At 39.5% G+C, this 123,569-nt stretch overlaps 5 protein-coding genes and 1 non-coding gene across 9 annotated transcripts; 4 read left to right on the top strand and 2 right to left on the bottom strand.

Moving 5' to 3' along the window:
* Nucleotides 1-331: 331 nt before the first annotated feature.
* On the top strand, nucleotides 332-14,078 carry PRDX3 (peroxiredoxin 3). The gene is made up of 7 exons (XM_087725894.1): nucleotides 332-478; nucleotides 1,073-1,199; nucleotides 3,842-3,983; nucleotides 5,444-5,579; nucleotides 10,558-10,661; nucleotides 12,408-12,573; nucleotides 13,913-14,078. The coding sequence occupies exons 1-7, from the start codon at nucleotides 347-349 to the stop codon at nucleotides 13,964-13,966; spliced, it is 861 nt and encodes a 286-aa protein (XP_087582020.1). The 5' UTR covers nucleotides 332-346; the 3' UTR covers nucleotides 13,967-14,078.
* Nucleotides 14,079-18,795: 4,717 nt separating this feature from the next.
* SFXN4 (sideroflexin 4) lies at nucleotides 18,796-43,602 on the top strand. 3 transcript variants are annotated; one of them, XM_087725892.1, is made up of 14 exons: nucleotides 18,796-19,056; nucleotides 21,415-21,480; nucleotides 23,464-23,535; nucleotides 26,074-26,100; nucleotides 26,210-26,264; nucleotides 28,057-28,082; nucleotides 29,329-29,382; nucleotides 29,475-29,558; nucleotides 29,648-29,710; nucleotides 33,629-33,716; nucleotides 36,398-36,513; nucleotides 38,038-38,123; nucleotides 40,897-41,002; nucleotides 42,980-43,602. In XM_087725892.1, exons 1-14 carry the CDS (start codon nucleotides 19,018-19,020, stop codon nucleotides 43,055-43,057), a joined length of 960 nt encoding a protein of 319 aa, XP_087582018.1. In that variant the 5' UTR covers nucleotides 18,796-19,017; the 3' UTR covers nucleotides 43,058-43,602. The 3 variants fall into 3 exon arrangements, with proteins under 3 accessions (XP_087582018.1, XP_087582019.1, XP_087582017.1); XM_087725891.1 differs by having other exon boundaries at nucleotides 18,799-19,056; nucleotides 40,894-41,002; XM_087725893.1 differs by lacking the exon at nucleotides 40,897-41,002.
* A 2,759-nt stretch (nucleotides 43,603-46,361) lies between these two features.
* Nucleotides 46,362-62,046, bottom strand: DENND10 (DENN domain containing 10). Of its 2 annotated transcripts, none has more exons than XM_087725889.1 (9): nucleotides 61,882-62,046; nucleotides 59,968-60,164; nucleotides 58,139-58,218; nucleotides 56,836-56,984; nucleotides 55,580-55,691; nucleotides 53,180-53,280; nucleotides 51,731-51,838; nucleotides 49,398-49,492; nucleotides 46,362-46,701 (listed from the first exon to the last, which is right to left on the bottom strand). In XM_087725889.1, the coding sequence occupies exons 1-9, from the start codon at nucleotides 61,925-61,927 to the stop codon at nucleotides 46,525-46,527; spliced, it is 1,065 nt and encodes a 354-aa protein (XP_087582015.1). In that variant the 5' UTR covers nucleotides 61,928-62,046; the 3' UTR covers nucleotides 46,362-46,524. The 2 variants fall into 2 exon arrangements, with proteins under 2 accessions (XP_087582015.1, XP_087582016.1); XM_087725890.1 differs by lacking the exon at nucleotides 61,882-62,046 and adding an exon at nucleotides 61,645-61,708.
* A 4,656-nt stretch (nucleotides 62,047-66,702) lies between these two features.
* Nucleotides 66,703-104,218, top strand: EIF3A (eukaryotic translation initiation factor 3 subunit A). Its single transcript, XM_087725888.1, has 22 exons — nucleotides 66,703-66,858; nucleotides 71,863-72,053; nucleotides 72,393-72,529; nucleotides 73,289-73,452; nucleotides 73,717-73,916; nucleotides 74,885-75,093; nucleotides 75,439-75,610; nucleotides 75,832-75,936; nucleotides 77,255-77,353; nucleotides 77,794-77,910; nucleotides 78,413-78,598; nucleotides 81,230-81,577; nucleotides 82,649-82,753; nucleotides 82,872-82,985; nucleotides 83,765-83,887; nucleotides 85,848-86,001; nucleotides 87,441-87,625; nucleotides 89,920-90,005; nucleotides 92,564-93,660; nucleotides 96,209-96,383; nucleotides 98,539-98,723; nucleotides 103,002-104,218. The coding sequence occupies exons 1-22, from the start codon at nucleotides 66,810-66,812 to the stop codon at nucleotides 103,229-103,231; spliced, it is 4,431 nt and encodes a 1,476-aa protein (XP_087582014.1). The 5' UTR covers nucleotides 66,703-66,809; the 3' UTR covers nucleotides 103,232-104,218.
* On the top strand, nucleotides 77,476-77,607 carry LOC148043668 (small nucleolar RNA SNORA19). Its single transcript, XR_015698112.1, has one exon. It is a non-coding gene; the product is annotated as a small nucleolar RNA SNORA19 (small nucleolar RNA).
* Nucleotides 104,219-113,083: 8,865 nt separating the features above from the next.
* NANOS1 (nanos C2HC-type zinc finger 1) lies at nucleotides 113,084-114,793 on the bottom strand. The gene has a single exon (XM_087725886.1). It carries the CDS (start codon nucleotides 114,621-114,623, stop codon nucleotides 113,757-113,759), a length of 867 nt encoding a protein of 288 aa, XP_087582012.1. The 5' UTR covers nucleotides 114,624-114,793; the 3' UTR covers nucleotides 113,084-113,756.
* Nucleotides 114,794-123,569: the final 8,776 nt, after the last annotated feature.

The following is a 123,569-nucleotide window of genomic DNA, read 5'->3' as shown; positions in this document are numbered from 1 at the left end:
ATGTATGTATGTATATACATGTAAATACATATACATATGTATGCATATACATACACACATATTAATTACAGACGATTTATAATATATAGCTATACTTTATAGTTCTGGGGGCATCCTGTGATCCTAAGCTCAGCTGATTCTACGTGCAGTGCATTGTATCAGCAGATGCCTTTCGTTTTCCCGATAGACCCAGCTGAAAGTTCAGTGCCAACTCGAGAATCGGGCCGAACAACAAACTTTAACGGCGACCCCTTCCTTACCCTGAGAAAAAACAACCACGTTCTGCAAGGTTGGGCCCATCCAACCCGCAGCTCTGCCGGCCTATCAAGAGCCCGCCCCTGGGGTTATGGGGATTTCGCGGCTCCTCCCCGGGACCTCCAGCAGCCAAAGCGGGAGCGCGATCCGCCCCCTTCGTTTGCTCTTCAAGCTGAAAATGGCAGCCGCGGCGGGGGTGCTCCGAAGGTTACTGAAACCCTCCGTAAGTGCGACCCCCCTCGCTTACTGCGCAGTACCCGAAAAATGCCCTGCGCTTCACCCCTTCGGGCATTGCTTTACTTCGGCAGGGCGGCTGCAGCCTTGGGGCCCCGGCGGAGCGTCTCTCCCTGTTTTCTCGCCCTGTTTTCTAAGCCCGGCGCGCTCTTTGCACGAGAGTAAGCCGAAAAACCTCACCGGGTCTAATAATGGCTTGCTTAGGGGGCGAGGACCAGATTCCTTTATCAATCCCCTCGTTTCCCCCGTCTTGGCTGCTTTTTTGCAAAATGGACCTATAACTGCTGCCTTCCCCAGATTTTCCTTTTACTCTCTCTCTTAAAAAAGGCTCGAGTGGCCTCTTTCCCCACCCGCCTCCCGCCCCTTTACTCATCCAGATCTTGGGAAATCCTCCATGCAGCCGCCGCACAAGGATCTCGGGAGGAGAAACTGGAGCCCGATCTTCGCGTGCTTTGCAGGGGGGTCTTTCCCGAGCATCTCGGGCTGCTTCTGTTCCGCTGCGGTGCATCTTTCGCTTGCCTGTTACATGTTGGTCCCTGCCGCCCGTCTAATTCTGATACCGAGCCATGCCTTCTTTTCTTAGGGTAATTGGACCGGTGCCACCTTATGGAGAGCAAGCGCGATGGCCGGAAGGTGTTTAGTAGCGGCGAGTGGGCGGAAGTGCACGGCCGACGCGAAGCCCTGGCTGCCTCGGCTCCATTTCAGTACTAGTAAGTTGCCGGGGCCTGAGAGTGAATGAAATCGCTTATAATCAGCACCTTGCGAGAGTCTCCGAATTGTTCACAGATGGAACTCTAAATCCTCGCTTAAAAACCCTTCTCCCTCTGCTTACTGGCCAAAGGTCTCCCCCGTGCATATTTGCCTGATTTAGTCTGCAATCATTTCCATTTGCAGTGACCTAAAAAGCAGGGGAAATGTTGGGTTATCTTTGCAGATGAGACACGTGTGCTGTTGTCCCACAAGGAAAGGCCAGACCCAGTGAATTAAAAGTATTAAGGAAAAAGGTTTAGGCTAAATACCAAAGAAGACTTTCTTGGCCAATGGAATAGGCTGCCACCTGATGAGAAATCTTTTCAAATAGATTGGATAAGTCACCTGTCAAATGGTCTAGCCTAGCACTGTCTTTTTCAAACTTGGCAACTGGCTATCTTGGGATTCTGGAATGTGCAGTCCACACACATCTTAAGACTGCCTAGTTTTGTAAAAAAAACTGTTCTAAGTAGATTCTGCACACCAGAGATTTGGACTAAATAACCCAGAAGATCCCTTCACCTCAATGATTCTATTACTTTGCTGTTTCCTTGGAATATGTTCCAAAGTTGGCACAATGCTGTAAATTATGGTTCCACCACAAAATCGCGGAGGACAAAATCGCGCTCGACGAAAGCGCGCATTTGACGTCATCACAGCGCGACGAAAACATCGTGCTGTGATCGAAAAATGTAAAAATAAAGCTAAAACCTTACCCTAACCCCCCCAAACCTAACCCTAAACCTAACCCTAAACCTAACCCTTAACCTAACCCTAAATCTAACCCTAAACCTAAACGTTAACGTAACGCTAAACCTAATGCTAACCCTTAACCTAACGCTAAATGTAACCCTAATGCTCTAAACCTAACCCTAACCCTTAACCTAACCCTAACCCTAAACCTAACCCTTACCTTTATGTGAATCGGCTTGCTTTAATTTTAATTTTATTTCAATTTTTAATTTTTTTCGTCGCGCTGTGATGATGTCACATGTGCGCTTTCGTCGAGCGCGATTTTGTCCTCCGCGGTTTTGACGGGTCACGGTAAATTATAGTATTTTTTCTTCTATTTTTTTCAGATCTGCTTTTCTGCTATGTCAATTAAGCGCAGGTTTCATAGGTGAGGGGTCCAACATGTTTCCACTACTGCAGAATTACTACCATAGTTAATGACATGTTATTTTTAAATTATTTCAGATGGGTATAGCCATTGGAAATATTATCAGGGAGTAAGGACTGTGTATGGAGATACAAAAAATATTTACATCAGTGCTGCTAAATGTTTCTAATAGTTTGCAAACAGAACTCTGGTGTGTGGGTATATCTGTATATTGAATTTTATTTGGCAATAAGTTGGTATGGTCTCTTTTATGAAGAGGAATCTGCATAATTTGGTTTTAAAATGAAGTTAAAATTTCAGGTACTGGTAATATTTTGGTCATCTTTGTTGAACTAGCCTTGGTAAAGGCAAGAAAACTTTTCTTCCTATTTACATTAAGGTTCAGGGCTACAAATTGCATATTTACATGAATACTGGCCTTGGGTCAGAGCAGTGCTGGTTTCAAGAAAAATAAACACTGAACATCAACCTTCACTAATTGGCTATCTGACAAATATGCTGGGTTTCTTTCCCCTTTAGAATGGCTGATGCCTCTAAAGCAGTGTTTCTCAACCTTGGCAACTTGAAGATGTCTGGACTTCAACTCCCAGAATTCCCCAGCCAGCTGGCTGGGGAATTCTGGGAGTTGAAGTCCAGACATCTTCAAGTTGCCAAGGTTGAGAAACACTGCTCTAAAGGTCTTTTACCAATAGCCGTTCCTTCAGTGATTGAAGTTGAATCCAAACAGATGAGATGTTATTGGCACACACTATATTCAGTCATAACATGAGCTAGATAATGAGAATAGATTATAGACTATACTGGCTAATTCACATCATACTGAAATCTCAACCTTTGGGGAATTGTTAGAATATGTAATAGTACTGTTACAAAATGGCTAACTTGGGGTAACCTTTTTATTTTCCAAAAATGCTGGGGTACATTTACTGAGATGTTTGCTCTTTTCTTTTTATGAATTTGCATGTTAAGACTTCGCTTGTTTCTAATCCAAACACGGTATGGTATTGGACCTGGGTACTTGAGAGACCGCCTACTGCCAATTACCTCCAATAGACCGATTAGATCCCACAGATTAGGCCTCCTCTGAATTCCATCCGCCGGTCAGTGTCGACTGGCGACCACCTGGAGGAGGGCCTTCTCTGTGGCTGCTCCGGCCCTCTGAAACGAGCTCCCCGTGGAGATTCGGACCCTCACCACCCTCCAGGCTTTCCGCAAAGCCCTTAAAACCTGGCTGTTCCGACAGGCCTGGGGCTGATGAGTTCCTGTCCCCGCTCGAATGGTGTGGCTGTTGAATTGTTTTTAAATTGTGGTATTGTTTGTCTATGTCTTTTTCCCCCCCCTATTTGTATCCCCTATCCCCCCCCTGACTTGGGTTGTGAGCCGCCCTGAGTCCCTTCTGGGAAAAGGGCGGCATAGAAATATAATCAGTTCAATTCAATTCAATCTGCATTGTAACACATGACTGTATCTAATGATTACCAGGTACCGCAAGGTTTGTTCCTGCTGTCACTCAGCGTGCTCCATTTTTTAAGGGGACAGCTGTGGTGGATGGAGATTTCAGGGAGCTCAGTTTAGATGACTTTAAAGGAAAATACCTGGTTCTTTTCTTCTACCCCTTGGATTTGTAAGTATTTTCCTTCGTTATATCTCTTAAGTAGACTTGGCCTTTATGTTTTGGGCAGATAATCTTGTTTGTTACTTCAACCTGACTTGCATTCTGGTTATCATGTAACTCTGGTCTTCTTTGTGTACAACTTCAGTGATAAGAAGTAAGCCAAAGACATTCTTATGAATGCCTTTCAAGATTAAGGGGTGTGTGTGCTGTTGATAATATTATCATCTAAAATTAATCCACGATATCTTGTTGTTTTGACTGTGATGGATTATAAGCTACTACATTGTATGCCTTTCCATGTTGTCAAGATGTTTCTGGGGAGAAAGTGATTGGCCCAGTCACTTTGTGGACTAAAAACTGAATCTGTCCATTTCTACTGCAGCCTCCCAGCTCATCCTATCTCGGCTCTCATATTCAGAGATAGAAAAAAAAATGACTTGGAATATTAATTGCTTATTTGTCTAGATAAAGTGGGACATCCATTGTGGATGAAACAAACTAGTAAATTATATAGGTTAGGCAAAAGGTTATTGGATTAAACACTTAATTCCTCAGTAATCTTGTTTCGCAGATGTGAGAAATTTATTATCTCAATTTTTAATGACCCAGATTCCATACTGTGGACAGTGCAGATTAGAAATTAGTGTAGAATAAAACCTGCTTTGAACATGAATTGTAGGGTTGTGCAATGAACCAAATTGAAAGGGCAAATATGATTCCAAGCACTGTACAAATAGTATCTGAATATTCCTTAAATCAAAGGCATCCTTTCTCAGAATCTTACGGTAGCTACACAATTCCAGGAAAAGATTGACAGGTGCTACTTACAGACTCAGATGTACTCCAGATCATATTTTGCCTTTGTACAGTAACAATATCTGGTTATCTGCATGTAGTCCTCCTAATGAATATTATTACAATACTGAAGAGTCCAATAAAATATTTGTAAAACACCTGTTGGGTGCATTTGATGTGGTATGATTGTTAAACTGTACAAATTATAATTTGGAAATTGTATGATCCCAAAACCTTACGCTCCTTATGTTACGTTCTATATATCTTATGTTTGTTATGATGCTGTAACCTATCACTAAAAAAGAATTACAATGAAACAGGATGGAACATTTGTGGATTTCAGCAGCTTTATATGGAATACAGACTGCAGCATATTTTTGGCTCTTTTGGCAATTATGATAAGGGAATGATAAAAAGCAATCAAATAAATGCTATAAACATTTGATAGAAATTGGGGATTCAATTTTGAAGCAACATTTTTGGCATCTTTTCTACATTACATGCCATTATCCTTCTGAACTTTGTCCTTTCCCAAGGAATTATTTGGATAAGCGGGGTACCTCAAATGGATAAATATTTATTTTGCTCATACTTTGTACAACATAGAGGTTTAAAGATTTTTAGAGGCCTGTTCCATTCTTTTTCATTTTCTGTCTGTATTTTTTCCCCACTAGCACTTTTGTATGTCCAACAGAAATTATAGCTTTTAGTGATAAAGCAAATGAATTCCATGATGTGAATTGTGAAGTTGTTGCTGTATCAGTGGACTCTCACTTCTGTCATCTGGCCTGGATAAATACTCCAAGAAAGGTAGAAATTAAGCTTCTCTTCACTTAATTCTTGCGTTGTCATTATATTTAATTATATCTATTTATACAGCACCACAGACACTATGACTGACAGAATTACTGTGATATTGAATGTGCAAGAAAATTGCTTTTACCTATTTGGATATTTACTAAAACCTTAAATACTTAAAATCTGTTTAAAATCTAGATTCATCATATTTACATTAATATTAGTTTGGTGTATAAATAGCTTAGTTTCTTAAAGGGCACGGTTTTAATAAGATTTTCTTAAAATGTAAACAGAAATGTGATCATTTTTCAACTGTGAATATTTGTACCTTTCCTACCAGGTGGCATGCGGAACCATTTCTGAGGGCACGCAAGGCATTGCCCTGTCAGCTCCAGTGCGCATGTGCCTGCTGGCCAGCTGATTTTTGACAGTTTTTTGATCTCCGGGTGATTCCCTGAAGCCTCCAAAGGGCGAAAAACAGCCCAACACAGACCAGAAATGAAGAGGAAGCTGCTGGAATGGGGGAAAGACAAGCAGAAAGGAAAGAGGCTTCTTTCACTCGTGCTGGCTGCTCTGTTCCCCCCTTCCTCCGTGCTACTAAAAAGAATCCTGCCTGATCGCTGGAATCCAAAGGGAAATGAGGAGAGAGATGCCAACACGGGGAAAAGACAAGTGGCAAGGAAAGAAGAAAAGAGGCTTATTTCACTCAACGTGGCTGCTCTGTTGCCCTTTTCTGCATTTCAGTGCCGCGCCATCGAGGTTGCCCCACTCACCCTCGCCCAGGTCCTCGCTTCTCCCAAGCATTTCTTTGCCTACCTGATTTCCAGCTACCATCGCGTTTCTTGCCAACGTGTGCAGAGAAACAAAGTTTGTGGGACTAAAAAACACTTCAATCAATCAATTACAACTTTTTTTTTGTAGGGGGGAGAGAGATCTCGCAAAGTTGGAATTGATTGATTGAAGGGTTTTTTTTGAGGCCCACAAACTTTGTTTTCCTTTGTTTTCCGATGGAAAAAATGCTATGGAGGGGAAATTAAATAGGCAAAGAAATGCTTGGGGAAAGCGAGGACCTGGGCGATGGTGGGTGGGGCAGGCTCCATGGAGTGGTGCTGAAATGGAGAAAAGGGCAACAGAGAAGCCACCTTGAGGGGAAAAAGCTGCTTTTTCTTATTTCCTTGCTGCTTGTCTTTCCCTCATGCAGATAGCTCTCTTCCTCACTTCCCTTTGGATTGCAGCCACCAGGCAGGATCTCTGTGCTAGCATGGGGGGGGGGGGGGGGAACGGACAGAGCAGCCACCTTGAGGGAAAAAAGCTGCTTTTTCTTCTTTCCTTGCCACTTGTCTTTCCTCTGTGCCAGCAGCTCCCTTCCTCATTTGTCTATTGTCTGCAGTGCCCAGGATCCTCTTTAATAGAAGGGAGGAATTTAGCAACTGACTCACACCTGCCATAGTAAAAAGGGCCCAATCTTTATACAAGAGAATGATAAGGGAAGGTTTTTTGACACAGGATCACACTTGAGCACCCCCACCCCACCCCAATCTCTGCCCGTTTGTGGCAGAGCAACTTCTCCCCTCACTGGGTTGTTAGCCAAGGGGAAGCAGCCAGAGCAGGGAGTGGCGAGGAAGCCTTGCGCAAAAATGTGCGGTCCACACAGGTGAGAGACGTGCATGCATGCGCAGGAGACGTGGGCGGGGGAGCATGGGGGTGCACTGCGCCTCACTGTGCTCCGTTTTGGGTGCCAAGAGGTTTCAGGAAGGGACTCTGGAGCTCAAGGGAGGCTGTTTTTGCCGTCCCAGAGGCTCAAGGAAGGGCTCCGGAGCCTGGGGAGGGCAAAAAATGAGCCTCCCGGAAGTCCGGAAAACAGACCTCTTTCTGGCTTCTGGGGGCCCTCAGGAGCCCTGAGGAGGCCATTTTCGCCCTCCTAGAGCCTTGAGGAAAGCTTCTGGAGCCTGGGGAGGGCCAAAAACAAATGCATGGCCCTGCGCGCACACACAGACACAGGTTCCATCGTGTGTGTGTGTGTGTGTGTGTATATATATATATATATATATATATATATATATATATATATATATATATATATATGTATGTATATATATATATATGTGTGTGTGTATATATATATATATATATATATATATATATATATATATATATATATATATATATATATATATATATATATATATATATATATTATCAGCACAAATACAACACAAATGTAACAAAGGCAACTGTAAAAATATTGGCTTTCTGTCTGGATGGTCTCTTGTGATGAGCCGATAGACAGAGAATGGAAGCAGTAGACTTCCTCCCATATTTGGGCATACCAGGGGTTGTGACACTAAATACATACATATTTCCCTGGCTCAGTGATAAGGAGGAGAACCTTGTGGCTTAGTGGTTAACACATCTGCCTAAAATGTAATAGAGCACAGGTTCTATTCCCATGAGAGCTAAATAGCTTGAAATAGATCTATACTAGTCTCCCTTTATTTATTTATCAGCACAAATACAACTGTAAGATAGGCATATTTCCTCATGTATCACAATACCCAGGCAGGACAGAGATTACATTAATCTCTTGCTGGCTAATCAGGAGGAAGGGATTTCAGAGACACTTCTGTGTCAGAGCTAAGATTAAACATAAAGTGGGGCTCCAAGTGAGGAACTAAGCCTTACTGAGGTTTCTCTCTCTCTCTCTCTCTCTCTCTCTCTCTCTCTCTCTCTCTCTCTCTCTCTCTCTCTCTCTCTCCCTCTCTCCCTCTCTCCCTCTCTCCCTCTCTCCCTCCCTCCCCCCTCCCTCCCTCCCTCCCCCTCCTTCCCTCTCCCTCTCCTTTATTTTTTCTGCCCCTCTTTTTTTTCTTCTTTTCTTTTCCTTTTAAACATATGCATGCCATTCTATATATTGTTCTGCTATCTCTTTGTTATGATTGGTTGGAACAACATTGTCTTAATCCCAAGAAATCCTAGCAGACCTTTGCAAGTATTAAGACTTAATATAAATTAGCGTAGCTTTATATCTTAATACAGGGAATCCTTGTCTTAACAACAGTTTTTTAGTGTTTGGCTGTTTGAAATTAAAATGGCACTGAAAAAAGTGACCGATGACCGTTTTTCACACTTATGACCATTGTAGCATCCTTGTAGCCACGTGACCAAAATTCAGATGCTTTCCAACTGACTCGTATTTATGACAATTGCAGTATCCTTGAGTCATGTGATCATCTTTTGTGACCTTCTGTTAATAGCAATAGCAATAGCAGTTAGACTTATATACCGCTTCATAGGGCTTTCAGCCCTCTCTAAGCGGTTTACAGAGTCGGCATATTGCCCCAACAACAATCCGGGTCCTCATTTTACCCACCTCGGAAGGATGGAAGGCTGAGTCAACCCTGAGCCGGTGAGATTTGAACAGCCGAACTGCACAACTGCAGCCAGCTGAAGTAGCCTGCAGTACTGCATTTAACCACTGCGCCACCTCGGCTGTTAAGCAAAGTCAATGGGGAACAACTGTAGTGATTCACTTGACAACTGTGGCAAGAAGGGTTATAAAATGGGGCAAAACTCACTTAACAGCTGCCTCATTCAGCAACAGAAATTTTGGGTTTAATTGGAATTGTTTAAGCCAGCGTTTCTCAACCTTGTCAACTTGAAGATGTCTGGACTTCAACTCCTAGAATTCCCCAGCCAGCGAATGCTGGCTGGTGAATTCTGGGAGTTGAAGTCCAGATATCTTCAAGTAGACAAGGTTGAGAAACACTGGTTTAAGCTTCTCATATGTTTTAATTCCCATACCTGATAATTTTATTTTATTATAGCAACATGATTTTTATTTTTACAAGTGATTGTTGTAGTATATTGGTCTCTGCTGACCTATAACAGAAATAAATAATAATTGCAGCTCCCAGAATCCCAGCTGACATAAAAAATTCTGGCTTATGAAAGCTAGTATAGATATTTCTCATGTATGTTATTTATCAATATAAAACTGTTCTGGATTAGAACAAAATTTGAAGTTTTCTTTCTAAACATACCTAAATAGATCTTTCTTAGAAGGTTTAAAATGCAATTGTGGCATCTACCTTACTTTGGTAGTGTTATTTATACTTCGATAGTATCTTATTTTTTGGAATTATTTAATCAATTTCATTACATTTATTACAGCTGCCCAACAAATATTATAACTTTGAACAGTGCCCATGACATTGCTGAATGATGGCTAAAGACCTTCAACATGTTTTTTAAAATAAAAAATTGCCAAAATGTTGTTTAATCTTATCATTTATGGTCTATTTTAATTTGTGTATTTGCAATATTTAATATGTTAATAAACATTAATATACTATAAATATAGGAAATATTAATATACTATTAATATAATTAATATTGTATTATTAATATATTTAATATACAAATCTGAAGAAATAGGTTAGATACTGCAACTGAAATAGGATTCATTTATTTGGGAGAAAGGAATGGTGGGAAAACATAAAATTATGTTATTCCTGGAGTCTACAACATTTCTCTCTAATATTTATATCAAGGTACATTGCTAATAGTAATAATAATAGTAATGATGATGATGATGTATGAAAATCTGTCTTATGTTGATGTTGGATTTTCTTTCTCCAGCTCTTAATGGTTGTTTGTGTGGGATATATTAGTATTAGTATTTATTGGTTTTGTATGCCGCCCACTCCCGAAGGACTCCGGGTGGCTTACAGTAAAAAAGGGAGGGGAATATATAAGACAATACAACAATTTAAAAATTACAACAACATTCATAATTAAAGTGAGGCTGGATACTTCAACAGCCCCAGGCCTGCTGGAACAGCCAAGACTTTATAGCTTTACGGAAGGCCGGGAGGGTAGTAAGGGTCCGGATCTCGACGGACCCTTACTAAGCACTTTTCATTCGTCATCTTTTGATTAATAATAAAAATCTGGAAGGCTACAGAAAAACTACAATGTTTGTCTTTTTCCTTAGACTGGTGGTTTAGGCCACATGAATATCCCACTTCTATCAGATTTAACAAAACAGATTTCCCGAGACTATGGGGTTCTGCTAGAAAGCTCTGGGCTGGCATTAAGGTAAGGAATCTTGTTTTGTTACTTATCTTGAAAATCTCCAGTAAGATAGGATAGGGATTTATATATGATGCCATAAAATACTCGAATTGATTTTAGCAATAGCAGTTAGCAATAGCAATAGCAGTTAGACTTATATACCGCTTCATAGGGCTTTCAGCCCTCTCTAAGCGATTTACAGAGTCAGCATATCGCCCCCACAGTCTGGGTCCTCATTTCACCCACCTCGGAAGGATGGAAGGCTGAGTCAACCTTGAGCCGGTGAGATTAGAACCGCTGAATTGCAGATAACAGTCAGCTGAAGTGGCCTGCAGTGCTGCACCCTAACCACTGTGCCACCTCGGCTCTTTTTAATTTAGTACATTGTGTACGAGTGCTGCAGTTTGTAAACCTAAGTTCCTGGTTTAGTACATTGTGTGAACTAAATCTGTCTTTTCCTGAAGCTTACAAAGTTCACAACTTTGGGCTTGGGGGAGGGGGAAAGGGTTTGTGTGTGTGTGTAGGAAAGCTGCTTCCCCTCTTTTTCCCTTTTTTGCAGCACCAAGCTAGCCCATATAGACTAGGAGTGCAACACAAAGGGGCATTTTTGCATGTTCTGCCGCCTTGGAGCTGCTTTTTGCTTTTCCTTTTTTTTCTTTTTCACTCTGTAGACCAGTAGCCAGGCAGGCCACAACCTCTCAGGAGTGGGAGCAAGAAGGCAGTGGCAAAGGTTATCTGGGGACTATGAAGTGCTGGATGGCAAGAGTGACTAGGACAGTGTTTCTCAACCTTGGCAACTTGAAGATGTCCGGACTTCAACTCCCAGAATTCCCCAGACAGCGAAGCTTCGCTGTCTGGGGAATTCTGGGAGTTGAAGTCCGGACATCTTCAAGTTGCCAAGGTTGAGAAACACTGGACTAGGATTTGGTTGGGGTGACTGTAGTTTCCCTGGCCATGGGAAGCAGAGTTTGCTTGCCGTCTTGAAGAAGAGACAGGAATATTTGTATCAGATAATATTTTCAGCAGATTCTTAAAATGCCATTTAACCTGCCTTAGCCAACTAGAGACAGATTAATTTCATAGGAGCAGTAATTTTACACATATCCACACCACCACAATCAATAAGAGTTTTCTTAATTGTTTACAAGATTTTCAAAAAGTTTGAAAAATACTTTATTTATAGAATGTAGTACAGAATAAAATACTGTTGTGTTTTTGATTTTTCTGGAATCTCATGGATAGAAGACTGGAAATATGTTAAATCCCCCCTATTATGTAAGAGCTGAAATTCCATCCTTCCCTCTTATCTACATAACTATCTATGAATCTTGTCTGTCTGCCTTGATTACAGTTGGTCAGTTAAGTCTCTTTTAAACATTTTCATGTTGGTAAACTTCATCTATACAGTAAATCTTCATGAATAAAAGATAAATGTGACATCTACTACTGATGTGCAGTATTATTATTTTTTTGCTGTGTTTAAACTGACAGTCTGTTATGGCTTCAGAGTATTCAGAGTAAGTATAAACAATACTTTTAAAAGACTAGTGGAAAATACAGTGGAAGCTACATTAACCTCCCAATAGAATTAGAACTGGCTCTTTTACAAGCAAACGAATTATATAAATTCATCTGCCTTTTTCACTGCTATCCAGTAGAGAAAGAAGAATGGGACACCGGTAAACATGAGATCTCTGTGTGTTTTACATTGTAAAGTCATTTTTGCAGGAAGTATATATTTAATTTTAAAAGATGCATTTACTTTTTAAGGGGCCTTTTTATCATGGATCCTAATGGTGTCATCAAGCATTTAAGTGTCAATGATCTCCCAGTGGGTCGCAGTGTAGAAGAAACACTTCGGTTGGTGAAAGCATTCCAGTATGTGGAAACACATGGAGAAGTCTGCCCTGCAAACTGGATTCCAGACTCCCCCACGGTATGTTGTTAAAGCAAATGTGCAAAACATAATGCTCATTGTTTGTAATTATAGAAAATCTTTTTTTCCTCTCAGTATCTAGAGTTCTCCCATGCACTACTATTGTATGCCAAGTTGTTTAGACCTGCTCTCTTCCTTATGATTGGATGCCAGTATGAAAGAAGAAATTACCTGTACAATATACAATAGCAATTCTGATTGCAATTTCCATTGCTAAATGGGATGGCCCTAAAGTGTGATGTGATATGTGACCACGCTGGTTAACAATGGAAATTGTGTGGCTGCTGTAATTAAGAGAGAATATTGTAGGGTTGCCATTTGCAACATACTGCCGGAATCCTTGTTGACTTTGCTTGTAGAAAGCTGACAAGGAAAATTGGAAATGGCAATCACATGGCCATGGGGTGCCGTGATACCATAATTGAGGATTGATTGATTGATTTTATTTCATTTATATGCCGCCCTTTTCCCCAAGGGGACTCAGGGCGGCTCACAATTCAAATCAGGGAAGGGGGGTACAGACAGAAAATAAAAAGACGAAACATAACAATACATAATTTAAAAACACACAACAGTCATAGCATTCGAGATGGGGGCAACAGCTCTTTAGCCCCAGGCCTGTCGGAACAGCCAGGTTTTAAGGGCTTTGCGGAAGGCCTGGAGGGTGGTGAGGGTTCGAATCTCCACGGGGAGTTCGTTCCAGAGGGTCAGAGCAGCCACAGAGAAGGCTCTCCTCCGGGTAGTCGCCAGTCGGCATTGGCTGGCGGATGGAATTCGGAGGAGGCCCAATCTGTGGGATCTAATCGGTCTATTGGAGGTAATTGGCAGCAGGCGGTCTCTCAAGTACCCAGGTCCAATACCATGAAGGGCTTTATAAGTGACGACTAGCGCCTTTAAGCGTATCCGAAGACCAATAGGCAGCCAGTGCAGCTCGCAGAGGATAGGTGTTACGTGGGTGAACCGAGGTGCACCCACGATCGCTCGCGCGGCTGCATTCTGGACAAGCTGAAGTCTCCGAATGCTCTTCAAGGGCTGCCCCATGTAGAGCACAGGTCACTGTCCACCCAGACCACAATTAAATAACCACAGAGGACACTGCGAGGACTGTAGGTCCCAAGAACTGGTTGTAAGTACTGTACTTGTTCACTATCATTGAAAATTTGAACAGTTTCTGAATGAATTGGAAATAGGTATGCTTTTAAGTTCCTTACTATCTTGTAAGAGATAATAAAGGGATGTTTGATATTTATGTGTATAGAGAGACTGTACATCATTTAATTAACTGCCTTGATCGAATGCATAATTCATTACTTACGTTGTAACTCTTTTTGTTTTGCAGATTAAGCCCAACCCAGAAGATTCAAAAGAATATTTTTTAAAAGTAAATAAATAGAATGATGACCACTACGGGATTAATGATTGAATCTATGCCTTGAAGCCAGAATCAAGCACCCTGAGAGACTAGACATGATTACAATAAAAGCTGCAGAATATTTTCTACCTGCCATGATGAATGTCTAAATGTTCACAGGACTTTGGGCTTCTTCCATAATCCCAAATTAGTTTAAATAGCACATATATCCTACACAAAATACTAGAAAATAATTCTCATTTGAATAACAAGATCTGCATTTTATATTTAGTGTGGAAAAATAGTGATGTTCTTCAGTTTATTTTAGTTTGTAGTATATTCAGGTTTCCTATCTTCATAAACTTAATAAAATTGTAACCCAATTCACACACATTCAGTAAATTAGTTGCATTCATAACATGAATCTTTGTGCTTCGTTTTTTTTTAATAAAGTTTTTTATTGAACACAAATTAAAACATTGGGCACAGCGTAACCATCCTGACAATATCTTACTAAGATATATCTATATTATACAATATCTATACTAAGATATAAAGTTATACATTATGACCATCACATTTGTTTACATTTGATCTATTCAGTATTTGCAAACATAAAAATATCCTATTTCCATCCATATTGCTTTGTTTTTAATCGTGCTTTGTTTTTAATCGTATAGACATTTTCACTGTTACAGTTTCATGCATAATTCTAATCTCCGTTCTATAAATCTTTTTTTTTTAATTTAAATTTTTTTTTAAAATTTTGTTACTTAAACAACACATGCCCACACCAGTGGGAAAAGAAAAAAATCAGGGGGGGGGGGGAAAGGAAAAACAAAAGGAAAAAAACGAGGAAAAAAAACACTCCTTTGACAAACCAACCAACACAGGATATCCCTTTGGGAATTATCTTTGTGATCTAATAATGAAATGATCATGATTATTCAGCATAGTAAATAGGCTATTAAATATATTGGAATACTGAAATGAAAAAATTTAAAAAAATTAGGAAAAGTAAATGAAGAATATCACAATTAAATGCATAACTATGACTTGAAAGAACTACAAAAAGAACACGATTTTGCTATAATTACATATAGTCTCACCCTACCAGTATATTTTTGATTTACTTTTCCCTCCTTTGATGCTCAATGCTCTCTGTACTAGCAGGATATTCCTAGTAATCATTTGTGGGAATGCATGGAAGCACTATTTGTATGAACGGGTGTTACATCATTGGTCTTTTCTGAATAGTTGCTGTGCTTTATGCAAACAGCAATTCAAGAAGAGGATGTTGCAGCCAGAGAAATGAAGTTAACTATATCAGTATTGGTGCCACATAAATGACGCTAGCTAAATAAATCAGTGCCATCTCAAAATACTTGTTTCTGATCATTGGAACATCTTTGTAGTCTTTTACAACTCACAAGTCTATAATTCCGGACAAGTCTATAATTTCAAGAGCCGAGGTGGCGCAGTGGTTAAATGCAGCACTGCAGGCTACTTCAGCTGACTGCAGTTCAGCTGTTCAAATCCCACTAGGCTCAAGGTTGACTCAGCCTTCCATCCTTCCGAGGTGGGTAAAATGAGGTTCCAGATTGTTGTTGGGGGCGATATGCTGACTCTGTAAACCGCTTAGAGAGGGCTGAAAGCTCTATGAAGCGGTATATAAGTCTAACTATTGCTATTGCTAATTCTCCCAGTTACATTTATTTGACTGAAATTCCATTTTTTCCTCTGGGAGGTCTGGATAGTTTAATCAAATATCTCCTATTTTATTCTCACCCCAACAACCTGAAAGCTTAAGGAGAAATTTCTCAGCAGAACAATTAATCAGTGAAATGACTTGGCTCCAGAGGTTGTGGGTGCTCTTTTTAAGAAGAGATTGGACAACCATTTGTTTGAAACGGTATAGGATTTCCTGCTTGAGTAGGTGGTTGAACTAAAAGACCCCCAAGGTCCTTTCAATTTTGTTATTCTGTTCTCTTATTTTTTAAACAGGTTGGTAGCTTGCCCATTGTTATCCAATGAGCTCTGTGATCCAGTTGAGATTTAAATTGAGATTTCTCTGGTATTTTGAATTGAAAGCTTATTGTATCTTTTTTTTTCTATAACGGAGCAATGGCATGATGGTGTGACTAACCACACAGTCCTGTTATATAAGAAAACAAAGTGGTAAAATTCTTCTAACACAGGTGTGTCAAATTCAAGGCCCATTTCCGCTGACAGGGTTGCAGGAGGCCGTCGCAGCTGAAAACAGACCTCCGGAGCCCGTTTCCACTGGCAGAGTGCTCGGCCAACACACGTGATTCCCCCACAGCACGAGTGACTATTTTTTCCTCAGAAAATGAATATTTGAATAGTTCTGGAATTTAAAAGAATTATTGGAAATTACGTTTAAATCTAGTCTTGCTCAACATTCTAGTTTGTAATTTTGTTACACCCATCCCCATTTTTTCAAGATTCAATATATTTTTTTAAACGGCATGAAATTTGGTAGGCACTAATAAAAGGGTCTATAGCCATCATAGAGCTGAGAGATGGGGTCATTCTGTTGAAAAAGCAGGTATATATTTTTTCTGGATCATTAATAGCCCGATAAGGGCCCAGTTATAAGCCTTTTGAGCTCCTGGACATCTTAAAAGAGGAATAGATAAAATTGCATGATTGGTCACATCTGATTCTGCATTCATAAACTGGGATAGCGCTAATGTGTACAATAACGTACATTCCTTTTCACACTTCTGTTTAATCCTTGACGAAATTATTTGGCTATACCCTTAAAAATGCTGCTGTGCCATTAACTCTGCCCAAGAAAATTGTTTGGAAAGATTATATAGTACCCCTATTCAGTATACAGGTTTATTAATTATTCATTTGACCTGATGTAATCTATTTTTGAAGAGCTGTGCTGCGCGGGTTATCATGGGGTCACCTAGGTGCTCCCATGTTACACCCCTTTTAGGCGGCCTGCATTGGTTGCTGGTTGTCTTCTGGGTGCGATTCAAGATACTAATTATGACCTTTAAAGCGCTCCATGGCTTAGGCCCAGGGTACGTGCGAGACCACTTACTGCCACCAGTAGCCTCCCACCATCCAGTGTGATCCCACAGAGTTGGCGTCCACAGGGTGCCGTCGGCCAGACAGTGTCGGCTAGCGACCCCCAGGGGGAGAGCCTTTTCTGTGGGACCGCCTTCCCTCTGGAATGAGCTGCCCCCGGAGCTTCGTATAATCCCTGATCTCCGGTCCTTCTGACGCGCCCTAAAATGTTGGCTTTTCCAGCAAGCCAGCCTGGCCTGAACAAAACAAAACAAATTATTGATCATTGTTAATTTTGATTTTTTAAAAAAAATGTTATTGTCAATTCTAATTGGGTTTGTTTGGGATATTCTATTTAATTTTTTTAAAACTTTTGTATTATGTGTTTCTTTTAATGTTGTACGCCGCCCTGAGTCCTTGGGAGAAGGGCGGCATATAAATCTAATAAACCTAACCCTAAACCTAAAGCTGCATAAGCCATTTCCTGTCATTGAATATCCTGGAGGAAGAACTCTGACATTTCTCATTCTGAAAGATGACCCTCTCCGGAACATAGGGTTTTGTTTTGGGGTTTTCTTTGCATATTTTTGGTAGTAAGATCATATTTCTATCAGTGCACCCTAGGTATGCAGAATACGGTAGAACAGTGTTTCTCAACCTTGGCAACTTGAAGAGGTCCGGACTTCAACTCCCAGAATTCCCCAGCCAGCATTCGCTGGCTGGGGAATTCTGGGAGTTGAAGTCCGGACCTCTTCAAGTTGCCAAGGTTGAGAAACACTGCGGTAGAACATAAGTGAGTCTTATGTTCTATTTGATTTTGATTTTCTGGCCAAATCACCCAGAACATAAGAGTCTGTGATGATTTGCCAGCATACAAATTTTAACAAAGATTATAAGAGATTGAACTATTGAGAATGCCATTTGCATCTGGGTCATATTGAGAAACCGCTTGATTTGACCGAATCAATTAGCTCAATACAAAATGTCCAGATATAGTGTGTTTCATATGCGGTTTATAAAAATTAGATATTCTTTCATTTTCAAAGCTTTTGCTCCGCTGGGGTGGCAGTGGCACAACAGCCACCTTGCTAGCTAGACTGGAAATCCGGAGCTTTCGATTCCCTTCTAATTCAACGTATTGCGGGCATTGACGCAAGTGGGCATTGACCCACGTCGTAGCGAGCGCGATGCAAACGTACTGCACGATCCGCGCTGTGAGTCAGTAATCGCGCAGCTCGATCCGAGCCGGGCACGCTCGCTGCGCATCGCACACGATCGCCGTCGCGTGCCAGATTCACACAACCCGTGCGTTGCATCAGTTGGCCAGTCCCTAAAGCGATGACAGCCTAAGCTGAAACTTCCTATCCGTTCACTGACAGTCCAATTGCAGTCTTGATAATGACCAAAATTGCTTGATTTCAAAAACTATTTTCTTTTATTTGGTTAGTGAAACGCAAAGGCGTGTTGGATGGGGGTGCTCTTATATTTATTGCTAGCCTTGAACTAGGGAGGACCGTCTCCACTCTCCTCTCGGGATTCTGCACCTGCCATTCCCCTCTTTTCCCGGGAAACGGGGGAGAATCCTTTCCACGGGGGTTCGAGTTTTTTCCGGGTGAAAATGGGTGTTGCTTAAAGCAGCGTTTCTCAACCTTGGCAACTTGAAGATGTCCGGACTTCAACTCCCAGAGTTCCCCAGCCAGCATTCACATATAAACAATTCAGTGTCTAGGACAGTGTTTCTCAACCTTGGCAACTTGAAGATGTCTGGACTTCAACTCCCAGAATTCCCCAGCCAGCGAATGCTGGCTGGGGAATTCTGGGAGTTGAAGTCCAGACATCTTCAAGTTGCCAAGGTTGAGAAACACTGGCTTAAAGAGCCCTTTGGAAATCGAATCGGCGTCCGAGGAACGAACGAGCAGCAGTCAGCATGAATGACGTCAAAAGCCGAGGGAGGGGGGACGATCCCGCGATCGCGAAAAAGACCTCCACGTGGGTGACTTTGCCGACGTTTCCCGGAACCAGCCGCTTTCCGGCGCAGCCGTCCGAGCGTGATGGATTTGAATTTGCAGTTTTGGAGAAACGAGGGTCGAGTACGGTTCTCCGCAAAGCGTTGCGCCGCGGTCGCAAAGGGGCGGGGGAGTCAACTTTCTAGTGCAGCCTGGAAGGGAAAAAAAAGAGCCGGGCGGGAATTGTGGGTGTGGGGGGAAGCGAGGCTTTGCTCTCGGCTGGCGTGGGGGAAAGGGCGATCGGAGGATTAAATGGCTTCGCCCTCGCCCTGCAGCCCTTTCTGCCCAGGGAATGTGGAAATTGAGATGCAGGGGGGGTGGAGTGGAAGGCGTGATTTATTCGATCCGGCAAAATACACAAGCAAACGTTTTAAAACTAGTGTTGAAAGAAATGTCCTTCTGGGTTCAGCTCCAAGTGGGGAAAAAGACACTGGAGACATGGAGGCTGCTTGGAAAGATGGTTTATTGTTGGACAGGGCCACATGGCTTGAGCCCTGAACAGAAAAGGTGATCACATGCTTCAATGTTGGTGGAGAAGAAGTGAAGGGCTGAGGGAGGGGCTTGCTAGGCTTTTTATAACCTGTTTAGTCCCACCTCTCTGTTTCCAGTTCCTGTGTAAGAAATGTATTCTGATTGGTTGTCAGATTCCCATAGGGCCATGCAGGGGCAATTCTCTAGGCTGTGTTTTGAATCCAAGTTTGGTTGAGTTCTCAGATGCCATGAGGTCATTTGAGTAAAGGGCCAATAATATCATCCCTTTACTCCCATCCCCCCCCTGGGGCTGCAGTGGAGAAGTCTTTATTATGTAAAGTGGACTAGCTTGGCCTTCTTAATGGCCTATTAACAGTGGGGATGGGCAGGAAGCTACAGGCAACTATTCGGTCTTTTACAACATGTTTCTTTCTTTTCATATCCAGAGAAATATTCTGCCTTTTCAATATTTCCTGGGATATTTCATTTTTCTGGGAGAGGGCTGGATGATAACTTCCCACAATAGGAAGGAAAAGCAGCACAGCAAGAAGTATGACATTCCCATTCCAGAACACTCAGCAATTATTAAATCCAGCGTGATAAAAAATATAGTGTAATAAATGAGGGCGTGCTAGATATATTAAACTAAAGTCTACTCGGAAGTAAGTCAGTGGGGCTTACATGCTTTTTAATGGATATAGTATTGCACTCTGTATATCTGGATTAAATGGCATTTGCATGACTACAGCCACAAAGCCTTTCAACTCTCCTACTTTTGAGTGGGCATAATCTCTGCGCCCTAAAGAAAAGGGATACTCTTTGATTGGATCTGAAAAGTTGGTCCTGAAAGCCATACAGTTAATTTTAACTGCTTTGCAGAATTCTTTGCCCTCTGCTGCAAATATTTGGAAGCAGAAGGAAAGGGAATGGTTTCCGGATTTGTTTGCTCTTAAATGAAATCTATAAGCATTAAGGCTGAGAAAAACAAGACAAACCCAAATATTTGGGTTGTACGACAGGAATCCTGAAATGAGTTTCTGTGTTGCCTGCTATAGCTCTTATCAAGACAATAGGAGAAAGAAATAGACGCCGAATGCCTTCAACTCTGAGATACAGTAATTGTATTCTAAACTCTGGGTTACCTCTGGATAACAGTCCGACATTTGGGGTTCTCTTCCTTGCCCAATTGATTTTCAGTAAAACTAGTAGAATTGTAAAACAGGGTTAATAGAAATGACTTTTATATTAGCTTGTTTTTGCAAGTAACACTGTAGTAAAAGTTGATAAGCTTAATGTTTTCCCATTAAAAACAACCCATTTCCCCATGCTCACAAAACAGATGAGGATGAAAGAATATTTTAGCACCAGCTTTCAGCACATATCACCCCCTTATTCCAAAATACACCCATCCTGCAGTTAATTTTTCTTGTCAAAGGATGTGATCCTCTATTTGAGTTATTAAGTTAGGAGCCAAGGTGGCGCAGTGGTTAAATGCAGCACTGCAGGCTACTGCTAGATCAGCAGGTCAGCGGTTCAAATCTCACCGGCTCAGGGTTGACTCAGCCTTCCATCCTTCCGAGGTGGGTAAAATGAGGACCCAGATTGTTGGGGGCAATATGCTGACTCTCTGTAAACCGCTTAGAGAGGCCTGAAAGGCCTATGAAGCGGTATATAAGTCTACTGCTATTGCTATTATTGCTATTGCTATTAAGTTTCCATTGAATCACATACCAGAAAGATCAAGCATGAAGTTTCAAAGGATTGTGGAGTATGCTTTTCATGGGTGACTATGATAACTTGACTATGCTTGGTGTATTGTTTAATCAAAAAAGCACAGGTAATGGAGAGCAACTTCGGCTTTGGTGTGTGAATAAAACTTGGGTTTATGTTATTGGGCAATTTTGACTAATTTCAGCATCACTGCAAAAATATATATTTGAGCTCAGGTATCTTTTAAATCTCTTTCTCTAGACTTTTTACGAAAGGTTGAAGCACTGGGTAGATATTTTGGACCCCTTTGTCATATTTACACCTGAGGTAAGAAACCTAAACTTTGGATATTGAAACTTGAAAGTCAGCTATAAAGCATTTCTGTGGGCGTGTTCATATGGCATTAAAAATTTACAGGTAAGTCTCTTGTTTACTGATTGCCTTATTAGCAACCATTTGAAATCATGCTAAAAAAAAAGAGTCGCTTGCATTGAAATGGCTGGCTATAAAAGTTGAATAAATGACAGCTTTGTGATCAATCTTTGCATTTATGACCATCACAGCATTTCACAGTCACATTTGTGTTTCACAGCTGACTTATGATAAGCAAGTTAATAGTGAATGAGGAAGTAAAATGTAAATTAGAGTCACAGAGCTTAATGATGAGTGCGAGTCCCAATTGTGATCTCGGATCTCGGATTATCTCTAGATCGGGGTGTCAAATTTGCAACCCAGGGCATCACACACTGGCCACGCCTACCCTGGTTCTGCAAAGGCAAAAAACGCAATACATTGCGAAATGTCATGTGACGCAATCGAGTTTGACACTCATGCTCTAGATCAGTGTTTCTCAACCTTGGCAACTTGAAGATGTCCGGACTTCAACTCAAGCATTCGCTGGCTGGGGAATTCTGGGAGTTGAAGTCCGGACATCTTCAAGTTGCCAAGATTGAGAAACACTGCTGTAACCTGTTTCATTTCCCTGGAGCAACAGGAGCCATATATTAGCCATTAGTTTGAGACCAGATATTATACTAAACCATAGCTAGAGCAAATAAGTCAAGTGCAAGCCACAGTTTCAAACTGCATCATTAAGACAACCTTAATAGTGCGTAACATTTTCTCTATTCAGACAACATACAAAATGCAACCACGAGGGCCATGTAGTTGGAAGAATAAAATCAGGCAGCTTGCATAAAAATGATCGTTAATGTAACGTGCTTGTTATGTTTCCACAAGTTTTCAGCCACAGTAATATTATTTTAAAGAAAAAAATAATAATTTCAAAGTGTTATGACCTGTAATAACAAATATTTGAAAGAAAGCATTAACCCATGTACGTTGGCCTGGGATACACATAGAGTGAACCACTGCATTGCACCAAATTCAGGCTGTCACCAGAAAGAGCAATTCTGGTTGTTTTTAGCTTTGAATATCTCCAACCACCAGTGGAAAAGAAATGGTGATCTTTGATTCATTGTCAATATATTGAAGGAAGTGTCAGCACCTCTTCATTGGGTAATTAGGAAAGAAGACCACGAGACTCCATAGGTAGAAATCAAGTGTACTTTTACTAATTAGAAATGATTAAAGGCGTAGCAAAGCGAAGACTGATTATTTAGGCACGAAAGCGATTGATATATAGAATAACCCATTCCCCACCCCTTGGCATCCCAGTTACAGTCCAATCATAATTCTCCTAAGTGTCAGGTGTGAGATAACTTCAAAAGGCATCATGAAGATGGAATGTCGGTGCCGTTAGTCCTGGCGGGAACCTCCTCCGCATGCGTAGTCCGACAGGCAGCAGAACTCCAGAATCTTCCTCCAGCACAATTAGTAAACCCCTCCCAAATACCATGCCCTCCCTCCCCGTTTCATGGCAGCCGAAGCAGCAGCAAAGCAGAGGCTGACAGGAAGATTGAAACAGGTTCTCTGCATGAATACGTAAATGGTTTGGGATTGGACTGAATATGCTATGGTTAGATGACTCCTGACATCCTTCCTCCACTTGAAAAGTCTTGCAAATCGAATTGGACCAGCAGCTTTGGGAGAAAGACAGAGAAGCCTTCCCCTGATGCTTTCTTCTGAATCTATTTGTGTCCTAGAAGGTGCTCTCTGAGTTTCTCCTTTCACCGTCCACTTAACCTGTGAGAGTTGAGTAGAGAAAAACTATGCCCAATACTGGTTGATTATATTTTGTGTCGCAAAACACTCATGGAAAAAAATGATAACATCGCAAGAAAAGAAATGCTTATTTATAGAAGAAGAAAAAAACACCCCAGTTTATTTCCATTTTTCTTGTAAATACAGGCGGACATTAATGCATCGAGAGATCTTTTACTGAATAGTGGAGAAAATGTAATGTCTTCACAAGATAAAAAGGTACAGTGATGTTTTGAACATATTTGTATATTATGGTGCATTCTAGTGTACAAAAATGATTTTAAGTTTCTCGTTGCTGTGTCCTGATACCTAGGCCTGAAACCTGAGGTACAGAGAGAGGAACTGATTTCGTAATTGCCTTCATTTTGATCCCAGCTCTCCCCAAGAGAGGCTAAACACTGGCTTTGTTCGTGTGATACTGTCTGTAAAGTAGTCATGCATTGATGCTCCTGAACAATTTCTAGTGTGACATCAGTAATTACCCCTGTCCCATGGCAGCCACACTTGGAACATACTGGTCTGAAAAGAAGCCTGTTAATGTGAGCAGTTTTTGTATGTAATAGTTCTGTATAATTTATTTATTTATTATTTATTTTATTAAATATATTTATATGCCGCCCAATCCCGAAGGACTCCGGGCGGCTTACAAAAAATAAGAGAAAAAAAAAACATATAATGAGAAAAGAAACAGTTTAAAAACAGCAACAGCCTCATACATTCCTTCTAATCGGGGCTGGACCTCAACAGTGAGGTCAACAGCCCCAGGCCTGCCGGAACAGCCAAGTTTTTACAGCTTTCCTGAAGGCCATGAGAGTGGGTATGGTCCGGATCTCCGGGGGTAGCTGGTTCCAGAGAGTCGGAGCAGCCACAGAGAAGACTCTCCTCCGAGGGCCCGCCAGCCGACACTGTCTGGCTGACGGCATCTGAAGGAGGCCCAATCTGTGGGATCTTACTGATAATCATGTATCTCAGTGGTGTACAGTCTCTCAAAGTGTGGACAACAGGAACTAGTTCACTACTTCAACAGAAATAACATGAGTAGAATTTCTACTGTATCTCCAATCTTTTTGACACCAGGGACTGATTTTGTGGGAAACAATTTTTCCACAGACTGGGGGAGAGGGAGTTTGTGTGCTATCTAGATCCTGCACATGAACAGATGAGCTTCGCTTGCTTGCATGGCCCTGTTCCTAACAGCCATGGATCGGTAGAGGTACGTGGCTCAGCTGTTGGGAACCCCTGTTCTATAGAGCCTGTTCTGTTTCCACTCATAGAAGTCCATAGGTATGAATAAGTGTATCCTAATGTATAAAGATCAAATATATGCTGAAAAGGAAATAGAAGCATATAAAGTTTGGGGGAGCTATAAATACTGACAGAACCACAAAGTCACCTTGTAAGAGAGATGGGTGGGGAAAAAAATAATTAAAAACAACAAAAACATTTGTTTGTTAGTTTTAAAAGGATGCCATAAAAGAGTGACTGTAATCACACATCACAGCAAGCCAGTAATGCTGGCTAATGTAGGCTTATTTATTCCTAATAATATAAATAGATCAGCAAATCTTCAAATGATTTTCTTTAGATTGTGTTGCATCTGGAATCCTGATTGGGTCAGCCAATATATTCTAGCTTGCTCTTAGTTTATAGGGGCCAACAAATAAGGATCTTAGGTTTAGAACACAAGAAATTTATCTAAACAAACTGACAAGTGAAGTGAACAAACTGAGTACCAATCCAGAGCCGAGGTGGCGCAGTGGTTAGGGTGCAGTACTGCAGGCCACTTCAGCTGACTGTTATCTGCAGTTCAACGGTTCTAATCTCACCGGCTCAAGGTTGACTCAGCCTTCCATCCTTCCGAGGTGGGTGAAATGAGGACCCAGACTGTGGGGGCGATATGCTGACTCTGTAAACTGCTTAGAGAGGGATGAAAGCCCTATGAAGCGGTATATAAGTCTAACTGCTATTGCTATTGCTAACCCAGAATTCACTCATGACAAGCCAATTTTAATTAGTTCTGAACATATAGAACCTTATTACTTCTATGTATCATATATGTTGTGACTCAGCAGATGTCTGCTGTGAGTCTTTTCGGGATACAAGATTCATTATGCAGCTGGGGCTAATTAGGGGCAGGTTTGGAGATAAAAGGACGGATGCTGCTACGCCCTAGTTGCAGGAGTCAACGTTCCTTCGTGCGTTCCTTGTTTGGTACAACATTGCTTGATCATCAGTCGTGATTTATGGAAGTTACACTTGGATAAGTGCTTTCTGTTTCTTGTAACCCTGATTCAAGGCTACACTTGGAGAAGTGCATTGCTTGTAAGAGTTGTTTTGTATTCTTTATCTCGTTAGAGACTGTATTTGTTATTTTTGAGCTTGAAGCCAGTTTGAACTGAGAACTGATAAAGAAAGTTCCCTTTAAGTTTATTCGTCTTGCCGTCTGTTAAGAGCCGTGAAAACGGGACAGAACACATATATATCTATATTTTATGATCCTATGATTTAAATGTCACAATTTCTTTAGATAAGTTGAAATACAACTTGAATGAAGCTGTCAGATTAATAAAAGTAATCTAGGATATGGGTTATGATATGGCAAATTATGTGAAAAAGCGTTATTGAAGGACAAAACCCGCCACAACATTTTAAATAACCCATCAGTGGTTCTTGAAAAGCTAAACCATTCCCCAATATATATTCAGCTATAAAATAGTCTCTGACCTATTTCTAAAATACTCCTTTCCCATATTTTAGGTCAGAGAGGCCTGGAAAATAAGTCTGGTGAGTTTTCCTATTACATTTAAGAATTATTTTAACTTGTTCTTTTCATCTTTTAGTAGAGATGTCCCACAATCCTTTGGGATTATACATGTATTTTTTGTTTCCTCAGAGCTGTGTGAATTCCAGCACGGGTGATACAATTCCATTCTACTTTAGAGGAGGAGGTCAGTTTCAAATATCATTTTATTGTAATTTGAACTCAGTTTTTTACAGTAATTGTTTACTTATTTGATCACCCACTTTCTATTCAGAAACTCAAGGATCTGTATATAGGCCCCTTCTTCCAATTTATCCCTTAACCACCAGCCTGTGCTGGGCTGAGGAAAGTGATGAGTCTAGCAGCAGATTTGGAGCGCTATGATTGATGATGGATTTTAATCTAAGTCTTCCCATTTATAGTCCATTACCTTAATCACTTCCTCATACTGTTATTACCTGTGTTTCCCCTAAAATAAGACCAGGTCTTATTTTCTTTTATGCTTGAAAATAAACACTTTGGCCTATTTTGGGGGGTTAGGTCTTTTTTTTCAAGCGCAGGAGGTGGTGAGCGCTGTCACTTCATGGCTGCTCGGCCCCTTAACTGCAGTCCGCAGATCAGCTGAAGCAGCGAGGGTCGGGAGTTCTGTTCTCTTTGAGTGCCCGGAGATGAAACCCTTTCAAACAGCAATTAATTCCTAGAGTACAATTTTACCTTGTTTTAAATAACTGACAACTGCTAAAACTTCCATTGCTTATTTAGCATCAGTAATTTTCTAAAGTAATGAAGTAAAAAACTCAAAAAAATCCACAAGGCTCCATAATTCATTTTATTTCTACATACAGGTAGTCCTTGACTTACAACAGTTCATTTAGTGACCATTCAAAGTTACAATGGCACTGAAAAAAGTGACTTATGACCATTTTTTCGCACTAATGATTGTTGCAGCATTCCCATGGACATGTGATTTACATGTGGTTTGGCAAACAAGGGTTAAACAAACCAACACATAGTTCAAAGTGTAGATTGTACACTAGAGTGAATTGAATTTAGAGCTACTGCTGAGTGCTCCCCTCCACCATTTAAGTGGCTCCTCCCCACTGATGGGTTGCAGGAGGCACGCCCCTATATGGGCGTACCGGAGCCTGCTGGGAGCACCGGGTACCGTTCCGTTCCGGTGCTCCGGAGGGCCCACCCGCCCAGCGTCCTTACCTGTATTTGAGCTCTTTGGTGCTTCCATCCACACACACGGAGGGTATGGCGCCTGCACGGCTCTGCCGAACAGCTGGAGCATTGCAGGAGGTAAGGATGCATGCACACATTCATGTGGTGGCCGCAGGGCCCCGTTTCACCGTACCGGTTGCACCGGGATCTGGAACCCACCACTGCTTGCCCCCACCCCCTTGGCACGCCCCCAACAGCTACTGCAGGCTTAATTGAAATGTAGGCTTGGCCCACGCACAGATGTTGAGAGCAGCTCAATTCTCAGGCTCCGAATCCAAACAATAGTTCAAGCTATCAGCTGGGAGTCGGGTGTCTGGCGCAACGGTAGAACAATCCCCTCCTGCGTGCAGGTACTCGGTCTCCCGTCGGTCTCCCCGAGTGACTGGCACATGGTTCATATTTATGACGGTTGCAAGTGTCTTGGAGTTATGTGATCCCCTTTTGTGACCTTCTGGCAAGCAAAGTCAAGGAGGAAACCAGATTCACTTAACAACTGTGTTACTAATTTAACAACTGCAGTGATTCACTTAACAACTCTGGCAAGAGAAGTCATAAAATGGGACAAAACTCACTAACAGATATCTCACTTAGCAGCATAAATTCTGGGCTCAATTATGGTTGTATGTTGAGGACTACCTGAAGTGCCTAATTTATCATTACTGTATATGTTGACATTTTTATATTTCTATTAGTCCCTTAGATGGACTGGTTCAACAAATTTGCTAACTGGACAGTTTTCTTTCTCTCTTTCAAAGGTTTTGTGTTTATTTCTGCTTCATTGGTGAGTAACAATGAAAGTTTTCAGAATACACAGTATGTATTGGAGTTTTAAAATGAATAAAAATATAAATCTTGATACTATTGTACTAATTGTTCCATTTTTTTAATTGGACTCAACTTAGTCAATATAATCTGCATGCAGTGTTTCAGTGCAGAGATAACACATATTGCCAACAATTTCTGGAGAGCAAATTGGTCTTTGCACCAGTATAGTCCAAATTGGCCACACACAAGAAGGCGATACTGGCAATTTCTGAATCCCCTTCGATTCACAGGACACAACATTTCTTAAGAAAAGATCCAATTTCCTACTAAGCAGCCCAGTGCTACTCACATAACACAAAATGTTGATAGGTGGAAAGGAGAAGGAAACAGATGACTGGGAGACACTCAATGAAATCAACAAATATAAACGAGGAATAAAATTGGGTGGGAGGGAAAATAAAACAAACTCTTAGATGAAAGAAGAGGTGAGATTAAAAAAGGACCTGAGGGCTGATAAAACTATTTCCTTCGATAGATTACTCATTTGTAGTACATATTGGGAATGTACTTTAAAGCATTTTCAGGTATAAATGTTGAATTGCTTTTTTTCACCTCTCTAAATATTGAAGGTTGTTTTTTTTTATGGTAGCCAGGATTGAACACAAGCACATTCAGCCTCCAAGGACTCTAAAGTAGATACAAAACATTACAGGTCCATTGTGCATACATATGTTGATTTGCATGAATGTACAGATGAAGCAGCTTTGTAAATGTAGGAGGGTTTTTTTTGTTTTTTATTGTGCATGAACAGAGTTTTATGAAGATTATTGTGATGTGTGAGTTGCTATAATCCTGGCTTAATTTATGTTATTGCAAAAAATATGGAAGCCAAAATACTGTTTGAATGCTTTTAAGGGGAGTGGTAAAATAATATGTCTGGCAGAGTAAAGTGGTGCTACCAATAGAAGACATGGTGTGTTCAAGCTACTCATTGATTCCAGATGCTTCTTTAGATTCTATTGACTGGAAGTGAAGTGGCCTGGGAGCAGTTACCTCACATGGGATCCATGGTGCCAGTGGCAAATTTAGATTTGGGCTGGGTGTTTGCTTCTGGAACTATATGATGCTACTATAAAAACTGGATGTTTGGTTATGGAACTATATGGTGGTATTGTAGCAAATTATAAAATGATCTGCTAGTATAGTTATGTATCTTTGCAATATTGTCCAGATGTGTTTCCCATGTAATCTTCTATTCACAGGCTGCAGTTGCTTCCTTACCATACGGAACATTTTTGTCATCTTTTGCCCGGCAGGTACTGGCCGAACCATTCACTTTTATTAATTTGTTTAGATTAACTTATTAGCTCATATTGATATTATGCATTTGTAATCTCAAATTTTACAGTTTGTTTTCCATGCGTATATTGGTGGATTCAGTTTTGCAAACAGGAATTCCATAAAAATGCCAATGGAGAGTGGTGAGAAAATTGTAAGTATATGTGGCAGATTGCAACAGATTTTTTTTCCCAGTGTAGAGAATAGGTGTATTTTCATGGTGTCACATTTTTTTGTTTACAGGAATTTCCATGGAAACAAGCATTTCTCTCTGGTGGGAGCATCCCAGGTTTGGCCTTGTTAGGAGTATGTATTGCCAATTTCTGTCTAAGTTTTGTTTTCTAATTATGCTTTTCTTTCAAGGAAAAGTTGCATGGATTCACGTTTGGAATTATTTGTAAATTTATAGAAGGTGCTGGTAATGTGATCTAAAGGTTTTCCAACATTTTTTTTATTTTTTTTATTTTTGAATAGACACAAACAAACAAGACACAACAAACACCATAAAAATATATCCCATTACAAATTATAAAAAAGTGTGTCAATTGGTTACAAAGAACTTTCGTGCATCCCTTCCACAGCCATCACCTATAATCCATATCAAATTATATATTTTACATCAAATATATTTTTATATATTACTATCATACCTCATCCTTCATATGGCTATAGTTGTTTTAACATCCCTTTATAACAAATAGTCCAAAATTCAAAGCAAAACCACATAATGACATTGTCTATTTTCAATATCCAACAACATTCTATCTTTGTGAAACGTTCTAAATAAAAATTAATTATGTTTGATAACAAAGTTTCTAAACCTCCTTTCTTAATAACTGTTTACAATTTATATCCAATTTCAATATTATAGGCTTTCATACATAACTAAGTTTCAAAACTTCCTTTTATGGTCACCATTTAAATTTTTTACCAAATTTCCTCTTATCAAACCAATATATATGTATACATTATATCATTATCAATTATTTATCTAACTATATCCATGATCAATCCAATTTCAATATTATAGGCTTTCATACATAACAAAATTTCTAAACTTCCTTTCACGGTCACCATTTAAAAATTTATACCAAATTTTCTCTTGTCAAACCAATACATATGTATATATTATATCATTATCAATTATCTATCTAGATATATCAGTGACGTGCAGTGAGATTTATGGCTGGTGAGGCAAGCAGGCAAAAGCTATATCCATTATCACTTCATTTTTAACAGAATGCTCTAATTTTAACTATTTAGCTAGTATTTTGTTAATAGTTTTTATATCTCAACCTGTGTCTTTCCAGTAGTAGTACAAACTTATTTATTTTGCCTTATGTGGGATTAATCTTCTGGTGATTTCCTTAGTCAACTTTGTGTGGACTTCTCTTTGCACCTTGTTGCTTGTTGCATGTCTTATAAATTCTCGAAACCTTCCATCAGTTTCTTTAATCAGCTTATCTTTGGTTATCAGTAGTGCTTTTGTCAAAGTTCCTCTCCTTAAATCCATCAATTCTTCTCTTTTTTCTCCTTTTATACCTTGACATCTGAGGTAGAGCTCCTTTCCATCTCTCTTCCTTTTCCATGTTCCATTCTTTCCATTTCTAATCACGCTCAGATCACTGTCAATATCCACAGTTATCTTGCCTCTTTGTTCATTTTTCCCTTGGGTTTTTGAGACTCTAACCTCTACTTTTTCCATTAGCTGGCTATCTTCAATTTCATCAAATTTTGCTATATTACCATCTATATTTTCCAATTTCTTCTCAATTCTCTCTGATGTTTCTAATAATTTTTGCATTTCAAACATAATCTGTTGTAATGTTATGGTTTCTTCTTGGTATTGTGTCATTGTCCAATTTATAAACACTGCTGCTCTAGTTGGAAAACAAAGCTTTGTTTTTCACTTCTCTCTTGCTGCCAAAGAGACATCCAAAGGGCACCTGCATAAACAACCCATCTTATCTCTTTGCAAGCTAAAACCTTTGAAGTGCAAGGTCAAAATGATCAAAGAAAAGAGAGAGAAAAATATTTCCAGAACTCAGCCTCCAACCTCCAAGTGGCAGTGTAACTTCTTTTCCTTCTCATGTTACTGCTCTCTTTATATTCCTTTTATATCCTCTTTATATTCTAAGCTTAAAAGAAACAAGGCTCTTAAATGGAACAAAAGAAAAAGAAAAAAAATGCCATCCAAGCCAGTATTGTGAAAGTTTTAAAAAAATTAATCCACAGGTAAAAAAAAAGTAGAAGAAAAGCCAATACTTTCACTTTAAAAAGTCGGAAGTGTTTGCAAAACTTCCATCCATAGAAGATGATTTAAAAAAGGATAACACACTGTCTAAAATAGCTTAAATTCACCCCTTCTTTTCTTTTCTTTTCTTTACAAGTTTAATTTGGTTTAAACTTTTTTGGGCAGTCTCTTTTGTAAAAATAAAATTTCCACACCAGATGGACACACTTTCTCTTTCCGCTTTCCTCCGGTTGCGGAGCTGACCCATCTTCAGCAGCTTGGGGCTGCGCTTCTATCGCCGGTTAGAAGAGATTCTCTTGGATCAATCAGGGACTTTGCGATGTCCCTGAGATCAGCAAGACGTACTCTTCCCTATCACCGTCTCTTCGGGACAGTTTAGGTCCAGATGGACCACCCAGCGGTAAAAGTATCGGCTGCGATCTCAGAGCTCTGAGATCCCACGTCTGTATCGTCGCGACATCAGCTCCTTCTCCCCCACATTTTTTTTTAATGAGAAGGAAATTTGTGTTCAGCATCCTTGTTTAAAATTGCCTCCAACCATATGTTCAAATTCAATGGGTAATGCCTAAATTTAATTTATCATGCTTATTCACTGCTATCTGAGCTAAAATTAGTGCTGTTTATTTGTATGTGTTCCTGGCTTTCCATAGATTTTGTAGTGTCTCTGCTCTTCAAAGCTTGATATTCCCAATCTCTTGTTGCCAGACTCAAGTCTTTTTTGCCTAACTTTATTTTTACCATGTCTGCATTGATAAACAGCAAAATGCCATGAAGAGCATGTACTAATGAAGGAGAAAGACAATCTGTAGTGTTTATTAATTTTGTTCAGTTTCAGGATCTATAATTAAAATATCAGTATTACACACATGCATAAGCCAAGACTAAGACTCATACCTGATCAGAATACCTCCACATTGCTGTTTGATTTTCTTAAATTATCAACAGCTAACCTATTTGTGACCTGTGACTGACTTGTCCCTTCCCTTCCCCCAGCCTTTATGGTAAGAGTCAGTAATCTACCACCCAGAAGCTGGATCTGGCCCACCAACCAAAATCATCCAGCTCATTGTCCTCCAAAAATATATCCACCTGCCTCAGTTCAAAAAAAAAGTTTTGAATGGAATAGAATACAATAACAGAGTTGGAAGGGATCTTGGAGGCTGCTATGCAGTCTGGAATCCACCACTGGTAAAACCTCTGAAAAGATAAGCTTACAACCTATACTATTAAGTTCATACCCCTTAGACTTCTGTCTCAGATTTGATGTAGAACTGCACCTCTGTATATTAACAAAAATTAATGTTTTGGATGGGTATTATGAGCCTATGTATATGTTTATGGGTTACTCAGTTCTCTCCCTAAGCATTTCTTTCCCAAGTCATAATATGCTCCTTGAGACTCTGCTGAGCACACTCTTGTATTTTCCTTTGACCATAGCTCACTTCTAAAAAGCCTGACTTTAAGGTTCACCCCGAAGAGTCTTCCTAGTGCCAGAATATTCATGCAAGAGAGAGGGAGAGGCCATTTGCTTACAGACTTGAGTGGAAAAAGGTTGCCAATCCCTGCTCTTATGGCTAAAAGAGACTGATGGTGGTGTCATGTCACTAAAAGGGACAATGCTACTTTGACAGTTGTGTTTTCTGGTTTGGAAGACTAGAAGTTAAAGGGAAGAAGAAGCAACTAAACTTAATAAAAGTTCAAAAATTTTAGAACTTATTTTTAAGTGGAGGGGGGGAGGCAGAAAAAGTGAATATGGGCTTGTTGAGATGGACTTACTAAGGTCACCATGTCTAGATTGATAAACAGCAAGTGCTGGGAGAGCATGTACTAATAAAGAAAAAAGGGAAAAAAATCACCCTTTTCCCATGAAATAAAGCAAAATAACAATGCCATTGACCTCTCTCTCTCTCCATGTCTCCTTCTCCCTGTCTCCCTCCCCACCTCTCTCTGTGACAACCTGTTGTTTGTAGTCTCTCCCACATTATCTTATAGAGCGTAAAAGCTCACTAAATACTCCAGGACATTTCTTCAGCAAGTTCATGGCAAGTGCTTTTTTTGGTAAGTAAATGTGTGACAGTTCTTTAAAACATTAGTTACTGGTGTTGCCTTATGTAATTTTTGCTGCGTTTTATCAGGTATAAACATTCTTTCAAATATAATATTTATGTTGTAAACATATTAATTTGAAAATGTGACCATGTTGTTTAAAAATTGTCCTTGTTTGAAAAAAAATCTACCGTATTTTTCGGAGTATAAGACGCACTGGAGTATAAGGTTTTGAAGAGGCATTTTTTTTTTAAAAAAAGTAGGAAGTTAGATAGAGGGATAGAGAGGGAGAGAAAGAGAGAGAAATACAGTAGGTAGCTAAAGGGAGAGAGAGAAATAGAGAGAGATAGAGAGATAAGAAATACAATAGGTAGGTAAGGGAAGAGAGAGAGTGTAAGTAGGTAGGGATAGAGAGAGAGAAATAGAAAGAGATAGAGAAATACAGTATATAGGTAGGGGGACAGAGAGACAGAGAGTAGGTAGGTTGGTAGGTAGAGGGAGAGGGAGGGAGGGAGGGAGAACGAGAGAGAGAGAGAGAGAGAGAGAGAAGGCAGGTAGGGAGATGTTTCCAGATGTATTTATCCATGTGCTGGAGAAGGAAATCGCTGATAATCTGCAGCACCTAAGACTTTGTTTCTGCTGGCACAGCACTTGATCAATGTAATTCTCATCAATCAGTTAAAGAGCTTCCCAAAAGGGGGAAAAAAGTTTTTGCACTCTGCAAACCTCTCAAAAAATGCACCATTTTTCATGAAAATGGGCCCGTTTATTTTTAAAAGACATGAATACCCTGGGGGGGAGCTTGCAGAGTGCTCCTTACTGGCGGGGGGGGGCAAAAACGAGCAAAACGGGCCTATTTTTTTGTCAAAAAAATGCATGCATAGCCTTATGGAGGCTTATAGAGTGCTGCTGGGGCCTGGGGGACAAAAAAGGTCGTTTTTTGCTCATTTCTGCCCTCCCCAGCCCCCACCAGCTCTCTGAAACCCTCCATAAGGGTATGCACGGCCATTTTTGTAAAGGGGCGGGACTTCAGGAGCCAAAAAAAATGCTGCGTTCGATGTATAAGACGCACCCAGATTTTCAGCCTCTTTTTTGAGGCAAAAAGGCACCAGGGGTTTCACTTTGTTGTTTTATTATCATTTGTTTAATAAGCCTCATACTAGGGGAAAAAACACGTTTTTAAATTTTATGTAGATTCTAAATACTGGGCATATTTCCTAGAGATATTCCTTTAATACAAAGCAATCATTCCAGAATTATATTAACAATTTTGTAAATGTGACAATAGCAGGGCAAGACCAAATAACATGAAGTAATATCATTAGTCCTGGATTTAACTCTAAATCTTAATCTTTGCTTGATGAAAGTATAAAATTGGTCTTTGTCAAGAAAGTCATTTTCAAGTGTTTTTGCAGCCTTTCAGGTATAAAAATCCTGTTGATTGATAAAATATAAGATAACGATTCCAGTCCAACCTATTTTTATTACTAATAAAGAACCAAATATGTTTAGGCAGAGGGTTAACACGTTTTATGGGACTGCCATCGTTTGGCCATCCTACCAAAGATTGTCCTCCTTTTATCCAAACTTCTTTGATTTCCTCCTGAAGTTCAATGACAAGAAATTTTAACTATTATGTGGAATTGATAACATAATTTGAAAGGCTAGACTCCAATTTTTCATTCCTGTAGTTATCCTAAATATATGAAATAAATTTAGTCCAATCTCCTTGAAATAACTAGTTACAGGTTGTTCACACATCCATTAGTTTCAAACTATTGTTTCAATTCCCAGTTTTTTCCGATAAAAGGGGAGGGGGCTTTCATTTAATTCAAGCATATCTAACTATTTAATGGCAAGCTTATCAGAATTTCCAATAATTAGTATCTTGTTTTTTATACATTATTGTGCATCACATACATCGTATTACTGCTTTCTCCGGGTCTCTGTGGGTGCATCCATATATATATATGTGTGTGTGTGTGTGTGTGTGTGTGTGTGTGTGTGTGTGTGTGTTTATGTGTGTGTATGTATGTGTGTGTGTGTTTTTTTTTTAATTTGTGCTGATAAATAAATAAAGGGAGACTAGTATAGATTTATTTCAAGCTATTTAGCTCTCATCAGCTAGCCATACCCTTACTGGGATTTGAACCTGGGCTATATTACATACTAGGCAGACTTCTTAACCATTAGGCCACAGGCTCTTATCCGTTATCAGCGAAGCCAGGGTGAAAGGTATCTATTAGATTTTTACAACCCCTGGTAAGCCCCAATTATGGGAGGAAGCTAATTATATATATATATATATATATATATATATATATATATATATATATATATATATATATATATATATATATATATATATATATATTTCTAAAACCGATGCAGAAAATTATGAAGAAAATTAGAATACTAGAAAATTCTGCCAATTTGGCTGAAGTTTCAGTATGAGCCAAGTAAACACTAAAAACTAAACTTTCAGCAGTTTCTGCATAAGCCAACTGATAATTTCTGGAAGAGACCCCCAACAATTGCAGCAGAATTTAAGCAGCGTTTAATTCTACAATGTCTGAACAGTTAAGTCGCTGTTCTGCTTTGCTAATATAAATGCTATCATATGAATTGAGAGTTAGGGCTAATAACCCTTGTTTACATTTCTCACTATGCCTGATCTCCTCTGTTTTCTGCAGGTGTTCTCTGTGCATGCAATGTGTTCGCAGTCAGGAACTTGGAACGCGAGAAAGGGATTAAGGTCATGGGTAGCACGGGTGAAGTTATTGGAATGTCTCAAGTGGCAGGGAAAAAAGTAAGTGAAGGAACATATGTTTGCCCTGGCTTGGTTTCCCCTGTTCTGTTCCATTTGAACGAAACACTTCTATGCTCAGATAAATTAAACCATCAGAGGGATATTAGCCATTTACAAGGAAAGCCTATCAAAAGCTACTATGACAGCTATGCATTACTTCTGTTAAAGGAAGCAATAGATAGTTTGAGCTACTGGAAATAGAAGTGGAAAAATGTGATTATGCTTGTGTCTTGCTTGTGGGTTTTGATTTGGCTCTTGAATTAGACAGGCTTTTGATCTGATCCAGCAGGATTATTATTTTTTTGTTCTAAATTTCTGTATTTTACATTTACATTTAGTGGCATTCTCCCAATTACTTATTTACCAGAATTTCCTTATGCATTTGGTGTGTTTCTCCCCACAAAGGGGAAAATTTTGGTTTGGCCCTTTGTTTTATGGGGCTTCCCAGGCTCTATAATCATAATGTAAGACTAATTGCTTTGATTGTAGTTTTTTTTTTTTTCTTTAATAGCAATAGCAGTAGACTTATATACCGCTTCATAGGGCTTTCAGCCCTCTCTAAGCGGTTTACAGAGAGTCAGCATATTGCCCCCAACAATCTGGGTCCTCATTTTACCCACCTCGGAAGGATGGAAGGCTGAGTCAACCCTGAGCCGGTGAGATTTGAACCGCTGAACTGCTGATCTAGCAGTAGCCTGCAGTGCTGCATTTAACCACTGCGCCACCTCGGCTCTAGTTGTCCATTTGTTAAGTTCATACTGGCTTTGAAGTCTGGATTGTCTTGTATTGTGATTTTCCCCCCCCTTTAGTTCCAAAGTCATTGTTTCCTTATATTATACTATGTTTGTGACATATAGCTCATCTAATGGAAACACATATTCTGGTAGCCCTCATTATGAAAAAAGGTGGCCTCAGCAGCATTTTAGTGGATTTATATTTAGGATAAAACTGGTTCTTTAGCATTGATATGAGAGCCGAGGTGGCGCAGTGGTTAGGGTGCAGTACTGCAGGCCACTTTAGCTGACTGTGATCTGCAGTTCAGCGGTTCAAATCTCACTGGCTCAAGGTCGACTCAGCCTTCCATCCTTCCGAGGTGGGTGAAATGAGGACCCGGACTGTGGGGGCAAGTTGCTGACTCAATTTGCTAAAAAAAATTGTAAACCGCTTAGAGAGGGCTGAAAGCCCTATGAAGCGGTATATAAGTCTAATAAATAAATAAATAAATATGTGCAATTCCTAATTCACATTTTGCTAAACTGACTGATGCATTAAGTTTTGTGATACATCTACTTTGATTTTTAGTTCTACCAGCCACCCAGCAGCTCCAATAATTTGCCCATAATATTCAGCACTGGCCACCCTCTGATGCCAGATTAATCGGACATGCTGTGGCTTGTCAAGGCCGAAAACTTTAAAATTATGGCATCCAGATTCATGAAAATGCAAGCGCTTGAGAGATTTGAATATATTGTGATTCTGACTTTCTTTTGTATGCATATCTGTTTTTCCCCCCCTTCTGCACAGGCTGTAAGAGAAACAGCATTATCCCGGGGTATACTCTTTGGTCTGCCAATGATTATTTCTGAAACTACTGTGTATCTCATAAATCGGTAAGATAAATATATTTCCTCAACCAAATTAGCAGGAAAAATACCTATTATCAATAATGAAATAATATCATAACAGGGAAAGTATAACCTTCTGTTAGCCCATCTTGAACATGGGGCAATTATTTCTTAGTGGGATTTGGACTGGCTGCTGATTCCTCTTGTCTAGAGTCTAGAAGAATTCAGGACCAAATAAGTTGTTTTATAATGGTTTACAGAATCTGAATAGGCCTGAATGCTCCAGGAAATTTTTTTAGAAACCGTGGCTATTAATTCTATTAAGATTGTGATCTCACTTTGGATTGATGCAACGAGAAGAGCAGAAGAGCGGAGAAGTCAATATATCTCAGGGTCAAATAACTTCTCAAGTTTCTTACTGTAGCTTCCTTTTTAAAATGAACTTTAAATCTTGGACTCATTTTCAAGGATTGATGATTTTATGAAGGTGACGTTTTATTGTTGGTTTCTTGTAATTTGTTGTAGGGTCTTCCAAGAAAAGAGTGATAAAAAAATTAAAGGGGACTTTCTCATTCTGTACACATTTTGTGGGGCTATAATTGGAACAATTATAGCCTAAAATCAGAGATTCTGTATGGTGAATTCAGGGAGACAAAGAAAAATGTTTATTCTAAAATGCTTTCTATATTTCATTATGTCCATGCTTTCAGAATGTCATACTGGGTTCTGAATCTGAAAGAGTTTTTGCAGTTGTTCCCCCTCCCCCCGAAATTGTCAATATTTGGCAACCATCAAAGGAAATGTTAGGCTACAGATGATGATGATGATGATGATGATGATGATGATGTTAATCTTTGGTGAGATTTACAGCCTTTGGGGCTGGTTGGTAGCTCAACAGCTCGAGTCCTAACCAAGGACCTAGGAACTGTTAAGGTAACGTTGGAGGATATAAGCTGTTCCAAGTAGAGTGGTTTATTAAAATTATTACTATTATTATTATACTTTATTCATTAAACATGAAACTCAGTCAACTGAACATTCAAAAGGGTATCACAAATACCATTGACTTGTGCTAATGGTTGATACAGGTTGCTGCCAGTGTCCCAGGTACCAACCAAATACCCGCTTAAAATATACGATGTTCCGAGCAGTGCAGTTTTTTGCATTTCTGGTGGTGTTATTGCAGGAAACTGCAATTTGTTGATGTATCTAATAAAATTCTTGAACATGGTACCAAGTGCCCCGATGACATTGGTATTACTGTTACATGTTTCATCCATAGCCATGTAGTTTCAATGGGTTCCACCACAAATCCGCGAAGCCCTTATCCGCGGAGACATAAGCGCGAAGACTAATTCGCGCCGTTCTAAGCGCTAAGGAAAAACGCGACCCTACCGCGATGACATAACCGTGGAGGGAAAATCCGCGCATTCCCAAGCACTCAGTACCCTAAACCTAACCCTAAACCTAACCCTAAAACAAACCCTAAAACCTAATCCTAACCCTTACCTTAATTGAAATCGGCTTTCTGCCGCGGCGCCATTTTAAAGCGCCCTTCTGTTGCCGCGCTGTTGTCGCGGCGGTGATGACGCGCAGTGATGACGTTGCGGCTTTAGCGACGTGATTTTATCACCGCTATTTTGACGGGCACGGTTTTGTCGTGCCACGGTTTCAATGGCCAGGTCGCAATATTTGGTGATTTTTTCTAGTTCTTTTTCTTCGACTCTGGCATCTCCTGGTATAGTGATATCAATAAACTGTATGCTTCGGCCCTCTACAACTATGATATCTGTCGTGTTGTGTTCCAAATGATGATTTTCAAAAGTCCCACAAGATCTTCACCTTCTCATTTTTGATAACTTTTTCCACTTTATATCCCCATGACTTTCTGGATACGGGTAAATTGTAGTTTTTACATAATGACCAATGGGTTAATTTAGCAACTCGGTCATGTCTAGCTTTGTAATCAGTTTGTGTGATTTTGCTGCCTTCACATATTAAATGTGAAACAGTTTCAACTTTTGTTCTTGCAAAGTCAGCAGTTTGTATCTTCGCTTTCATGGCATTAGTTTGTAGTTTATCATCATCATCATCATCATCATCATCATCATCATCATCATCATCATCATCATCAAAATACTCCATTCCCAAGGAGTTGAAAGTCTCCTGCCACATACCTCCCAACGGCCGATAAGAACTCACAGGCTGGGCCTTCTCCTGGTGCCGTTGACCGGACAATGCCGGCTGGCGGCCCCTCGGGGGAGGGCCTTCTCTGTAGCTGCTCCGACCCTGTGGAACGACCTACCCGTAGAGATCCGGACCCTTCCCACTCTCTCGGCCTTCCAAAAAGCCACTAAAACCTGGATATTCCGGCATGCTGGGGCTGTTGACTTCATGAATGAGGTCCAGCCTCACCCAGATTGAGTGTATGGTGCATTGTTTTTAAATTGTTTTTCTATTTTTTACTCCGTATTTTAATTTGTTTCTGTAAGCTGCCCGGAGTCCTACGGGATTGGGCGGCATATAAATTTATTAAAAGTTAAAAGTTCAATGACTTTCCTTTCATTTAGAATTTAGTATTGTCATCATCCCTATAGTGCTTGGCAGCCAAAATAACAAGAATAATTAAGGGTAAATCTAACTGTGTAAAGTTTCCTTGTATCCATCTAAGAGTTCAGGATATCAATGGTTTTTTGGTTTCGGGGGGAGCAGCTGCAAAAAAAAAACACTGCAATGTTAAGTCAGTAATTCCAGACATCTTGAAGGTTTATCCGTGCCATGCTGTGTAATAACATGCCCTTACAATCTTTTGCAGCAGAAGAGTTTTCCCACAAAATTCAGTATTTTTGAGAGTGTTCCTGGTTTATTTTTTCTGTTGGTTAATACTGCCCATTTCACTGAGTTGGACTCCACAGTTAAGAGAGGTAATCAGCATGTTTCATTTTCTTTGCCACTTTCGATAATCGGGTAGATCAAAGGGATATATGGCATTGCAAATCAGCAAAAAATATAAACCCTGATGAGTAAAAATCAGGAGGATTATATTTGCTGGGTCGCCAAATAAAAAAGGGACATTTGTTAACTGGTGATGCAAGCATGGAAGTTCCCAGAAACTGTAAGGATTGGAGTTGGAATACAGGTAGTCCTTGACTTACAACCACAAATGAGCCCAAAATTTCTGTTGCTAAGAAAGACTTTTGTTAGGTGAGCTTTGCCACATTTAAAAACTTTTCTTGTTCAGTTCTTAAGTGAATCGGTGCAGTTGTTAAGTTAGTAACATGGTGGTTGAGTGAACTTTGGCCCACTTTATGACCTTTCTTGCCATGGTTGGTAAACGAATCACTACAGTTGTTAAATTAGTAAAGCAGTTATTAAGTGAATCTGGCTTCCCCATTGACTTTGATTGTCAAAAAGTTACAAAAGGTGATCACATGACCCCGAGACACTGCAGCTGTCATGGATATGAATCAGTTGCTAAGCGTCTGGATTTGATCATGTGACCATGGGGATGCTACGACAGTCATGTTATGATCAGTCATAAGTCCCTGTTTTCAGTGCCGTTATAACTTTAAAGGTCCACTAAACTGTTGTAAATCAAGGACTACCTGCATGGAGATGTTCACAATTTCCAAAGTTTAATGTTTGTAGAGATAGAAATTTAACAGATAGGGGACCAAAGTAACTTCCTTCAAAAAAGGAGGATGGAAAGCAGTGATGGGTTCCTACCGGTTCGGGCCAGTTTGGGCGAACCGGTAGTGGTTTGGCGGCCTGGGTCACTGGAACTGGCAGCGGCCCAGGCCTGCCACGCCCCTGAACCTGTTCTCCAGGTGGTTCCATAGGCACCGCCATCTTGTTTTTTTGCTTCTGTGCATGCGCCGAACAATTTTTATTGCACTGTGCATGTGCGCACCGTGTGTATCAAGCATGCGTGCGCAAAGCACGTCCACAAGCAACTGGCAGTAGTGACTGCCAGAACCCACCCCTGATGGAAAGTAGTTAGATGATTTTAGGAGTCTGAATGTAAGTTCGGTATGTAGCATATTACCATATTTTCCTAACATTTCTATTGATTTCAGAGGATTTGGGAGGTATTTCAGTGTAAGAGACAAGATTTTTATTATTGTTTGCCTACTCAATTGTCTTGTCTTTTGCATTACGCACTCTACATGGGGCTGCCCCTGTAGAGTGTTCGAAGACTACAGTTGGTCCAGAATGCAGCCATGCGAGCGATACTGGGTGTACCTAGATACACCCATGTTATACCCATCCTCCGCGAGCTGCACTGGCTCCCTATTGGTCTCCGAACGCGCTTCAAGGTGCTAGTCATTACTTTTAAAGCCCTACATGGTTTAGGACCTGGCTACCTGAGAGACCGCCTCCTGCCACATACCTCCCAACGACCAATAAGATCTCACAGGTTGGGCCTCCTCTGGGTGCCGTCAGCCTGACAATGCCGGCTGGCAGCCCCCCGGGGGAGGGCCTTCTCTATGGCTGCGCCGGCCCTGTGGAACGATCTACTCGTAGAGATTCGGACCCTTACCACTCTCTCGGCCTTCCGAAAAGCCACCAAGACCTGGCTGTTCCGGCAGGCCTGGGGCTGTTGATTAATGTCCAGCCCCACTTAGACAGAATGGATGGTGTGCAACTTTAACAACTGTATTTTTATTTTTAATTCTTAAATGCTTTTTATCTTGTCTGTAAGCCGCCCAGAGTCCCATGGGAGTGGGCGGCATACAAATTTTATTAAATTTCAAATTTAGAGACAGTAATGTGAGATTTTGATTAAATTGTAATACTTCCAAAATCCTATGATTTCTGTAACTCATGTCTTTGTACAGAAGTGGATCCAAGTGTTTAAAATAATCCAGGTAAGAAATTTAAAATGTTCTCTTATTTTTCAGATAAAGCGAAATGAGCTTGAGCCTCATCTTGTCTCTTCCACTGAAGAAACGACGTTTTTTTTTAATAGGGGAGTTTAATAATGGGGCACCTTGATGGCTTTCTAGGAGTGCCATTCTTGTAATGATGAAGCTGGCTTTTGTGCATAAAAGAGGAACTCTGGTAGTAAGGTGAAAGTTGGTCTGAAGTATTCTGAATCGACTGTAACAAAAAACTAAAGCTAATTGGGGATAGGGTGGAGAATAATCATGTTTTTATAGATACTTCTCTGTACAGATAGGATTTGATTTTGTGATCTACTTATGTCCCAATAATAAAAAGGACGTTATTCAAAAAAACAGACCTCTTATCTAGAAATGCAAAATTGCATTGTGATCTGACTTCTATAGGTTGGTGTTTTTTTTAATGGGAGGAGGAACATATGTGATAAAATGAGATGTTGGATTAGAGCTGGGGACACTCGCATTCAAGGCCATTCTCAGCCATGGAAAAATCACTCTGTGATTTTCTGTTCCTACTTTCTTTCAGCCCAACATGTTCCTTTTGGAGAAAGAAGTTTTGTGTCTATTGTTTAGGACTTCTGGAGAAAAGACAGGAAATAAATAAAATAATTATATAGAATAAAGTCTGCCCTGGTCTGTATTCTTGTTCTTCTAATGGGCTAACCCTTAATTTAACTGATGACTAAGTCCCTATTACTGTCTGTAGCCCATTTCCCAGGATTGCTGTAAGTCTGGTGTAAAGCCCTCTCTTGGGAGTTCCCAATGCCAGAACCTATTTAAGGTGAGCAGAGGTTAGCTAGGTGCTGCTACTTGTTATGACATAGAACAGGACTGTCAAACTCAGGGCCCTCAGGCCAGATGTGTCATAGCAGTAGCAATAGCAGTTAGACTTATATACTGCTTCATAGGGCTTTCAGCCCTCTCTAAGCGGTTTATAGAGTCAGCATATTGCCCCCAACAACAATCCGGGTCCTCATTTTACCCACCTCGGAAGGATGGAAGGCTGAGTCAACCCTGAGCTGGTGAGATTTGAACTGCAGAACTGCAGTCAGCTAAAGTAGCCTGCAGTGCTGCATTTAACCACTGCGCCACCTCGGCTCTTCATGCGCTGGCCATGCCCATTCCCGTTTTAGTGCAGGGGGAAAAGTTGTGTTACATCACATAATGATGCGAGTTTGATACCCCTGACATAGAACCACAGTTCCTTACAAAGAAGTCCCTTTCTTGTATACCCAAAACTGGAGCTAATTATTAAATGCATAAATCAACCTTTTTTTTTTTTTTTTTAAAAATGAATTTGTTTGCTCTTCTCCTGTTTGGGTGGGTACAGTAGGGATTATGGGTTTGATTACAACAGCCTTCTCCATCTTTCTAAGAGCTACCAAGTTGCCAGAATTTGTGTATGTGTGTTTCTTATAGCTAACTAAAAAAAATAATAAGAGAGGAGTGGTAGAGGGGAGAGAGGAGTGGTAGAGAGGGAGGGGAAGTAGGGTAGAGGGGAATGATGGAGGGAAGATGGAAAGTTGGAGGGGGGCGAAAGAAAGGGTGTATGGAGGGTAGAAGAGGTATATTGGGTTTCTATTTTGGGGGGTATTGTTGACAAAAGGAATGGCTGTGTTTATTGTTTAATGTTATATGGCCCCGGTTATGCATAGTATATAAGTGACTGTACGAAAATGGAAAATAAAAAAACATTTACAACAAAAAATAATAATAATACAAGGATGTATTGATTTTAAATGATGATTGATAAGGGAAATATTCTGTATTTCATCCACACATTGACGATAAAGAGAATACTATGAAGGAAAAAAATAGTCATATAAAATTAAATTAAGTTGGTTTTTAAATTTTAAAATCATATATTTTTGTACAAAAGTGAGTGGCACGTTCCTGAAAATAGGAGGTGTTCTGGTCATATTCATATCCTCATTTAGATTTTTTAAAATCATAATTGCACATTCTCCTATATTACATATATGCCACTCATAAATAAAAAACAAGATTCTCAATATTGCTAGTATACATCATTGATCATAGTTAAACAGTATTTCATAAAATATTAGTAGAAATAAGTGTGTTTAATTTTTAAAAAAAGTCTACAATCACATGCAAGGGTATATATTTTTGAAAGCAAGAATCATGTCAATTTTAACAGCAAAGTGCTACTGCATAGGCTCTAACAGATTTTTAATGGATTTTTTTAGTTTTCTTTTTTTACAAACCTTAGTTTTATAATAGAGTTTTGAATTAACATTCTCACAAAAATGTGTACAGCCAAATGTCAATGGCTATTGAAATGAAAGGCAAAGTTAAGCAATAAAAAAATCCAGCCCTATATTCATTCTGCGAAATATCAGATAGATGCTGACATCTTACAACCCACGAGGAGAGTAGCTTAAGATAAACAGGAGGAAGAAAAAATTAAACCTGGTCCCTTAAAAGAGGGGCGGGGAGGGGGAGAATTGTATAGCTGTCTTCCCAAAAAACAGCAGCTACTGGATATATTAATATACGTATATGTCCTATTCAATAGGACTGTTTTATAAGAAAAAGGCTCCCAAACTCAATCAGAATTCTTTATCACAAAAACCCCCCAAATTCACCTATATGAGAAATGACTAGCAGGCACATTGAATATTTGGCAGTGTAGCCAATAGATGTAATCTGTCAAACATCCAGAGATTGATTGTGGGAAGTTACATTGCATATACAACTCTTAGGTTCATACCCAAAGGTCCTTTTTCAAGGGGCAACTTTGGACTTTGTGGTTTTTCTCTGAAGACATTTCACTTCTCATCCAAGAAGCTTCTTCAGGTCTTCAGAAATGTCTTCAAAGAAAAACCAGAAAGTTCAGTTGCCTCTGAAGTAGCACTTTGGGGACAACCATGATCTGGATGACTAAGAATCTCCATAGACTCTTAACGTTCAGAGTATTAGTTGATGCAACTGAAGCTCTAACTTTCAGCCTCTTTGCAAGTTATGGATGTGCTAACTGGAATAGGGGCAGTCTGCTAGGAATCCTGAAGGCTGTGTTCCCAAGACACAGTACTCAGATGTGCCAAATTGAAGGCAGCTTATTTAATTTGTGTACTTCTAAGAATGTTCATGTCATTAATAATTTGATTATTGATTTCCATTAGGGTACTGACTGGGCTTGGCAATTTCTATTTCACCTTAATGTACAGTTCAACCATCGTGTCTTCAAGCTTTTTGTAGGAAGAACTGACAATGGTATACTATAGTCCAGTGTTTTTCAACCTTGGCAACTTGAAGATGTCCGGACTTCAACTCCCAGAATTCCCCAGCCAGCGAATGCTGGCTGGGGAATTCTGGGAGTTGAAGTCCGGACATCTTCAAGTTGCCAAGGTTGAAAAACACTGCTATAGTCAATGTTTTATGGAACACTGATGTGTATATCATTGTTTATCCTCTCCAGAAATGTATATTTTAAAAAAAACCAACCTTCCACAGAATTCTTTACATAAGCATTATAGTAAAGAAGATTTTGTTTTTAAGTATTCCTCTGAGGTTTATTCACAACATCAGATTTTAAGCATTTGTTCAGCAGCTGCCAAATGATAAAGGAAATTTTCCGTTGCTGGTGGGAATCTCTTTTGTTTCAGTGCTTCTAAGTTAAGTGATGGTTTCTCACCATTATGAATGACTTCTGTGAATGAAGCCAGATTTGTCAAGATTTCCTTTGTCTTCAGTGAAACATCCTGCAGACGTGTTTTAGAATAAAGAGAGCAAATATGAAATAGTTGGTTAAAAACAAATGCTCTTCTTACTCTTGAGATGTATCAGACTATGTTACGTCAGTATAAGTTTGGTAAAAATAATAAAGGTGGGATACAAATAAATAGTAGTAAACCAAGTCCTATACTCTTCTGAGATGGGATACTATTGGAATAGCTAGCTTCATGCAATTTCATATTACTGCTACTGTTCTGAATGTTCTAGCAATAGCAATAGCAGATTTTTATATACCGCTTCATAGGGCTTTCAGCCCTCTCTAAGCAGTTTTACAGAGTCAGCATATTGCCCCCAACAACAATCCGGGTCCTCATTTTACCCACCTCGCAAGGATGGAAGGCTGAGTCAACCCTGAGCCGGTGAGATTTGAACCGCTGAACTGCTGATCTAGCAGTCAGCTGAAGTGGCCTGCAGTACTGCACTCTACCCACTGCGCCACCTCGGCTCTATATGTTGTCAATATATGAATCACACATACAATCACACAATGACTAGGTTTATGCATAGCATTTGAAATGTGTTAGATGGTACGTTGCTCAAACTCAACCACTGTAGTTTTTTAATTAGCAATTTAGAACACTGCATGTACCCTGCCAATTGTGGCTTATCAAAAGAAACATGTAAACAGATAATGGCAAATATGATGCATGAATTCAAATTATCTCTATATACAAGCTTAATTGACAGATATGCAGCTTTCTGATAAGGTTGTTTTTCAGTGCTATTTGAAGATGCCATAGACTACAAATATATGTGGTATATAGCAGTGTTTCTCAACCTTGGCAACTTGAAGATGTCTGGACTTCAACTCCCAGAATTCCCCAGCCAGCGAATGCTGGCTGGGGAATTCTGGGAGTTGAAGTCCAGGCATCTTCAAGTTGCCAAGGTTGAGAAACACTGGTATATAGTACCCAGTATTTGTTCATCATGAAAAAGTGGGCTAAGGTGCCACGAGTAATGCATAAAGGTAGTCCATTCATTTAGCGGCTGTTCAAAGTTACAATATTAACTGCACAAATGGTATTTACATTGGCTTTCTGAGTTCTGACTGTTATAGCATCCTTACAGTCATGTGATTATAATTTCTGATGTTCCCTGCTGATTTCCCACAAGTAAAGTCAATGGGGAGACTGGCAGGAAGTTGGAAGTCATAGTCAAGGGTGGTCTTCACACTTAACGACCTGCATGGCCATCACTTAACAATGGAATTGGGACTGTCAGAATTTCTGTTGCTAAGTGACACAGCCTTGTGACATCACACCTTACAATGATGCTGCTCGCAACAGCAATTCTAGTCCCAATTGCTACTGTCCCAGTAGCCAGGGGCTATCTGTATAGTTAAAAGAGAATGAAATAAATTATCAAATGCAGAGACCTGTGTTTATAACTATGTGTTTGGCTGTAATCATCTGAGAAGCCGAGAGGTCAAGATGATAAGCAGGAAAATAATGCAAAAAGAGTGAGGCTGTATAATGCACATGGCAGCCGCGCGAGCAATATCGGGTATACCTAGATACACCCATGTTACACCTATCCTCCGCGAGCTGCACTGGCTTCCTATCGGTCTCCGAACGCGCTTCAAGGTGCTGGTTATCACCTTTAAAGCCCTACATGGCCTAGGACCCGGATATCTGCGAGACCGCCTCCTGCCACATACCTCCCAACGGCCGATAAGATCTCACAGGTTGGGCCTTCTCCGGGTGCCATCGACCGGACAATGCCGGCTGACGACCCCTTGGGGGAGGGCCTTCTCTGTAGCTGCTCCAGCCCTGTGGAACGATCTACCCGCAGAGATTCAGACCCTTCCCACTCTCTCGGCCTTCTGAAAAGCCACTAAAACCTGGCTATTCTGGCATGCCTGGGGCTGTTAACCTCATGAACGAGGTCCAGCCCCACCCAGATTGAGTGTATGGTGTGTTGCTTTTAAATGTTTTCTCTTTCCCAATTTTTAACTTTTTATCTCCTTAGTCTTGTATGTTGTAAGCCGCCCGGAGTCCTACGGGATTGGGCGGCATATAAACTTATTAAATTACAATTACAATTAATTATGGCGGGACTAGGACTTTTTATCTTAGGTTTTGAAGGATTTTAAGTGGGTTATTTTTTGTCTTTTTCTAAAAGCAATTTTATTATTTTGAGGTTTATGCGATAGGCTTTTTGCTTCTTATCTCAAAAACCTGTATTTTAAAATAAATTAAGGAATCAAAAGTGGCAAATATGGCCAAAGGATATTTCACTGATTGGAAAAACAGTTACTTTGAGGCCACAGATGACCCATTCCTATTCAGATTATCAAGGGGTAACCAGCTCTGGTCAACTTTTGACTCACATATTTATGTAAGTAAATTAAGGTGGTGAATATTTCCAATTTAATTTATGAAGAACTTACAGTTCTACATTATATATGGATTCAAGGAACAATGGCTTGCTCTAAATCAAATTAATTTCAGCTCCAGCTTTGTTTAAAAGCAGGTTTTTAATCTTAAAATTAAAGCTGGTCCCTTCTCTGCCTTCCATAGAAAGACACGTAGCCTGAAGTTTTGCCAGAGCTCAGTCAGTCATCTAAACCATCTTTAACCCTGGCTTAAATACTAATAACTAATTCTAACCAGGAGCATATAACAAAATAATATTAAAGACTGAAGTAATACAGAAGCTTAACCTTTATAACTTGACTGTTTGATTTCTCTGGATCTTCTGCAGACTGAACAATTAGCTGACCAAGTTCTTTATGCAATTTTCCCATTGTCATCGCCTCTGAGGAGAAAGAGAAGTACACCACCACTCATTTCCTTTATATAAATAAATGAAAATAAACATATAACTCTCATAAAGCAAAACTGCAATCACAACATCAGAATGTGGGCCAAAAGACCATATTGCCCTATCAAAGGTACATTTCTGCCATACAAAAGACCACCTTGTCCCACAAAAGGTACACATTTGTAGATCAATAATTCTTCATACTTTTTTGGGGGTATTGTTGACAAGAGGAATGGCTGTGTTTATTGTTTAATGTTATATGGCCCCGGTTATGCACAGTATATATGTGACTGTGCGAAATGAAAATGGAAAATAAAAAATGCATTTACACAAGAATTCTTCATACTGCATTCAATGACAATCAATGCTGAAATTTTGCTTCTCTGTAATTTAACAATAGAGCTGAACTGATAGAATTCCCCTACTCTGATGTCTTTCAGGATCCATATTTCGGTTTCTGTACAGTAGCATCATTCCTCCCCATCAGAAAAGAACACTTATGTGGTGGCATTGCTTTTATCCAATGAGACAATTAAATGAAAATCCTACTGTTAATAAAACAACTTTTAATTCTTCCAAATCATCCCTTTAAATAAGCATTTCCCCTATCTGTTTCCATGTGTCTGGGGAGCATTTGTACCAGAGGAATGCACTACACAATAGAGGAAGATATTGAAATTTCCCACACCACTTTCCACATTTGGGAGACTTGAGGACAGGAGAATTAGAACAGCAATGGGCAGAAGGAGACATTATAGAATGCCATTACACAGGACTATTTCTTCTTGCCTTTTGGTCTTAATCTAGAGTCCTGGATGCCAATTTGGCTTCAATCTGCTAATACCAGTAATAAGATCATGCTCCTCCATGACCTAGGTACAAGGTAAAACTGGTGCGAATAAACTAAATCCTGATTGGTGAAAACATGGAAGTTCCTCATCAAAAACATTTGTACTTCCAGGCCTTATGTGCCTAGGAGCTGTAACACCAAGGAAGGTGGTTTGTAATGTTTCTCTTGGAGATCTTTATGGCAATCAGATACACTGATGTATGACTGGATATTAGACCACATATTTTTGGCTGGCCATGAGGGAATGGGGTCTGGTGTTGAAATTCATGGCCATCATGACAGATATAGCAATAGCAATAACAGTTAGACTTATATACCGCTTCATAGGGCTTTCAGCCCTCTCTAAGCGGTTTACAGAGTCAGCATATCGCCCCCACAGTCTGGGTCCTCATTTCACCCACCTCGGAAGGATGGAAGGCTGAGTCAACCTTGAGCCGGTGAGATTAGAACCGCTGAACTGCAGATAACAGTCAGCTGAAGTGGCCTGCAGTACTGTACCCTAACCACTGCGCCACCTCGGCTCTTCGAGCTTGGAGACCAGAGCCCAATTCATACAGGAAAGTATGCATTACATCTTGTCTTTACCTCAGAGCAATTGGAACAAATTTGACAGGGGGGGGGGACGGGGGGACGGGACGGGGCATTTCCATCAAACTTTTGTCATGATCAGATCACTTCCTAGTCACTGTGATACTACAGGTAGTCCTCGTTTAGCAACAATTCACAGGGGGGTGAAAAAGCAACTTTACAACCAATCCTCACGTTTACAACCTTCACAGGTATATGAAGCAAAGGAAAACTGAAGATCGTAAGTTCAGCTGTGGCTTCCCTTAGCAATTGCTTCCCTTAGTGACTGAGTTGTCAGTCCCAATTGTGGTCGCTAAATGAGAACTACCTGTAGTCAGTTCTGATGACTTCCAGAGGGCAGAAAAATACCAATTAGGACTTTTGATTTTAGGCACCTCATAAATTCGATTACTTTTAAGAATTTTCCCAGTGCTCTGGGGGTCAATTTTATCATAATCATGATAAAATGTTTGCTTATGGATTGTTGTAGTAATCTCTGGAATTGCCCCAGAATTGAGTCAGAAATGATTCTTCTTAGTAATCAATCTAAGGGGTCTTCTTTATTTTCTAAGGAACTCTGGGAAATGAATTGTCAGAAAAGAAAAGGAGGATTGAATTTAATTGAACATGTCACAAGCACAGTTTGAGCTTGGATGTATTAGGAGCAAAGGATCATTTTTAATAATTATGCAAGATACTATAATGGATATTTTAACATTATTTTATAATGTAGTGAGCCACCCAGAACCATATCCCATATGCAAACAAAGACATATATTATATCTGTACACGAAGAAAGTTGATAGCATACAAACCTTTTGCTTGGTGTGAAATGGTGATTTCACTTTCAGCCAGGTTGACATATACATCATAAAGATCTATCCTGTTGTTCACTTCTGAATCTATACATCCAGCAATGTACCCTAATGGGAAAATATTTTAGTATGTTTCAGTAAAAGCATTCTCACTAGAAGTACTTTAATATGAGGTCCTTGGTGGTCTCTGAGTTTGGATGTTTTCTTGCAGACGTTTTAATTACCAAACTAGATACCATCATCAGTGCTAGTAGAGAGTGAGTTTTGCTCTCATTTTATATACCAGTGACTTGGCCTCTCAGTATTGGTGGGCATGGCCTTGGAGATGCCTTCATTGGGATATTGTTTGCTTCTGGATTGTTGTAGTAATGTTAATCTTTGTGTTAATTTCTGCTCATCTGGGTGTTGAGGAGGTCTTTTGGTCTTGTTTTTGGCTTTTTGATTATCTCTTTTGAATGGTATGTTGATATTTTTTTCTATGGGCCTGTTGATGGTTGATTTGTGGGACTCAAACCAAAAGACCGCCTCATCAGCAATGAAACCCTAGATAAACAGAGATTAACACTATATCAACAATCAATAACAATAACAAGGAACTACCAAAGCAGACAAACAAGTCAATCAAGGAACCACCAAGAACACTCCCACCAACTCTTAACAGGGCAAGTATATAAAATGGGAGCAAACCACACTCCCTACTAGCACTGATGATATTATATTTAGTAATAAAACATCCCAGAGTTCAATTACTTTTAAGAATTTTCCCAGTGCTCTGGGGGTCAATTTTTAAATTACAGCCGTCAAGACCTGGCTGTTCCGGCAGGCCTGGGGCTGATGAGTTCCCAGCCCCACTTGAATTGTTGCGATCGTTGTGTAGTTTTTAATCTGTTTCTTGTATCTTGTTTTTGTCTTGTTCGTTTTTTGTATTTCCCCCTTCCCCATTTGTTTGTTAGCCGCCCTGAGTACCTCGGGAATAGGGCGGCATACAAGTATAATAAACATCCAACAACAAACAACTTGAGCTACAAATATTCTCTTCCATTACTTTTATATGAATTTAAGAAGTTTAAAATAACTTTTATTCATTTTATAGTCTTAAACATGCATGCTAACATTGGACAGCTACTAGTATCAGGAATTTACCTAATAAATAATAGGTACGGAATTCTATATTCATATTCCACTATTCTACAAGAAACTCCAAGCAACTACTTTTTGCAATAGATAAATAGGAGGAATTGTCCAATACATTTCTGAACATCTGAGCCTTAATCACTATAGCAGTGACCCTTTGTTAATATTGTTTATAATATTTGAATATATTATCTGCCCTGTAAAGACATGGATGGTTATATAGATTTTATAAATAATGAACTGTTTTTTCTATTACCACAAAAGTTAATTTAGTCGTTCTATGTAATGCTGATTGATATCCATTATCAGTAATACCTGGACACATTTTTAACGCTTCTAATTCCTCATCATTCAGATGTACATATGAATGAAGAATTGACCAATCTTGCCGGTGCCACACTAAGGCTGGTAATGCCCTAAAAGAAAAAAAAGTTATATTATTTTAATACAATGGTTCCTATCATCTCCTCAAAGGATGCACTAACTGGTCTTGTCCTCTTTGTCTATCTTATAAGGGATCAGGACTCTAAATTATATGACATAATTTCATCCATAGATAGTAAGTCATCCAAAAGATGGAAGGACATTTCTTTATAATATACTATATGGATGGATGCATAGCCAGCGAGCATATTCTGGCCCCCCTTTAAAACTGGAATTTTACAAAACAAATACATGAAGTGTTAAGAAATGTTTTGAAGATGCCAATATTACTGAGCATTGCTTTTACAGAATCTATAAATTGCTATTTTACAAAACAATTAACCACAATAGTGGATAAGTACACAGAGCTTACTTTGACACTATTCAGTAGGACCAATTATCTTAACAGACTGTTGTCTGTTTCAAACTCAAACTCATTTCATGCAATGGCTTATTGAACAGTTTTGTCAAATTAGGATCATAATCACATTTAAAAACTGCATTGGGGGATCCAATACCTCCACCAAAACTGATAGGGAAAACTACTATATGTACAGAGAACAAACCCCGCTTCCCTGTAGCACTGAAGATGTTACCTCAACAGATATTGAAATTTCTTCAGGACAACAACTAGAGAGCACCAAGAACTCCACAAGTGATGCTACTTTATTCAGGCATTCTTTTATACAACAAAGATTGATTTATTTGTATCTTGCCTTTATTATTTTTAAAAGTAACTCAAGGCTCCCAAACGTATTGAACATTTATCCTCCTATTTTCCCCACAACAACCCTGTGAAGTGGGTAGGGCTGAGAGTGACTGGCCCAAAGTCACCCAGCTGGCTTTTTAATGGCTAAGGTGGAACTTGAATTCTTGGCCTCCTGCTTTATAATCTGGCACTTTAACCACCCAATCAAAGATATTTCCTTCAATGCGTTATGAAAAGTTTGGCATTGTGAATTAATTTTACTGACTGCATGGTAACAGAGGACGTAGGTTAGCAGTACAATCAACATTAAGAACCTGCTGAAATTGAAGGCCAGGGAAAGGTAAAATAAAAGACCCCTTTTGAACTGGACTTTCAGTGGACTTTTGAAAACAATGGAAAGTTAAACCACTGTTAAATTTTGATACCAAACCAGGCCACCTACAAGTTGAAGTGCAAGGACTCATATTACAACCACGCGCGCACCCAGTTTCTCCAAAAATACAACCTACCTGAAAGTAAGACCTAGCTTGATTCCTACCTATGCGCCCAATATAAGCCCTATACCCCCAATAAGCCCTAATTAAGACTCCGCCCACACCAGAGTGCACGGGTAAAAATGAAGCTAGGGTGAGGATGGGTGGGTGGAGCTGCCCTGTTACTTACCTTCAGACAGTTGCGGCTAGGCTTTGCATACCTCAACACCTGCCTTGCTGGCCCATTTCTTCTGCAGCCAATAAGGCTTTCCTGAAGGCTTCTGCAGCCAATAACAGAGCTCCGGATCGATCCAGAGCTCTATTATCAGCCGCAGAGGCCTTCAGGAAAGCCTCGGTGGCCGCAAAAGAAGATCCTGAACACATCTGACAGTGAAAAAGAGGCTGGAGGCGATATGTGCAAATGAGGTGAGTCAGTGGACCACATTCCCCCCGAAAATAAGACCTGGTGCTTTTTTTTGGTTGGCAAAAAATATAAGGCAGGGTCTTATTTTGGGGTAAACTCTGTGTGTGTGTGTGTGTGTGTGTGTGTGTGTGTGTGTGTGTGTGTGTGTGTGTGTGGTGTGTGTGTGAATTTCTATTAGAAATAAATAAGGAATTTGTCCAAGAGACTTGAAAATGAAATTAAAATGGAATTTTTGCTATTAAATATTATGGATGTTTAGCTAAAACAGGATATGAGGATTTGATGTTAATGGAGGATTTTATAAACAAGTAAATGAAATGCTAGCATGTGGTTATGGATTAAACCTTTGGCATAGTTAAGGATGAAGGATGTTTAAACAACTGTAGTCAACTAAAAGTGGAGGTATGATGATGTTAATATGGTAAACATTTGAGTTAAGATATTTGAATTAATATGAATTAATGGAAGAGATGCACAAAACTTCTTGTAACCAGCTGATATACTTTTTTATAACATATACTTGTTGTGGTTTTTGTGTGTGTGTGTGTGTTCTGATTTCCCCCCCCCCCCACTGTTGTGGGCATGTGTTGTTTATGTAACAAAAAAATAAAAAAAAAATTATTAAAAAAAGAAAAGAAAATGAAATTAAGTGAAGGAGTACCTTTTATTTCATCAATGTGTTTTACCTTGTAAATTCGAGGATAGTTTCTATTCTTGGGTGATATACTACAATTCTTTTCTTTAACATGAGTGCAGTATACAGGATGACTGTTTCCATTCCAAACTGAAACACTATATCTAGGACAATCAGAAGTTAAACAGAATCTTAATATAACACAATAGAATTCTGTACAATTAACAACGTAACTATACAAGCAATTATAATTTACTTAAATTCACTTTTTATGACGAGGCAAAATTCGTTCAGCTTTTACAGAATACTTCTTAGATATATCAAGCTACAGTTTGTTATTACATCTATATCATGGCTTGTTTAACGCACAATTAATTAGATGCGCCTAACATGCCAAGCCATTGTTTATAAGCTCCAATGTCCAAACCAATAATTTGAACCTGGCATTTATCTTACTTCTTTTTAGAATACAAACATTTTGTATCTTTTACATCTTTTTTGCTTTTGAAAAAGTCGGGGCAGCTTTATTAAAAACCATCCTGCTAATTCAATTGATGCCAGGGTGTTATTTTCCTCAACATCTGGAGGGAGAGGACACAAAAGGGAAACCAAATTCAGGCTCTGAAAAACTCTTGGGGGCTCTCAAGAATCCTCTCATGCTGATGTCAGCCTTGAGGAAAAAGCTGGTGATGCAACTAAGCATAACCAGTATTTCGAAAGCAGTGGTTGTCATGCTTTCCTGGTCTGCTTACTTGGAAATAAATTTCCGTGACCCGTCAAAACCGCGGTCGACAAAAGCGCGCTCGGCGAAAGCGCGTGCGTGACGTCATCACAGCGTGACGAAAAAAATTAAAAATTGAAATAAAAATAAAATTAAAGCAAGCTGATTCACATAAAGGTAAGGGTTAGGTTTAGGGTTAGGGTTAGGTTAAGGGTTAGGGTTAGGGTTACGTTAAGCGTTAGGGTTACGTTAAGCGTTAGGTTAAGGGTTAGCGTTAGGTTTAGGGTTAGGTTAAGGGTTAGGTTTAGGGTTAGGTTAAGGGTTAGGTTTAGGGTTAGGTTTAGGGTTAGGTTTAGGGTTAGGTTTGGGAGGGTTAGGGTAAGGTTTTCGCTTTAATTTTACATTTACCGATCACAGCGCAATGTTTTCGTCGCGCTGTGATGATGTCACGTACGCGCTTTTGTCGAGCGCGCTTTTGTCGAGCGCGCTTTTGTGGTGGAAATAAATTTCATTGAAATTTATTTCAAAAATGCATAGTTTTAACCCGAACTGTATTACTGATATTTTTTTTTTAAAAAATACCTCACCTTTGACTGATCCTGCAAGATAAGCTTTCCTGATATCAAAATCTTTGCTTAGGAAAGAACCATTTTCTTCACTCTGACAAATCCCCTTTGTAAGGACAGAAATATAACTCTCCATCATTTTTACCGGAGTCCCGTATTTCAGGTATATTCTGTAAAAATAAATTGAGCTTCAGTAATCTGGGCCAAAAAGAATAAATATAAGGTGTTTTTTTTTAACCCATGCAAACATTCACCCACTGTCGTTTTTGCAAGACTCGCTAAACCCCACAATGTGACCTGTGCTCCTTCCTCTTATTATCTTGCTTATTTCCCAATCAATAAAACTTTCTGTTCAGAGGATTTATTACAATTAATTTCAATATCTTCATATATTACTTTATAATTTCTAAACACCACACAGGAGATATTCCTTCAAGTCCATCAAGCCCCCATAACTTTCAAACATCCACATTCTACTTTCCTTTTTGCTGTTTTCCAAAAAAGTAAAGATTTTTCTTTTTAAACCATAAATTTACATCAGTCTTTCTACTGTCCAAGGTGGAAGGTGATTTTCCTAGGGAGATAGTAGAGCTTGTATTTTGGAAGACTCTTAATTTGAAAGACGTAAGCAGCTTTCTAAAGTAATTAAGAGAGAAAGTAGGCAGACCCAATGTCTCCCAGAGCTCTTAAACCTCCTGTAGATCACTATTTTATGATCTCTCTGCAGGGAGATTCTGTATGGAGCAATCTTGTGGGCAATCCCTTTTCCTCTCCTTGATCAGAAGAATTCCTATTACCACCATAGTCATTAGCTTGACAAAAAGCAAGGCCATCCACTATTGTCGATTCTCGAAGTATTACCTCTTAGCAATAATCTAACCTGGATATAATATGAATATGGTTAAACTGGTTTTTCTCCAGGTAGAGATTTTATTTTTATTTCTATAGTCAGCTAGAACGGCTGCACATGAAGTTCTACATGCAGCTGGAACATGATCTAAATCATGCAGGAAAACAAATCTTGCTAGATTTATTGTGAGTAATGTGTTTACAATAGAATTACATTTGAGAAGAAATGCACTTCCACTTATTTACTTCATGAATGGTTTCCTGTGTGAGAACTGCTAGTAAGATACTATTACATGTCATTTTTGCAGTAAACCTTTTACTCAATTGAAATAATCAATAATTATATGTATTATTAATATGGTGGTAAGTAATCCCTTCAGAAATATTTTCACCTCTTAATTGGGACTACATTGGTGTGCAAAAGGGTTAGCTAATAAACCATGCAGTTGTGGAAAACGTATGAAGGAATACATACCTACAGAGAATCCTAGAGAAGGCGGCATACTTTTCCGGATTGAAGTCTTTGGTTGTCAGAACAATGGAAAAGTGAGTCACCTATGCAACATACAAAAAAAAAGTTAATGTCCAAATACTTTCTTGTAAAATAATAATATAAACAACTGGAAAGGAGAGACAACTTGGCAGATAAAGTTGCTTAGATCTACGTAAGAGCGGGACTTCGACAGGAAAGGTCCAATCATGTTGTCTGGGCAGTGAATTGTGGGGAAGATTGTTGAGAGTAGTTAGACTACAGAGGATCTTAAAGGAAGTATCTGGACCTGTTTCAATCAGAGTCAAGGCCCTTTCATGGGTCCATTGAGTGCATTGTTTTTGCCCATCCCTAGAATGGAAGGCCCTTCAAGGTCACTCATGCCCTAGTCCCCCTCATGAATGAACACCTGTAACATGGTGTATATGAGGCCACAAGGAAACTATAATTATTCCAGAATGCTATAGTGCAGGCAGGGATGGATGACTATACCAGGATATAGCAATAGCAGTTAGACTTATATACCGCTTCATAGGGCTTTCAGCCCTCTCTAAGCGGTTTACAGAGTCGGCATATTGCCCCCACAATCTAGGTCCTCATTTTACCCACCTCGGAAGGACGGAAGGCTGAGTCAACCCTGAGCCGGTGAGATTTGAACCGCCGAACTGCAGAACTAGCAGTGAGCTGAAGTGGCTGCAGTACTGCACCCTAACCACTGCGCCACCTCGGCTCTCTTAAGCTGCACAGGTTGCCAATTGGTTGCTGAATAAAATTCAAGGTACTGGTTATCTATAAAACTTTGTGTCTCATAAGACCTGTTTAACTGAAGAAGTGCTTATCTTCAATAGTTCTACCTGCCTAATAAGATCAGGTAGCTTGTTTAATTGAAGGGCTCTGGAGCATGAAGCAATGTTATCCATTGAGATCTAGGATGTATGCCTTCTTAGTTGTCACACCTGCTGTCTGGAGTAGCATTCCCATCAGGATCTGTATAGCTCCCAATCTGATGGAGTTCCAGATGTCACCAAAAACATGGCTTTGCTCCTAAGGCCTAGGGGTAGGATGGCTGCTGAGCCCATCAGCTTTGCTGTGGGATATTCGGGGGAATTGTTGTGTTCCTTCTGGATCAGGGGTGGGTTTCAACCGGTTCGCAGCGGTCCCTGCAAACCGGTTGGTCGCCGAACCCGGAAGTAAGTAACTTCCGGGAACGGCGAAGGGCGTGCCCGCCCACCCGCGGTCCTTACCCAGTTTTGACGAGTTCTGCGCTTCCACGCATGTGCAGGACGCATACAGCACCTGCGCGATCGTCCAGGAGCAGCTGGAGCGTCGCGCAGACGCTAGTACGCATGCGTGCACCGCGCGCGTGCACGAGGACGCCACCAACCCCGTTCCAACCGAACCGGTTGGAACGGGGCGAGAAACCCACCCCTGTTCTGGATGCTCAGAATTATTCATGATTTTTGTTTTTGAACCACTGAGCATCATCAGGAGTTAGGCAGCCTTCATGTTTTAAATCAATCAATAAATTAAGTCTACCACATCACTGAAATTCTATGGATACTCGCTACAGACCAATACATCTTGAAAATAATACAAACATCCAGTTTAACTTCAGTTGATGCAACATAAAAACAGTTATTTTTTTATCGCAATTTTCCAAATTGCTTTTGTTATATGTATATAGTGTACTGACAGGTTATTCCTTATCTTATGAAATCAGCAGACACAAGAATCCAATTAATCTCTTAACAGAATAATGAATGTGCAAGTAAGTTCTTTCTGTTAAGCCCCCTTTCTCCAAATTTCGATCTTACCCTTTTCAAGGTAGAAGCCTCTGGAATTTCCATTGTTGTAATGTAAAACCATGTTAGTTTGTACTGACCAAATAGGAAACTGTGAAGCTGTTTATTCTCATCTGTAAGGCAGCATTTTCTCAATAGGAGGTCTCTGAATGCAGTTGTTGTAGAAGGGTAACACCAAACCCACAAAGCATCTCCATTGGTATCTTTTTCTATGGTGGAAAGATGTTCACTGTGAGAATGCCAACAGCAGCAAGGGAGTAAATTGATCAGTTAATCAGATCCAACTGGGCATTCAACTTAATGCCCACCTTTACACATTTTAAAATTATTCATTTATTATGGAAGCCTTAATAGTTCAGGAAATTAACTCAGATTTATGGTAACATACATACATGTATTTTAATCTGAAATGTGATATTAATCTGGAACAATTTTATTAAAAATATGAATCATCTCTCTGGCCTATAGCCAGAGCAGCAAATTCTATATTTTAGCTAAAAGCACATTTAATTTAAAAACCATCACAAACTGTATTTCCTTATCTAGACTTCCTCTTTGCTTTGCCATTTCCCTTGTATTAAACTTTACACTGTATTCTTCTTGTAGCAAGAATCTCCTCTACTAGAATTTGTAAAAAAAAAAGCACATGCATTGAGTGTGATAAATAACAATTTATTTGTTTTTAAATTTTCCCATTATGATTTCCCTGCTAAATGAAGTGAGATAAGTGATGGCAAAAAAGGCTTCCCAAGTGAAGCCTTGATTCAAGAATGATTTCACATCAAGGGAAATCTAGTAACGTCTAGTAACTAAGACATTTATCCTGAGCATTTTATAACTTACCTACAACCAGCATTATATGGGGAAAGCAATGTTTATTTAAATCTTTCCTGTGCTATTAACTGCATTCTATTACTTTTCCACTCTCCATTCAGAAAAGGATTGGGGTTTTAGATAACCAGAAAGGGGTGTTTTGCAAATTAGAGGCTATATAGGGCCTTTTTGTAAATTAACAGAAACTGGGTACAAGTGACATTTGCTCAACATTCAGAGCCACTATTACTTAAGCCTACCGTACTTAACTGCAATAGCTAAATTCAGAGACCACCCTAAATTATAAAGTGACTGGATTTATTCTAACTTTGTATGTTGTTGGGCGGAATGCTGCCTGTAAAGTCTCCTTTAAATCAGTGTTTCTCAACCTTAGCAACTTGAAGATGTCCGGACTTCAACTCCCAGAATTCCCCAGCCAGCAAATGCTGGCTGGGGAATTCTGGGAGTTGAAGTCCAGACATCTTCAAGTTGCCAAGGTTGAGAAACACTGCTTTAAATCAAGTGCAACTTCTGATGGCTACATTGGCAATAATACAGAAGTAGTTTTGTCACTGCCTTCTTCCAGAGCGTTCTCTTTTTCAATTCACGGCCGTGGAATTTGCTTTGATCTTCTATTTCAGTATTGAACAAGATTGAACCTTGAACACGGTTTGTTTTGTTTCAATTTCCCCCACGGTGCTGTGCTCTAGCTGTACTTATTAAAAGATAAGGAGGCATTCGGAAGAGGGGTGAGTCAAAAGAACCACCCTCGAAGAATGAACACTCCTCCGCTCGCTTATTCCTGCATGCAAAGTCGTTTTTTTCCACCTTTCTTTTCCAGCCTTCTCTACCCTTTCTGCATAGGCATAGACGAACCTGAAATTAGTGCAATAATGCTGTTGGATCCTGCATCACCAAAGGCAAAACGCTTAAGACTCTCCACTCAATTAGAAGAGGCTAAAAAGGAAGATGATCCCACCACTGCTTGAAGAACACACAATTCCCCCTTTTCAGAATAGAAATAGGGAGGGGAAACGAGGGGTGTTAACCAGCTCTCCCCCCCCATCAGCCGACATTCCCACGGCATGCAGCCAGGAGCCGAGACGCGCTTACCAATCAAACCTACACCCAGGAGCAGCTGAGCCTCCGTCTCTGCCATCTTTCTCCTCCCAGCGCCAGGATCCCTCCTCTGTTTCCTGAGAGGCCCATCATGGGCCTCATAGCGGCAGAATAATTGGGTAACACGCCTCCCGGCTTCCGGCTTGATTTCGGTCTCCGCTTGCAAAAGCCAAAGCGCGCCCGTATGCAAGCGTGAAGCGCCTCCGCGAGATTTCCCCCCCCCGCCCTCGTTTATTTTAAAGCCTCTGGCAGTGAAGCCAAATTTGCTTTTTTCTTAGCAGCACAGTGGTACGAGGCGTAAATCAGCATGCCCCGGAAAGTCCTCTAGTCCACGTTTGTGCTGAATGGGGAATTCGTATTAGAGGATCCAATTCAGCTAAAGCAGTGTTTCTCAACCTTGGCAACTTGAAGATGTCCGGACTTCAACTCCTAGAATTCTGGGAGTTGAAGTCCGGACATCTTCAAGTTGCTAAGGTTGAGAAACACTGATTTAAAGGAGACTTTACAGGCAGCATTCCGCACAACAACGTACAAAGTTAGAATAAATCCAGTCACTTTATAATTTAGGGTGGGCTCTGAATTTAGCTATTGCAGTTAAGTAAGGTAGGCTTAAGGTAATAGTGGCTCTGAATGTTGAGCAAATGTCACTTGTACCCAGTTTCTGTTAATTTACAAAAAGGCTCTATATAGCCTCTAATTTGCAAAACACCCCTTTCTGGTTATCTAAAACCCCAATCCTTTTCTGAATGGAGAGTGGAAAAGCAATAGAATGCAGTTAATAGCACAGGAAAGATTTAAATAAACGTTGCTTTCCCCATGCTGGCTGGGGAATTCTGGGAGTTGAAGTCCGGACATCTTCAAGTTGCCAAGGTTGAGAAACACTGAGCTAAAAGTTTCTTTGGGTCATTGCTAAAATGTTCTTACCACTTATTTTCCTTTCCGACTTCACCAGATTTTGCTCCCATGAAATGTCAGTCTTTGAGTTCAGCTCTCCAGAGCAACAGAGGATAAGTATGTATTTGGCATCATTTGTTCCATGTGACCATACCACTTTTTGGGGAGACTTTTCCCCTTCTTTGAGGAGTAATTTTCACAGTTGTAATTGTAAGCACTATTTTGCCTTTACATCAATCGTGCTGCCAAGAAGCTTAAGACACTTTGTTCCACCACAAAACCGCGGTAGACTAAAGCGTGCTCGACGAAAGCGCGTACGTGACGTCATCACAGCACGACCAAAACAGCACGATGTGAGCGGTAAACTTAAAATTAACGCGTAAATCTAAACCTAACCCCCCCAAACCTAACCCTAAACCTAACCCTAACCCTAACCCTTAACCTAACCCTAAACCTAACCCTATACCTAACCCTTAACCTAACGCTAAACCTAACGCTAACCCTTAACCTAACCCTAAACCTAACCCTAACGCTTAACCTAACCCTAACCCTAACCCTAACCCTTAACCTAACCCTAACCCTAACCCTTACCTTTATGTGAATCGGCTTGCTTTAAAAGCGCTTTTTAAAGCGCCCTTTTTTCTCCGCGGTCGTATTTGTCGCGCTGATGATGACGTCAGGTACGCGCTTTAATCGGGCGCGCTTTAGTGGACCGCGGTTTTGACGGTTCACGAGACACTTAGCAATCCATGGCCATTAGGCCTTGAATTGCAAGCTAGACTGAACACTATTTTCCACAAATATTACACAGTATAGATAGGTTTAGTGCTCCTGATTATCAACATACCTTCGAGATCATGGTTACTCCTAGCATTTCCATAATGGAGTTCAAAGGGCTGCCACAGAACCTCTTGTCCTAGTTTTATTTTAATAATATGTTCCAGAATGTGTTCCTACAATGACAATTTCCCAGATCTGAGTGGTCATCACCATCCCTGCTTCCTCTACAAGCTAAAAGGGAGGGATCCAGCCAAGTGAGACAACTAACAACTAGGATTATGCTCTATATTTTTCTTCAGAAATCAGACCTGAAGGAGTCCTGGATAACATAAGATAATGCTTCAGTCACCATGAAAGATTCTGTCCATTACATATATATATTTATATGGCTTGAATTGGCATGCACATATGCTTTCATCTTATTAGTCTAGTTCAATGAACTTGATTTAAAACCCATTTTAGGATCTAGAGATCTTGGGAAGATAATCTGCAAATAAAGTCCCACTGGAATTCCATTTTAAACAGCCAAATTGGTTTCTAAAAGTAACTTTTTTCTGTCATATTTGTAAGGTTTCATAAAGCCATAATTTGTTAGCATACTAAATCTCAATTAATTTTACTTTTATGTTATCTTTATAAAGGTATGTATTTATGTAGCAAAAATTGAGTTATTTTGTTTATACTGATTTTAGATAGTTTAAGTCTTTGATACAGAAGTTTTTGAAATAATCAGAACTGCTTTTTCATGTGCATTAGAGGCATGAGAAAAACTTAGTGTAACACAAATATGCCATTTTTGCCAGCTATGATATGCATATCATCTGACTCCATCATCCTATGCCCATGTATCCCAGCATTTGATTTTGAATGGCAAGCAAATTGAAGAGGTTACATTTTTGTTGAATATGAGTAGACTTTCTGTACACTTGATAGCCCTGATTTATGATCCTAATGAGTTTCATTTAAATTGAAGCACATAATCAGACAAATGAGGTATTAACTTTCTCAATATTGTGGCTGGGTTCATCCAGAAAACTAAACCATGAACTTACTGTTTTGATTCAGTATTATCCACAGATAGTTGAGATTTGTTCACTAGATGTAGTTAAATTGTAGCTTAAATAGATACATTATACCACCTTGAAAATTAAATTATGGGAATGATTCTTTTTTGCAACAGAGTGCAATCCTGGAAAGGAAATTTTAGTTATTGGTGACCATTGTGCATCATAATAAATTAAAAATGAAGCCCTTCTTTAATTCTTAAAGAAATTTAAAAAGCATGGCTTAACTGATTTCTTGTCATGTGGCCTGGTTCACCAAATATACTAGAACTAGACAATCACTCATATTTTGTAAACCATAATTATGTTTGCATACAGCACCTCAGTGGCTAAACAAGGATTAATGTAATATCCAGCCTTTGCGACTTTCATAGACAAATAGAACCTTCAGTTTGGGTTTTCCTAGCTCTGAGTCAGCATTTCATGGTCTAGTACCGGGATGGCGAACCTATGGCACACGGAGCCATTTGGCATGGCACGCAAGGCGTTTTCCTGCGGGTTGGTCAGCTGAGTTAACCTTTTTAAAAGCCATTTTTTGCCCTTCCCAGGCCGAGGTGGCGCAGTGGGTAGAGTGCAGTACTGCAGGCCACTTCAGCTGACTGCTATCAGCAGTTCAGCGGTTCAAATCTCACCGGCTCAGGGTTGACTCAGCCTTCCATCCTTCCGAGGTGGGTAAAATGAGGACCCAGATTGTGGGGGCGATATGCTGACTCTGTAAACCGCTTAGAGGGCTGAAAGCCCTATGAAGCGGTATATAAGTCTAACTGCTATTGCTATTTATAGGAGTCTGGGGAGGGTGAAAAGAGCCTCCTCCCCCCGGAGACCCTCCGAAGGCTTCAGAAGCTTCCTTGAAGCCTCCAGAATGCAAAAAAAAAGGCTTGATGGGCAAACTGGAAGTTCGGGAACGGAGGGTCGGTTTAAGTCTCCAGAGGCTTCAGGGACCTTCAGGAGGCTTCCCTGAAGTCTCCGGAAGGCAAAAAACGACCCTGCGAGCAAACTGGAAGTTCCAGTTTGCTCGTAGGGCTGTTTTTAGTCCGCGGTCCCTGAAGCCTCTGGAGGGCCTCCGGAGAGGCGGGGGGGGGGCTGTTTTCGCCCTCCCCATGCTCCTATAAAGCCTCTGGAGCCTGGGGAGGGCGAAAAAAGGATGCAAAAAAATGGGGGGAGCGCTTCTCATGCGCGCATGCACATGGGGGGTCACACATTGCATTATGGGTGCGGCACGCCCACGCACGCCTCCCCCTGCGCTCCCCCCACTTATGGCCTGCGAGCCAAAAAAGGTTCACCATCGTTGGGCTAGTTAAGACTAAGTCTATTGAATAGGAACCACAGCCCTCTTCGCTGTCCATGCTGGTAAATGGTAGGATAGATACTAGCCTAGGCCAAGGCAGGTTAAATCGTCTGTCCATAACACGAAACAACATTTAGGAAGAAGCCGGTCCCAAGGCATTCAGAGACACAATAATACCCAGGGCAATTGTTCTGAAGCCAATTCAATTCAAACCTTTATTGTCAAGAGTACATGTGTACAATGAGATGGGCTGACCCTCCCTTCGTGCACTCCCACCCCAACACAATACAACTCAAAGCGAAAGGCAAAAAAATCCCTAGCCCAGTGAATCCTACTAATAAACACCCAGTCCAATTGCACCGTGTGAACTTATTGCACGAACCGCCTGCCACGAGTCAATCGTGCTATGTTGCTGTAGGGTTATTTTCCATTCAGGAATCGGACAGTCCAAGTCCACTAAATAAAAAGTAACAAGCAAACGCCCTCTGAAAATGAAGATAAAATCCAGAGCTGCACCATTCCTTTCTTCGCCTTTTGAGTTAGCCTTCGCTCCAGGAGGCAACCTGAACTTTCCGCACATGCGCACACTTAACTGGAGGCGGGGGTTTCCACAGAGAGGCCGTCTAATCCAGTGTTTCTCAACCTTGGCGACTTTAAGTCCTGTGGACTTCAACTCCCAGAAATCCCCAGCCAGCTATGCTGGCTGGGGAATTCTGGGAGTTGAAGTCCTGTGGACTTCAAGTCGCCAAGGTTGAGAAACACTGGTCTAATCGGTTCTCTTCCGGGCACTTCCCTGCGTGAGCGTCACGTGACGCCTTCCCTTTCCGGCCTCGCTTGCTTGTCTGACTGGGCGCTCCTTAGGGCTCGTTGCCGCGTGAGGAGAAGCCGTCGCCATCATGCCGGTCTACTTCCAGCGGCCCGAGAACGCCCTGAAGCGGGCGAACGGTGAGTGCGAAGCTCTGAAAGGTCGCTTCTATGAAGGCAGAGGCCTCCGTTTGTTTTTTCGTCTTCGCCTCGCCTCCGGCCGGCTTTAATGACGGGGATTGAGGCCTAAGCTGCCACTAGACCCATGGCCACTCCCCCGCTTCCTTGCTTGGAGAGCGCGAACTGCCAGCTATCAGTCGGAGCGAACGAGGCCGTCTATCCCACCAACCATTTTAACATAAACTAAGCCTTTTTGTCCTTCAGGCGTCGTTGCCACTTGCCCTTTTACCCAAAAATTTGCATTGGGAGAGTGGCCACGAGGACAAGAGAACATTTTTTCTTCTACATAAGTCGCAATAAAAGCCAAGCATGAACTACGGCTGTCTCTCTCAGGACCGCCGCGTTGTGCTGGTCACACTTTACTCAGGTCGATCCTCTCCACACACCTTCGTTATGGAGTGCAAGTTTCAACGGACGACCCATTAAAATATGCTTCCCCCCCCCCCGGATATATTGACAATTCATGTTTCTGGTAGCCCCTGAAACTTGTTCCTATTTTCTAGAAACTGATTTATATCAGAAAACATATTCAGCACATTTTTCCAGGTTTAGTCTTTGCCTGATTAAAGGTAAAAAGTTATAAACACAGAAAGTGCAAGTCTTCCTGTCTTTTCCTTATCTCTCACATTTCAAGTCCCAAAAGTAATAACTGCTTAATATATGTAATTAAAATAAAACTCGTTAGAGTTGCTCTAAAGAAGTGCTGACACATTGAGACTTAAAGAACAACTCTTGGATTTCCAGTAGAAAAGCCAGTAGAATAACCATCTGGAAATCTCAAGACTAGTTCAAAGGGACAATTAGTTCAAAGGGACAATTATTCAGTGTATTCGTATTTATTTGTTGCACTGTTGCAAAACGTTTAAATATTTAACTGTCTTTAAAATAGAATTCCTGTCCATCATATTTCCCCAACCCTCTTCTGAGTGTTTTATATGGCAACCTGAAAATTTCAGTAAAACCACATATGGTGTTAATATATAGGGATATAAACACTCCTTTTAATGCATATTTTTAATTGGGATATAAGCACTTTTACAAATTAAAGAACTTGTAAAAATTGTCTATCAAAATAAGTATCCATTGTAATTTGATGGAATTATAGTCATTTGCCAAAATCTATTGTACACCTGTTACAAAACAAAATTCAGTTAGATTTTGAATTTCATTTGAAAGAGTTGATGAAACATAATGCCATAAATACATTTGTATGGTTCTATTCCGTATTACTCAGTCCTTTTACCTACATTTTTCATTTTATACATTTGTTAAAGATACATCATTTAGATATAACATATTGCAGCAGTTTAATATTAAAAAGTTCTTGACTTCCATATCGTACCACACAATGTGAAATATGTTGATGACAAGACATAGTTGAAAAATGGTGAAAAAGATTTTACACATATGCATACAGGATATAGATATGGATAAATTTTGGCATTTGAATCTAAATCAAGGGCAGCTTATTTTTATTTTTATTCTGTCATTTTTATCAATAACTCAAGGCAGCAAATTTGTCTAATTCTCCTTCCTCCTATATTCTCCACAACAACAACCCTGTGAGGTCAGTTGGACTGAGAGTGACAAAAATAAAATGGAAATTTAACTAGAACAGCAATGTTTGCCAAATTTTTAATCATAGTCTGGCATTTCCGAACAGCTGTTTAGAAATTTATAGACTTGGAAAATTTGAACTATGTATTGTTCATCTCTATCAATATTCTTATGGTATAACAGCATATAAACAGTCTAACAACATGTAAATTACACTATTTGGCACAAGGGAGTTTTAGAACAATATTTGTTTAAATATTACTTTAGGGCATTTTCATAAAGAATTCAGTGTGCCTTATTCAAAAGGAAATTCATCCTGTTTAATATAATTTAATCATAGTACAAGTGCAAAAGGGTAAACCAATTCTACAATTCTTGATTCATTAGACATGTTCTTACCGAACATAACACTGCAACTTTACACAGGTTACACATACATTCAATACTAGAGGGTGAAGCCTGATTAATACAACATTCTAAATTATAACAATTTGTTTGGATTCTACTCTGAATTAAGGGATTACAGGAATGTAAAAACAGGGAGGATTTGGACTGGGCATTGTGAATGATCTGTATCCAGCCATTCTATTTGTAAGCCATTGATTAATATTTAGTATGCTGTGGAATTTATCCAATTTAGTGTGGTCTGATCAAAATATGGTTTAGTAGACATGATTTAGCATGCTATGAAAACTTTACCAAAATGTCAGGCTTATGAATTGCAGATAATAAAATCTTAGAAAAACGAAGAAGGGTAACACAATCTTTGTACTTAACTAATATAATTAGACAGCACTGGAATTATAAAGACTAAGAAATATACCTGAACATTAAGTTTAACTATAACAGTAGTCTATATAGCCTATACATAATCTTTATTTTCTGAAGATTATTTTATAGGATTGTTCCATTATTCCTGTTACATTTTATTTAAAAAAAGAAGAAAAACTGCCTGTGTATCAGAAGTGGGTTCCTGCCAGTTCTAACCTCTTCTATAGAAGAGGTTCCACAAATCTACAGTGCCGTTTAGAACCGATTCCAGCTCTCCCCCCCCGTCCGTCCCCACATCATCAAGATGAAGAGCGAGAGGAGGAATTCTGGGAGTTGAAGTCCACAAGTCTTAAAGCTGTCAAGTTTGAACACCCCTAGGGTTTTTTCTCCTAAAGGGTTAGGGGTGCAAGGGTCTTGTAACTTGACAGTTTTAAGACTTGCGTGCTTCAAACGCCAGAGTTTCTGAGCCAACATGACTGAAGGAGGAATTCTGGGAGTTGACGTCCACAAGTCTTAAAGCTGTCAAGTTGAACACCCCGGGTTTTTTTTTTTTTCTAAAGGGTTAGGGGTGCAAGGGTCTTGTAACTTGACAGCTTTAAGACTTGCGTGCTTCAAATGCCAAAGTTTCTGAGCCAACATTTTGGTTGCTAAGCAAGAGCGTTGTTAAGTGAGTTTCACCACATTTTACAAGTTGGACACGCCTACCCAGTCACATGGCTGGCAAGCCACTCCCACAAAGCAGACCACACCTAAAGAAGAGGTTCTAAAAAAAATTTGAAATCCACCACTGCTGTGTATGTATCTGTTAGTTTTCCCAATCAATACAATGTATTGAACTGCAGGTCCCATTATCTTCAGCCAACATGGCAAACATTTGAATGGAGCTGAATTGGAAATTATTTTTATACATGAATCAATTTCTGATGCAACACTTAACAATATTAATTGAAAGTTCTAAGTATTCTGCTTAAGGAAAATAAAAATTCAGAGCAAATTTTGCTTCCCAGTTTTTCATTATATCTATGCAAACATAGGAAACATGTTTGCCTACACTGCTACTGATCCAATCTATAAAAAAAAGTCAATGGCTAACTTTTAATTTTAATTTTAAATTCTTGTATGAAATAAAAGAAGTTAAGTGCATTTTCCTCAACCATAGAAGCCCATAAAAATAAGATATAATTTTATCAATTTTAAAACAATATATCAATAATAATGACAGAAAAGTATATATTCTGACAGTTGACTATTTTTTTTTCACTTTATAAGCATAATATCTATTTCTACATTTGGTAGTCTGCCAGCAACAGTCAGTTTCAAATTCAAAAATGCTAAGCTGATATTTTTTCTTTTTCTTTTAAAGTACTTAATATTAAGTATTTTTGACAAAGTACAAAAACCAAAAAGAGTACCCAAAATTATAAAATCGGAGGAAGCTAAAGGAACATGCATATATGAAGAATAACACACACTGGAAGAGTCTGAGGCTCACTTCCTCATGCATGTCAACTCTTTCATTTGGTCAGGGAAAAAAGGAAGTACTATAATGTGCTTCCCAGGATAAACCTTGCAGAACATATCAGAAGGATATAATGGCGTATCGCAGTGTTCTTTAAACATATTGCTGTCAGGGTTTCTGCCACTTGTAAAATTTATGGAGGACCCCAAAGTGCTTTTATTTGTATGTATTATATTTATCAATATTTACCATATTAAAATTAAAATTGATAGATTCATAGCATAGTTATTGAATTATGTAAAACAATATTAGTGCCTTTAATATCTGGCAAATAATTCTGATTTTGTAGACTATTGAGAGAGTCTTGGGGACCCCCTTGTGTACGAAATGCTGAATTTTAGTAACAAACATTACTGAGACCTCTAATAGAGGTAGATTTCACCTTATCTTAATCTCCAAAATTAATCATCCAGAGTGATTAGAAGGGATTACTGTGTAACAGAAATGAAAGGAAATAAGGAATAATGCTTAGCAACATATTCTTTTATGTCTTCGTCAAATTATATACATGGATTTTCGTTGAAAATTTGGATTTTCAAACCAAAAAAGAAGGGCTGTTTAAAATTGATCATAGTGAGAATGAAAATTCAGGTGTCATTGTATAGCAGAGATTCAGCTTGCTTGCACTCAGATTCTATCCTTCAAAATAGGACCTGCACTAAAGGTTAATTTAAACAAAGCATTCTCAGAAACAGCTTATTGAAATCTCTTTGAAACTTGGAATTTGTAGTTATTCTCCAACTTGTTTATCCAGTCGTGAACATCCAGCTTCAAAATTTTTCTGAAAATGTTAGGATAATTTATATCTTGAATTTTAAAAGTTTATTCTGTCTTCTTTCCTTTCTTCTTATTTCCTTCCTTTAAAATTATATACAAATTAACAATATTTAATTAATACAATGAATAAAGCAATATTTAAACTTATTATCTTAAATAATTAGGATAATTATGTAATTATGCTAGTTACTTACAACTGATTCTTATTTTTTATAAACAGCCTAGTGCTGTTTATAAGTCTTAATCATTTATAGCGGTTGATTCCTTTATAGCTTAACTTTTAAAAAATAGATAAGTAATCTTCAATCGAGCTGAGCATTAACCATTGTTTATTTTTTTAGAATTTCTTGAGGTTGGGAAGAAACAGCCTGCTCTTGATGTTCTGTATGATGTTATGAAAAGTAAAAAACATCGAACATGGCAAAAGATCCACGAACCAATTATGCTAAAATACTTAGAATTGTGTGTGGACCTCCGGAAGAGCCACCTGGCAAAGGAAGGATTATATCAATACAAGAATATATGCCAGCAGGTAAAACTTCTAAACTTTAATTATACTAATAATTAGAAAGTAAATATCAGCATTTTAATAACAAATACAGTTAGAGGTTCTGAAACATATATCTTTGGTAATGATCATATGATCATTTGAAGAATAACTTGTTAGGACTCATCTAGGTAGATATACTTCATATTATAATTGGTTTCTGTTATTAATAGGCTTCTTTGGAACCTGAACAATAGAACAAGGCTTTCATTGTCTTATTTATTACTATATGAAGTTAACACATTTTATTCAAATTTGAATTTCCTACATAGATTTTGTCCCTGATTAAGAAAAGCTACTTTAGCTCTTCTGATTTTGATACAGGTGAATATTAAGTCCTTGGAGGATGTAGTACGAGCTTATTTAAAACTAGCAGAAGAAAAAACTGAAGCTGCTAAAGAAGAATCTCAACAGATGGTCCTAGACATAGAAGATCTTGATAATATCCAGACTCCAGAAAGGTAAAAGTGATACTTTTGATTACATTAATGGTTCATGTTAAATATATTTTACTTTTTACTTTACTTTTGCCTTTATTTGTATGCCGCCCTTTTCCCTAAGGGGACTCAGGGCGGCTCACAATTCAAAAGGGAGGGGGAAACAACAAACAATAAACAATACAGCATATTAAAAGAGAAAAACGCAACAATCACACAATTCGAGTGGGGCTATAATCTTAGCCCCAGGCCAGCCGGGACAGCCAGATCTTTACAGCAGCGCGGAAGGATTGGAGGGTGGTGAGGGTCCGAATCTCCACGGGGAGTTCGTTCCAAAGGGACGGAGCAGCCACCGAGAAGGCCCTCCTCCGGGTAGTTGCCAGTTTGCACTGGCTAGAAGATGGGATTTGGAGGAGGCCTAATCGATGCGATCGAATCGGTCTGGTGGAGGTAATTGGCAGTAGGCGGTCTCTCAAGTACCCAGGCCCACTACCATATTTATTTTTAAATAATCCTATTTATTTTTGATCTGGTTCCCCTCATGAAAGCCTTTACCAAACTGAATCTTTTTCTGGATTGCTCTGTGTGTCAGATTGTATTTTAACATTTTAGTTTGGACTCATGGCAATTTTTCATCTGTCCTCCCAAAATTTGCTTTATAAGTCCTTCATAGATGTATATCTGACTATACCATTCTTGATTACCACTCAATTTGTTGTAACAAGCAAGAATAATGTGATCAAATATCTAATTATACAATATAAAATACTGTTTGTTTCTTAGTGTTCTCTTAAGTGCTGTAAGTGGGGAAGATACCCAAGATCGAACTGATCGGTTACTTTTGACTCCGTGGGTTAAGTTTCTGTGGGAATCATACAGGCAGTGTTTGGATCTTCTCAGAAACAATTCCAGAGTGGAAAGACTCTATCATGATATTGCCCAACAAGGTAACATTTAAACTTTTCAGTATCTTTGTGTAATAAATATGCAAGAGTTTGTCAATGTCTGATAGAACTACCTTTTCTTTTAAACAATGAATTATAATCTTTTCCTGATAAATATTTTAACAATGCAATTTAAGAGAAAAATCTAGCTTTTCATTAAGAGAATAAAGTGGAAGAAATAACACTCTCCAGGTGATTGATGTCAGTAATATTTTTAGCATGTTCATAAATGCTAAAATATCAATTTGGAATAATTTAATCTTGCAGCTTTCAAGTTTTGTTTGCAATATACTCGTAAGGCTGAATTTCGTAAACTCTGTGACAACTTAAGAATGCATTTGGGTCAAATTCAGCGTCATCACAATCAAAGTACAGCAATCAACCTCAATAATCCAGAAAGTCAATCAATGCATTTGGAAACTAGGCTTGTACAATTGGACAGTGCTATCAGCATGGAGTTGTGGCAGGTACATATTTAATACAATATCAAAGCATTATCATATTTCTTCACTTTCTATCTTCATCTAATTTTAAATTCCATTTTATTCTTTCAGCCATTTTAATCGGCTATTGAAATCGCTTTACTATCCATTCCTGTTTTACTTAATGATTAGAATTGATCTGAGACAAATTCAGGTGCCCGACTAAGATATATATTCAGACTTAGTATGTGCACCTTCTTCAAAAGTAGATCCTGGAAATGGATTTGAGCCATTTTCAATACAAGGGCTGTTTAGATTACCCAAAATGTAAATCAAGAAAACACGGTTTCTAAGGCAAAGGAAAAAAGGCTGTGGAAGGAATGGGAGGAGAAAGGACAGTGGAGAAATTTTAGAGAAAAGGGAAGAAGGACTCAGAAGATGACTGGGGAAGAAATCACAGTGATCAGAACTAAAATACTAAAAAACAGTAAGCAGGCTCCCAAGTTACTGAAGCATTCCTGAAGTTATTTTTACAAATAATTCAAGGTGGCAGACATCCAACACATCTTCTTCCTCCTATTCTACCCAAAACAACAACCCTCTGAGGTGAATTGGGCTGAGGGAGAATGATTGGCACAAGGTCAGCCAACTGACTTTTGAGGCTGAGGTGGGACAAGAACTCAAGGTCTCCCTGTTTTCAGCCTGGTACTTAACCACTAGACCAAATTGGCTCTATTCAGTTGAATACTGTGAGAGAGACTGCAATATATTTCCCAATTTGAGGTTGATGATTCAACGGTTAAGACAATGATGAGATGAATTAGGTGCAAATTTGAGTGCTAAAAATAAATGGATGTACAATGTATTTATAATGGAGGTTTCCCAAATAAATGTGCTTAGATTCAAGTAGTAATAATAAACACATGTATATTAAATAGGTCTATTAGATTTCAGTGTGTGATATTCCTTAAAAAATTTTCTTGTGGTAATTTGACATAGTTTTTTTTTTTTAGGAAGCTTTTAAAGCTGTGGAAGATATACATGGGCTATTTTCCTTATCCAAAAAGCCACCAAAGCCCCAGCTGATGGCAAATTATTACCACAAAGTTTCTACTGTATTTTGGAAATCAGGAAATGCTCTTTTTCATGCATCTACACTTCACCGTCTTTATCATCTTTCAAGAGAAATGCGAAAAAATCTCACACAAGAGGAGATGCAGAGGTGGGAAAAATCCATGGCTTGGAGCAATTTTGTTTTGGGAATCATTAATAGCAATTTTGAACTTTTAATTAGCTATATTCAATATTATTTCAGTGGACTTTATAAAGCAACAATGGAATTTTTCCTGCTCTGTTCCTTGCATATATGTAATGTTGTTCAGGAAGGTCCGAAAAGATAAAAGGGTGTATGGCTGGGGGAGAGAAATAAATAGATTGTTGGCATAATGAGTACACTGTTTTAGCTAAAGAAATATAGAGGTGGGAGAGTGGAAGATGCTTTTTTAACTGTTTAAATGTAAACAGTTATCCTATCCCAAATTATCTTATTCTTCCTTTTTGTCTGTAGGATGTCAACAAGAGTGCTTTTGGCTACTCTGTCAATTCCAATAACTCCTGAACGAACTGATATTGCTCGGCTTTTGGACATGGATGGCATAATTGTTGAAAAGCAACGCCGATTGGCAACATTGTTAGGACTTCAGTCTCCACCTAATCGAATTTCTCTTATTAATGATATGGTAAGTATGTTCCATAAACATGTTTATGTTGCTAGTTTATGCTATGCAGTAAGTGACATTTTAGCCCTTCCAGCATAGAGATGTTGAATTACTTATAAATTAGAATATGCTTGATATCGATACCAATGTATTGTAATCTTAAGTATTCAAATGTGCCTGCATGTGTATGAAACCCTGTCTGAGAAAAGTGTTAACAATTGTTTTTAATTCATGTTTCATAGGTGAGATTTAATGTAGTTCAGCATGTTGTCCCAGAGGTAAAAGAGCTTTATAACTGGCTTGAGGTAGATTTTCATCCACTAAAGTTATGTGGCCGCGTATGCAAGGTAAGATTTTGAGACATGCCAATGCAAATTATGGTTTATAGTAAAAAAAAAAAAAAATTAAGTTGAACTGTGTAAAAAAAAGGTGTTATCTTATTATATGATTCCCCCCCCCCTACATTGTTTAACTTATGCAGCTTCCCATCTCACAACAGTGAACCTGGGCTAAGTTTCATATTGATCCTATATATTGCTTGATAGATTTTTTTTTAAAGGCCTGTAAATGAAACAGTCTTTATTGTTGCCAATTCTTCAATATGTTTTCATTCTCTAAAAGTACCTTTAAAAAAATATGCATACCATTTATAAGTATTTATTAATTAATGAAATGTTAGATGAATTTGAATTTACACAGTTGGTACTGAATCAAACAGCAAGCCTTTAATTCTTCATTATTGATAGAGGTTAAACTATTGGAAGATTTTATGTTTTATTACTATTCATGGAAATAGCAGTTATCTTTTGTTCAGCAGTACACTTCTGACATCTAGAAGTCCTTCACAATTGCAGAATACAGTATATTTCTTTTTTTCTTTAGATTTATTAAATAATAGATTATGATAATTAGTGTATCGTATGTGTGGGTGTGTGTATGTGTGTATGTGTGTGTATATATATATATATATATATATATATGTATGTATGTATGTATGTATGTATGTATGTATATATATATATATATATATATATATATATATATATATATATATATATATATATATATATACTTAAAGTATATATATATATATATACTTATTTATCAGCACAAATAAAAACACACACACATATATATATATATATATATATATATATATATATATATATATATATATATATATATATATAGTCAATAATAGTTAAACACATTTAAACTTGATACAAACTTGTTGAAATAGTGAAATTACTGTTAGCACTGAACTAATTAATATTTGTGACTTTATAAGTGCTTTTTTCTTAACATGTTATGCATATTTTTCAGTGATTGTCTCAGTTTGCATTAATTTTCATTTCTAGGCATGTTCCTGTATATTAGTGAGAGAGCAGTTGTAGCATATCAAATGAGAAGCAAGAGCATCATATGTGTATCATTTGCTCTCCCTCTTCCCCCCCCCCGCTCCCTCTGTGTGTGTGTGTAAGAGAAGGAGCAAGAATGATACATATATTTGCACAAACGATAATCTGGCCAAGATTTACAGATTTTTCACTTTTGTTGTAATATGTGTGCATTATTGGAAAGAAATAGTTTGAGCAATCTAGTGAGAAAAACATAACTGTCTAAATCAACCCTACTACCACTTGCTAATTCACTGGTTCTATGCAGGTTTTAAACTGGGTAAGAGATCAATCTGAGAAAGAGCCAGAATTGCAATTATATATTCCTCATTTGCAAAACAACACCATCCTTAGATTACTTCAGCAGTATGGTTGTAAAACAATACTTTTAAAATATTGAATTGTAATTGTAAATGTTTTTCACTATGCATCTTTAATATATCCATATTAATTTATGTATCTGAATGCATTAAAAGTCTTTCGATCCTAAAGCACATATCATTGACCTGCTTCCTTTGCACTGGTAAGCAGTGTTATTTCTGGTGTGCTAAAGGGAGATTGTGAAGGCTAATTAGCAGCTTTGCTTCATTTAGAATTGCTGCCAGTCTCCTTCATACATGGTTGCTGCTCAAAATAGTGAATTTAAAAAAAATAAATGGCAATTGCTAATATCAAGTATTATTTATATTTGAATATTTATTGTTGATCTTGAAGTTATTGAAGTTCATTGAGTTCTTTAAAAATATTGAGTGTTAGGAACCTGATGTGATTTATTAAAAAGAGATGAATATTTCTGTATTTTTGCAGGTGGCTCAAATTTATCAAAGCATTGAATTTTCTCGCTTAACTACTTTGGTTCCTTTCGTGGATGCTTTCCAACTAGAGCGCGCCATTGTTGATGCAGCCAGACACTGTGATTTACAAGTGAGTGATATGGATAAGAGTAGGATATTTGTGCATAATTGTTTTTCTTTAAATCTGAATTTTTCTTTTTTAAAAACATAAAGTATCAGGTATTACATCTTACTGTCAGCCCTCCCATGTAAACCAGACTAAGTGTTTTAAGAGTAGTAATATCGCAATTAAAATAGCAGACTTACCGTGTTTCCCTGAAAATAAGACAGGGTCTTATCTTTTTTTGACTCCGGAAATAAGCATGTGGCCTTATTTTCGGAGATGTCTTATTATTTTTGAAGTGCAGGAGGCTGCGAGCGTGGTCACCTCATGGCTCATGCTATGTTGCAATACTTTTGGGGAGGGCTTATTTTAGAGCATGTGCTCAAAAGCCTGGTTGGGCTTATTATCCCGGGAGGTCTTATTTTCAGAGAAACCATGCATATATACATCTTCACGATGTTTTTACAGCCCTCTCTAAGCAATTTACAGTTTTTGACTTACTGATTTTTACTGACTTTACTTTTTAAAGGTTCGCATTGATCATACCACCCGAACATTAAGTTTTGGGTCCGATTTAAACTATTGCACCCGAGAAGATGCTCCTCTTGGACCTCAGCTGCAGAGCATGCCTTCTGAGCAGATTAGGAACCAGCTGACGGCCATGTCATCTGCACTTGCAAAGGCTCTAGAATTTATTAAGCCACCTCATCTATTGGTAAATCATAGCTTTTGGTCTTCTTCTTAAATATTTGTGTACCTTGGGGTAGCTTTAGTGTGCTCAGTTATGATCAGAGTGCTTCTTCTTTTCCACATTTCTTGTTTCTCTAGTAAATTGGGGTCCTTCCCATGATTCTAGTCCTAATGGATAAAACTCACACATGGAAATAAAAAGCCGATGAAATGGATTTACGATTTTTAGATGCTAATCTCAGTTTAATTATAATAAGATAACCTTTATTGTTGTTTTTAATGTGAGCACACTGGCACACATTAAAAATAAAATTCTGTTGCCCGCTCTCAAAAAATATCTTTGTGTGTATACACACCGAGATATACACCCACGCACATATACTGTATATACATATTAATTACTCTATTTTGAACACATAGCGGAAAGAGGACACTCACAAGGTTGATACTATATTGAACAAAACTGTGACTGAATCTAGATGTTCTGCTCTGGATACCACAAAGCCTCTTCCCAGAAGCTAACAAGGAAAACAGGTCATGGAGAGGATGTGTAGCATGCCAGACAATCATATGGACCCTGATCAAGCAGCGCTTATATGCTATGCCCTGGATGGAAGGGAGTGCACTGCCAATAATCTTTTGGTCAATAAAACTGCCAATTGAGTCAATACAAGTTAGATTTCAGTAGAAGGTGGTGGCTGCGTTAGTGAACCTGAGGACAGATTTCATTGTATTTGCAGAATTCAAGACTGTCGTAATAGGCCAACATAAAGATCAAAGGGTCAGTGAAAGTTCTCATTCTTGCACAGGAAGTCTTTGGGTAGGGACCCGAATTGCTATTGCTAAGCAATGCAGTTATAAAGTGTGATGTCATGTGACTACATTGTGTAGCAACAGCACTCCCCGGCAGACTTTGTTGCCATTGTAATCCCAAAATGTATGTGGGGAAACTGAATTACACCACTTGTAAGTCAGTGATAAAAAGGCTTAAAGAGTGAAGCTACTATCTTAGGTATAATTCAGGGAAGCTATTCTATTTGCTAAATATTTGGGGCCTTCTTGAATGGCGGGAGGAGGAGGGAAGAATCTAGAAGAGTAATGATCTAGAGCAATGTTTCTCAACCTTGGCGACTTTAAGTCCTGTGGACTTCAACTCACAGAATCCCCCAGCCAGCACAGCTGGCTGGGGAATTCTGGGAATTGAAGTCCACAGGACTTAAAGTCACCAAGGTTGAGAAACACTAATCTAGAGCAACTACAGGTAGTCCTTGGCTTGCAACCATTTGTTTAGTGACCGTTCAAAGTTACCACAGCACTAAAAAAGTGACATAACTATTTTTCAAACTTACAATGCAATATGCACGGTTCTTCAAAATGTAATTGGTTGACTTAAGTGTAAAATAATAAAAAATACACAGTAGAGAAGAGTTAATTTTTTTTTGGTACACTAATCAATGTGTACAGTAAATACATATCATGAATGACTTAATATTTATTTGCATATTTTAATGACTTTCCTAAAAGTTCCAGGAATTTGCTTTGATGGGTGTACTTGGAATTGTGAGAAATTTTCTCAGGACTTTTGCAAATGGTTGCAATGATTGGCCATTTTACATTTTAGTTGTATTTTACTAGAATTCTATCATCCATCCTCTTTCTGCAGAATATTCTTCACCACTCCTGCTTAACTTTATTGTTTTTCTAACAGTTGGGCATACTTCCAAACAAAGCTTTTTCCTATGACTAAAGCATCTGAATATAGCAGCAATAGCAATAGCAGTAGACTTATATACCGCTTCATAGGCCTTTCAGGCCTTTCTAAGCGGTTTACAGAGAGTCAGCATATTGCCCCCAACAATCTGGGTCCTCATTTTACCCACCTCGGAAGGATGGAAGGCTGAGTCAACCCTGAGCCGGTGAGATTTAAACCGCTGACCTGCTGATCTAGCAGTAGCCTGCAGTGCTGCATTTAACCACTGCGCCACCTTGGCTCTTTACAAGATTAGCTTATTGCAGAAAATATGGGAGATGGCATTCTTAATTGAAATTTCTAAGTAAGCAGCAAGGTTTTATTAGAGAAAGTGATTTTAAAAATATGTTTTATAACATGACAGGGCTATATTATGGTTTTTCCATTTCCAAATGATTGACAATTTATTGTAATTTCAGTTATTTATTGGAAATCAGATCCTTGAATGATAAATTGCTCTACATTAAATTAATCAGCAGCTGTAAAGACAGCATGGAGATAGCATTAGTGATTTTTATTTATTTATTATACCTCTGCCTTTTTACTTACAAAAGCCATGACTTATAATAATGAAAGGAAAAATATAAAACACGATTTTTAAATTAATCCAATTAAAATCAGTGAATAGCTAACATTGTGTAAAAGTGATGCATTTTTGCAATTTTTCTAAATCTGGGAGCTACATATACTTTCCTAGATAGAGCATTCCATAGCTTAGCAGCAACATAGGAAACTATCTTTTTCCCATAGGTTAGAAAGCTCAGATTATAACAACAAAATCTTCAAAATCACCTTTTCTGCTGCTCTAAACAAATTGTATTGTTCTGAATTTTGGTAATGTATATTGTCTCTTGTTGCATTTGAATCTCAGAAAATAATCTTGTTATGTTGTTAACCTTTATTCAGCTAGAAAAGGAAGAACAACATCAACTGGCAGTTACAGCTTACTTAAAAAATTCAAAGAAAGAACATCAGCGTATCCTTGCCCGCAGGCAAACTATTGAAGAAAGAAAGGAACGTCTTGAGAGTTTGAACATTCAGCGTGAAAAAGAAGAGCTGGAGCAGCGTGAAGCTGAACTCCAAAAAGTGCGTAAAGCTGAAGAAGAGAGACTGCGCCAGGAGGCAAAAGAGCGTGAAAAAGAGCGTATTCTGCAGGAACATGAGCAAATTAAAAAGAAAACTGTTCGTGAACGTTTGGAGCAGATTAAGAAGACAGAGCTGGGAGCGAAGGCCTTCAAAGATATTGATATTGAGGTAAGGAGGGTTATTTCTGTGTGGTGGTGTTAATTTTTAATTTATGGTCTGGCCTCCTGTTAAAGGCACTTTTTCGGAACAATGCACTGTCTATGCCTAGGATGGCGAATCTATGGCACACATGCCATAGGTGGCACACGGAGCCATTTGTTTGGGCACGCAAAGCGTTGCCCTGTCAGCTGGCCAGCACACATGCATGCGCTGGCCACTTGAGTTCAGCCTTTTTAAAGCCATTTTTTGCCTTCCCCAGACTCCAGAGGCTTTATAGGAGCCTGGGGAGGGCGAAAAGAGCCGCCCCCAGAGGTCCTCCGGAGGCTTCAGGAGCTTCCCTGAAGCCTCCGGAGCACAAGAACCCCAGCCCTATGGGCAAACCGGAAGTTTGGGAACGGACTTCCGGTTTGCTCTTAGGGTTGGTTTAAGCCCTTCAGAGGCTTCAGGGAAGCCTCCTGAAGGTCCCTGAAGCCTCCAGGGGATCTCCAGGGGGCAGGGGAGGCTGTTCCCCCCCCCCCGGCTCCTATAAAGCCTCTGGAGCCTGGGGAGGGCGAAAAAAGCATGCAAAAAATGGGGGGGGGAGCGTCTCATGCGGGTGTGTGTCGCGTTGCATTATGGGTGTGGCACACCCACGCACGACCCCCCCTGCGCTCCCCCCCTTATGGCATGCGAGCCAAAAAAGATTCGCCGTCGCTGGTCTATGCCATGCTGCCTAAAATCTTTTCAGTTAGGAATAAAAAGATTGTAACTCAAAGCAAGTTTTATGTTCCCACTATATTAAAATGAAGAAGATGATTTAGCGACTTCAGAGTTTGGGATTTCAGATGTGCTATTCCAGCATTTATTCCTGATTCTTCCTAGCTAAACCTCTTGTCTGGATTAGGTTTCCTAATTTTAATGTGTTTTCCCCAATTTGACTTAAAGTAGTACATTCTGTGATATTGAAATAATTGATAAGTATACTGAATGTCTAAGGAAAAACAGAGTAAATGTATTATGGGAAATACAGCGTATTTAAACTGCAGAAATGTTTTCATACCCTTTAGAAATCTTTTATATTTTAATTTTTGTTATTTGTAGGATCTTGAAGAATTGGATCCAGACTTCATTATGGCAAAACAGGTTGAACAGCTTGAAAAAGAAAAGAAGGAATTGCAAGAGCGACTGAAGAATCAGGAGAAAAAGGTAAAAGAAAAGGCAATGTGAATGTAGGCAGAAAACAATAGCATTTACAACTGAACTGAAAACGTTTTTGTTTTCTCAACTTTTAAGAGAATAAACCAACCTTTTTTAAAAAATCTAGATTGACCATTTTGAAAGAGCAAAACGTTTAGAAGAAATTCCACTGATTAAGACTGCCTATGAAGAACAAAGAGTCAGAGATATGGATCTTTGGGAACAGCAAGAAGAAGAAAGGGTAAGATTTTTGAGAGCTTGCTTATTTGAGAAGCAATTCTTGGTAGTAACATTATTTTTCTAGTAAACTTTCAATTCAAGTTAATTTGATTGCCAACTAGCAACATTTCCTGGACAATATCATTACTGTTAAGTATTGGAAAATTCCAGTCTCCTTTGAATTTTGTCACCACAGAATGCATGTCTTCCACAGAGTAAATTATGCAAGCTATAAGTACATTTACTTAATTGCTGTAAAGTTTCTCCAATTATATAATGGCTAAAATTATATACTTAATGCAAAACCATAAGTACATATACAGGTAGTCCTTGACTTAGGATCACATTGGGACTGGAACGTCTGTCACTAAGTGATGTAGTTAAGTGTGCGGATTTCATGACCTTTTTACTGCATTCATTAAGCAAATCTAGTTTCCCATCCCCTTGACTTCGTTTGTTTAGAAGCCCCCTGGGGAAGTCACAAATTGCAATCATGGGACCCAGGATTCTGCAAACGTTGTAAATACACGTTGATTGTTAAATGCCTGTAGTTTGATCATGTGATCCTGGAGTGACTGCAATGGTCATAAAGTGGACTGGTTGTAAATCACTTTTTTTTCAGTGCCATCATAACTTTGAATGATTGTTAAAGAAATAGTCATACATCAAGGACTACATGTAACAGGCCCCTCAATGTTTTTTTCAGTGTGAAACTTAGTCTGCTAAATTTTAGGCATTGGAACCTGAACATTATGTACAACCGTTTGGTTTGATTTGCTTTAATTTGACTTTGTGTTGCAGATCACCACCATGCAACAGGAACGTGAAAAGGCTCTTGAGCATAAGAATAGAATGTCACGGATGATAGAAGACAGTGATTTTTTTATAACTAGGCTCAAGACTGCAAGGAAATCAGTTTATGAGGTACATTTCATTTTTTGCTAACTGTAATCCTACATATGGGATCTTCTAGTATAACCATAAATTAGAATGGGCAGGCAGTATCTTAAAAATCATCAGCATGTTTGACATTTAGGACATTAGCCAAAATTGACTAGGGTGGCCTGCAACATTTCCTGTTTGTATTTTTTTATTTGATGTGATTATCTGTATGTCTGATAAAATTCAGGAGAATGTGCAACTGTTAGAAAAAATGCCCAGAGTTACCTTGAAATAACATAGGTGAGCAATAAATAAATAAATAACAAATAAATGAATCTGAGTTCCAGCATCAGAACTATTCTGCCTTGATTGGATTAAGTATATGTTAAAATGGTGGGTTTTGACAGACTTTCAAAATTCTCTTTTTCTTGACCTTGTTTGCCTTTAAAGGCTAACAGAGAGGTTCCTCAATTCACTTCCCCATCCCGCAGATGTGACTCTGCTCCTTGGGATGGGGCGATGGCTTGGAAAGCTACATTCAGTTTTTGAGCTGTACCATCTATATTTGAAATCTAGTTTATATACAGGTGAAACTCGAAAAATTAGAATATTGTGCAAAAGTTCATTTATTTCAGTAATGCAACTCAAAAGGTGAAACTAATATTTGAGATAAGACTCATTACATGCAAAGCAAGATAGTTCAAGCCGTGATTTGTCATAATTGTGATGATTATGGCGTACAGCTCATGAAAACCCCAAATCCACCATCTCAGAAAATTAGAATATTACATGCAATCAATAAAACAAGGATTGTACATAGAACAATATCGGAAGGAAGCATGAAGTGCTCCAAAATCTGATGAGAGCAAGTTTTGCATCTCATTTGGAAACCAAGGACCCAGAATATGAAGGAAGAATGGAGAGGCCAATCAAGCACAGTGATCCGACAGTCATTAAACCAGTTTTTGGTGCTTTTGGCAAACGTTGCTCTCATCAGAAAAGAGGACTTTGGACCACTGAGTAACAGGACTTTGGACCACTGTGCTTCATTAAGACCAAGGTCAATGCAGCTGTCTACCAGGAGATTTTGGAGCACTTCATGCTCCTTCCGCAGACAAGCTTTATGGGGATGCTGACTTCATTTTCCAGCTGCCCACACTACCAAAAGCACCAAAACCTGGTTCAATGACTGTGGGATTACTGTGCTTGATTGGCCAGCAAACTCATCTGACCTGAACCCCATAGAGAATCTATGGGGCATTGCCAAGAGAAAGATGAGAGACATGAGACCGAACAATGCAGAAGACCGCTATTGAAGCATCCTGGTCTTCCATAACACCTCAGCAATGCCACAGGCTGATAGCTTCCATGCCACTCCGCATTGAGGCAGTAATTGCTGCAAACCAAGGGGCCCAAACCAAGTACTGAGTACATATGCATGCTTATACTTTTCAGAGGTCCGATATTGTTCTATGTACAATCCTTGTTTTATTGATTGCATGAAATATTCTAATTTTCTGAGATGGTGGATTTGGGGTTTTCATGAGTTGTACGCCATAATCGTCACAATTATGACAAATCACGGCTTGAACTATCTGGCTTTGCATGCAATGAGTCTTATCTCATATATTAGTTTCACCTTTTAAGTTGCATTACTGAAATAAATGAACTTTTGCACGATATTCTAATTTTTCGAGTTTCACCTGTACTATCATGCAACAAAAAAAGACATGAATATTATTTATAAAATCAGTGTGAGTTTGTGTGGACAGTTCATAGTATGTTTACCTATATTTTGTTGTCTATTACTCTACATCATCATATTGTTACAAGAATGTAAACAGCACTTGTTTTCTGGTTTGGCTTTGTAAGTGGATAGAATCCCAGTGTGTTTTGATCACCATCTGCAAAGCTAGAAAGTAATTTGGCATATATCTATATTTGACCTTATGTGCTGCTTGTACTATTTCTGTAGTTCCAGATTTAAGTATTGTTGTTTCAGGAAAAACTTAAACAATTTGAAGAAAGGTTAGCGGAGGAAAGAGGTAGTCGTTTAGAGGCACGTAAGAGAGAGCGCAAAGAAGAAAGACGCATCACTTACTATCGTGAGAAAGAGGAGGAAGAACAAAGGTTGGAAGAGGAGAAGATGCTTAAAGGTAAATGCTGAAAGGTCCTTCCTAAAATAACACTCTATCCTCATCTTTCTATTTATACAGATCTTATATTTCTTGATAGTAATTTTGCATATTTTTTTGGATAGATGTGTGTCATGGCAGCTACTAGAAGTAGACATTTGTTCGGGGTATCTGGAAAATCAAAATAGAGGTCGGCTTTGCCTCACTACCATTTGTTTGCTGCCTGTTCAAAGTTATAATGGTACTAAAAAAGCAACTTACAACCGGTCCTCATACTTACGACCTTTGCAGAGTTCCTGTAGTGACAATTATCATATGGGTGCTTGGCAACCATTGCAGCAGTGGTCACCATGTCTGTGATCATGTGATTATCATCTGTAAGTCAGATATGCTTAACTCGGTGCCTGCCATTTTTAATCATAGTTAGCCTATTTGTAAGTGTGAGTTTCAACTTACGTATAAATTTGAATTAAAGACAGCTAGAAATGGAACTTGTTCTTTACCTGGGGACTGTCTCTATTTTGCTCAAATGTTCTTACTGAATTGCTTATATTGGGAAATATGTACCGTATTTTCACGCATATAACCCGCGGGTAATGTGCGTTTTTACCTACCCAGCACGCCCCCGTGGGGTATAAAAGTGGGCGGGGTATACGGAAAATATTTTACACGACAGCGACTAACAGATTAACTAATCTGTTAACAGATCTCAGCACTTTCCCTTCTCCTCTGTTCCTCCCGAGGCGGGAACGGAGGAGAAAGCCTGGGCGAGCTGGGGAGGGGTTGGAGGAACGGAGGAGAAGGGAAAAGTGCTGAGGTCGGGGAAGGGACGGGAGGCGGGAACGGAGGAGAAAGCCTGGGCAAGCTGGGGAGGGAAACTGCTGAGGTGGTGGAAGGGACGGGAGGCAGGAACAGGCAGGAACGGAGGAGAAGGGAAAGTGCTGAGATCGGGGAAGGGACGGGAGGCGGGAATGGAGGAGAAAGCCTGGGCGCTGGGGAGGGAAAGTGCTGAGATCGGGAAGGGACGTGCTGTGATTGCGGGTTATATTAGAAGGCGGGGTGTATAAAAACTTTTTTACATAAATCTTGAAAACCTGCGGGTTATTTGCGTGGGCGGGTTATTTGCGTGGGCGGGATATATGCGTGAAAATACGGTATATAAAATTGTTACAGTAGGAGAGGTTCCATTAAAATATTTATTAGGGTTAGTTGCAGATAGCAGCAAATATTTTCTTATCTTTTTTTATTTAAGCTACAGAATAAAAAATGAATTAACGGGCTAGATTTAGATTGAGCCATACATCTTTAGCTATTATTTACAAAATTGAATTTATTAAAACTAACTTTCAATCTGTGTAATTGTGAAGTGATGTTCAAATCAGTATATTTGAAGATGAAATAGCCATTTTAAATCCAAAATGGGAGGTTGCTTTATTATTTTTTTATGATTTTGTGGACAGAACAAGAAGAGAAAGACCGCGTTGAACGTGAAAAACGTGAACAAGAAATGCGTGAATATCAGGAACGTGTTAAAAAACTAGAAGAGGTAGAAAGAAAGAAACGTCAAAGGGAATTAGAAATTGAAGAGCGGGAGCGTCGTCGTGAAGAGGAGAGGCGGAATCTTGACGATCCACTTTCGCGGAAGGTAAATAATTCTAATGAACTGGATTTTTCTGGAGAGCATATATTTATATACTATATATTTCCAGTTCAAATATTCTGATTAGAAATCATTTTAAGATACAGCTTCTATGCCATTTAAACCTTAGCTTACAAATGTGTTGCTACAATATAAATTTTTGCAAGCATGATTCAAAATAATATCATTGTTTTGTTGTTGATTTAGACAAAGATGTTATTGAGTACATCGATACCTTGACTTTGTGTCAAGGTTCCAATTGACGATCCCAGGCAAATCAGAACTCCGAGACCACTTGCTACCTCAAATAACTTCTTTATTGGGTACATCATATTGGCATGCTTAGTGGAAAACAAACTCTGAAACGTTCCCACTATTTTAGCATAATTAAACCAGAAATAACCCCTTCCCCAAGTCACATTGGCCAATTAAGTTAATTGGTGGGCTTCTCAGCACTCTCCTCCTCCCCCCATTACCTGGGAGATGACCTTGGTTCTCACGAGAAACATCTATGTTGTGTCTAGCAAAGCATTCCCTCCTCCCAAAGTGTGACAACGATGAACTAGGAAAATGGCTTCTGCCAGGTTTAGTTTGGCCGTGACACTTCGCTTATCATAAATTGGGAAGATCACAAATGGCAATCATGTGACTGAGATACTGTCATAAATGTATGATGGTTGCCAAGCTCGGAGTTGTGATTACATGATCACAAAGGCACTGTGATTATTATTACGATCAGTTACACGTTAATTTTTTCAGTGTGCTGTTGGCAATGTAATTAGATAACAGTAATAACATGTTGGCAAGGTAATACAATATCCCAGGTGTAAAAATTGGTAGATTTAGAACATTTTAAACATTGTTTATTTTACTGTAACAGAGTTGGAATTCCATGCTTCTTTTTTTCCGCCCCCAACCTTTCTTCATCTCACTTCCCTCTTTCTCTTCCTCCCTCACTGTTCGTCTAATTACTTTTGTGTTTTGTATTTCATAATATTCTATAACTTAAAAAATAAAATAAAAAAACACATTTTAAACATTGGAAAAAATAGTTTGGAGATTCAGATGGGTCTAAGCTAAATAAAAATAAAAAGATTGCCTTGAAAAGTTGAAAAATAATTTTTTAAAAGCAAGTCCTGAGTAAATGGGCTGATTTGGATTTTCAAGAAAATGTCTTCAATAGCATCACATGGAGCCCATTCACAAAATAGCTTCTGCTCCTGAAACCAAGCTAAATGTCAACGTTCCAAATATCATGCAGAATTAAATCAGAGTCCAAGGCAGAGCTATCCTTAAAGTTCCAATTTAATAAGACAGACATGTTGGCTGTGGAATCCCAAATCTGAAAAACTTCCTGGGATTCCACCCAGTTGAAAGTTCATGATCTTATCCCCACACTCATAAATCCATCACATGGTCCAATCTTCTTCGGCCATGCTGGCATCTGCACCCAGCTAGTTCCGGTCAGGTGCAGAGGTACGGAGACAAAAGATGACCTTGGCTTCTAGAAAGGAATGACAACAACACATTCCACAATTCTACTCCTTTCTATTCCCCCTTCCAATTACTACACTAATGAAACAGCATAGGAAAATAATAGAGAGTGTGGCAGGCAAAAATCCCAAAAGGAAATTAACTGCAGGCCTGACACTATTTTTTTTAACAAAAAATCATTTTTTATAATACATTTATCATTTCTTCCTTGTTCTTTTTAATTTTCTATCTGAATCTTTGTTTCATTTGAAATGCCTTATTACAGAAATGATGGTTTCTCTTATTTCTACATTTTGTACCATTTCAAAAATAAATTTCAAATATCATACATATTACTGAGAGATGAATGTACTCTGCCATGGGGAGCTACTATTCTCGGTTCCCCCTTCCCATTTCTCTTATTAAGTAGTAACTAATAATCCCACATTAAGTGAACCACCATTATCCATGTTGAATATGCATGTTTATCCAATGGTCTTTCAAGAAAACTGGAGCAATATAGACCGACTAAATAACCAGTTTAGCTCTCTGAAATGAGTTACTGGTTGTTCTTTGGAGTCTTCTAATTAGGAAAGAAAAAAAAAAGATTTCTTCATCCCTCAGGATGAAGTCCTTGATAAAAAATTGTCTACTCCCGGCCATAGCGTGTTCTTTAAACGTGCAAACTAGTTAGAAGCAGATTGTGTTTCTGGAATCATTGATAAGACTCTGCATTTTAAAAAATTGTGATAATTGAAATTAAAATATGAAATATTCCTAATGTTGGTACTAACCTAAGGTTGCTTTTTTATTGTGTTTAATTGTAGGAATCACGTTGGGGTGATAGAGAAAGTGATAATACTTGGAGAAGAACTACTGATCAGGAATCAGAATGGAGACGTCCCCCAGAAAGGTAGCTTATAGAATAATACTTAAGCAAACTGTAATAGGTCGTTTTCTTTTCTTATTCTGATAACCTGCGCAAGAGTGTACATTGTCATCCAAAGAACATTGACTGGATATGGAATAATTTTAGTGGCCATTAATACCATGTTACCAGGATTCATTAGATATTCCAGAACATTCTTGCAAACCTTAATAATTGTAATGAAGGTATTCTCTTTCTGTATAGCTAATAAGACCATGGAACTATTAATATATTCAATAACCAACTGAGTTTTGTGTATAACCATTTCAAACAAATTGGCATATCTGACAAAGGCTTGTCCTATCCTTCTAGGTTGGAATCATTTTGCTAAATGTATGGCTATATTGGCATCCCTTCCTCCATAGTTATTGTCTGCCCTTTTATATTTATATAGATTTTGCATTATACATATTTCAGAGATGAGTGCTCAAAATTACAGCTTGTTCCAACAAATATCCTCCCCCTTTTCTACACCTTCAGATCTATAGGCCAAAGATGTCAAACATGATCACATGATGTATTTTGCCTTTGTGGAGCCGGGGTGAGCATGACCTGCGCTTGATGCATCCGGCCCGCATCCGGCCCGCGGGCCACCAGTTTGACAGGCCTGCCTTCTAATATTAATGATTTCAATTTTTGTAGTTCATTTTTGCATTCATTCATTCATTCAAAATATTTATATAGCCACCCATTTAGTGGTTGGTATGAATTCTGTGTTAGCCAGAAGTTTTAGATACTAAAATGTTTGCTTCTAAGTGTTAAAAGAGTTTTCAAAGTAGAATGAAACCAATGCAAAATGATGTCATTACTTTGAATCTGAGACAAATAAAATTACTAGTACTGTAGTTCAGTGCAAATCCAGTAAACAATTACAAATCAATGTGCATAATAGAATATGTTTCCGTATATGAATATTCTGGAATATTTTATTTAGAGTGCTCTGGCTGATTCCCTTTTCTTTTGTTAACTAATTTATACACACCTTAAAACTGAGTTGCTAATTGTCAGATACGATATTTCATTCACGCTACTCATGTAGTGTGTAAGATCATGTTGTATAGATAGTCCTGACAATTAGAACTATTAATTTGATTTGTCTCCAGAAGTTGTGGGTGCTCCAGCACTGAAGGTTTTTAAGAAGAGATTGGACAACCATTTGTCTGAAATAGTATAGGGCCCGGATGGCGAACCTATGGCACAAATGCCAAAGGTGGCACACAGAGCCATTTGTCACACATGCCTGCGCCGGCCATCTGAGTTCAGCCTTTTTTAAAGCCATTTTTTGCCCTCCCCAGGCTCCAGAGGCTTTATAGGAGCCTGGGAAGAGTGCCCCCCCCCAGGCCCTCCAGAGGCTTCAGGAACTTCCCTGAAGCCCCCAGAGCGCAAAAAACGGCCCTATGGGCAAACTGGAAGTTCGGGAACGGTTCCTGAAAGTCCCTGAAGTCTCTGAGAGCCTCGGGGGGGGGGTAGGGGGGCTGTTTTTGCCCTCCCCAGGGTCCTATAAAGCCTCTGGAGCCTGGGGAGGGTGAAAAAAGCATCAAAAAAATGGTGGAGGAGTACCTCTAATGCCCGCATGTGCACTGGGGGGGGGGTGTTGCACACCCACGCACGACCCCTCGCCATCGCTGGTATAGGGCTTCCTGCTTTGAACGGGATTAGACCTCCAAGGTCCCTTCCAACTCTGTTTTTCTATTATTCCTTTATTTATGACCAAAATTGGGCTAGAATTTTGCTTGTAAGTTAGGGCTGTTGTTAAACAGGTCATCTCATTTTACAGCCATTTTTACAATGATTATAAAGAGAGTTACCGTAGTTGTTAAGTGAACCATGAGGTTGTTAAATGAATCTAGAATATTCAATGTGTGGTTTTTGCAGTTTTCTGCCAGAAAATGGCAGAAAAGTAGTAAATCATGGTCATTGACTGGGATTCTGCAACCAGCCGTAAATGCCAGCCAGTTGCCAAGCTCCCTAAATGTGGTTACATGGCTGCAGGTGGTGGTGACGTGTTTTCAATGGTCAGAAGTGCTTTATAGGCTGTAAAGGACACTTTCTGAGATTTTTTTCATAACTTCAATCAGTTGTTAAGGTATTGGTCATTAAATGGAGATGACATATATATTTTTCTTATGCAGAAAGCACTTTTATTTAAAAAAATATGTTTAACCTGAATATGACTCATGGTACCTAATTGAGAAGTTCCGGTAAACTGAAGATAATAGTTTTGTTAATTCCACTTCATGATATTGATATTGAACAAATAACTTGTTTCTATTGGAAAACTAGCAAAATATGTGAACCATAACTTTTGTTGTCTCAGAAATTTAGTAGTATGATTTCTAGAATACATTTTGTTATTTATACTCATCCATGGAAATTTGTGACTTCCTAATGTATGAATGCATGTATTAACATAGAGTAGCTCACAAAATTTTTGAGATGAGAAATCATGTGTAATTTATAGTTATGTAGCTGTAATTTGCAAGAGTAACCCCATTATTGGGTTTTGGACATCTGAAAATAAAATTCTGGCTTTGTTTTATTAGAGAGTGGCGGCGTGGGGATGTACGTGATGATGAAAAACCTTCACAAAAAGATGATGTGACTAAGTCTACTACTCCACAAGAAGAGGAAGAGCCTACCCAGGAAGCACCAGAAGATAAAATACTGAAACAGGATAAAGAGGAAGACAAGGATCCTAGGAAAGTCCTGGATGATGACCGAACAGGTTGGCGTTCAACTGGTGATGACAGGGCCCCAAGACATGGCTTGGAGGATGACAGGACCCCCCGGCGTAGCTTGGAGGATGACAGGCCCCCCCGGCGTGGCTTGGAGGATGACAGGCCCCCCCGGCGTGGCTTGGAGGATGACAGGCCCCCCCGGCGTGGCTTGGACGATGACAGGACCCCTCGGCGTGGCTTGGATGATGACAGGACCCCCCGGCGTGGCTTGGACGATGACAGGACCCCCCGGCGTGGCTTGGACGATGACAGGACCCCCCGGCGTGGCTTGGACGATGACAGGACCCCCCGGCGTGGCTTGGACGATGACAGGGGTCCCAGGCGTGGCTTGGACGATGACAGAGGTCCCAGGCGTGGCTTGGATGACGACAGGGGCCCCAGGCGTGGCTTGGACGACGACAGAGGACCTAGGCGTGGCTTGGAAGATGACAGACCAAGTTGGCGTAACATGGATGACGACAGAGGACCCAGGCGTGGCTTAGATGATGAGAGAGGGCTCAGGCGTGGGCTGGATGATGACCGAGGGCCCAGGCGTGGGTTGGATGATGACCGAGGGCCCAGGCGTGGGTTGGATGATGACCGAGGGCCCAGGCGTGGGCTGGATGATGACCGAGGGCCCAGGCGAGGGCTGGATGATGACCGACCTAGTTGGCGCAACACAGATGAAGACCGAGGACCCAAGCGAGGGTTTGATGAAGACCGAGGGCCCAGGCGCGGGCTGGATGATGACCGAGGGCCCAGGCGTGGGCTGGATGATGATAGAATTGCAAGGAGTGATGAGGATAGAAGACCTTGGCGTAACACAGATGATGATCGTGGATCCAGACGACTGGATGATGACAGGGGTCCCAGGCGCGGAGATGATTCCAGGCCTGGACCTTGGAGGCCATTTGGTAAACCAGGTAAACAAATTCATGCAAATTGTAACTTTTTTATTATAAATTGGACAACTCATGATCTGTTGGGTCTTTCTTTTAGAGATATTTCCTTACCAAAGAGAGGAACAGAATGACCAAGGGCAAAAAAAAAAAAAAGCTGTGGGAATGGGTGCAATTTCAGATTTTCTGCTGGTTGGTTAGGGCAGGACTGGTCTACCCATCTCCAACAGCCAAAGGAGGGGCCAGTCTACTCAGCCTCTGGAGGACTAAGGCAAGACTAATCTAGTGAACCTCTGGCCCATGGCGCAACAACCCCAAAGCAATCACATATGTACCAAATTTCAGTCCTACCTGAGTCATGGATCTTGGATTTTGGATGCCTTCTGTAAGTTCGCACATTTGAAATACCTTGATTCAGAAATTGTTGCCCTAGGGTGCACTATTTTGCCAAATTAAAGGTTATAGGTCAGTGTTTCTCAACCTTGGCAACTTTCAGTCCTTTGGACTTCAACTCCCAGAATCCCCCAGCCAGCATAGCTGGCTGGGGGAATTCTGGGAGTTGAAGTCCACAGGCCTGAAAGTCGCCAAGGTTGAGAAACACTGTTATAGATAGAGAGTGTTAGTAGTATACAGATGCCTGAAGAATATAAACGTTTTGTTCTAAATGTTTTGTGTCTGATACGGATTAATGCATTGTGGTGTCTTATTTCAAGAAATGTATCAGCAATATAAAACTGAAAGATACAGATACGAAACATTGAAAAGTGAACTACGTAAAATAAGGGTGTGTCCATCTCTTTTTAAAAAAGCATTTTTTGCCTATTTTTTTTTTTTAAAAACATTTTTTACTTTTCAGCTGGTGGTATTTCTCTCACAGGAAGAACTAAGAAATAGTTTAGGTATGGCACAGAGTAAGGTGAAATCTTTCCTTTAGCTTAGTGCCATTTTATTTTTGGACTAGTGAGCATGAATGATTAAATGAATGTATGATTAAATGTTCTAATATGTAATCTGATTATTGAACACAAATGTGACATGGATAATTAACCGGCGCTGACTTTAACAAATCTTGCTGTAGACATCTGCCCCATTAGGTGGCAGCACCTGGTTTATCTTGGCTGACTTTTAAAAAGTTTAGGATTGGATCAGATTGATATGACGACAAAAAAAATAGTAAGAAACTTAAGATCTGTGCTACACTAAGAAATTGGCAGGATCCCAGTGGCAGGATCCCAGTGGCAAATCTCTTCTGTATTGTTGTGAAGAATTTTTTTTTAAAAAAATTAACTTTCCAGTATAATTAGCAGGATTTGAGTTTGACTTAGACATCTCTATTATAGGTTATCTAAAATCACAAAAAACTTCAGTGACCTCATCCTGGATTTTATGAGACTTGAATAGGATATTAACATGTCTAGTCATTTAAGTATTTAAATTTTTAAAACTGATTTTGCTTTCCACACTTAAAAAATTGCTGTTTTTTTATGAAAAGGTCTTATTTGCATCTATCATCATAATGCTTTGGGCAATTTGTGAATGAGATTTTCTTCAATAGTTATGATTTAGACCAGATGAGAGTGTCTGGCAGCTGCTGTATTTTTTGCTCCATAAGATACTCCTGACCATAATAGCAGTAGACTTATATACCGCTTCATAGGGCTTTCAGCCCTCTCTAAGCGGTTTACAGAGAGTCAGCATATTGCCCCCAACAACAATCTGGGTCCTCATTTTACCCACCTCGGAAGGATGGAAGGCTGAGTCAACCCTGAGCCGGTGAGATTTGAACCGCTGAACTGCTGATCTAGCAGTAGCCTGCCGTGCTGCATTTAACCACTGCGCCACCTTGGCTCATCTAGGTTTAGAGGAGGAAAAGAAGAGAGAAAAAAATCTGCCTCTGCCTCCCAGCATCCATCCAGTATTCATCTGGCTAGCGTCCTTGCAGCAGACATCCTGCCACCTCGCTGCCTGCTGCCTCCACCAGGGAATGCTGAAGCCTTTGCCTCTGAGCAGCTGATAGGTGGTTGGATTGCCCTCCCAGAATACCACCGATCAGCTGTTCCAGGCGGCGGGGATCGCTGCCGCTGTTTGTTGCTGCTGCCTGTCACCCATATTTAGTCCATAAAATGCACAGACATTTCCACCCACTTTGGGGAGGAGAAAAGTGTGACTTATGAAAGAAAAAATACTGTATTTATTATAGACCGATTTAAATTAAAGTGCAAAACAATTTTTAAAAAAATTATTTGAAATGTTTCATACTTGTTAAACCTGAAAGCCACTAAATTTAGCTCTCTTCTCCATTGCTTTCATATATTCATTGCTTTACCGCTGATTGGAAAAAAGCAGCCTAGAATATACGCCTGGAATGAAAGTTTTCCACTTTTCCCATATGACAGATCTGTCAGCTCCCAAACATTAGTCCTACCAATCAGGTTCTGCACAATTGTGGGGTGTGGCAAAAGACATTGCAAGAATGATGGGAAAATAGGGAATTCAGCTAAAGAATGCAGGAAAGATGTTCCACACACTATTGAAATTAGCCTTTAAAAATTGATGTTTTGCTGCTGGCTAGGTGGGTGGAGAGAACGTGAAAAGGCTCGAGAAGACAGCTGGGGACCTCCCCGGGATTCCAGACCTTCAGAAGATCGTGAATGGGACAAAGATAAAGACCGTGATGAAAATGAAAAAGAACGAGAATTTGACAAAGACCGTGACTTAGATCGGGAAGATCGTTTTAGGCGTCCTAGGTGAGACTTTATTACATTTTAATGGGATGGGATGATTTCTTTTTTTTCTTTCTTTATGAATTAGAAGATAGTTTTAATAGACAAGTGGAATGTCTGGTATCTATAACAAGAAATATTTGCATGTTGGGAATATATGTTAAAATATGTGAGCCATATAAGCTTGTTGATCAACCACAAAGATATGTCAGTTTTTAAAAATGTATTTTATTATAGCTTAAGTTTTAAACAAAATAGGGAAACAAAATTTTATTATAGCTTAAGTTTTAAACTTAAACTTATATATATATAGTGTCACAACCCCTGGTAAGCCCCAATTATGGGAGGAAGCTAACTGCTTCCATCATCTGTCAATCGGCTCGTCACAAGAGTCCATCAGGACAGAAACCCAATATTTTTACTGTTGCCTTTGTTATATTTGTGTTTTAAAGTCTCTCTATTTATTTATTTATCAGCACAAATAAAACACACATATATATATTAAAATATACACACACACATACATACACACACACACCTATGTATGTATAAAGTGTTTTTTCTTCTGTCAAAGCACCTGGTCTGCCCAAATATGGGAGGGAGCATAGTACTTCCCTTTCACCTTTCAGCCCCATTCCAGGAGCCTTCTAGGCAGTCACAGGACAAACCATTTTATGCTACATTTTTGCTGATAAAGAAATGAAGGGATACTTCATTTACACACACACACACACACACACACACACACACACACACACACACACACACACACAAAATCTGTGTAGTTTACATAACAGAATAATATGTTGCTTTGCTATGTCTGCATGTGCGCACTTACTCTACATGTTAATAATTAGGATGCATGCATATATTTTGCCTCTGTGTGTTCTGTGATAATCTAATTGGTGATGTGTATGTGTTGCCATTGAATGTTTCTAAGTACATGTACTTCTGCTTCCCTTTTTGCCTATTTTTGTACATTTGTTATGTCCATGTGCCTGGGAAGCATGAAATAGGCTTCATATCCTTTGAATTGTGTGACCAAGAGGGAGAGGGGCTTAGAATGGAGTGGTAATCAACATCCTAAGAGACATCCCATACTATCTCTTGGATCCGTTGCGGGAATTTTCTCATAAAGTCTGCAGGCCTCATCTGACCAATTTCAAAGTCGATCTGTCTTTTGTTCCTTTTTCCACCAAATCACGTTGTTCTGTTCTGTCTTAGGGCAGCTTACTTTGCTGATTGACAGACAGATGGACAACAAGAATGTAAAGACACAATCCAGAGTCCCTTTCACATACTTTTCCCAACATTCCACTGGGTTGGAAATACTTTAAAAAAATACTGCAGAAACAATTTGCGTGCTCCACAATTTAGGGACTCTTCCATTTTATAGATAGTCCTTGCTTAACAATGATAATTTATGTTACTAAGTGATGCCATAAACCACAATGTTGCATGACCAGAACACTTAGCAACAACAATCTTTACAGTGAGGATCACAAGACATTAAGCAAGGACCTTCTTATAGCTTCGTGCCAGCTTTAAACAAGCAAAGTCAATGGGGAAGCTGACAGGAAGTCACAAGTTGTGGGGAGGGGGCTTGCAAGCAGGCTGGCAGTGGCTAAGTGCCTACTGTGACTAGAAGGCAAACAGGCAAGAAGTGGCTGCTGCCAGTCATGGAACAGCTACCATGTCATTGGGTAAGCATGGGCTAAAGAGTATAGCCTCATCGGGTTAAAGAGTGGTGGGAGTAAGAGCAACTTAGCAGTAGATAGTTGTAATCTTCCCTGCCAGTTTCCCCATTGACTTTGCTGTGTGAACGTGAGTGGTAATCACATGACAACAGGATGTTGCAACCATTGTAACTGTGAACTTGTTGTCTAGATCAGGATCAGTCACTGCTGGGATGGCTGAAACTTTGAGGACTGTTCATAAGTACCACTTCTTCAGTGCTGTTGTAACTTTGGAAGCTTGCTACATGAGTGATTGTTAATCAAGAATTACTTGTATTTAATTTTTTCCAAGAGCGTTTTAAATATCCATTAATGTTTTTAAAAACCCTTTTCACCAATTATAATTGCAATTTATATGAAGATAGTGTGATAAGTCATTCATTGCAGATAGTATGTAATTGAAGATCCTTTCTTTATAACTGATACAACTTTTATAATTAAAGGGATGACACTGGCTGGAGAAGAGGAGCAGCTGAGGAAGCCACTAGCTGGAGAGATTCTGGTCGTCGTGATGAATGGGACAGAGGTGGTCGTGACTCTAGAGATGACCGTGGTGGTCGTGATCTTCGAGGTCGTGTTGAAGAGAGAGAAAGGAGAGGACCCCCACCCAGAACAGATCGGGAAGAAGGTAGATTATTTTTACCCAATTCTGTTATTGTGATATAAATCCTATCAGAGAAACAGGGAATACATTTCCATTACAAAAAATGCAGGTGGCATACAGTGGAGCAAAAAAGTATTTAGTTAGCCACCAATTGTGCAAGTTCTCCCACTTAAAAAGATGAGAGAGGCCTGTAATTGACATCATAGGTAGACCTCAACTATGAGAGACAAAATGAGAAAACAAATCCAGACAATCACATTGTCTGATTTGGAAAGAATTTTTTTTGCAAATTATGGTGGGAAATAAGTATTTGGTCACCTACAAACAAGCAAGATTTCTGGCTCTCACAAACATGTAAACCTTCTTTAAGAGGCTCCTCTGTCCTCCACTCATTACCTGTATTAATGGCACCTGTTTGAACTTGTTAGCAGTATAAAAGACACCTGTCCACAACCTCAAACAGTCACACTCCAAACTCCACTATGGTGAAGACCAAAGAATTGTCGAAGGACACCAAAAACAAAATTGTAGACCTGCACTAGGCTGGGAAGACTGAATCTGCAATAGGCAAGCAGCTTGGTGTGAAGAAATCAACTGTGGGAGCAATAATTAGAAAATGGAAGACATACAAGACCACTGATAATTTCCCTTGATCTGGGGCTCCACGCAAGATCTCACCCCGTGGGGTCAAAATGATCAGAAGAACGGTGAGCAAAAATCCCAGAACCACACGGGGGAACTTAGTGAATGACCTGCAGAGAGCTGGGACCAACGTAACAAAGGCTACCATCAGTAAAACACACTACGCCGCCAGGGACTCAGATCCTGCAGTGCCAGACGTGTCCCCCTGCTTAAGCCAGTACATGTCTGGGCCATCTGAAGTTTGCTAGAGAGCATTTGGATGATCCAGAAGAGGATTGGGAGAATGTCATATGGTCAGATGAAACCAAAGTAGAACTGTTTGGTAGAAACACAACTCGTTGTGTTTGGAGCAGAGAGAATGCTGAGTTGTATCCAAAGAACACCATACCTACTGTGAAGAATGGGGGTGGCAACATCATGCTTTGGGGCTGTTTCTCTGCAAAGGGACCAGGACGACTGATCCGTGTACAGGAAAGAATGAATGGGGCCATGTATTGTGAGATTTTGAGTGCAAACCTCCTTCCATCAGCAAGAGCATTGAAGATGAAACGTGGCTGGGCCTTTCAGCATGACAATGATCCCAAACACATCGCCTAGGGAAAGGAAGGAGTGGCTTAGTAAGAAGCATTTCAAGGTCCTGGAGTGGCCTAGCCAGTCTCCAGATCTCAACTCCATAGAAAACCTTTGGAGGGAGTTGAAAGTCCGTGTTGCCCAGTGACAGCCCCAAAACATCACTGCTCTGGAGGAGATCTGAATGGAGGAATGGGCTAACATACCAGCAACAGTGTGTGCCAACCTTGTGAAGACTTACAGAAAACTTTTGACCTCTCTCATTGCCAACAAAGGATATATAATTGAGATGAACTTTTGATATTGATCGAATACTTATTTTCCGCCATAATGTGCAAAAAAATTCTTTCCAAATCAGACAATGTGATTGTCTGGATTTGTTTTCCCATTTTGTCTCTCATAGTTGAGGTCTACCTATGATGTTAATTACAGGCCTCTCTCATCTTTTTAAGTGGGAGAACTTGCACAATTGGTGGCTGACTAAATACTTTTTTGCCCCACTGTATATTTATTTTTACATATTTAATAAATGTATATGGACAACCATCTCATATGTATTTCTCATATGCACCCATCTCTAGGAGGTTAATGGTTAAAAACAAAGGTAATAAAAACAAGTTTAAAAACAACAAAAATAACATAAAACAGCATAGCAGCTGATTTAACGCTACCAAGACCAAGAAATGGGCTCACCTATACAAACAGAGCCCCAGGCTTAATGACAAAGCCAAATTTTTCGTGGCTTGCAAAAGGCCAGCAGGGCCAGGATAAATCTAATCTCTGAGGTAATGATCCAGAGAGCAGGTGTCATTACAGGAAATACTTTCTTCTGAGGCCCTGCCAGATGGCACTCTCTTATATGTGGGACCCAGAGCCTGCTTCTCCTGCTGGATCTCACAGTGCTGATAGATACCACTGGGGAGAGATGGTCCCAGGGGTAGTCCAGCCCCAAGCCATGAAGTGCTTTAAAGGTAACTACCAGCAGCTTGAATTGCATCTGGAAGCAAATTGGTAGCCAATGTAGCTTGTGGAGCAGACATACCACATGCACTGAGTGACTGGTACTTGCAACTATTCGGATCACCACATTTTGCATCAGCTGATGTTTCCAAACACCTTTTGAGAGCAGCCGTGTTTGGGCATACTGCAGTAATCTAAGCAGGGGGTAACCATGGCATGAGAGACTGAAACAGAATATACCTCACCTTGAACCAACAAATAACCTTACCAGTGACTTCATGTAGCTGTTAAAATGGGAGAGGAGACATCACTGAACACTGTGGCACTCCACATAATAAGGGCCTTGGGCTGAACATCTCTTTTCCTATCAAACACCAACTGGAACTGGTCTTGGAAGAAGGCGGGCAATCTGAACCCCCAAAGCCATTCTAGAACCCCCAAAGCCATTCTATCATTCTATGATCAGTGATATCAAAAACTTCTGAGAAGTCAATAAGAACGAGGATTGATGCGTGATCCCTATCCCATCCTCACCAGAGATCATCTTAAAGTGCAAATCAGTGCTGTCTTGGTTATATACCTTGGCCTGAATCCTGACTGAAGAGTTCAGATAATCCTCTTCTTTCAGACATCTTTGAAGCTGCTACACAACGACCACCTTCTCTAGAAAGGAAAAATTGGAAACTGGATGAAAATTGATAAATATAGTGATGGCTTCTCAAGAAGGGGGTGAATCATTTACAATCACTTAAGAGATGGTGGAATTACCCCTTCTCAAAGAAGAATTAACCACTATCAAGGCCCAACCACATGTCACCTCTGGGGAGGCCTTGATCAACAAGGAGGGACGTGGATATAATAAAGATGTGGCTGAACTAACAGCATTTTTCTTAAGCCAATAATATCAAACTTCCAAATAACCAAATCTTTCCCAAGTCATCTTTACAAGACTTGCTACAAACAGATATGCTATAAACACATATAGAATGAATCTGAACGATTTTATTTATCAGACACCATTGTTGGAAATATTGACACAAAGACAACACTTTATGCTTTTTAAGACTAAGCAGATATATTAAGAAATTACATTATCAGCAATAGCACTTAGACTTATATACCGCTTCACAGTGCTTTACATCGCTCTTTGGACAGTTGAATGCCCAATAATCTGGATCCTCATTTTACTCACCTCGGAAGGGTTGGAAGCTGAGTCAACCTTGAGCCCATGAGGATCGAACCCCTGGCAGTTAGCAGAATTAGCTGCAATACTGCATTCTAACAATTGTGCCACCATGGCTCTTTTATTATCCCTTTTCTTATGGAGTACAAAATCTAGTACTGGCAATATTCCATATTGTATGAATGGCCAGGAAAATAAAACAGGAGTTTGCCAGTATAGTTCAACAGAAGGTGATATGGAAGAAGGGGAGACACCAGAGAAGCATTCTGAGGGATTTGGTGCCCAGTTGTTGAAGTTAAAAAAAATTATCTGTCCATGTGTGGATAACATGATGCTCCGAACTGACTTTCTTACTGTTCAATGTATGTATTATTTTGTATGAAGAACTGGAAAAAACTCAAATACTCATATGACACAAAAATGGGACAGAATAATGAAAATGTTAGAAAACAAAAAAATTCAAAATGATCTTGATGGGTTACTGAAATAATCTGAAATGACAAATATAGACATTTATCATAAATACTTAAAATGAATTCATGCACAGAATCTTTATGGTGAATTGAATCATATGATCTCAATTGTCCTTCCATACGCTATAATGCCATGATTATTTTCTTCAAGTTTGTACTTTTATAATGCCAGCTTTTGTAATACGTACAGCCCTAATTTTGAATTTACAGTGTATTCTGAAACATTGCTGGTAGTACAGTGTTTATAGTCTTAAATTGTAGAATGTATTAATTCAACATGATTACTTCTTATTCCTTAATTTTGTTCTGTGGTTATGCTTCATTACTTTTTCTTCCTATAATAGAAACGTCACATTGAAAATTCCTCCAAGATATTTTTTAATTCTAATCGGATTAAAGTATTCTTCTGGATTTTGATTCATTACATAGCCCAGTGAATGAAGTAGAGCTGAAATGTTGCCTTTTGTTTTTCAGTGAGCTCATGGAGGCGCGGTGATGATAGAAAGGAAGAACGTGAAGAGCGTGAACCAGTTCGAAAACCACCACCTCCTGCTGCTCCTCCTACTCCTGGTCCTTCTGTTTCCAAAGAACGAGAAAAAGAGGGTGAGAAAGAGAAAGCTTGGAGAACAGATAAAGAACGAGAAGCCCTTCGTCGCATTAAAAATGAAACCGATGAAGAGGGTTGGACCACTGTACGACGCTAAGTTCAAAACCTAAACGTGGTTTTAATTGGTGTTTTGCATTGATTTGATAAGAAATTATAATATTGGTGCTTTTAAGAGTCTGAATTCGAATTCTTTAACAAAATTTTCTAGAAACGAAAGCATGAAACTCTTTACTTGTATGCAAACTGATCATGCACAGAACTTACAACTAATAGTTGGAAATTAAATACTGGTTATCTAAAATTTCAATTGTATGTCACAGATCACTTGGTGGTAAGAATAAAAAAATAAATTCTATAGGTATCTTTGAGTGGCATGTACATCTCAGTCAAAAACAAAACTGATTTTTATGTTAACTAACCTTACACCTTAAAATGGATATAGCCTGCAAAGCATATGTTTAAAGCAATGTTTCTGGTTCCATAAACAAATGACTTTAAGGCTGTACAGTCTAAAATTGGTATTTGATGGCAGAGGCTATTATTGCTGGTAGTATTATTGGATTCAGTATGTTTTAATTTGATTTATATAGAATAAATGTCATGGGTCTTTTAGCTATGCTGGGAATTTTTCTTTTGTTTATTTTCAGTAGATTCTACTTGAATGCACAGTCTTATCAAGCCATTTTGCAGTCTTTACTTTCACAATGAGTGCCACAGTAGTATTGAAACAACAGGCTTTTAAAATTGGAAGTATTTGAGTAATCTTTTTGCTGAGCATTTTTGTTCCTTGCTGTGTATAGACACTGCTCTTTCTGGTATTGGTAATCTCTGCCTTTTGAAACATTTATATAGTGTCATTTCATATACATGATCTGTGGAGGAATCACACTCCTCCTCTCCTTCTGAATTTCTTGTCTTCAGGGGAAGTGCTTTACCTTTAAACCAAGTGCTTTGTAGTAAGAGTGGGTTGACTTCAATTTGGGGCTGAAATAGCAATGTTAGTGATTGTTTTTAATTGAAGCCAACACAGAACTTGCTGCTATGTGTTAACTTCAATGATAAATAAACTTAAAAATCTAACCTAGTATTTTGTTGTGACTTTTTAATTGATGTTTCAGATTTTCATAAATCTTTCCTCTAACATATTTGAGGAAATAGCCTGATGAAACTTAACCATATCTATTCTTTTTCCAGGGATCTTTTACCCAGTGAATAAGTATCTTTTTAAATAGTTGTCTGTTGGAAAGAAAGTGCTAATAAATTCAAATACAAATAAAAAATCAGTAAAAATGAATGGAAATAATTTTTCATATTCTCAATTTCCTTTTAATTAAAATAAATGTGGACTTCTTAGTTGTCCTCTTGGTTTATATATCAAAGTATTATGGTTTAAGATAGGAATGCCACTTTGCATTGTTAAATATAAGTTTAGGGATGTTATGTAGTTATGATAGGCATCAAGAAAGTTTTTTTTTCTATTTCCAGTGTTTCTCCTGCATTTGTAAAAAACAAAGGGTGAATGACTCAGTAATGAAAACTGTTCACTGAAAAATAAACATCATTCAACTCATATAATACCATTTGTCAGAAAAAAACAGTATATTAAATCTTAAATATACATTGCAAACCTACAATATAAAATTGGAAGGTCTCAACTGAATGCAGTCCTTTTTTCATACTTATTTTGAGGTTTATTTGTTCTGCACAAGTGATGGTAGCCTCCCCATTAAGGGAAAGTTAACTTCTTTACTTAGGAAATTACTCATCATGACAGGAACTGAATCAGAGATAAGATTTTAACTCTAAAATGTAAGCATACATATTTCTCCTTTGAACCTCTTACAATCTTCCAGTTTCTATGAAAACTAAATAAAACCAGGAAATACAAAACAAGTTTTGCCAATGAAATGTAAAACCTGATCTCAAAAAATCAATTAAGAAAAAATTTACAGTTCTTCTCTCTTAGCTGTTTTTAGTAGCATAGCATGGTTTTTTTATAAGGTATCCACATTCTAAATGCTAAGAATCAAAGGGATGCTGTGCTATCTATTTTTTGTGAAACTGGTTTGATAACTGAACTTTAAAACACTGAAAAAAGGATAGTGATTTTTTTTTACAACTTTCATTTAAGACTATTATCAGGATTAATATCTGTCCAGTTTGCTAATAGCAATATATTTTATCCCAGGAGTTTGAGAAATTCACTTGGAATCATACTCCCAAGAATCAGGGAAAAAAAATCTAATCAATTTAACAAAGATTTTTTAAAAATATGTATTGTTTCTGCTAGTATAGTCCCAGTCACTGTTCCCTCTAAGGTGCGCGCGTGCGCGGCCGCGCACGTCGCTAGAAACCTCCGCGCAGAGCTTTCTAACCTCCGCGCAGAGCTTTCTACCAAAGCAAACGTGGAGAAGTCCTTTGCAGGCAGCTAGAACTGGCCACCTGCAAAGGACCTCCCCAGACTTGTTTTGATGAGCCGCCAGTCCTCTTGCTTCTTCTCCTTCACCAGCAAAGCTCCCGCAGTGGTGCCTCTCTCTCCACACGGAGCACCTGAGCTGGCCCCCGCATTATCCCTCCCCCTTCCTCCTCTGCCGTGCTTTTGAGGCCGCGGGAGCTAGTAGGAAAGCGGCGGAGGTGGAGGCGATGACAGGGATAACCCAGAGCCCAGCTGAGGTGCTCCGAGCGAAGGGGGAGGCACCACCGCCGCTGCTTTGCCGGTGAAGGAGAAGGAGCAAGAGGACTGGCAGCTTTGAAATGGTCCCGCCGGCTGCAGATTTGATTCGGCGTAAGCAGGGGCCGAACACATGCTGAGCCGACTTTGCGCAGTGAGGCGGAGTAATTCAACCCCCCCCCAAAGAACACGTGTCTCTCTCTGTGTGTGTGTGTGAGAGAGAGAGAGAGAGAGAGAGAGAGTGTGTGTGTGTGTGTGTGTGTGTGTGTGTGTGTGTGTGAGAGAGAGAGAGAGAGAGAGAGTTGGATCAAAATTGGTGGCCAAAGGAGTGGGGGGAAGGAAGGAAGGAAGCCCTGCCCCCTGTGAAAAAAACTGAAGATGGAGCAGTGAATGAATAAACCATAAAAGCAACAAACAGTTAATGCGTAAGTAAGCTGAAGAGGAAGTTCTCAACTAAGGAAGAAATATTAGAAAGAAATATAAAAAGCTCAATATGCCAAAACACTTATTTTAGTCTTCATTTAATTACTTGTATTGTAGTCTGATGTAACATCTTTTTAAAGTTAACGTTAGTTAGAAAAGATAGGGTACAAAACTTAAATAATAAAAAAAATTGTACATTCATTTTGAAAAATAAATGCAATACTTGATTAATTTCATATCTTTATTTAAAATAGTTTTGGCATGGCATATGATTTTATTGACTCAGTTGGAAATGATGTGGATGTTGTATCTGATTCTGAGGCATATATATTCTTAAGTAACATAACATATAGCATATTGTCCAAACTTGCTAGACTATTTAATTGATCTTATTACTTTAAAGGGGGAGAGTTTCATGATGAATTATTTTATTACATTTATGTTGTATTTATATATTATATTTATTACATTTATATTCCACATTATATATTTGTATTGTTATTTTAGTGTTTATTGTCAATTTTGATAGATATATTGATATATCAATACTGATTTTAATCATACTAAATAACAATTACTGCTATTATTTATCAGCATTAAATATTTACATTTTTAATATCGAGTTAGTCATATTTTAGAATAATAGGATTATCTTTTAATAGGATAATTGGCAAAATCTAATTCAAATGTGATGGGTTGCATTCCAAAGGAATGTGAGAGGACAGGTTGCCTGCAAAATGCCAGGACCCAGGACCTGTTGGTGCCATGTCTCTCTCTAGCCAGTCTAATGATCTAAAAGCTGAGCAGAAGTCTTTTATTTTTCAGGGTGAGCGGAAAAGTATAGTGTTTGAGTAGCACATTTTCATGCCTGGCATTCATCAGGCTGAAACCTCGCTCACAATTGGTGCTTGGCGCTTGGAATGTTGCGCAAATGTCCAGCAGACGAGACAGAAGTTCAAACTGTTGCTCTCTTAGGTGCTCAGGCATGAAACTGTGCCGCTCAAACACTATACTTTTCCGCTCACCCTGAAAAAAAATTAGAGGGAACATTGGTCCCAGTGTGGAGTAGCTTAGGATGAGAAAGCCTAAAGACAGCCAGCATAGATCCTCAAGTGAGGATCACAAAGATCAGTCAAATGCTTGATTAGATATAACCTGGGAAAATGCTAACTTGTTAACTACCTTTGTTTTTTGAGCATATTTCACTTTTCTTGAAAATGCAGAAGCAATATGGATAAGCAATGGATTTTTAAGATAAACAGGTTTTTTGGACAAAAAGTGGTTTTGCACAAATATGGGGGAACTGCAGTAGTGGTATAACACAGCAGAGTGCAGTGAAAGGTAATTTTGGCTGAACATGACCCGATTGAGCTAAAAACCATTGAAACAGTACACTCAGTTGTTATATGCAATCTTAAAACTTTTAATCTTACAGAAGCAAAAGTGTTGTGCTTTTTACTTTAAAGTTGACAGCAAGTACTGCTGGCAAATTTCATCTATCAGTCAAGTTACTCATAGAAAGATCCTAAGTTATCCTGAAATGGTCTTCTGCTAGTGAGCTGTATCATCATTTAGCAGAATTTGTGTGCTACTCATAAAATTCTGGATGTCTTAGAGTTCCCCAACCTTTCCACCTTTGCAGACCAGGGGAGTGGGGAGGGAATGATTACTGTTAAGCTTACATGTGCAGCCCAGTTGCAAACATCTTGCAGCCAACTAGTGGGCCAAGGTGTGTGTGTGTGAGTGTACAGAGAGGGGTGGTGGTGTCACAAAACATTAAAAAAAGTGATTTGGTAATAGGCTCAATCATTTCAAAAATCTAATAACTAATTACTGAGATTAATCCTTTTTGAATAATCTTTATCATACTGGATACATTCAAGTACCTTTGAAAAATGTTCCTGCTCTTAAAAAAACAATACTTATTTATGAAAGTAAAGTCAAAATATTTAAGATTGCAGAAAGCAATCTCAATACAGAAATAATTAGCCCAAGTGATCAACAAATATGTACAGCATTTGTTTAGTGATGATATTAAGTTACAGTGGCATTGAAAAAAGTGTCTTATGACCATTTCTCATATTTTCAATGTTGCTTCATGTGATCAAAATTTGGATGCTTGGCAACTGACATGTATTTATGATGGTTGCAGTATCCTAGGATCATGTGATTATCTTTTATGACCTTTTGACAACAAAGTCTTTGAGAAAGCCAGATCCCCTTAATCGTGTTACTAATTTAACTGCAATGGCTCATTTAACAACTGTCTTACTTAGCAACAGAAATTTATGGTCGTAAGTTGTGGAATAACACTAATGGAGTGAAAACCTTTATATAAATCCAAAAAAACGATTAGAGTGAAATATGAAACAACTGTAGTGCCCTAGTGACAAAAATGTATTTATTTTCCTAGTACTTGTTTCTTCCTTTTGAGCTGTAAAGCTTCCGTCTCACTCCATGGGTCCTTAATGTTTCTTATTTGTAACAAGATGATAAACTTCGTTGCTGATTATGAATTTCCCCAGGTGTGTAGAAATTAGATTATTCATAAGTATACATCCTTAACTGTTTGGATTAGGTAAACAATTTTAGCATGAGATGACTTTTTATTGTTCTGTTTGTTTTAACTACAAATATTAGATGAAAGCAAAACTATTTTTTCAGAAATAACTTTTGTAAACAAATTTTGAAATCAAGATTTTATCTGTCCTGGCAATTTTACGACCATTTTTAATAGTTTCTATTACATCCAAATTTATAATAGGACACTAAGAATGTGCTTTAAATTATTCAGAAAAGTTGATATACATGTTAATACATAGTATACATATAACATTTTTCTGAGGCTTATTTAGGAAATAAGGAAATATATTTATTGCCACATAACTTTACCTTCATATGTTTTTAATTGTGCATCTGGCAAATTCAACATTTTGAACTGGGCTTCGGATTGTTTAAAATAATTAAACTCTTTATTCAACTCTTTATTCCTTGTGTTACAAAATAGAGCTTCCATTCCACCTGCTCAGTAGATAAACAAAATAACATTGATGTTTCTTTCTAAACGAACTTATCTTTATTTTCAGTATTCTCATTAATTTCACTAAAAATTTCTTTCAAGGAATTTTGCTTAGAATATACAGTAAGATGCTAAATCTTCATTCTGGGAAATAGTAATTTCAATTACTAAATTTATGTACAGATGTCAGTACTTTGTTCAAGAACAAAAGCATTGTCAGTTGCAACTTGATTAAAATTGCTTACTTTACAGGTAGCAATATGTTTTGTTAAATTACCTAAATTGGATACATCTAAATCAATTTTTCTAACTTTAATATATTGCATAAACCTAATAACATGTGCTGTAATAGCTGATTCCCTAGAATTATCTCTTAAAGTTAACTATTATAGAAGGCTTAAATCTTTGATTTATTTAAAACCAAATTTTTGAAGATTTTTAAGATAAGCCATCTTTCCCTCAACAGCCTCCAAGATTTTTTAACTATGTCCCCAAATTTGGCTGCAGTCTATCAGTGTTTCCAACAAAAACAGTATGAAGATTAATTAATTTTTTTGTCAAATTCTTTCTGCCTGTACTTTGCCCTAAGACAATTTGATTAATTTATTTCATTTGTATAACTCAGGACTACAGATTCCCAATAATTTATTTTACTAATGCTATAACAACTTTAAGGGAATAATGCCTATTAAATACATACTAAATAGAATTTAAGAAGATTATGTAAAAACTTGTTTAGGACAATATGTTCCTAAACAAGTTTTCATTTCCAGCGTTGTAAATATTTACAAACTTTTTTCTTAAAAGTACTCCACGTCTTTCAGTATTTTACTATTGAAGGGCAAGTATTCACAGCAAGCCTGCAACGGGAATCCTACTGAGGAGCCTACGGATGCCTTCATTGACAGACTGAAAATTCATTATAAAAACACTTAAAAACTTAAATCATATGTGGGAAGTAACTAAGGCTGAAAAAATGTAAAACATACTTAAAACAAAGGCTACACCATCCATCTTCATTTTCCAAGGAAATATACACCACTTCCATCCTTGAAGTTTGATTGTATGCCACCTAACATCCATCTCTGTAAATAATGCAGCTGAACACTAAAGATGCTCATTCACTTAAGATTCCTAGTTTTATAAACATGCAACTGTATTCACACAACTTGCCAAGCCATTATTAAATGAGCCAAATTGGCTGGATTTACACATGCAAACTCAAATTATATTTAATCAGATTTTTCTGAGAGCCTATTCCCCTATCTGCTTTATTTTAAAGAAGCATTATTTTAATAAACTTCCCAATTGGGTGCTTTCATGTGTGGTCTAATTCCCAGGATTCTCAACATCTATTCACACATCTAGGGGGACTGAAGTGTAATATTTTTGATTTCCTGCTTTAAAGTAATTGAAGATAATGAGAATTGTAGGATAGGTAGTATGGAAAAACTTGCTAAATACATCTAGCAGTTTGTACATAAGATAACAGAGTATTTTTCTTCAGGAGTGCTTTATCCTGTAAGAGTTAACTCTCTACTCTGAAATGGTTGGCAAGACTTCCAAAGGAAGAATGGTGGATTGAAAATGGCTCAGTGAAAAGCAGAGCCAACGAGTGTGAAGAATAAATAAAGGAGAGGTCTAGATTTCATCCAGAAGTGCTCTAGAGTCTAGAACAGTTGCTCCTTCAAGTGGTCTCTGGTGGGATTTGAGAACTGGGAGACAAAGGAATAGCTACAAATTATTGCTCAATTGTAGTAAATGCCTTTAAAAGGATATTAAGTTTGCATAGTTTCCTAATCACATTTGGAATTTGCTTATTAACTACTTTTTAGAAATCAACCTTTGAAAGTGAAAACTCTGAAAAGAGTGAATTTAGAGTGAAAACCTTATAAACTTATTTTTTAAAAAAAAAATATTCAAAATGTCCTGTTAACTTTAAGATTTTGGAATTATAAAGAACCTTTCCTATGGGAAAATGCTTTTGTTTTGAATGGGAATTAAAAAATTGGACTCTAGAGGGAACTGAAGATTAAAGGAGAAAAACACAAACTTAAAATATGGTGCTAGATATTAACACTGGAAATATTGAGTATTTTCAAAAAACTGAATTAGAAATTTATATTAATAACATTTGCCTTATGGATAGACTGTGTCTAAAAGATGTTATGGAAGAGGAACAAGTTTTACCTGACAAGACAGAAACTTGAATTGAACGATTTACAAAAGAGAGGCTGTAATAATATGGAAAAACATGCTTCAGTTGCCATAGAAAAGAAACTTGTTTTAATAATTAAAATGGACATACAAATAATAAACCAATAAACCTGGCTATTTTTTTCTATTTTGGATTTATAAGTTTTTTTTTAAGTTTTGAAGAATTTCATTCAAAGAAATAAAATCAAGTTCTATGATATTTGAGTGGATGAAAGATTAAGATTGTAAAAGTAAAATGAAAGAATATAAACGTGGTCAATTTGATTAATGAAATTTAAGATATAATAAATTACTAAAATTGCTTATACTTGTGAAGAAATTTGGGAGTCATTTCATAGATCTTTTTACTATTTTTTTATTATTTCTCTTTTTCCTATTTTTTCCCTTTGTACCTTTTACTATTTTTTTTATCTTTTTGCATTTTTGTTATCTTTAACAAAACTTACTTGGAAAAAAATTGTAATGGTTAGCATAGAAAACAGATCAGCCTTTATTTGGTTTCTCTAGTGACATTCTCTCTAGTTTGGAACTCCTATAGAGATTTCAGGTAGCACTTTCTACAAACTTGCTAAAATATTTTCGGAGTGTAGCAATCACCTACTGTGTTCTCTGTGTGTGATTATATATGTGTAAAGTAAGCAATATATAGTTTGTTTGAATAACAAGTGCTGTTAGTTTTATAGTGCTAGTTTCAATCTTATTAACAGCATGTATCTTGTTAAAAATGGCACGCTACTCATATACGTGGAAAATATAATTGGCAGACATTAACTCTATACCTGCTGTGGAAAAAATCTCTTAGATCATGTTGAAACTAACACTGGCTTTCATGCTGGAAACCAGTATCAAACAGTACTTAGCATATGGAGGGAGAAAATAAAAGTATAAAAGCAATAAATCATAACCAGCTGCTACATGTTCCATTTGTGGATTTATATCTATTAAGTTGAAAATACATTTAGTATTTCCTCTTTGCTGTTACTTTAGTTTTAAAGACATTGCATTGGAAGAGAGGCAATGCATTTGCCTTTGTTTGCAAATTATACAGGGATGTTTTTTCTGATCCCTTGTTTCTTATATTTTTGTATCAACTTAAATTAAGCTGCCATTCCGATGGCACGCAGTTCATAAAAGCTTAATCACCTTTTAATAAAAACTTTTAGAAAAGGCACTACCATAACCTGGTATTAAAAGGCATAACTTTTGTTTCCATCCACATTACAAATTATGTATAATTTGTATTATATTATATATAGGCATAACGACACTAGGGCAGGCAAAACCAGTCATGGTTGGTGAAGCAAAAAAATGTATTGTGGAGGTAGAGAAAACTTGGGGAAAAAACCCAGGTAGAAATGAAGGTGTCACAAATATCAATCAAGTCTCAATTGAGACAGCTGGAAGAAACTAGCATTTGGATAAACCCACAATGAAGAAGGCAACAGGTGAAATCTCAAATCAGGCAGGTGCTTGAAATGGAGCTTAACAGCTGTTAGGCAAAAAAAGGTTAAGATGTAAATTCAAAACTAAGACTTTTTAAGCATACATAAAGTGCAGCCTTTTTTTAAAAAGTAACCAAAATATTGCTTGAAGACAATGAAGACAGCAAAAGCAGCAAATGCCAATTCAACACATTTAATAAATGACCTTTCCAACCTTGTTTTATAACCATTGTAGGACCAGCCAAACAGCTCTTTAAAAATTATTTGATTCATACATATTTAAAGTTGTATTATTCTGCCTCCTTTAAAGACAGCATTTTCTTTATTCAAAAGTGCTCCCTTTTCCAGCCAAGAATATTAAACAAAGCTACAGCAACCGGAGCATATATGCCTAAGATATATCCTTAGTCCCATTTAAAAAAATCAGGTAAGTTTCACAATAAACAAATACAGTACCTGTCTAAACGGTAGGTTATGTTATAATTCTTAAAGAGTTAATTTCAGAGGCCAGGCTCCCTGGCTACTACATATACAAACTAGAAACTATACTGTTATTTGATACATAAATCAAGAACATCTCTCTGTACATTCTACGTCTTCATATTTAAATATATTAGGAAACATTTGATTACAATTGGTGTTTAAAAAAAAATAACCCCAAAAAAAAGGAAAATGCCTTTTTCTTTATATCCCAGTAGAGGGCACACGCGCGCAAGAGAACAGAAAAATTAAAAATAAAATAAAAATGAAATCGTAGTGGATATTTTTTCTTTCTTGATGCAATGTTTTTGATCCGCAGTCCCGGTTCTCCACACAAACACTGACGCGGCCAAGGCTCGGCCAGCGCCCCCTAGCGGAGCTTCTTGCCCAAGAGATGCCGGGCGTTTTTAAGCGGCTGTTTGGGGGCGCTGCCGTGCATTTTCGACAAGGGGCAATACTTGATGGTGTGCGCGTTGTCCCCACTGGCTCCACAGAGAGGGCAAGTGTATCGCCTCAGCACCGGGCACAAGACTCGCCCGTCGGGTCCTTTAAGGATGTGCGTGGTGTAGAGAGCCACGGCTTCTTTATTATTCCGGCAGAAAACGCACACTTGCAACTCCGGCTTCAGCAGCCTGGAGGCGCTCTTGGGCGGAGCCGGCAGCCTGCCGTCCACCACCAGGCGGCCGCCCCAAGCGTGAGGCGAGCGATCTCTTTCCAGATGGCCCGGGGAGCAATTGAAGACCACCGAAGCCGGGCTGGCTCTGCCGGAGAAGGGGCTGAAATCGGCGAAACGCTCCTCCAGCAGGTTTTCGCTCGGGTTAAGGAGGTGGTGGTGATGGCGGTGGTGCCCTAACAAGTCAAAGTCGTGCAAATCCAGGGAGCTCTCGAAATAAGGGGCTCCCTCTTCGTCGTCTTCCTCCTCCTCTTCCTCGTCCTCCTCCTCTTCTTCTTCCTCCTCCTCCTCCTCGCCTTCCTCGGTGGCCGGGACCTGCTGCACGGCGGCCGCTACAACCACGGAGGAGGATCCGGCGCGGAAGCCCTTCTCCTGGTTGACCGCTTTGGTGATCAGCGTGGCCAAGCCCAGGTAGTCGTTCCAAGAGTTGAAGGCGTTCCCGTAAGCGCCGTGGCTCTTGGCCGCGTACCTGCCGCCTCCTTGCAAAAACTCCACCGGCTGATGATGGTGGTGGTGGTGATGGTGGTGGTGCTTCTCCAGCTTGCTCGGGTGGAAAGCCTCCATCGGGGGTGCAGAGGAGAAAGGACCCCGCGTCCCTTCCAAACAAAAACAGCACCCCAAAACCTCTGGCGCTTTTTCGCAGGCGAACGGCGCGAAGAAGACTCGAACCAGCCAGCCAGCCGCTCAGCCAAACAGCCGCTGAAAAACTCCGCCTTCTCTCCTGCGAAGCTTTTAAGCGCTTGCAGCTGCTGAAATAGGGAGGGGAGGGGGGGGAGAGCTGGCGGGACAGAGGAGGAGCAATCCCCAGGCTGCGCTCTCATTGGGCAGCAGCCAAAGGGGCCCCACCTCCCCTGGCCTGTTATTGGCTGAGGGGCTCGGAGACCCTTTTTTCCCCCCCACATCTCTTCCCAGGCGTTAGGCTTGCTCGCTGCTTTAACTCGGGGCAGGTACAGTGTTTCCCAACCTTTGGCAACTTGAAGATGTCCGGACTTCAACTCCCAGAATTCCCCAGCCAGCGAATGCTGGCTGGGGAATTCTGGGAGTTGAAGTCCGGACATCTTCAAGTTGCCAAGGTCGCTGGCTGGGGAATTCTGGGAATTGAAGTCCAGACATCTTCAAGTGGCCAAGGTTGAGAAACACTGCTCTATAAGCATTAAGCAAACATGGGGACATCACATATCCTTGATCCATTTCCTGTTCAGGGTTTAATCATTTGCTAAACATTCTAAACATACACTGGTATAAAGGAATTCAGAGATGACCTTAATGAATAGCTTGACTAGGTGGCTCTGTGGCTAAGACAGCGAATGCTGGCTGGGGAATTCTGGGAATTGAAGTCCGGACATCTTCAAGTTGCCAAGGTCGCTGGCTGGGGAATTCTGGGAGTTGAAGTCCGGACATCTTCAAGTTGCCAAGGTTGGGAAACACTGAGGTAGGAGACCCGCGGAGGCTTGGAGAAACCGGCCAGTGGAGGGTCTCTTTCCCCCCCCCTCTCCCCGTAGGAATGAATCCTGGAATCCTTTTCCACGGTGAAAGCTCATTCGGTAATTTTCAGAACTAAGTTTATTTTATTTTTAATTCTTTCGAGGCGCCAGGTGTGGTTGAATTAGAACAGTGTTTCTCAACCATAGCAACTTGAAGATGTCTGGACTTCAACTCCCAGAATTCCCCCAGCCAGCGAATGCTGGCTGGAGAATTCTGGGAGTTGAAGTCCGGACATCTTCAAGTTGCCAAGGTCGCTGGCTGGGGACCTTGGCAACTTGAAGATGTCTGGACTTCAACTCCCAGAATTCCCCAGCCAGCGACCTTGGCAACTGGAAGATGTCCGGACTTCAACTCTCAGAATTCCCCAGCCAGCATTCGCTGGCTGGGGAATTCTGGGAGTTGAAGTCCAGACATCTTCCAGTTGCCAAGGTTGAGAAACACTGAATTAGAACAAACCAGCGTGGTGAAATCGAAGTTGGCCTCTCAATTGTGGGAGCTTAACCGAAGTCTGCTCTAAACTTTTCCAAAGGAGAGGAGGAAATATTGCAGTGTTGGGCATGTGTACAAAAAGACACACACTTCTTTTTCTCTACGCAACACACAACTCCTTGTTTCTGTGTATGTGTGTTTGGCAAGCAGGTGGAGGTGGAATCCCTGGTTTGTACAGAAGACTTGTGTGGTTTTGCAGAGATTGTGTTCCTGCACTTGGAAATATTATTTCTTATCACCAGGGCCGGATTTAGATGAAAAAAGGCCCTAGGCTATTCCACTTATGAGGCCCTTTCACCTCCCATTTTTAAGTTTGTAAATTACATGAGAGACAATAAAATACATCATTACTGTGATATATATCAATATATATCAATATCTATAGCTGGCCTCCCGACGGAGGGCGGCTCTGCTCTGCGGCAAAGGCAGCGAGGCCAGCCGCCTCCCCTGCTGCGCTCAGCTGCCCGGCTCAGCCCCCTTGCCCTCACCTGCCCGGCCGCTGGTGGGCTCCGTGTCAACGGGGCGGCTACTGGGAGCGGACGCGCCTCTCGCCTGACCGCCAGTGCCGGGAACGTGGGCGGGCTCCCCAACTGTCGCGGCGCTGGAACGATCTTAACCAATACATTTTTATGTTTGTTTATTAGTCATATGCGTAGAATTTCTCCTTATTTTCGGTTCAGTGTTTTAGTGTTCACTGTTTTTAGAATAGTGTAATTTTAATTTTGCTAACAATTTGAATGTAGGCCCCTCTTGATCTTGAGGCCCTAGGCTGAAGCCTAGTTAGCCTATAGGAAAATCCGGCCCTGCTTATCACACTACCATCTTACCCCATATGCCTAGCCACAAAAACAGTGTTATGCTTTTCTTGACTTTGCTTTGCCTACTAATCAGTCTCGGTCCTCCAATATCATACATTGGGAGTTGTAGAGACCAGAAAGATGCTGGCCATCTGCTCTGGAGAGCTGGGTAAACTCAGAATTGATTGCCTCCATGCATCTTTTCTTCTCTGGCAGCACCTCACTGCCTCTGAAGGTGCAGCCAGATGGCCACATCAAAGAGTTTTCCTCCAGTTTGTGAACTGGCAGGAAAACATGGCTGTATAATTACTGATGCCCATTTTGCACTTATTGGTGAACAAATAGGCAACATAACGCTGACAGAACTGGGTTTCCTTCCTGATTCGAATGAATTCTTTGCAGGATTCATTGCCTAGTGGTTTCTCAAAAGCATGTCCAATGTTTTGGGAAACCAACTTCAAATCCTTCCAAAATAGTCCTCAGGTATATAAGATGCTTGCACAAGACTTGAGAAACACTATAAAATATCCCAGCCAGGCGTAATGCAGGGAAAAACTATTTCTGTTTGAAGCCTGTCACACAGAATAGTTACGTAGATAGTAAACTACAGTAGCCTAAAATGCTAATATAACCAGGCAGATCCCATCAGTAAACTGTGCTATCACAACCAAGGCGAACCGTGTATCAGGAGCAGAGAGAAAACACTATTGTAGACAGCTGAAGATATTAAGCTGACTCAGCTGTGGCCTGATCTGAGAAGGAGGCATGAGAACACATGACAACAATTATGAATGTTCAAGCTGTGATTAGGGGGTGTGGTTGACCCCCAACAGGGTTCATTTATTATACTAAGCCAGCATTTCAAACTGCAGATTAGGCCCCACCCAAACAGTCCCAAATCAGCGTGGTAGTAAGGCTTGTCATTTTGAGTATTTTAAATCCCAGGGATTATTTATTGTTATTCATGCATAAATTCATTAGAGTATGAAAATTACTGTCCCAAGACATTTGTTCTTTGTTTGGTTTCCCCTTTGTATGATTTGCAATCTTGGTGATTGTGGTTTATAAACCATGATTTATAGCAAGAGTAAGTGACAATTTGGCTTGTAATGTGCTTGTGTTACTAGGAGACATTGCCTTTTGATACTAGGATAAAGGGGAGATGCACTATCAAGCATCTGTTTTACCTTATTTTTAAAATGTAAGTGCTAGTGGATTTTCTGCCAGAATTTGGGATTTCTTTAGGAAGCAGTTTAAAAGTATGAAAGTCTTCACAACATTAAATTGCATTAAAATTACATTTCAAATCTTGGGTTCTGCAAACCCGAAAGGGTGGCTACTTTGGTAACATCCTACTAATCTAAGATTCTGGCTCAAGGGATGGATTTTTAGATTTAGCATGTGATGAAAACCCAGAGAGATACAGTTCGGTCTAATGGTGAAGGCACCAGAAACCAGGAGTCTGTGAGTTCTAGTCCCGTTTTAGGCATGAAAATTGACTGGGTGACTTTGAACAAAACCACTCTCTCTCTCTCATCCATCCATATCCAGACTCAGGCAAGAAGCCAATCAATCAATTCTTTTTGTAACCAATGGATCAAAACTTAGAGTGAGCTGAAAAAAGCAGACCCTGGAATTGCGGGAAAACTCTAGTTGTATACGCACGACCTCTATAGATTTGAGGCCTAGTAAACAGCATAACTGAAAATGGGAATTAGCCTCTACTTAGGTTGATAAGAAATACTAAATATATGTTAACCCTACCAAATGTAGTGTAATAAATGAATCCAAACCATTTATCCAAACCAGTGTGTCCTTTCTAGTATAAAGTATGTGCTTTAAAGGAACTGCTTGCACTCAGATGGGGAAAAAAAAATCACTTAACAACCCTTGAAGTTTGAAATATTGGAAGTGTGTTCACTATGACAACACTGTAAAATGCCTGCAAAAATTAAAGATAATCACTAAAGTTGGCTTTATAACCTTATTGGCATGTTATTTTAAAACCTCTAAGAGATGATTAGTGTTAAAAATCCAAATTTAAAATTACAACTTTAAATATAAATATATTCTCCCCACTGTTAAAGAAGCAAGGTCTTTAAATATCGAACTGCTTTATATATTCTAAGCAGGGCAAAAGGTTTCATTTAATGTAGGATTTAGCTGGATTTATTCAGGGGGTTATTATAAGCAAAGGTTTATAGCAACAGCAATAGCATTTAGACCAGTGTTCCTCAACCTTGTCAACTTGAAGATGTCTGGACTTCAACTCCCAGAATTCCCCAGCCAGCGAATGCATTCGCTGGCTGGGGAATTCTGGGAGTTGAAGTCCAGACATTTTCAAGTTGACAAGGTTGAGAAACACTGATTTAGACTATTGCATACCACCCCATAATGGTATGGTTGGTTGGTTTACAATGTCAGTACATTGACTCCAACAACCTGGGTCCTTGTTTTACTAACCTTGGAAGGATGGAAGGATGAGTCAACCTTGTTCCCCCTCAGGATTGAACTCCAGGCTGTTTGCAGATTTTGCCTGATGTACTGCATTTTAACCACTGCACCCCCAGGGCTCCAACATGGTTGTTACAGGAGTGAGGAGAGAAGCACAAGGTTCAAGGTTCATTTTATTTATATGCCGCCCTATTCCCAGCGGGACTCAGGGCGGCGCACAAACCCAAAGGAGGGGAAGGGAAACACAAGAACTACAGCAAAAAGTACAGGGAATTTAAAACAACCAACAGCCACACGGTTCGAGAGGGGAAGGGAAACTCATCGACCCCAGGCCTGCCGACACAGCCAGGTTTTAACGGCTTTTCGGAAGGCCTGGAGAGAGGTGAGGATCCGAATCTCTGCAGGGAGCTCATTCCAAAGGGCCAGAGCCGCCACAGAGAAGGCCCTCCCCCGGGTAATAGCCAGATGACATTGGCTAGTAGACGGAACCCGGAGGAGGCCTAATCTGTGTGATCTAATGAGTCTTTGGGAGGTAATTGGCAGCAGGCGGTCTCTCAAGTACCCAGGTCCAATACCATGAAGGGCTTTAAGTCCAGATTCAATAGCAATTAGACTTATATACTGCTTCATAGGGCTTTCAGCCCTCTCTAAGCGGTTTACAGAGTCAGCATATTGCCCCCACAGTCTGGGTCCTCATTTCACCCACCTTGGAAGGATGGAAGGCTGAGTCAACCTTGAGCCGGTGAGATTAGAACCGCTAAACTGCAGATAACAGTCAGCTGAAGTGGCCTGCAGTACTGCACCCTAACCACTGCGCCCCCCATCCTATAATCAAGGAACAGCTATTTTGAAACCATTGGTGAGGGCAGGAATAACAATACTCCAGAAAGGACTGGGGGACACAGATATTTGAAAGATCATATTAGGAGGACTCACCCATCCAGTAGCTCAGCACTATTAATAAGAGCTTTGCTAGGCTGTAGCTCTCAGGAGATACTATAAAGGCGAGGAAGAATGCCATATGCTGTTCATTTAAGCCTTGCTATAAATCAAGGGTTTTTTTTCTTCCTTTAATCCCATCCCTTTGCCTATCCATCCATGAAAGTCATACTTCCTTTTTTTTCCATATCAAGGCAGCGAGGAAACTATTTGCATCTTTATTCGCAGATCAGGCTAAATTTAATTCTAATCCTGGGACCGCCAGTCTTGTAATATTGTTTTCAGAGTCACTCTCAACATCGATCAACTTTATCAGCTAACTTTTTCTGGGTTGACAGCTGAACAACTTGTTTCAACCAGCTGTAGAGTAAATCTGGTTTCAAGTGTATATTCCTAATATCTTAGAGGCATCTTCTACAATTTTTTGCGATGTCCTGTCCACTAGCAGTTAGCAATAGCAGTTAGACTTATATACCGCTTCATAGGGCTTTCAGCCCTCTCTAAGCGGTTTACAGAGTCAGCATATCGCCCCCACAGTCTGGGTCCTCATTTCCCCCACCTCGGAAGGATGGAAGGCTGAGTCAACCTTGAGCCGGTGAGATTAGAACCGCTGAACTGCAGAACCGCAGTCAGCTGAAGTGGCCTGCAGTGCTGCACCCTAACCACTGCGCCACCTCGGCACTAAAGCATTCGGGTTTGTATGCATTGTGATCGTATTTTTCAAGATATGCTTTCTGTATTTTTATGAATTTCTCGAGAATTTCTCATTTGTCATGGCTGTATACAACTTTGTTAAAGTAACAATAGGACAGTGGTGGGTGAGCCGAGGTGGCGCAGTGGTTAGGGTGCAGTATTGCAGGCCACTTCAGCTGACTGTTATCTGCAGTTCAGCGGTTCTAATCTCACCGGCTCAAGGTTGACTCAGCCTTCCATCCTTCCGAGGTGGGTGAAATGAGGACCCAGACTGTGGGGGCGATATGCTGACTCTGTAAACCGCTTAGAGAGGGCTGAAAGCCCTATGAAGCGGTATATAAGTCTAACTGCTATTGCTATTGCTATTCTTACCAGTTTGAAATGGTTCAGCTGAACCAGTAGTGGTTTGGCAACCTGGGTCGCTGAAACCAACAGCGACCCAGGCCTGCCATGGCCCTGAACCAGTTCTCCGGGTGGCGCCTATGGTGCTGCCATCTTGTTTTTTTTTGTTTCTGCATGTAACAATTTTTATTGCGCTGCGCATATGCACATAATGTACATCATGTGCACGCAACATGCATCAAGCATGCGCGCCAAGAAACAAACCAACAGTGGTGCCTGATGAAACCCACCCCTTCAACAGGACTGAAAAAAATCATCTCTAATCAAAAAAAGAACATGGTATGGTGGGAGGTGCGTTATCTGGAGACTTGACATCAGAAACTCTGAAAAACATCATTATTGCATTTTATTAACTGTTCTCACTATATAAAACTGTCTTCTAAATCAACTGGCCGGCTCCTTTTGTCGAGGCAAATGGACTCCCATTTCCATTTTTCAGTTGTGCGTGTGTTTTACTGTTGCCAGGACAACCTTGATTTCTAGCTGTGATACAAGTGGCCTTTATAATTAAATACAGATTATTCTGCATTTTTGGCCTTAATCAGATGGAATATCAAACCATGTAAAAAAAAAAAAAGAAGCCTTTCTAAACCAGAGGAAGTAAAGGCAAAAGGCTTTTGAAGTGACATTAGGAACAGAATAGTAATTCAGCTTTTCTTCAACTAGGGTTGTTTTGGCTGGAAATTCTGGAAGTTCTAGTCCAACACATCTGGAGGGAAAAGCTGTACTAACTCTTACTACCTGAGAAGTGTCAGGGATGTCAAATGCGATCTTAATTTATGGGTTGGTTCAATTAACAAGCTACTTCATTTCATTTCATTTCATTTATTGAATTTATAGGCCGCCCAATCCCGGAGGACTCCGGGCGGCTTACAGAAATGAAAAATATTAAAAAGGATTAAAACAATAAGATACAACGAGATTAAGAAAAAAAAACACAACATGCACCCCATCAAAGGGGGGCTGGACCTCAATCAAGAGGTCAACAGCCCCAGGCCTGCCGGAAAAGCCAGGTTTTAATAGCTTTACGGAAGGCCATATGACAGTGGTAGGGTCCGGATCTCTGGGGGTAGCGCATTCCATAGGGCCGGAGCGGCAACAGAGAAGGCCCTACTCCGAGGTGTCGCCAGCCGGCATTGTCCAACTAAAGGCACCCGGAGAAGGCCCATCCTGTGCGATCTTATTGGTCTTAGGGAGGTATGCGGCAGGAGACGGTCTCGTAGGTATCTGGGTCCTAGGCCATGTAGGGCTTTAAAGGTGATAACCAGCACCTTGAATCGTGGTCGGAGACCAATGGGAAGCCAGTGCAGCTCACGGAGGATAGGTTTTTTTTAGTTCTGGCCTCTCATCAGTTAAAGGTAGTCCTCAACTTACAACCACAGTTGAGCCCAGAATTTATGTTGCTAAGGAAGATAGCTATTGAGTTTTGCTTCCTTTTATGACCTTTCTTGCCACAGTTAAGTGAATCCCAACACTTGTTAATTTAGTAACATGGTTGTTAAGTAAATCTGGCTTCCCCATTGACTTTGCTTGTCAGAAGGTTATCATCATAGTGACCCTGCGACACTGCAATTGTCATAAATAGAAACTAGTTGACAAGGTGGTTAAATGCAGCACTGCAGGCTACTTCAGCTGACTGCAGTTCTGCAGTTCGGCTGTTCAAATCTCACCGGCTCAGGGTTGACTCAGCCTTCCATCCTTCCGAGGTGGGTAAAATGAGGACCCGGATTGTTGTTGGGGGCAATATGCTGACTCTGTAAACCGCTTAGAGAGGGCTGAAAGCCCTATGAAGCGGTATATAAGTCTAACTGCTATTGCTATTGCTAAGTGTTTGAATTTTGATCATGTGACCATGGAGATTCTGCAATGGTTCTATAAGTGTGAAAAACAGTCATAAATCACTTTTTTCAGTGCTGTTGTAACTTTGAACAATCACTAAACAAATGGTTTAAGTTGAGGACTACCTATGTTGCACTATACCAGGAGTTTCAAACTCACGTCTCGGCGGCGTCATGTGACTTATCAGGACTCCCCCCCCCCTTTCGCTAAACTGGGTAGGGCCAATGTGATACATCTGGCTTGTGGGCCGGGAGTTTGACAGCTCTGCACTATACTGTAGATCAGTGGTTTTTCAGTGATGGCAGGGGAATTCTGGGAGTTGGAGTCCATACATCTTAAAGTTGCCAATTTGAAAAACACTGCTGTGGATTATTTAGTTCTGGTTTAGTTGTCTCTGAACACAGGTGTTATG

Source organism: Thamnophis sirtalis, unplaced genomic scaffold (genome assembly GCF_051295495.1).
Source record: "Thamnophis sirtalis isolate CommonGarterSnake01/CBP01778 unplaced genomic scaffold, rThaSir2_p1.2 scaffold_11, whole genome shotgun sequence".
NCBI lineage: Eukaryota > Metazoa > Chordata > Lepidosauria > Squamata > Natricidae > Thamnophis > Thamnophis sirtalis.
The sequence above is the reverse complement of the archived record's forward strand: the minus strand, read 5'-3'. Positions and strand labels throughout refer to the sequence as shown.

Coding starts and splice junctions, on each gene's coding strand:
- NANOS1 (XM_087725886.1), bottom strand. CDS start 114,623: ATGGAGGCTTTCCACCCGAGCAAGCTGGAGAAGCACCACCACCATCAC.
- DENND10 (XM_087725889.1), bottom strand. CDS start 61,927: ATGGCAGAGACGGAGGCTCAGCTGCTCCTGGGTGTAGGTTTGATTG. Junction 56,985..58,138: donor TTCTCTAGGATTCTCTGTAG/GTATGTATTCCT, acceptor TTATTTTTACAG/AATATACCTGAAATACGGGA. Junction 51,839..53,179: donor AGCGTTAAAAATGTGTCCAG/GTATTACTGATA, acceptor TTTTCCCATTAG/GGTACATTGCTGGATGTATA.
- EIF3A (XM_087725888.1), top strand. CDS start 66,810: ATGCCGGTCTACTTCCAGCGGCCCGAGAACGCCCTGAAGCGGGCGAAC. Junction 78,599..81,229: donor TTAAGCCACCTCATCTATTG/GTAAATCATAGC, acceptor ACCTTTATTCAG/CTAGAAAAGGAAGAACAACA. Junction 90,006..92,563: donor TGGAGACGTCCCCCAGAAAG/GTAGCTTATAGA, acceptor TTGTTTTATTAG/AGAGTGGCGGCGTGGGGATG.
- SFXN4 (XM_087725891.1), top strand. CDS start 19,018: ATGGATTTGAATTTGCAGTTTTGGAGAAACGAGGGTCGA. Junction 38,124..40,893: donor ACTGTGTATCTCATAAATCG/GTAAGATAAATA, acceptor AATCTTTTGCAG/CAGAAGAGTTTTCCCACAAA. Junction 41,003..42,979: donor GGACTCCACAGTTAAGAGAG/GTAATCAGCATG, acceptor CTTATTTTTCAG/ATAAAGCGAAATGAGCTTGA.
- PRDX3 (XM_087725894.1), top strand. CDS start 347: ATGGGGATTTCGCGGCTCCTCCCCGGGACCTCCAGCAGCCAAAGCGGG. Junction 479..1,072: donor GAAGGTTACTGAAACCCTCC/GTAAGTGCGACC, acceptor TTCTTTTCTTAG/GGTAATTGGACCGGTGCCAC. Junction 1,200..3,841: donor TCGGCTCCATTTCAGTACTA/GTAAGTTGCCGG, acceptor AATGATTACCAG/GTACCGCAAGGTTTGTTCCT.